This window comes from Polyodon spathula, chromosome 13, assembly GCF_017654505.1.
Source record: "Polyodon spathula isolate WHYD16114869_AA chromosome 13, ASM1765450v1, whole genome shotgun sequence".
Lineage (NCBI taxonomy): Eukaryota > Metazoa > Chordata > Actinopteri > Acipenseriformes > Polyodontidae > Polyodon > Polyodon spathula.
The window spans coordinates 2149861-2294039 of NC_054546.1; the positions used below are offsets into that span (position 1 = coordinate 2149861).

The 144179-nt window shown below is 36.8% G+C and overlaps 1 protein-coding gene across 1 annotated transcript; it reads left to right on the top strand.

The window, feature by feature from the left end:
• Positions 1-22291: 22291 nt before the first annotated feature.
• On the top strand, positions 22292-118140 carry LOC121325269 (VPS10 domain-containing receptor SorCS1-like). Its single transcript, XM_041267694.1, has 27 exons — positions 22292-23317; positions 65917-65984; positions 74832-74931; positions 82161-82319; positions 87586-87659; positions 92229-92293; positions 93906-94024; positions 95156-95245; positions 95938-96117; positions 97358-97504; positions 100928-101030; positions 102438-102514; positions 102893-102984; positions 103967-104074; positions 105070-105187; positions 105454-105587; positions 107224-107337; positions 108836-109007; positions 109414-109600; positions 111396-111529; positions 112556-112679; positions 113766-113878; positions 114090-114224; positions 115348-115447; positions 115919-116024; positions 116924-117084; positions 117688-118140. The coding sequence occupies exons 1-27, from the start codon at positions 22520-22522 to the stop codon at positions 117747-117749; spliced, it is 3840 nt and encodes a 1279-aa protein (XP_041123628.1). The 5' UTR covers positions 22292-22519; the 3' UTR covers positions 117750-118140.
• The last annotated feature ends 26039 nt before the right edge of the window (positions 118141-144179 follow it).

The following is a 144179-nucleotide window of genomic DNA, read 5'->3' on the forward strand; positions in this document are numbered from 1 at the left end:
TCCTGATGCACAATGAGTGCCCTGTTCCTAGGCTGTTCTGGAAAACCCTGGAACAAGCCTTTCAGACAATGTTTTCATTTATAAGATGCAATGTCAGAATTCTGTGTCTCAGCAAAGAGGTTTGCTTGTTGTGTGCCACATATTTTGTCACCCTATTGTGAATGTACAAAACAAAATAACATGTGGTATATATATATATATATATATAATATATATATATATATATATATATATATATATATATATATATATATATATATATATATATATTTTTTTTTTTTTTTTTACAAGAATAGATTCTAGTCCCAGATTCGCTTTTGAAAATTGGTCAGCAGTGCATTCATCATGGTTCTTTTGCTGTGAATTGACCCATACAGTACAGATGCAGTCCTCACCCACGGCCTGATGTCATTCTTTTCAGAGGTCTGAGCGGTTGTAATGTCGTGTCTATCTGGCAGTTCATGCTTGGCCTGGGAAGGAAAGAGGATAGATTCAGTAATAGTAGCAAGAAAAGTTTTAGTCAATATGGAAGCAAAGATAGATAGGCCAAAATCTGTTTGAGCAAAGCCTGTTTCTGATGACACCCATTTCTCATATACTGGAGCTATAGTACATTTGTACAGAAGGGGCGAGGTAACACTAATACTCTATAAACCCAGGAACAAAAATTGTGTTACATAGTGTTATTATTCTCTTAATCTGCTTTTATTGATTCACAAAATTGTTTTTTTTTATTTATTTTGTTATGGCATATATATACTTTGTGTAAACAAGGAATGACACTGAATTCCATTCTAATAAACCCCTCTTACTTAAGATTCCATCTATAGCCCATTAAAGCTAGCTTCTGAAACACACAGTGCAATACACATGGGGACAAAATAGAGAACACATTGCTGCTTTGTCTTTTCAAGATTTGATAATTGATGAATTTGGATATTTCACAATAGATGCTCCATGTACTATAGTTTACAATGTAAGGACTCTTCTCTATCCACTGGTCTCAATATACAGCAATTTATTTGATGTGCAAGTCAGACAGTGAAATCAAAAGCAAGCACTGTACTACACTATTCATCCTCTTTTTTTTTTACTAGACTGCAACCCTACTATATGCAGTATTGGTGTCCATTATACCTACAGTCCTCTGGGCTGGATTCTTCTCAACATGTCCTTGAATCTTATGATAATAACATTCAGAGACTACATAAACTACACACCCCTGCTTTTCATTCAGCAAGCATACTTTAATTCTCAGTCTGTCAAGGGTCCTTTTTTAAATTAATATTTCATTTGAAACCCCTCTATTGTTTCATATTATTAAAGGTCAACAGCAGTGGCCTCTCTTGAAATCTAGTCCATTGAAGGTTATACAAAATGACACCTGAGTTTTAAGTGAGTTGTGAATTAAGTTTTACACAGTTAATCTCAAGTTATCTGCATGCGGCATGCTTCCCTTACCAATAGCTATGCACACAGTTCCTCAGTGCAAAACATGTCAGCCATTACCTGCAGTATAGTGAAGATTTCAGAACGTTCTTGTGTCTGCAGAACTAATTTTACAGTCCACATAATTTGTCATCTGGTCAGGCACTTACCAGCAGTTGAGTAAAATGCTAAATGATTATGTGTTTTCAAAATCTGAATGTAAAGTTGTTTAATCTGTGTATCACCTCAAGATTCTATACAACTCAAAATCACTTGACTTTAAAATGACCTCAGCTTTTCAAAATTCATTCCTAACTGCACTGTAAGAAAGAAATGCTTTGTTACTCGTTTTGTTTTCGGTCATTAAAAAAGCAAGAGCAAAGAAAAGTTAACTGTGGTGAGTATTGTTAGGAGAAGCAACAATCCCTTCTTTAGAATAGCACTAAAGAATGACAGGACTTTGTATCGTTCTGAAACTTGTTGAAAAAGACAAGTGAAAGTGAGGGGTTAAGAGATTGATCTGTATATGGTCACCACACGCTTTAGCTGTGTGAACAAAAGGCAAAGGGCTTTTCCAGATCATTTTCAACCTGGCCTATATCTTTTATTCCATATTTTGACACATCGTAGATGAAGAAAAAAAAATAGCAAATATGTTAAATGATTACTTTTCACAAGTTTTTACAAAGGAAGATACTGACAACATGCCCCACATGTCATCCAGTTCCTGTCCAGTTTTAAATAACTTTAGCATAACTGAGGCAGAAGTGTTAAAGGGACTAGGAGCTCTTAAAATAAACAAATCCCCTGGGCCGGATGAGATCCTCCCAGTAGTACTCAAAGAAATGAAAGAAGTAATTTACAAACCGCTAACCAAGATCATGCAACAGTCTCTTGACACAGGGGTGGTACCGACAGACTGGAAAATTGCAAACGTAATACCGATCCACAAAAAGGGAAACAAAACTGAACCAGGTAACTACAGACCAGTAAGCCTGACTTCTATTATATGCAAACTTATGGAAACTATAATAAGATCCAAAATGGAAAATTACCTATATGGTAACAGGGTACTGGGAGACAGTCAACATGGTTTTAGGAAAGGGAGATTGTGTCTAACTAACTTGCTTGATTTTTTTGAGGATGCAACATCGATAATGGATAATTGCAAAGCATATGACATGGTTTATTTAGATTTCCAGAAAGCTTTTGACAAAGTCCCGCACAAAAGATTAATTCTCAAACTGAACGCAGTTGGGATTCAAGGAAACACATGTACATGGATTAGGGAGTGGTTAACATGTAGAAAATAGAAAGTACTGATTAGAGGAAAAACGTCAGAATGGAGTGTGGTAACCAGCGGTGTACCACAGGGATCAGTATTAGGTCCTCTGCTATTCCTAATCTACATTAATGATTTAGATTCTGGTATAGTAAGCAAACTTGTTAAATTTGCAGACGACACAAAAGTAGGAGGAGTGGCAAACACTGTTGCAGCAGCAAAGGTCATTCAAAATGATCTAGACAAGATTCAGAACTGGGCAGACACATGGCAAATGACATTTAATAGAGAAAAGTGTAAGGTACTGCACGCAGGAAATAAAAATGTACATTATAAATATCATATGGGAGATATTGAAATTGGAGAAGGAATCTATGAAAAAGACCTAGGAGTTTTTGTTGACTCAGAAATGTCTTCATCTAGACAATGTGGGGAAGCTATAAAAAAGGCTAACAAGATGCTCGGATACATTGTGAAAAGTGTTTAATTTAAATCAAGGGAAGTAATGTTAAAACTGTACAATGCACTAGTAAGACCTCATCTTGAATATTGTGTTCAGTTCTGGTCACCTCGCTATAAAAAAGATATTGCTGCTCTAGAAAGAGTGCAAAGAAGAGCGACCAGAATTATTCCGGGCTTAAAAGGCATGTCATATGCAGACAGGCTAAAAGAATTGAATCTGTTCAGTCTTGAACAAAGAAGACTACGTGGCGACCTAATTCAAGCATTCAAAATTCTAAAAGGTATTGACAGTGTCGACCCAAGGGACTTTTTCAGCCTGAAAAAAGAAACAAGGACCAGGGGTCACAAATGGAGTTTAGAAAAAGGGGCATTCAGAACAGAAAATAGGAGACACTTTTTTACACAGAGAATTGTGAGGGTCTGGAATCAACTCCCCAGTAATGTTGTTGAAGCTGACACCCTGGGATCCTTCAAGAAGCTGCTTGATGAGATTTTGGGATCAATAAGCTACTAACAACCAAACGAGCAAGATGGGCCGAATGGACTCCTCTCGTTTGTAAACTTTCTTATGTTCTTATGTTCCTTATAAATGATAGAGGCTGTGGTTTTGACAGCTAAATGTTTCTGTCTGTAGACCATTTTGACAGAATGCATGGAAACTATTTATTTATTTCTAGATAGATTTAAAACATTTTTGGTCATGTTCAGAGTACATCCAAATCTTTTAGCAGTTAAAAGATGTATACGCAAGGCAAATATGCCTTATTTTAATTATTATCCAAATGATATTGCTAGCCATCAGCTAACACAGACTAAAGGGATATGTTATGTTTACAATAGAAAAGAGCATTAGGTTCTTATGCTCAGACACACTTCAGCTAATACCCTAACTATGGTATTTGTGATCTGAAGCAATCTTATTAATCTTTCCCAAGGCTAAAGAGTTCCTAGAGTAAAAGCCATCTCAGTTTGCAGGGGTGAGGGCATTGTTGTTAGGTTCAAAAGGCACAGAACTGGAGAATGGGATATAATCCTCAAGGCTACCCTTCTTGTTTGCTGCATTTGAAATGTTACAAAAATGATTACCAAAGCAATGCAGAGTGGCTTATCCGTGTCTTGTCTACACACTGAAAGAAGCCATCAGAAAAAAATATGCTATTATCATATAAGACCATGCTTTTATTATGTTATGCAATAAAAATGCGTGGTTTTAATATCTGACATGACAAAAATCGATTCAGAAATAGGTTACTGCAATGGGCTAAATGGCTAGTCTGTTAATACCACTGGGAATGTATTTTAAATGTTGAAATACTGCCAATGGCTAATACCAGTGTGCAGGGGTTAATTATTATTTGTTGCTCTCGGTACCGTCTTTCTGTAGGCGGTGCTCCACTCCATTGCAAGATACGCTCTGCCCTGGTTGTGTGACTGCACATGGTCCAGACTAGGCACCCTTGTCCAGTGCCCTTGGTGCTTGCGCACATGGTGCTCGGTGTCCTCCGTGCAAAAAAACGTTTTTTGTCTCTCACTAAGGACACATTACATTGCCATTGTAGTCTCACTGCATTGAGGGTCATTAGGTAAGGAATGTGGGGGTTAGAGTTTTTACTCATTACATTGCCATTGTAGTCTCACTGCATTGAGAGTCATTAGGTAAGGAATGTGGGGGTTAGAGTTTTTACTCATTACATTGCCATTGTAGTCTCACTGCATTGAGAGTCATTAGGTAAGGAATGTGGGGGTTAGAGTTTTTACTCATTACATTGCCATTGTAGTCTCACTGCATTGAGGGTCATTAGGTACGGAATGTGGGGGTTAGAGTTTTTACTCATTACATTGCCATTGTAGTCTCACTGCATTGAGGGTCATTAGGTAAGGAATGTGGGGGTTAGAGTTTTTACTCATTACATTGCCATTGTAGTCTCACTGCATTGAGGGTCATTAGGTACGGAATGTGGGGGTTAGAGTTTTTACTCATTACATTGCCATTGTAGTCTCACTGCATTGAGGGTCATTAGGTAAGGAATGTGGGGGTTAGAGTTTTTACTCATTACATTGCCATTGTAGTCTCACTGCATTGAGGGTCATTAGGTACGGAATGTGGGGGTTAGAGTTTTTACTTTACCAACAGCAGCTCAGCTTTTCCCTGCGCAAGAGGTTTTCATACTTCCAGAGTTTTCTTTCAGGTGATTTAGTAGATGTAGATAAATTGGATTTCAACAGATAGGCAGATTGTACAGATATTTCAGTTGAAGGGCGAGAATTCTGTCTGAGACAGATACTAATAATAACTTCTACATTATCATGTGCCAACAGAGAAATAATATGTTAATTGAAGGCAATTAGAAACGAGGCAGTTTGTGTATGTTTAATATCTGTAAATACTTTGAAAGGAGTGAGAACACAACAACAGAGCCTCAACCTGTGGCCTATAATTTAATCTAGAGGACTCATGTCAGAAGCCATGACACGAATGATATATCTAATAAAAGCCATCAATAACTTTCACACAGCTCCTAAGAGAGGTATAAATCCGGACAGTTAAGAACTTTAACTCTGAGCCGTTATAAATCAGCTGTTTTGAATGACCTAGAAAGTAGATGACTATAACAGAATTACATAAATTACAAATTGATGTTGAATTATTAAAAAAAAAAAAAAAAAAAAAAACTATAGCTTTTATTCAAATGATCAGAGAGGTAAAGATACCTTGAATGCATATAACATATTAAATATGCCATTAAAAGACTCTGTTGTTTACTGTGCTTTGTAAGGCAGATCAGATATGTTGCTCACAGACCAAGCATTTTGAAATGAGGTCTCGAATCACAATCTAAATCAGTCTTTTAACTGGGTGATAGAAGGTTTTTTTTTTACATAGCATCTTGTGGTTGACTATTGATTATGGTGGGGTTTGATCATCTAGCACCAGTAGACTCTGGTGTTAAAATTTCAAAACAGTTTAGCACCAATTTTCAAAACAATTTGCACCCCTGAGAACAAAGTTTAAGAGCAAGGTACCTGCGATGCAAATACTGTCTGGAATTTTTTCAGATACAAGAACAAAACAATTTAAAATTTAAATGTATGTGCTATCTGGTGTGTTTCTTCTTTTTTTTTTTTTGATCGGCTCAAATGTATTTTTTTAATGATGTTTAATAACTGTGGAGGTAAGCATACATTACATATCAATTGCAAACACTGTCCCAAGTCGCCTCTGTTTTTTTTTTTTTTTTGTATTGCTTATTCATATGAAACTTCAAAAGTGTTTTTTTTTGTCTTTTTTACGCATAGGGACCAATTTTACACCCTTTAAAAAATAAATTAATTACAGTTTGGATTTGGATATTAAAATTCCATTAATACATTGCAGTTGCATATTAACAATTTACTAATTACATTTGAATTCACATAAAGTAAACATTCATGATACAATATAAAACACCAGCCTAATTATTTACTTTCTTGCTATCAAATATTCATTGACGTATACTCCATATAAAATATATATAATTTAGTAGGAAGTCGGCTGTTGATTCCATTTGTATTAATGGAATGAAACTGTTACATTAGTGTTTTGCAGAGGTTAACTGTACTGTTAAAAAACCCTGTGATGTACCAAATTCTTATCCATCATTTAAGCATGATGACTGAGGTGTTAACTATGAACTCGGCACAGCATTCTGCAATACTGTGTTGCTCTGTTTAAAGGTGGCTAGCCAGTGAAACTAATTGAATCGTACCAACGCAGTCTGTTGAAGAGACAGCTTTTGCAGACCGCATTGGTTATTCAGCTGAAAGGAACAGCCCTATACCTTGAGCCTGTGCAGGGATGGTGGCAAGTGCTGTCTAAAGAGAAAGGAATGCAGGGGCAGCCAGCTTAAGAACATAAGAAAGTTTACAAACGAGAGGAGGCCATTCGGCCCATCTTGCTCGTTTGGGTGTTAGTAGCTTATTGATCCCAAAATCTCATCAAGCAGCTTCTTGAAGGATCCCAGGGTGTCAGCTTCTAACAACATTACTGGGGAGTTGATTCCAGACCCTCACAATTCTCTGTGTAAAAAAGTGCCTCCTATTTTCTGTTCTGAATGCCCCTTTGTCTAAACTCCATTTGTGACCCCTGGTCCTTGTTTCTTTTTTCAGGCTGAAAAAGTCCCTTGGGTCGACACTGTCAATACCTTTTAGAATTTTGAATGCTTGAATTAGGTCGCCACGTAGTCTTCTTTGTTCAAGACTGAACAGATTCAATTCTTTTAGCCTGTCTGCATATGACATGCCTTTTAAGCCCGGAATAATTCTGGTCGCTCTTCTTTGCACTCTTTCTAGAGCAGCAATATCTTTTTTATAGCGAGGTGACCAGAACTGCACACAATATTCAAGATGAGGTCTTACTAGTGCATTGTACAGTTTTAACATTACTTCCCTCGATTTAAATTCAACACTTTTCACAATGTATCCTAGCATCTTGTTAGCCTTTTTTATAGCTTCCCCACATTGTCTAGATGAAGACATTTCTGAGTCAACAAAAACTCCTAGGTCTTTTTCATAGATTCCTTCTCCAATTTCAATATCTCCCATATGATATTTATAATGTACATTTTTATTTCCTGCGTGCAGTACCTTACACTTTTCTCTATTAAATGTCATTTGCCATGTGTCTGCCCAGTTCTGAATCTTGTCTAGATCATTTTGAATGACCTTTGCTGCTGCAACAGTGTTTGCCACTCCTCCTACTTTTGTGTCGTCTGCAAATTTAACAAGTTTGCTTACTATGCCAGAATCTAAATCATTAATGTAGATTAGGAATAGCAGAGGACCTAATACTGATCCCTGTGGTACACCGCTGGTTACCACACTCCATTCTGAGGTTTTTCCTCTAATCAGTACTTTCTGTTTTCTACATGTTAACCACTCCCTAATCCATGTACATGTGTTTCCTTGAATCCCAACTGCGTTCAGTTTGAGAATTAATCTTTTGTGCGGGACTTTGTCAAAAGCTTTCTGGAAATCTAAATAAACCATGTCATATGCTTTGCAATTATCCATTATCGATGTTGCATCCTCAAAAAAATCAAGCAAGTTAGTTAGACACGGTCTCCCTTTCCTAAAACCATGTTGACTGTCTCCAAGGACCCTGTTACCATATAGGTAATTTTCCATTTCCAGCTTGTTCCATTGCAGTTCTCACAGCGAGCTTGCCAGCTGCAAACCTCTTAGCAACACATCAATTAAATCTATCCGTCTATCAGTTTGTCTGTGTAAATCATACAAACAGTCCCATGAAAACCATTGGGTTGTTTTTAACCTTACTGCTTTCTTCCTAAGGGCAGAAGAAACCGTGTCTTTTTTAGATTCATCTTTAAGGTCAATATTTGTTTCTATTGATGCATAAAAAAAAACTAAAATGAATCAAATGTAACGCTATGATGATACCAGTAGGGACTCTGAATAAATAAATATATACACAGGCATCTATATATGTATCTGCTTGACTTTAAGATATACAGTCCAGGTAGAAGGGATAAATCACGAGTTTGTCTTTTTGAATTACTGCGCATCTGCGATACTTATTTTCCCAGAGAGGTATGTTTTTAGAATTCTGCACAGCAATCGAAAAATATAAATAGCAAATAGATGCCAGTGTAGTCGACAAAACTCCAAGATACAAGATACTAATGCATCTGAAAAGCACACACATTGTAGAGGTAGATGTCAAAACTATAGTTGTTGTACTTTACTGACACAGACAGTGTTATTTTAAATCCCATTCAACACATTCAAAAACAAAATCACAGCAGAATCTGAGACTCATCTTTATTGATCATACGATCAGTTAGGGGTCTTAATAAAGGACACAGTTCTTTGATCATAAGTTTCATAGCTCCCAGAAATGTAAAAAAAAAGAGTCACTTAGTTGCATGCCAGTTTTAACCACTGCCTTTAACCTTCTATGTTTCAAGTGGTATTTGTTAGGAAACTTGAGATGAACAGCAGTTAGCATTAAAAAGAATTAAGAACTGTCAGCCTTGTTCTATTGGGCCTGGAAAGCCCTTAAATCTCTGGGCTTCGGTAATCAGTCTGTGTCTAAAGCTTCAGGGAGAAAAAGATAGATGCGTTCAATAAACACGCTCTTGAAAAAAAAAAGCTGCAGTCAATGAATAAGACTGATAAATGGGGACAGGAATTTTTTTGCAAATCTAGAGTTTCATTTGACAAACTCATTATTTTACAAGGTTGTTTTTCTCTTTAAGATTGTATTAAGAGAATTTGATAATAATTATGGTTCTAGGTGAGCTAACAGGTAGCTTCTTTTTGCTAGCAATCGACTTTATATTGTTGCTGACAACACAGCTTTCCTGAATATTAATCTCTTCTTGGAGATTCATAATATAGCGATACATTATTGCCATGAAAGTACTCCAAAATACTTCTTACTCCTACTCAAAATATGTACTTTCATATCTTCTGTAATTTCTTTCTTAACTCTCTTTAGCAATTATGTATATATTAAAACTAAAAAGAACACATTTAAGATTGCGTGCAAGTACATCGAATTAAATGTCTTAGTTGAGAATCTAACCGTATGCTGCAGTGTTCACAGAGAAGCCCCTGCCTAGTCTACCAGGGGTGGATGTAGTTCTGACGTCCTACACCACCTGGTGGATACGCTTTAATTGGATGGCACCAGCAATGACACTCAACTACAAAGGTGTTTAAGAGGTGCTGCTTCAAGAAGCTGATGGTAGTCTTCAAGTTTTCAGACTATCTTCAAGTCTCAAGACAAGCAAGCTTGTTCTTCAGGCCATCTTCACCTTTGCCTTCAAGCATTCATCTTCATCTACCAGTCTACTACCAGTCAACCAGCATGCCTTCCTGAATGCTGTGTGACAACCTAAAGACATCTCTGCTACAAGTGAGCAGGGAACACAGAAGTTTTGCAGAACTTTAAAAACAGTAAGACAAGGTTGCAATTATCTTCTGTTAACCAACTATACTGGACTTGATCCTCAAAAGACATAAGAACATAAGAACATAAGAACATAAGAAAGTTTAGAAACGAGAGGAGGACATTCGGCCCATCTTGTTCGTTTGGTTGTTAGTATCTTATTGATCCCAGAATCTCATCAAACAGCTTCTTGAAGGATCCCAGGGTGTCAGCTTCAATAACATTACTAGGGAGTTGGTTCCAGACCCTCACGATTCTCTGTGTAAAAAAGTGCCTCCTATTTTCTGTTCTGAATGCCCCTTTGTCTAATCTCCATTTGTGACCCCTGGTCCTTATTTCTTTTTTCAGGTCAAAAAAGTCTTAATGTGTGCATTCACACTTGAAACTGCATCTTTCTGTCTCTAGGTCTGCTTCTTGCTCGTAACCAGCCTTGGCCACAACTATACCCTTTCACAGTTTCATAAATCAGTTTATTCATAGCAGGGAAACCTTATATGGCATATAAGTGGATACATACACTTGGTATATATAGAAATAGATTTTCCATTAAGCACATCACTAAAATAGTTCTGGCAATCAGGAATAGCTAATGTTTTCCTTGAGAAAGCTGCTGTGTTGGAAGCATGCAAGAGATCATAATAATTTAAAAAATCTTCTTGTTCCGTACTGCAAAGTTACATTTTGCATTATATTTGTGTTAGGAAAACAGGAGGTAAACTTGTAGGCAAGCATTCAGTATAGAAAGGGATAATGTTCAAAAGCTCAATTGTATTTCACTGAAATTTAGGGCAGCTATTGAGTTGTCTCTTGAGAGTTGAAATAGCAGCTTCTAATGCTATATGGGATCTGTATTTACCTTACAGATGAGTTTTAGAGTGTGTGCGAAGGCATTCTTCCATGATTAACACCACTATGTACACATATGCTCCATGCTAACTTACCAAACAGGCATTGCCAAGGAAGTGTCTCCTAAATGGCATTCATGGATTATAAATCATTATATTAGCCTAGTAGAAATATTTTAATAAACCAATAACATTTTCTAGAAGTCTTTATTAATATTTCTTCACATCTATCAGTTGTAGATTATATTAGTCTGATTGCATATACCATTCATTTACATTTTTAAGTCATTTGAAACATAAACTACATGTATTTGTTTTTCATAAAAATATCCATTTGTTATTATCTTTATCTATTATCTCCAAAATATAATTGAACTAATACAAAGATATATGTTTAAAAAAACAAACAAACAAAAAAAAACCATCTATATAATACATTGATTGTAAGGTTCTTTGAAAGAGTCATTTAGAACATTCTTGGACAGTGTTTACAATGATTCCTCGTCAAGGTAAATGCAATAGATTGTATTGAAAAGAAGAAAAAAATACTCAATGTTCATGGCCCGTATGTAAAAAAATCACACAAAGGCTGAAGTATTTCCTGTACTCACATCTCCTGTTAACTTATGCATAATCGCCTAATTTAGCAAAGAAACCGAAGCCTCAAAGTCAGCAGTCCTGTTTCTATATGTATATGTGATACACAGCTTTATGAATATTGCAACTCCAATGAATAAGTTAGCGTTAAATATTAAAAAAAGTCATGTTCTGCAGGCTCGAAACAGAATTCCTTTTCACTCAATGAATGATGTTAAAGGCCATCGTGAAAGTAATCCCTGCTCCAAATCCAATTCAGTGCTCATTAGCCCAAAGACGCTGCTTACACAACTCAATGTCATTCCCTTGTGTGTGTTTGACATTGACGCTTTTTGACCATCTTCGAATGGACCTGATGAATGAATACACAACATTGCCTGTTTTTAAAGGTCTGAAGGTATAAATAAAATGATAAAAGGCTCAAAGAGCAAATCTTTAGAAAGCGAAACCTTTAACTTGACAGCTGCTAACGTTACTTTGTTACACCATTTGAGTAATATGAGTCAATCTGTACATCAAATACTCAATTAACATTTATGAGGCAAAATGACACAAACATTTTGACAAAATTCCTATTTAGTAGGGTGCATGTGTATTGAGACCTTCAGCATTTGGACTTGTATTTACTAAGGTTTTAAAATCCATTGCATTGCCCTTTACTCCACTAACCCTATACCCAGTTATCATCTTTTTATTCAACTTTTGAAACATTTCAGGTCCTAATATCTCACCACAAACAAACTCTTTAGTGTTGTGATCTAAGAAGAAATGTGACTTCTCAATTGACAACTTCTGTACATCACAGTATATGAACAAACCCTGTCATCTTTCAAGGGGAGGGAAACTACTGTACTTATGACCTACGGTATGTCTTTTTTAAGATACTTTTTTGTATTATATTTTGAACTCTAGCCATCTTTATTTTAATCCAGTTTAATTGTATATAAGAAAGAACATGAAAATAAATAAATCATGCCTACTTTATCTTTTTAGTTTGAACCAGGCAGAAGCAAGATACTTATAATATGTTTGCTAGGTAGAAACAGCACAAGGCCAGTAAGACCACAAAACTGGATCATGTGACTGTACATGCCTATGAAGATGGAATGGGCGCAGGAAGCGACTGTGAAATTAGTTGTCTTGTTCAATATTTTAATCAGTTGAGAAAAAAAAAATCATACAAGAAAGTCATTATTCCTCCTTATTTGGCATTCTAGCCGTGTTGCTCACTTCACATTACCAAGAAGTAAACAAAAATACATGTTAGAATTTATAGGGGTACTAAATTATGCAGGAAATACATTATGCAAGGAATTCAGTTAATATATGGTTGTGAATGAGTTTTTCTAACCCACCACCAAGATTTATCATTCAAATTATTTGTTTTACTGTACATTGAAAAGTCAAATTACATCAATTTCATAAAAGTTGTTTATAGCGCGGGATTGTTCCAGAGCACCATTTCAAATGGTCTCTTGTTAATATAAACATTAACTTATTATGCCAAGCAAAATCCTTGGAATATATTTTATTGCACCAGTAAGCATTTTTCATTATGTGTCACAGCAAATTTCCATTTTTTTAATTACAGTGCAGTCTTTCTGATAATAATAGACACCTGAAATATTACTTGTGACACAATCCGTTCACAGCAAAGGCTAAGGTGAAGTATGTCTTATCTAAGAATCTTTATTATGAGCCATTTTCTCTTCAACAGATGAGGCTGGGCATCATGTTATAAATAAGAATCCTTCTCATCTTAAACTCTCTGCTTACATGATATATTTCTCAAATACATTTCAATACCTTATTGAATAAATAATAAGGAAGAATGGTGCATAATTGATAATATTTCATGTTAGCTGCAACATCTGAATGGATGAGCAGTATAGTCACCATAAGACATACTGATCCTGTACTCAGCAAAGTTGGCAAATAATATTTTTCAATAGTTTTATGGCAGGTGTGCTTTACGGAAGATATTGTTTCATAAAACAGTGAAAGCTACAGTGCAAAAATAGTAATTAAATATAGTGTAGTTTATAGTAAGTGCAAATGCTACTAGGATGCATTATATGATAAGAAGTAACAGCTTTGGATTGTGACAATTTGTATCTGCAATGTCATAACAGTACTGCAATAGTGCAAACGTAAGTGCATTAGCTCAGGGGTCGGTACCTCAGTGTTACCGAGGGCTGCTGTGGCAGCCCACAAAATGGCTTTTTAACTCAATTATTAGATTGTAATACCTACACAATACCAGCAAAATTACATAAACACATTGGGCAAAGCATGGAGTACAATTATACTGTATTTATTGAAAAATAAATTAATTAAAAAAATGGAAGTCTTTGAACAAAGACATCACCGCTATATCGCTGCCATCATCTTTTCAGTCAACAATTAACACTTAACACTAATCTACGCAACAGCAAAGATAAATAACTATTTAAATGGGTTTCATTTAATTTACTATATAAGTGTGCAAATACTATTTTGAAGGTACGTGATTTCCTACCAAATGCAGCCATAACACACAAATGCAAGTGAAAGACATGTTGCACAAAAACTATTCCCCAACTGTAAATAAATAAATACATTTATACAGATGTAAATCCAAACAGTGGTGCATTTTCCATCTAACTAGCTATTCCCATTTAACATTACATGTAGTTATTAAATTGTATACTTCCACATGACATTGGCTGCGTGCTCTCTCACGTGCCTTGGAGCTGTTGCCTAGCAACCATTGACAGACTGCTAGAAATCACTCCAGCAACAACAACACAGAAGCTGGCTGCGCCAGTGCTGTGGTTTTATGATGAGGCGGTGGATCTAATTAATGTTTTATTAAAATGCAATACATTGATAAAGAAACAGAAGTGACACCACTAAACCTCAAATGGGCCAGCATTTGCCCAGGGGCTGCCTGTTGCCAACCCTGAGTATCCAGTAACATAGTGCTGAGGTCAAGCAAGCCCACTGCATAGTAGGAGGGGTAGATCAAGAGATCTGCAAGTGCAGGCTTCATGAGGAGGTGGAAGGCAGTGAAGTTCTCCAGCAGCTGCTTCAACCACAGAGGGGCTAGGAAAGAGAAGGCGTGGGCATGGGAGGATGGAAAGTGGAGGGAAGGCATGACCAGTCAACCAGTAGAGGAGGAGTGAAGAGGGCAAAAGGAGGTTATAAGGAGGCACGAGAGATTGGAGGTAGAAGGAGGCAATGTGGTAAAGAGGGTGATAGGCAAAAACAAGGGTCTTGAATCGAATGCGAGTAAAATTAAGTAGCCAGTAGAGGGTTTATAGCAGAGGGGGAGCATGAGAATAACAAGTATGGGAGAATATAAGAAACAAACAAATTGAATATAACTAGGAACCCTTGACATAAATTATTCAGTTGTATATTTCTAGTTTGTAACATCAATGGGATTTTAGGTAACACTATATTAAGTGTCTCTAGTTATTATGCATTTACATAGGAGTTACAGAGTGTATACATGTGCACTTGTACATATGTGCAATGTTATTTTACATAGTTGCAATGTATTTTATGTGTAAATCTTTTTGCATGATGTATGTAAGTTCAAATTGTTTCAGAAAAAGGCTAGCATCAGGTTTAGAGTTAGGGCTAGATGGATTAGGGTTAGGTTTAGAGCTAGGGTTAGGGTTATATCATGCAAATGACATACTAAGTACATTGTAACTATGCATAATAACATTGTAATTATGTATAATGACTTCTGTGCAATCCACACTGTTAAGGGATATGGAATGTTTGCTTTATAAATCGTATTGCTTCAGTAACTATACATTAAATTCCAAGAATATCAAATAAATTGACTTGCTGTATTACAAACTTCACGGCATCAAAACACCTTGTGTTCTGCATTGACACATTGCAGCAATTACCCTGAGACTGTCCAGGCTGAATATGGATAAGGCTCTGTGCCAGGTTGTTTCCTCTATCAACAGCTCAGACTATAAAGAAGAGGCTGCTGCAGAAAACCAGTAGGAAGAGCTACTTTAAATGTTAGAAAGGAAAAGGAGAACTGCATGTCTAATCCTGAAGTCTAAGTTGAAACCTATGGAGAAAATGCATTTAAAATATCTGACCTTTCAAACAAAATCTCAAGATTCTAGATTTTGTGTACGGTTTCTCAAATAGCTGAGCAAGACAAATGGATTGAATGATTGTTTCTAGACTCCCAAGTACCAATTCCATTTTTCTTCTAATTAGAAACAAGTGTTGAGTCTCTTCTTCTATCAAAACAGCACAGGCAGCCTGGATCAGAATAAAATATGTGTTCAATCACTAAGTATAATCAAACAGATACACTAGTAGATGTAATACATAAAGCACAATGACTAATGTTGGGTTAAGTTGCACCTATTACACTTCCAGAGTAGAGTTGCATTTGCACTAATACTGGATACAGCCACAATGTTGTGGGTACACGTACAGGAAGGGTTCATGTTAGAAGGGATTTAACAGAAATGATAGGAGATGTTTTGTTGTTCTCATGCAAGAGGCCTGAGATTGAATTCAATAGTATTTCCTTCTGCAGTTGCAGTGTGAGTGAACAGCAGCAGTTACTGTTGGTATAAGGCACAGTGCATTGCCGATTTCACAGTAATGGGTACCAGGATGTCCCATCTATTTAATTAGTCAAGACAGTACTTAAAACCAGAAGAATTGCATGTTCCCTGAGGTGGTGTGATTTAACAGAGTCTCCATGCCATCCATGTTATTAAGCATGTTCCACCCCCAGCTGAGGTTAATGAAGCACGTTTAACTAAGTTTTCCATCTGTGTTCGTAGTCTTCTGTACAAATACTCAGCATGTCCCTACTTGTGCTCAAAAACAGCATATAACAGAAGTGAAAGTTTATTCTGAATTGTAAAATAAGAACAGGATCAGTGGTTTGAGCATTTAGAAAGTATACTAAGGGCTATCAGGCAGCTGTGGGACTTTATCCCAACTTTAGTCACGTTAACACATGCAGTAACATTAATAATTTAAAAAGACAAAGTGTTGTTTTTCTTATGAACACAACATGTAATATTTCTCTGAAAAAATAACCGATAAAGTGTTGGATAGACCTGACCATGGCTCATAATGATATATATATATATATATATATATATATATATATATATATATATAATAATAATAGATATATATATTATTATATATTCTGTTTTATGCAAACACACAAAAATCACAAACATCACTATTACACTACATTATGTCTGCTAAAATGTTGTTGTTTGTTCTTGTTTTTCTTCATTGGTTTTATTAATTTCTGAAAATCCTCTCATTGACTTTCAATTGTATAAGCCCGTCCCACAGCTCAAATGACCTTGGTTGCTAGGCATAGAGATAAAAACACCTGACACTGAGCACAACTGGAAGTTGATGTATTGACAAAAACAAATCACAGACAAATCATCAGCTGGGCTGCCACATTTAAAATTGTGCACTAAATTATTTGAACTGGCTAAAAGAAAACAGATGTTAGCAACATAAAATCATAGCTTCTTAGAATTGGATATTAAGCTTCATAGCTGTTTTGCTGTTGAAAAACAATCTACAGTGCTAGCATCATTGATTTGGAGCACTGTAAAGACTCAAGTCAACCAAGCAACAGAAGTAGTGACCTTAAGTCAAGCTGGCCTGTCCTCAATCCAGACTGATTAAATTAAGGTAGCAATGTTTTTTTTTTTTTTCTTTTTCTGGGAACTAATTCACATCTCCAAATTTAAATCCTGATCAGTAAAATCCATTGCCTGCACAGCCCAAGCACAAAATGTACTGGCTGACAACATTCATTTTGTCAATAGGCAGGTCTGTGCTCCACTTCTTACAGAAACATTGCTTTTTCTGATATCTCAATATAATCACAAGTGCTTCAATCATCTACCACCATTTTACAGGCACCAATAATGCTCACTGAACTTCAAATAAATATATGGTGCTCCCCACAGCTGTAATGCACTCTAGACATCAATGAATCAAGAAGCCTGTTTGTACTTTGTAAAAGACTAACACAGTATGTGCTTGCTGTTAGTATAGTACCTGCTGTATACAGCCCTCTATAGCACTTTGCGTTCTTGAAAATGGGCCTGATATTTTCAAGTCCAAGTGTAACTTCTTATGGATGCCATAGTCAGTTCCATTCTGGTACAACATATTAAGGGACATTCATCCAGGACCCTACTATAAGTAATTAATTTAACAATTGACATTTGGGATAAAATGGAATTGAATAATAATGATCATTGCTCAAGTCTAAAGGGTTAGATAATGTTATACTGTAAGTATGCACAGTTTGCCTTTAACCAGTCATCCATTTTAGCTTTTGCTGGCTTCAGGCAAACACAAGGCATTTACATAAGCTATCTATTTCTATGCAAAAAATTATAATGATGACTGAAGAAAATCAACTGAAATCCCTTTAAAACAAAGTTGTGTCTATTAGTTGATGGGAAATGTCTCTCATTGCATTAATGAACTTAATTTATGCGAATGTGAGACATTTTGGAAATCAGCCAACCCCAAACTCAAAGGTTACAACATCCGGACCATTTCCCACACATGGGCGTATGCATCTTTTGTGAATGAAGCATTCAGTGCAGTTCACAAAGCAACTCCAGTATTAACAGTGCTGCATGGAAACATTTCTGACCTGAGGTCATTGCTTCTACAGGAAGTTCCATTTTTGATACTTTAATTTTCTGCTCTTCTTGGGGTTGTTGTTGGCTAACATAAAGCAGTGTACCATTTTAAAAATGATGAACAACTTACAATAACTACTCAAGAGATTAATTCAAAACTGCAGCCCCATACAAATCTAATCGCATAGTAGAACTCTGACCAGATTAACAACATCGATGTGAATGTTTTACATGTCATAAATACCCTCTTAAGCTGCTGTAGAAACATAACATCCCCAGTACCAGATATAATAAGCATTTGTTTACAGACTTGAACTCAAATGCAACCAGTGAACTAACAGTGTCTATAGGAATTTATAGTATACAGTACTTCAAACTTATCTGACATTTTAAGCATACATCCAACAAATAATGTAGCCCTCTCCTGTCTCCAGCCCCTGTCTTTTATCCTGAAGCAATGAAAAAGCTGACAGTCTTTACGCTGGACATCCAGTTTAATTTCACTTAGTACAGGGTGGCGACACAACAAAATTAAACACATTTTTATCATTTTTTTAGTGGTAACATTTTCTTTTGTGTAAAAGACAGGCAAACAAATACAGGACAAAACATGTATTTTAATCAGACAACAACCATTGCAGTACAAGCGGATAACAATCTTCTGAGTGGATAATGTTTTACCAGTGAAGGAGACTGTTGTCTTCAAGTACGCTTGGTGTGCCCTGTACTTATAGAGTAGCTACATATGACAAGTGATTTAGTCTTTCCTTGTTTTAAGGTCCTGTTTTTTAAAGTGTTGCATCTGCTTTGAGCCTGACTCTAACTGCATCAGACATTGAGCTCAGAAACAGGCTGTCAATGGACCCTGTATGACACATGTTTATCCCAACTATATCGTATCATGTTATCGGAGGATAACAGGATTTGGAATCCCAATGAAACTGAATGTCAGAGAGCTTTCACTTGCCACAAGATTTTCCATGTAGAAATGTTCCCGCTATAACTCTGAGCTACGTTACAAGGAGCACACCATGAAAAATATATAATGAATATGTGATGATAAGCCCATGCACATTTAAGTCATATAAAGCCTCTCAGTGCCAAAACAATTACAGTAAGAAAGTTATTAAATGATATTTCTACATTACATTACTTTTACCTGGATAAAGGTAAATAGTTTTATTAGTAAGGTATGTACTTTAGATTTTTTGTATGTCTTTCTTGACTAAAGAATGTGGTTGAACTGTTATTTAGAGTTCAAGGATATTTCGGTTATACATTTAATTGTTGCCTGAAAATGTGAGGTGATTTAATTTCTATGTCCACTTGGATATATCCCATTGCCAATTCCACTGGGACAGCAAGAGCCAGCACTGTAAATTATATATTACACCATAAACAACAAAACAAACAAACCACAACAAAAGACACATACAGTACACCTGTAAGACTGTGAGACCTGTGACAGGGTTTCATTTAGCTCTTCAACAACTTGGGTGGTATTTCACTCAAGTGAAGCAAAGTCTTTCATCTTAGCATGTTCACATAAATTACATTTCGACAGAGACTATATATAATATATATATATATATATATATATATATATATATATATATATATATATATATATATAGTGGTCTTCCCATTGAAAATACTCCAACTAAAGGAACAGGAACTTCGTTTAAAAGGACACCTTCTTGGCAGTACTGTTTTGTGACCTGATAACATCATCATCAGACTTAAATTTAAACGGTTCAGTCAGTCTTTTCAAAAGTGATTTGTCATCACAGGAGTGTCTTGAGGCATGTCATATCATTGGTTCATTTTATATTCAGATTTCCACCAGTGCATCTCATTGCTACAAAGTGACATGTAAACATATGACGTCACTGTTTCTCTTGTTACAAAAAACTAGAAATTGTTTAAGCTCTGAAAAAAAACCTGAATCAGACATAAGTCACAGAGCAATTTGGTGTTTTCCGTTCTGGTGAGTTGCTTCACCATTCTATTAAATAATGCGTGTGTCTTGTATCTTGTTGCTGCATTTTTTAACTTGTGTAGGGGTGCTGTGTTAATTCAGTTTGACAATTAGTTTATTAACATTAGCCTGTCTGTTACTTTATTATTATTGTTTATTAACATACACTTGCCTATTGCTTTTCTTTTACTTATTTATTTATTTTAATATGTTGATGCACGTGCATCATGACAAGTAACATCACAACATGAAAGAGCTTAACGAATGGTACCTGCAGGTTGCTTTGTAGAAGCATCACAACACTTGAGGCAATTAACTTTTTACCAGCTGTGGTAAGATAATGCCGCAGAGAAACAAGAAACAACTAAATTCTTTGATAATCGGACAATTTGCGCATTCTAGTCCCTTGAGCATCCTTTCAGAACAAATTCAGACTGCTCCCAAATGTGTCTCAGGTACAACACACACACACACACACGCGCACACGAGCACACACACACACACACACACACACACACACACACACACACACACACACACACACACACACACACACACGCACACACACACACACACACACACACACACACACACACACACACACACACGCACACACACACACACACACACACGCACACACACACGCGCACACACACACACGCGCACACACACACGCACACGCGCACACGCACACACGCGCACACACACACACACACACGCGCAAACACACACGCGCGCACACACACACACACACACACAAATATATAATTATGATTAGGCTACATTTTTCTTAGCAGTAGTGCCTATGTTTATGACTGGAACTCCTATAATAAATCATGAATCTGGCTGAACAGTCTACTTCTCAAAATGTGTACATGCACAGTTTTCCTAGTTCCTAAAATACATTTCAAAATGGCAAAATGTGTACATGGGCAGCGGGGCTGGATATCTCATGGCAGGAGCAGTCTGGTTAGGTGGTCAGGGAAAGTTACAGCGGCGGTCGTATGAATACCGATTGCTTGACAATGAAGTGGAAGGCATGTGCGCCACAGGGCAAGTAGCTTTTCCACCGGCACTAGGGCTTTATTCAAATAAATGCCTCTTGTGTGCTTTAAAATCCTTTTATGTGGTTAGCATAATGATTTACTCCTCTTTTGTAAATTGTGGAGATATTTAATTTCCGCATTTTTAAATGCATATCCAACTGGACAGAGCTATAACTGTGTTACATGTCTTAAAGGGCTGGGTTTTCAGTACCTTGTTGTAGCTGCTCTCTTAAATGTTACCCTGTATTGGGCATCTTAACCTCAGTTCTGCTCACCGGAGTCGTTCAATGCACCTGCATCGTCACATTTGCTTGAAGCAGTAAATTGTCGCTTATGCCCAGTCAATGTATTTGGTTGATCTTTCTTTCGCTCACACACACACACACACACACACACACACACACACACACACACACACACACACACACACACATAATGTAAAAAAGTGAAAAAAGCAATGAAATAATGAAATAAATGAATGCAAAAGACTTAGAGTCAGTAACACATTTGTAATATGTAATGTAGCCCAATAGTTTTATTCTCAGAGACCCCTTCACACCTGTAATGTACTAGGGGCTGTCATGTGACTGGCATGCAATATAATTATTATTGGTAGGGTCTCTATTATTTTAAATCCACACATAATTCAGTACTAAGGCGTGGATAAACTTATTTCTACTCAGCTGCATACTAGTAGAAGATCCATGCGTAATTATTTTTACATTGTTTACGCCTAATGATTATTTTTTAATTAATTCACGTGATTGTCTCATCAGCGTTAGTTTATCACCACACACACAGTCAGAAATACAAGTACAGCACTACAAGCAACACATTTTTTTTTTTTTTTACGTTTTCTTACAACATTGAAGTTGATTCTGAATAATGTATATAAATTCATCCTGCTTTTAAATTAATTGTGTTTGGCAATATACTTTATGCAAGATCACAAAATATGGAAAACAGCAATAACCTAAAGAGATATGCAACTCACGTTAACGGAATAGAGCTCAGTGTAAGGATTAATGCAGTGTAAAAAACCAAGGGAGCAAGAAACTCCCCTATCTCTCCTCTGGCTTCGGCTGGGCTCCTCCCCACGCGGAGCTTCATTTGATCAAATCTGCCAACGTGAACCGTTTCACCGAAAATCACTTTCAACAACACAGCAACTGAGTGTAATCCCACAAGTTCACACGTCTAGTAAGCACCGCAAGATAAAGAACACCAAAACATTTCCCGTGTCCCTTCTTTGCTGCTAGCGATGGAGAGCGGGGTTGGTTTCTGTCCATCCAAGAACACTGCTCTCTGGAGCTGGCTTCTGATCTCCACTTCTTTCTATGTTATTGCTAAGGCAGAGATAACTTGCAGATCGTGTCAGCCCCAGGCGGCCAAACCGCGTCCAGAGGAATTGTTTTGGCTAATGAAGACAGACACTGCCGAAACTGTTACTGGATTTAAAAGGGAGATTATAAAGTACCCTGACGGGACAGCCGGGTCTCATCTTGCGGGCTACAAAACGCATCTTCATGACTGCGTTGCAGAAACGTTGAGCTGTGTTTTGGGGAGAGGCAAAAAGATAAGGTCATTTAGTAGAAAGAACACAGGGCAGCAACACTTTATCAAACTGACTCGCTATGGACTGCCAAAAAACGAGGATCACAATAATGTGGCTGCTGCTGCTGGCGAGAAAGTTTCCAGCCTTACACAGCCTGAGCAGAAGAAACTCGCCGGCAGTAAACGTTCTTTGCCTGTCATCAGCAACAAAGCGAGTGAGAACCATCGGTTCAAAAGGTATAGTCTGATTAAGGGGAAACATGGGCTGAAATCAATCACTTTGCAGCAGGAGGGAGAATCAAGTGATTTTGGAGACAGGGAAGTGCGCAGCGCTTCGCTTGCTAAGCAGAGACTGAGACGCGCTGAACTGCAATGGCCCGGCGATGAAGGGAAAGCGACTGACTCCAGGGACAAAGAGTTGAAACTTACCAGCACCACCTTTGCACTGACAGGGGATTCTGCTCATAACCAAGCCATGGTGCACTGGTCAGGACACAACAGCAGTGTAAGTCATTTACAGTATATCCATAATTACAGGATAACTGCAGACCAAATAATGTTGCTACCTTAAAAGAAAGCAAAGCGCTAGTTGATCCCAGAAGTTAATTTAGACGTGTATCAGTTTTCCTGCCCAACCCAGTAGTTATTTAACCTCCATACTGATCGTCCTGAATTTAGAATACCATGTTATAACTTAATCTTAATTCTTAAAGAAGATCTGTTGTTCATAGCCCAGTCTATTGCTTTTTAAAATATTTTAATTTCTGCTAAAATCAAGTTACTACTGCTACTACTAATTGGAACTCGTATAGTTAATGTTATTACATAGAAAGTTGTCACATTTTTCATCGTTTTTTTTACAGTATGTTGATGACACAGTTTGTTTTACTGTGTATTCTATTCCTCTGATTTAGGATTACTGTACGCAATGCATTTGATTTGAACTACACCAGAACACAGCAGCCACAACATACATCTCTGCAGAAACATTTAACCAGTAGACTCCATGAATCCCAAAACACGGATACCTGAATGAGAATGAAAACCCTCTCTCTGCTGCTACCCGGGGATTGTCATGGGAATGCACTGCAGACGTTTTCATGGGCTGGTTGGTCGAATGCATAAACAAGTCTAAAAAATCCAATGGTATCATTCTTGCTGAAGCATGAAAGATTGTCTCCTAATTCAAATGACTAAAACATTACTCATAAAATTGGTTATCCTGAAAGTTTTTTTTTGTTTGCATTTGTAAATATCTTTGAGAAAATGAGTCATGATCCAAAATGGACTTGAACTTGTTTTCAGGCTTGCATGACAGTTGTTGTCCTTATCAGTGTCATTAAATACAGAAAAGTGAAAGTTAATATTCTGAAAGTTTGGGCCCATGAATGTCCATCTTTGAGTTTCATACAGTTGTTATATGGTGTAACTCCAATATACATATTTTGATCTATTAATTTGTAGTCCAATCATGCAATATTATCTGCAAGGATTACTCGATTTTTTTTGTTCAGTCATGGGGCAGATGTTACTAACAGGGCAAGTGAGGTGAAACCCTTCAGTGCTTTGATTAATTTGGAAAATATAACAGCATGATGTAAATGAAGAAAATGTGCATAAAAATTCCCAGGGGGGTGGGGGGTGCTGGGGGGGGGGGTTAGCCTGCTGTCCAAGTTCAATGTAATTCATAAAAACAACTTCTATCAAACAACTGCATTACAAGTTAGTGATTAAGTTAGAGACTATGGTTGTAAGAAAAAAAAAAGCAAGCCAGCCTCTGGACAAGAACCATTTCCTTGTCTTGAAGCAGACTGCAAAGGTACAAAGAGGTTGTATTGTACTGCAGTAAAAAAAAATACAGAAAGAAAACACACAATTCCATGCCTGAACAGTTAAATCTGATGACTGGTCAGCTGTTCAGATAATAGGTAGACAATGGTAGTGCTTTGGTAAAGCCTGCTGCACTTTATAACCATTCCTACTGAAGACAATGTAGAGTATATATAGTTATTTCCTTCTTCGTCTTGGTATAGACCCTTCCGAAGTGAACAGAGCACTTTTGAAAGGATCCCAGCCATTTGTCACAGATGTGCTGTATGCCTGTATCCCTCAAGGGACTGTCTGAGTAAGTTAGGCAATGCCACAGCTCCAGGCTACTTGTCTCAATTATATAACACCCATGACCACGGATACTACAAGTTCATTGAAATGTGTTTCCATCAGTGTTTCACATGCCATATTGATTGTGAGTCTTGTAAAAGGTACTAGTTTTAAATCTGACTGATGTATTCAGAACTCAGAACATTTCCATTGTTACTGCCAAATTCCATACTTTTTTTTTACCTTGTTAGTTTTAATACCTTGAATAAGGAACTCGCTGTACTCTACAAATAACCTAATCTTTTTCAGCTTACCTTCTTAGAATGTATGATCATTTTTTGACCATAATACTCATTTAGAAAATATCTGTTTTTAATTATTTGCTAGGCGGTATTCATTATAATTAGGGATTTACCTAAATCGCGATTTCACGACTTTCACAGAAATCGTGAAATTGAGGGGTCACTGCGAAATTCACTTCTTTTACAGGCCAATGCATACCGAACAAGTACGGATGGGAAAAAAATGAAACTTAATTTAAATGAATTACTGCACAACGCAAGCAACGCAAACTATGTATCTTCCTTCTGTAGATAGGCTTTTTTTTATTCCTTCGCCATCCTTGTGCATTGCACTTAAGCAAAAATCAAAAAATGTCCACAAATAACATTTACCAAAAAAATTCTCCAGAGTGGTTAATGTCCTTGTTTACTATTCAAATCTTTGGAGAAAATAGGATCGATCACTGTTTAGCTACAGAATCACAAATTAAACAAAAAGCTACTACAGAGGCTGCTGAACAGAACGTAAAATAAACAGCTTTCAGAAACCAAACTGGAAAGTCAGCGCAGACAAAAATATTCCTGTCGGCATATTAAATCAGTACAACAACGATCTAGCACATCCACCTCGCTTCAACCTGCTGCTTACTTTTTCACAGTTGGAATTTTAGACCCGAATAGCCTCGTTTCCTTTGTTTTGACTCGGTACTAATAAAATAAATTATTGGATGGGACAAATAACATGACAGCGAATGTGGGTCATATGTTGCCTTTCTTAAAGTATGCCAGATGCCCATGGGTAACCGAGTTTTGGGGCTGTTTCTAATTGATTTCCACATCTGTATAACTTGGCAAAGCTTTGCCTTACACTTCCAGTAGTTGTTTGACAGGAACCGTTCTTTTGAATCTAATAGGTGCTCTGTCTTCAGATTCTCCATTTGTAATCACATCTACTGCATTCGTAATCTGTGGACATAGATACTAAATCGGAAGCCTGTGAAAGATATTGGGTTGTAACGATATTAACAAAATCCATAACCTGGCATACAGATAGCACAGCTCATACAGAAAGAGCTTCTGCTCTCAATCTGGAGCAGAGCAATGAGTTGGCAGGCACTGTATTTGCATAGGCCTCTGTGCAGTAGTGTTGCAATTGAAATTGACAAGGATGATTGTTTGGGATTTTGAAAGACACACCAGGGTGTTTTTACTAGAAAAGGTATCACATCGCAGTTGATCTGGTGCAGAATTGTATAATTGTCAAGTGATGTGGTACAAATTGAAAACCGAGCAATTTGTAACGCTTAGGAATAGGTCTGAAACTGCAGATAAGGGTGACATTTTCAACAGAACACAGTGAAGGCTTGGGGAATGATGGAAGCTCCTGAAGTTAATTGGGAAGGTCAGCTAGTCAGGAGAGATTAGAGGAAGAAACAATCCTGCCGCCTGTTCCACAAGCAGAGATTTCCTGTATGATATTGGGTGGAAACCCACACTATTTTATCAGATTCTACTCTGTGATACAGCAGTGTACTGGAATAATAGCATACTGGCTTCGGAGAACTCCTGGAAATCATAACATATGAAAATGCTGCAAAAAGAAAAGATCATCTAAATGAAATCTAGCAAATCATTTTTATATCCAAAGCTAGTGTACTGTAAAGGGTTCACTGAGCGCTGGAGATGAGACTGTTGAATTCCTCCAATCGGACACGATTCAGGACTTTACTAGCAAAGCAGCCTGTCTCCATGTACACTGGATGCACTCTAGCTATATATGACAACTAGTTTGGCCTTTCCTTTTTTAAGGTTCTGGATTTTAATACAGATAATGTATGTGATTCTTCCGCTATGAGTCTGACTCCAACCCAATCAGTTTCGAGAAGTACTGTGCCTTCATCAGTGTAATACATGGTTTACTTCTATAAGCTTTACCTTACAATTACACAGTGTTCAGTATGCTCTGGTAGTTCCTTCTTTGAAATACCTTGTAACGAAAGTGTAGTATATTCCTGTATTTAAATTAGATTCCAATATTTGATATCCTAAAATGCAGATGCCATTTACTGGCTTGTAAATTGTTGTGGTGGCCCTAATTTGGGGGAGTTTAAATTTACAACATAAGCATACATTATGAGTAAACCTGTCTTAATCGTTACTGGAACCTACAAGGAGTTCCTAAGGAGGGCATTGTGTTTTCAAAGTGCTGAAGCAGTTTAAGAGAGGCTGCATCGAGGGGATCAGTTCTGTGGTTGTGGGCATTTGTGAATCACAGTGGAAACCCAGCAGACAGCTGTAGAAGACCAATCAGTATTCCACATGTAATTGACATTCCCAAATGATGTTATTAAACATGAAGTATCCCTTTTCTTCAGTAGCACTGAGCAGGACATCAGTAATTTCATTATAACTGATGAAGGCTGGGGAGGTTGGAAACTTAAATTGTTAAATATATTTAAAATATATAAAACAGACTAATTACAGCCTATTTCTGTTGTCTACTTTATTATAACACTATATTTACTATTTACAAATACTAATATACAGTAGAATATTTAAAACCATATGTGTATGAAAAGCAAAATAAACTACAGAATTATTTCTGAATATACTGAATATCTTATCCAATAACATGTAGTGCATACATACAATGATCTCCAATCGCATTGCAGTGGCAAAACATTCGATCTGTCCAAGTACATCTACAATGGAATGAAGCATTGTGCAGTAGTATCACGTTGGTAACGTTTTCATATTTTCCCATATCAATAGTATATCACAAAAATCTATTGCAGTGCCATATCAGCAGTTTGCAACCGTATTTGTAATGCTTTCTGAAAACTGAATGCTAGTGTTATGATTTGCTAATATTTCTGCGCATGGTGCTTTTGGACATACAGTGGTATTAGTGTGATAGCCATTCCCCAATTGTTTCTATAAAGGTAAAGAAACACATTATATATGGGAACGAGCAACCCAGCTGCCAATATGGGAGAACCATGCTGTATGTATCTTTGTCATGGGTGCAAGGCATTGTTGTGCTTTCTATTCAAGTTGAGTATTGGCAGCTGCAGGTAATACTTTATTAATAATAGATAAGGCCTTGTAAAAAGAGAAACCGTTTTCCTTAGAAAGAAACATCAAACAGCCTCACTGTAAAAAGAGAGCACCCACATTCATGAGGTTTCAAACAAAGGGGATATTTCTTTTTTAAACTAAGTCATGTCAAGGGAAGGTATTTTGAATACTGTACAGGGGGAAAACACCAGACAAGCATCAAGGCACCACAAGAAAAAAAAAAAGTGCATTCTTACAGTGAACTGGTTAACAGCGCTTCTGTACAGTATACACTTTTCAGAGTCTTTGCACCCATTCAGGTAGTTGAAGAGAAAGACTGATTTATATTTCCAATTTCTCATCAGAGAAGCCAGTTGCTCTATTCATCAATACCAGGCAACCTTTTATATTTCTAAATTAAAATCATGGTGTAAAATGGTTATTTGTTAATTTGGTTCTTCTGTATAGACATGATGTGTTGCACCAATCAAGTTTAATGTTGCCAGGAGAAACATTATTATTCACAGTTTTGTTGCTTGTGTTGATATGGACTTACAGTACAGCCACAACCCCGCTTGTTATAATGGAATTTGTACAGTAGATATCTACTGCAGTATGACCCCCATATACATTTTTGGATTTAGTATAAATTAATGTAGAAAAAAATCTGTAAAGTGTTCTTAATTGACTACTATGTTCAATAATTATTTTTTAGTACACATTTTTTGGTTTTGGTCATTTACTTTTCTTGATCATTCAATCTCGATCAACCTTTCTGCTAGGATAATGATTCATTTATCTTTATTGTATACATGGATAACAAGAATGAGTTTGATTGCAACCTACCTATCTCATAGGGCTTTAGTTCATAGTACTGGATTTAGCCAAGCAGACAGCAGGGCTAATTCGATGCAAGCAATCCTAGTAAATTATGCATATGTGCTGCATTATGTGGTAGTTTTCCACATAGAACATCAACATTTCAGTTGTTGTAAGATGGGTTTGAGTCTAAAAACACAGGAATACTGCATTACCCACTTTGCTACCTACCCAATTTTATCCTCATACGATGTGTAACACGATGGAGGCTGGACATGAATTGGAGACCCTGCACTCCGCTGGCAAGCTTTTCAACCACAATGGAAAAGAGCTGGGCTCATTTGTGTTTGTGTTTTTAGAGTTTTTAACCTCATCCCATCTCACGGACAGGGGACAGAATCCGTAATGGCAGTGTTGCACACAACACTGTCCGATACAGCTGCTGCAGCATGTAGCCCTCTGATACAGTAGCATTTTGGTGTAAGCAACTTCCTATGAGTGTCTTTTTGTCATTGTCATGTTGTGTATAAGCTTACTAACATAAACCAAAACTCTCTTGATTTCACTTTTCACTGAAGAAATCAATTTCAGAGCTGAGTAGTGACCGCACTGCAGATCTATCTTGTTGTGCACAGCATGATATAAACAGTTGGTATTTTCATACATCTCCAGCTCTCTGCTGTCAGCACAAGGCTTTTGGTCCAGAGATCTTCAACCTTGAAGAAAGTGAAAAACACATTTCCATTTTTTTGGTGACTAGCATTCGACCTTCAAGTATGATTTAGTCATGGGAAGGGCCAGCAGTTCTTGCTATTTTTCGTGTGTGAGCAATCTACAGGAAAGATCATCTTGAGAGATCATATTAGCATCTTGCGTACCATAGACAAACCTGCGGTGAATATAAGCAGCATTGTCTGTACCTTACCTTTCACAATTAGGCAGTGCCAACTGATATTAAAGAAAATCTGTTTGTTTTATGCTGTTTCCTGAATATGAATTGCATTTGTGTTTGTATTCTGGTACAATCTATATGTTAAACAGGGAGAAAGCACAGGTGGTGCTTTAGTTGTCATGAAGTAAAAAGAAATAAGCTCAGTCCAGAATAAACGTGCACTGTTCATGCCCAACTAAGTACTGCCTAAGTGTGCTACAGGCTTCATACTTGAACTAAGGAAGTCCATTGTGGAACTTTATCGTCACAACATGTCAACATGGCTCTGTGTCAGACTGGGGTATGCCTAAAAAGGCTACTCTTAGCAGACTTCACATTTAGAAATTTTTGTTAAAGAAAAACTGATTCCTGCCAGCGCCACATGCTGCTAAGCACTGAACTGAATCAGTGCCCAGACAATCAACCAAAGGGCAAGGTGATGAGAGGAAGAGTAGCTCGCAGCAAGCTTTCCACTCTCTGGACTAACACGGCTCGCAAATAACTGTGGCATTGGATCAGGGTCAAGGTTGACAGGAGGACTGACTGCTGGACCCATTTATTCACATCATATCCAGACAGCTTGTGATATTGAGCCAGAGATAAAGTCATCTTAACACTGCAGTGAAAATTGTTGTTTTTGCCATCTTGCCACCACCAATTATACTTTCAATTAGGAGAATTAAGGATATCCGTTTCCTGTAATTTGCACAGAACAAATCTCTTCTTGGAAACCCTCTTTGTATGATAACCTTTTCATTATTGCTTTTCTTGTTCTTTAAATTTAATTTGTAATGTTATGGCCCTAGTAACCTGTGGTGTTGGTAATCTAGAAATCAGATCTCATCATGTCAATCTGATATCTTACAAATAGTCTTGCTTCAAGTTTTTGTTTGATGCTCACTTTTGCACATGGGTGTGTGACAGCCTGGAAGGGAACTGCTGCCAATACAGTTTCATATGATTCCTTGGGAATATTTGCTCAAAACCAGTCCAGTCCTTCAGATCCTTTTCTATCTAACATAAAAACTGACTCATTGTAAAGATCCAATTTATATCATTCATTAATTCAATCGTAATTGATTTCAGATTAAATTAGTTTCACATTTAGATCAGAATTATCTAAATTGTATCATTAGATTAATTTGTGCCGTTCTACTTGATTTAATATCGTTGTTCATATTCATCAGCTGAATGAAAATGAAATACTATCAAAGTCAAAGAGGAGTACATTTATCAGGGTTCAGATTGACCACTTTGGAGTACAAGGAGCTGAGGGCTTGAACCTCAGATCAGCATCTGCCTTTGACATGATTTAAGCAATTAGAGCACATTTTGGCTCTTGTCTGTATACAGTATGGTACACCATGGTGAACATTATTTAAGGTGGTATTGCTGCTGTATTTCATGGATGCTATATAGGTCCTCCGTTATGCCGTATTGGTGCTTCACTGTACCGTATTGGTGTGTTGTTCATTCACACAAATGCAGGATTTTCCTGAGTATCATTTGCTTTTTATTTTTTATTTTAGGAAAGAATTTTGTCTGCATTTCCAAAGCATATTCAGGTGCTTCTTTTATACTTTTCAGTTTATTCCTCACTTCTGCCTGGCTATTTATTTATTCACTAATTTGACTTGTTTACTGTGACATTTCAAAGAAAGAAAGACCTCCTGTGACAGGCTTGTCTTGAATAATAGTGCAGTCCTTTGGCCAAATATACATTTTTGATTTGTGTTCATGCTTTACACTGTCCATGGTGCTGACATGCATCTTGCTTTTATGTACAGCATTAAACAATGACAGTAATAAACTTATCCCCTGCTGGGGATAAAAATAATATATAGTATAGGCTGGTTTTACAGACCCTGATTGGCACAAATATTACTTTACCTTTAGCTAACAAAATTGTTCCTTAAATGTTTTGTTTATTGTCAAGACATTAAATATTAGAAAAACACAGATATACTGTAAAGACGTTAGGCTTTGTCCGAGTCTGTAGCAATTGACCACAGTGCCTGTCTAAGATATTTCTAGATATCATCCAACTGGCTGTCTCCCACCTCTCTAATTCAGTTGGACAGTACTCTGCAGAGCAGGCATGATCTTGTAACTAATGAGGCTTCCATTAGCAGTCTTGTAGCCCCCAGGCAACATGCAGGAAAGCTTGTTTGGTTCATAAAGAGGCATTACTATAATACTTCTCACTTGGGGACATCATTCAGACACATAAACCTGAAGATATCGTCATGTTCACTCCCTCCTAGAAAGATCGGTACCTCTGATAATATTTAAGATGTTCTGAGAATAAACTCTGCTGAGTATCGGTCCATCTCTAATGTAGTACTGAATATTTCTGCCCCACATCCCTATGCATTTACCGTTTTCTCTTTTAGTCTAATCATTAACTGTAATTTTAAATATAGTCTCTGTGTATAGATATATATATATATATATATATATATATATATATATATATATATATATATATATATATATATATATTATGTATTTTTTTTCACAGCTGTTCAAGTCCAGGTATCAAGTGCCTAATATCAATCAATCAATCACTCAATCAATCAATCAATCTTTATTTTACATAGTGCCTTTCATAGTGGATCACCATCACAAAGCGCTTTCGGTCTCCTTAGTTTGTAAATAAGATTAGCTTGTGAATGTTTTGTTTTTTTTTCCCCAAAATTCAATCTTCAAGACTTTTTCGTCAGGGGCTCATTTGTTTGCATTTTTCTCACCCAAGCACAGTGTATCAGTGGAAGTGTTTTGAAAATGACCCTGCTGCTGTTCGTTACAGTATATCTCGTTAGTATTGTTCATGAAGTGAATTACCAGACCCTTTAGTTTTTAAATATGCTCACCTAAACAAGTGCATCAGCAATTTCACAAATTAAAGTGATGGGACTTGAACAGAAAATCCAATTCCATTTAACCTAGAGGTCTAGACAATAAGCCTTTTTTCCCATTGTTGAAGTGAAGATAAAAGGCAGAAGGCTTTATCTATCCTGGGCTGATGTACAGTGTGGATCACAGATAATGTTGCCTTTTTTTTAACAATACATTTTGCTCCAGCAGGGGTTGTCTTTACCAATTTTTGGAGCATTTCCACATTATAACATGCTTGGGATGCTGTGACAACCCAAATCTTCCTCTTTCGTTCGGCTAGTGCTTCAGTGAGGATGAATGTTTGGACACGTCAACATGACCGACAGACAGACACTGTTCATAAAGTGGTATTAAAGATAGTCACTGGCAGCACCTCGTTGAAATGAAGTAACAATTACATCAGGGGCTGCTTTTGAGAAGAGATTAGTGGTTCTTCTTACAGGGTGTATTTATCTTCCATTCCAGCATTGTGCATTGGATTTTGTAAAATATACTCAAATGACTTGAAAAATAAAATGAGCAGTATCTGTTTCATATGTGCTAATGGAAATGGATGATAAGTGAAAAGCTTACTGAATAATTGCTTTGCTGCAGGTTATACACAGATATACACAGGGTGTTACACTGTTATTTTTAGGGTGTGATGATGTCAGAAAGTAGAAGTGCTATTGCTTGTCTTGGCATTCATGATACAGTTCACTTACACTGAGATTTATCAGCAGGATTTGGGAAGTATGCATGTCACTAGATGAGTGATAGTCACAAATAGCCATTTTCATTATGTATCAGTGTGCCAGTAAATGCATCAGACTGCAATCACTTCGTTACCAGAACCCTAATGATTTATGATTTTTTTTCTTTTTTTTTTTTCTCAGACAGGATGGGGAACATAGCAAAATTGCACAAAAGGAATTCACATCCTTTGTAGGCCAACTCTACCCATTTAAAGTGGCTTTCAATCAAATCAGTATTAGATTGTTGGCATCAAACTAGCATTAGATGTTAGCATTCACAGTTCTCTGTCCATGAGTCTGTTGAACTTGGCATTGCTGTGTGTACTATATGTCTCTGTCTTTAATGATAACTTTAGATTTATAAGGCTTGTGAACTTACAAATCCTGATATTAGCTGGGTCCAGTTGTCTTTAGTTCTACAGTTCAAATACAGTAGTAGTTGGTAGTGATTGGTAGTGAAAAGTAATTTTGGCAGGGCTGTGTTTTGGAGTTAGCACTAATGGTTGAGGAACATGGGTAGGGCATTGTAGAGAAGCACACATGACCACAGCTTGTACTGAACAAAAAGAACATATTTGCAACGCAGCATTGTCCTGCGTGACTACTTTAGTTAAATACATTAATACAACAAATCTCCCCTTCTAAATTAACTGAAGTTCAAGTGGTCCACAGAATACCATATACAATGACTGGCCAAGGAATAGGAAGAATTGGAGAGTCTAAGTAAAATTAGAAGATTCCCTGGACCACAATGTATGCTAATGTATGCGGTCCTGAGACATGTCATGTGATTCACTCAACCTATATAGCTGTGTTCCGCTACAGTTCTGTGAAGGCTAAATGATCTGAGTGATTTTACAAGGGGGAAGATAGTGGTTGCCCATGAAGCCATCTTGGGCCATGGCGTTCAAATCACAGAAGCCTTCAAAACAAGACACACCTCTTTCCATTTAAATAATGGCCTGGAGCTGTGGGTTGGGAAGGTGGGTTAACAAAACTGTTTGGTATCAAAAGACTAAAGTCACAGGGGTGAGTTTCAGCTGTTGTTGAACGTTTTCTCTGTTTGTCATTACAAGTTCCCAAAGTAGGTTAAAGGGGATCTGTCTTCTCTAGTTTTCTTTTAAAATGTGAAATCAAATGTTATTGTTCTGCAGGAAATTTGAGTAAAACAAAGGGTCTGATATATCTGTGGAAGTAAGAAGAACCCACTGGAATGACTGCTATCACTCAGCTGCAGGTCCGTTCTTTTCTCAGGTTTCTATTTCCAGTATCTAGGTAGCGGTCCACTGCCCAGAGTATCCTGAAAACTGCACATAGCCAGCTGTCAATGATAGAATCAGTATGAAGAAAGTATACATATCTTGGAAACTATTAATACTATCCTAAAAGCTATATAAACTGGCAGTAGTGAGAGACTAAAATTGGACTATCATTTAGAGAGTGCAGCTTTTTTTTATGTCACACAATTCAACTAAATAGCACACTTCTGACACATCCAACTGCAGCATGGCTGCCAGAAACATGTTATGCATCTTAAAATCTTTAGATGTAGGTAGATGCAAGAACACCATTTTTTAGGATTCAGGATTATTAAATTGCAAATATGAAACTGGCAGTGTTTGTTATTGGACTCTGTTTGATAGGAGATTTGTCCTTATTCCAATTACGCATAGTGGAGTGTATGCTGCCCCCGGCAGCAAAATAATCACTTGATCATTTACATGTGTAAATTGGTAAAGAGGCATTCTGACACAATCTGAAGGTGATAAGTGTTCTGAGCAACAAAGGTAGTGTTAGAACATGAATTTCTGTCCTTTTTTAAAATAAAGTTACATTAATATTCCAAAGATATTCAGATATAAGTTCTACTATGTACTACTATATATTGCAGCGTACCCCTAGTGAATTCACCCCGATCTCCTCCAATGGGCAAGGCACGCTGTTTTTACTGTGATAGATTTACTAATTACTTTCTCTCCAAGAGATCAAAACTTTGCTTGTTCTCCTCCAGTAGTTTTTGAGATGCAATAAACTCTACTGTACTAGTTATGGAGACAAAGTATAGAAAGGCGAATTGCTATTAAACATATTCAAGTTTGCATTATCCAGTGTTTAGCTTTCCTGATTGAGTCAAAAATAGCCATCTGCCTGGGGCAGATGGTTTCCCCAACAGGCTAATCTAATTTACAAAACAAAGTTTATCACTGCTTGGTGAAATGACAACCCAAAAGGGACTTATCAAGCTTCTGTTGCTAGAAAAATGATCTGCAGGTGTTTCTCCTGTAAATCAGTAGTTCTTTCACTTATAATGGGCTACCTTCTATACACTTTTTCTCTGCATGAATTTATTAGGTTATGCCAATTAATCAGTTCCACTCAGCTGACCTGCCTGATTATGAAATCAAATGGAGTGGTGAATAGTTTCATTAGAACATAATCTGTTATATTAGTCTTAAGACCAGTTTATACTGGACTGTACTCATCCATCTTACTTGGGATGAATGGATTTACAGTCACTGTACAGTGCAATCTTAACTGTTCTTCAGCCAGCTTTTTCTGATTTGTAATTTACTGTGCAATACCATTCTGAAAAAGTCTCTTATGACTTGCACTTTTAATAAGTATAATCATTGTTTAAATGATATCATCAACATCTTTCTGCATACATTTTCTTGTTTGGGTGTTTCTGTGCATGGCTGGTTTAAATGCCTTTTTGGATTGATCTGAAAATGTGTATAAAGCAAATTCAAACAAATACATGCATAAGTAAAAATAGACTCATTCATTTAATTCAATGTGTTTTAATTATTAAGTTATTTATTACCCTTTTCAAAAATATGGCTCTGTGGAAGGGGTGCGGGTAATTCATTGACTAGGAGACAGACAGGTGTACTTGAAAACACCACACAGGTGCCCAGTTTTATTTTCAAACAGTTCTTGCTTTTTCTGGCAGAGGGCACTGTTGACCATGGGCTGCCTATCAACGATGATAGACAGCACCACGGAAATACCACAGCTGGTGCTCAAAGAAATAATAATGAAAACAGAAGGCGAAAAGAACAATGGAAAATAAAACAGTAATAAAACTACAAATAAAAGGTGCTGCACTCGGCAGCGTTATCCCGGTCGTCGCTACCCGCACGACACGGATCACCATCCTACTCTGTAGGCTAACTAGCCTGCTCTTTTACAATACGCCGGGGTCTGCCCAGGGGTTCCCCGCTCTCTCTGTCTCGCTATGAAACTCTTTGTTTCGCCTGATTCCCGGTCCTGGATCAGTGCTTCCGCACTCTCGTTGCGTCTACCTGAAACAACGGAGCGTTAATTTATAGGGCTAACAATCTCCCAAGACGCGCCTCTCAGCCATTCAGAGAGGGGGAAAGTCTACACACCCACTTTCCCACCTCCCCGTGTCACTGCCATGACTCACAGGCGGTTGTTGGACGACTGCCGCCCTCTTCCTGCAGCCCGTGAACACGCCAGCAGAGTCAGCACAGATCTCTCCCTGTTACAGGCTCTTATAGAACTTTGGAGCAAAATCCTTTGGGGATTTCATATACATGTATACACTTCTCTGCAGTTTAGCATGTGCAATTACATTGCCTCACCTCAACAAACCCCACAACAGCTCGGGAGAACTGACAGTCGGTCGGTGTCCAATCTTAGGACAAAGCCAATATCCTCTTTACAGCCATTAGCTCTGCTGTGAATTTCAGCGAGCTAGCAGCCTGTCGGACAAAGGCCAGGTGTTCTTGGTGATCTTCCTGTCAGTAGGGTTCACTGCAGATAAGACCTGTGGGATGACCAGAGCCATGCAACATTGATTGCAGTTTCAAAAAGATACTGCTTTAAATTCATTTGAACCAGTCAAAAAACAGTGTCAAAAACAGTTAATATTAGATCCATCTACTCAAAAACAAAACATTCTTTAAATATTGCAACTCATGTGTTAAAGCTGTGTTCAAATAGATATTTTTGTGCACAGTGGAGAATAAACAAAGAAAAAACACTTAAATGACATAACTAGGCTTCAGTCTTTTTTTTTTTTTTTTTTTTTTTTTAATTTTTCAATTGAAAAATAAGGCACTGTGCTTTCCATTGCCAGACAGACTAAATGGATTTAATGTTATTGATTTGGGGTTCATTATTTGCAAAGCAATTCATAAACAGTGGACATGATGGAAAACAGTCCATCTCTGATTGTGATTACAAAATGGGCCAAGAAATGTGACTGATTAGAACTGAAATGCAAAGCTTTAAACTGACAGCCAGACCCATGGATTACAGATAGCAGGTGCTCACTCGTGGAATCGGTGACCCTAAAGTTGTATTTGTCAAAAGCCGGAGTTTCTGCTTACAATAGAATATGCTGTAATTGGTCTTTAAAAGTTGTACAGATGTGTGTGTTCCCCTTAAATCAGATCACAAAGCTGCTGATTACCTTCACTTTAAAGTATTGTTAGTTGTTTGTTGATTGCTTTTTAGTTTGTGCAAAACAATTCAATTGGTATCTCTTAACAGGATGGCTATAAAGTATTTATTTATTTATTTTAAATAACTGATAAGTCCTGTTTTTTTTTTTTTTAGAAAGTCAGTTTACAAGTGATTATCGCTTCTTTAAGCAATTAGTTATCAAGTTTGATTATAATTACAGTAATGAGGAGTAGGTGTTATCATGATTTTTTTTTTTTTTTTAGAAAGTCAGTTTACAAATGATTATCGCTTCTTTAAGCAATTAGTTATCAAGTTTGATTATAATTACAGTAATGAGGAGTAGGTGTTATCATGATTTTTGTCATTAGTAGGACTACCGGTAGTTATATAATGACGATGTTTATATAGGGTAGCTCTTCTGGCATGCTGATGTATTTTACAAGGGCTTTCTGTAATGTATGCTGGGTATAAGAGACAGGAGCTTCTTGGGAATTAAGATCAATCTTAAAAGTTGATACATTTAACAAGTAAACATAGTAATCTTGTAAAGTATATTTTTCTATAGAGTCCTTAATGTACAAGATTAAATGACAAGAGAAATTTATCTGCCATTCACTTTCATTGGGATTCCGGAATCTGTTATGCTGTGATAGCACAACAGTTTGGATGAACAAAGACACAAAAGGTGTCGTTGACGGCACAGCAGACAGCTGCCTTTTGCCAAGCCAAATGACTGATCAGACTCAAAAAAATGTTTATTCAAACCCAAGACCTTCAAATCCATCTCTGTTCAATGAGGAGTCAGTTTTTTACCCAGTTTACAGAAGCCAATTTTTAGAATGGCTGTAAGCCAACTTTAGTCTTAGGACAGCCATCCTACTTTGACGACCTAAACTTGGCCTACAGCGAGAGGGGACTTAAATCCTCTTTAGGTCCATTGTAGCTCTCTAGTAAACCCTTAATGGACCTGAGTCAGCTCATGTTTTTTGTTGTGAGACACACACCCAGTGTCAGTGTAACAGAACAGAAAGCATAAATACAGCAGCAGCGTTGGACAAACAAGTAGGTAAAGAGATTTTTAAACACATTTGAAAACTTATAATTTAATCCTGTATCGGTAACTTATTCTACAGCAGGTCCTCCTGCATGGTTTTTATATGCAAAATGTGTCCTATATTTTGTTAGTGGCCAATAAAGTATGTGCGTCTACCAGGAAAAAGATAAGAAATAGGTATGTATTTGTAAATATAGAGATTTCTTTGCACATATCTTGTATTAGATTTACACCCAGTGTTTAGTGAGGTTGACATGGAGATAGGATGCCTTTAGCACACACTTTAATTGAGATACAATTAGTAAAGCCAGCTTAAGTGTAAACAGGAGCGCTGCAACTGATAATAATTTTAGTAGCCAACAAACCCAAACCCAACTTATACATGTAAACACAATATTAAGCTGCAACTGGAAATGACTGAAGCATGTTAGTTCAGCAAGAAAGGGAGTTATTGTACAATTATCAATTTGTGAATGATTGTAGCTAATCTAAATCGATCCTTCCACCAGCCCAGCACCTCCACACACCATGCTTGGGTACAATCAGATGGTTGATGTCGCTGTAATCATGAGAGAGTAAGTGAACCTGTTACCTATGGGGCAGGTCAGCCAAAACCACCCAGCTGGAAAACATAACTATTCTTTAGAATGGCTTGGTGGAAGTTAAGACATTTTACACCCTATATCTCTTTTGGGACTTTTAATTCCCAAATCCCATCTTCTTAATGACTGCTGCTAGAATATGTGGTCAGTTATAGTTATAGGCATCCCTCTGTCTTGTAACTGCCAGCCTCTGCCTGATCCTGATGTATGGAAAGGTGCCCTTGATGAAGACCACAGACGGCTCTCCATTTCCTCCAGGGAGAGTCGTTTGTGATTGAGGAATCAGATCCCATCACAACTGAAACTGGTACCTTTAGTACTAGTTCTTTGCATTGTACATAGAGTTACCAAGCTGTGTATCTGAAAATACATTGGCATTTCATTAGCACCCTCCACCATAAAGTTTTCCTTTGTGAACGTATGACCATTAGTTATGCAGAACATTGCCTGCAGGTAGCTTTGACCTGTACATCATTCCTTCCAGTTATTATCGAGAGGCTGTATAAGCAAAGCACTTTATTTCCAAAGCTGTCCTGACATTTTACTGATTACATTATAAGTGTTTTTATGAAGTTATAGGCTGGTCATGCCATGAGTACCTTTAAGATGGTGCCAATCAAGGTACATTCTAATAGGTTTGTATTTACCTATAAGATATGCCTAATATGGAAACAACTGTAAACTCTAAAATTAAATTAACTTCTATCATTTCCAGTTATATGACAAAGATATGTAATTGTAACGGGTAGTTGTATGCAGTCTTGAAAATGGATGAAAGTAGGCCAACTGTAACAGTGCGGACACCGGGCACGCACCGATGGCAGCACACACTGCGAGCCAGTGCCTTAACAAATATGCAAAACAGCCAGGCTTTCCTGCAGGAGTGGTTATGAAGCTTGTAATATCATCTCACCAACAGGGGTCAGAATAAGCATTGGGAATGCATCACACTGCGCTACCTGTTCTACTCTTCCTCTTTTAACCTTGGCAATTGAGTTGCAGTGTAACTGGATGGAGACTGAATTAGCATGAACAGAACAGGTGGCGATATACCGACCCTATAAGCCACAGCCTACATTGATATTATCAGTACAGCTCAGTGTGACGATTATAATCTGGAGTCCTCACTGAAACATGCAATAATACAGTACTAGAGATTTGTTTCATTTTTAGTAATAACCTTGGGGTCGTTTTTTGATAAATGCATATGTTAGTGATAACCGTGGGGTCGTTTTTTGATAAATGCATATGTTAGTGATAACCGTGGGGTCGTTTTTTGATAAATGCATATGTTAGTGATAACCATGGGGTCGTTTTTTGATAAATGTATATGTTTTGCTGTTATCTTCTTGCGAATAAAGGAAGGCATAAACACAGCCTTAACTTTACATACAGAATGCTTTTATTATTTGAATTCCTTAATATTTGCAATACTAAAATAATAGTATATTTAGTTCTTTGGCTTGTTTTATATGTACAAGTTAGCTAGAATTTTAATTCTTTCAACCATTTAAGTGGTTCCTGTATATATGTAAAAAAGTTGTTTTAAGCTGGTATTGATTTGGGTATTACAATGCATTTGAGCACATCCTATCAACAGATTATCCTTCTTCTGGACTGGTAGAGCTAGAGCCACAGCAGAGCTGGAAAAGTGCCTTGAAATATGAAAATGATTGATACCCAACATTAGCAAGACAAAATTGCCACGATTTGTTTGAATTTCTGAAGGAAAAAAACTCAGCATTAATAAAAGATTACCAAACATTTGTAAGGTATTTCAAAAGACCACATATACCTTATGTAAGATATTTTGTAAATGGGTACATAGATGTATACATACTGTTTTTGCAACAAAAAATAATAATTGTGTTGAAAAGGCTTAAAATGGCCAATAGGTAAAAAAATAAAACCAATCAGTTGTCACATCTTACTTTGTTTCCAGTGCTACACATTTCTAATAAAAACTTAATCTAGCTGCCTCTTAATTTCCTATTGGAGTGATTTTCAAGCTGGCTGAGGGCAATGGTATAAAACAGGAACATGAATCTACAAGTTAAAGCCGATCTAATTATTCTGAAAAATAAGATGTAGTAATATAATTGCACTCCCTTCTAAGGTGCTGCTGTTGATTGTAAATCACAGCTGACTGAAGAAATGCTGGTGTTGTGGCTTACTGCAGAAAGTCTTGATTTACAGTCAATGGCAGCACCTAAGAGTTCGACATTAACCATGGCCCGGCGGCCCGGGACCGGTAGAGAGCGCAGTTTGGCTGGTAGTTATGAATCACCACAGGCCGAACTGGGCTGGTAACATTTTTTAACTGTATAATGTATATAGTATAATAAGCATGGCTTCTGTTTCATGAACGCAGAAAAATGGATCAGTGTGACAAATAGCTGAAAAAAAACAAATTACAAACCAATTTTTAACCCCCCCCCCCCCCCCCCCCCGGCGTAATTGAACGGCATAATTGAACTCGTCCAGACTTTCCCGTCGCACGTTGTATTTGTTGGTAATACTCATTAGCTCAGCAACTAAGAAACCAACTGCACCAATAATCCAGAAGTAAAGTATTTAAATCAATAATGATAAAAAAAGAAATTATGAAAAAAAAGACAAAAATATAGAGTGGAAAGAAAGAAAGAAAGAAAGACTTAATCTGGCTTCATGATGACACTGTCAGTTACTCAGACTTGCAGATAAAACAGCAGCTTTTTTGTTGGGAATTCAGCATTTACTTGCCCTCATATCCAGGCTCACAGTAATAGCTCGCAGGATATCAGGTGTTTGTCTGCTGTTGTGACTGCAGGGAAAAAAGATGCACCGATGGATACCCAGATACACCATGTGGAAGCTGCACAGCGGGATCGAATTGTCTAACGTTTTCATTTGGGATACAATGTGTTCATTCCCAATCTTTAAAGGACTCGTTTGTATCAGCAGTAAGACTGGTGCTGACTTGGGAGAGGCGACAAGCGGCAACGATCTGAGAATGATTATTTTTATTATGATTGTTGTTTGAATAGTGCTTAGTATAAATCCATTAACCTTTTAGCGTTGGTATTACCATATAGTAACAATTCACTTGTAGGTTTGCTTATCATTTGTACACATACATTTTCAAATTATTTTAATTTTCTGTCAAGCACGTCAATGTGTCATGTTAAATGGCTGAAATAATACAATAGTATATACTTCGCTTAGCCACATTTTTATTTGAGGCCTAGGTTCTCTTTGGTTACTGTACTGTTACTGTACGCATTACTAAACAAACAGCAATGAAAAACAATCATGAAAGGATATGGATGTGAGCTAAAGTTGCTGTTGTTCTTTTCCAGGACCGAGTCTGTTTGCATTCACAATGCAGTTTGCAAGTGCACTCTGCTCGTTTATATGCTGTGTGAACCGGATGTTTACAACATCCTGCAGGCATATTGAAAGATGGCAGCTGTTGATGTATTGCTCAGGTTTTTAATATAGCATGTTTTAGATTCTTTCATATTGCTATGAAAGAAGTCACTGGGGACGCACTTCGCTAATTTAATGAATACATTTCTTAAATGCCTATGTATTTCTGTACGGTTCTCCTGGCATTAAACAAAGTAACTTGAGAAAAGATTGAATATAGTTTACTATTTTGTGAGTTTTGGCAAGATTTTGGTGTCTGGTCAAAATTTCTACCAGAGCTTTAATTTGTCGCACTGTCCATGTAGTTTAGGATTACCAGATTTCAAGAGAGTTTATTATTTTTTATTTATTACTGGGTCAGTTAAAATTGTATCTGGGCCAATAAAAACACTTCTGTACCTCAGTGGCCCAACGGGCCAATAGTAAAAACCTTAAATGTAGAGCCCTGAAGGGAGTGTGATTATATTGTTACATCTTATTTTTCAGAATAATTAGATCTGCTATAAGTTGTACATTCATTTTCTTGTTATAGCTTGAAAATCACTCCAAAAAGAAATTAAGAGAAAGCTAAATTACATTTTTATAACACAATTTAACTAAGCAAAAGATAGCAATGCTAATAAATGACCTCTGGGGTGAAGAAATAGCAATACATCAATATAATAACAGCTAAAGAGTAGCAGGTTTGGGATCCTCAGCAGTTTAGACCCCTATGTATTAACTGTAGGACGTTTAGATGCTTTGAGACACGATTCTAAAATGAATGACTATTTTCTTTTTCTATTCTTTAAATAAAAGTGTGGCAATTATAAAAGTCGGGGGCGCCGCTAGAATGAAACTAAATTTACTGCAGCTGAACAATCTGAAACAAAATAACACTTCAGTCTGTTTCTGTTGCATCTTACATGTTAAATAGAGACTTATGGGAAGGCTAACACTCCAAAATAATTAGTCTCAGTAGAGAGAAAGTGACAAAAAGTAAGACAGGTTTATTTATTTATTTATTTTTTATTCTATTCCCACCCTTATGGTTATTTGTGAATAAGCCTTTATTCTATCAAAATAAGTGAGAGGAGCAGCATTTCCTGTCAGTACTAATGCCTATATTAGGAACTCAGGAGCCAGCTATGGGTATTCTTTCTGATTCGAGGGCTCCTTATTAGAGTTTTGAAAGCAGTGTATTGAAATGATTCATTACTGTTGTGACCAGTTAGTAACATGCCTACAGTATTCATCTATGAGCTGATGATTATTTTTGTGAAGATGGGACCAACTGAAATAAATATGTTAGAAGAACAGACAACCGTCTTTTTTTATATATAAATAAATACAAGTTTGACATTACTGAACTGTCCTTTTACTGTTGTTAATGGAATTAGGAACAGCTTCAGGAATATTGAACTTGATTTTCATTTAAAACTATTTAAATTATTGAAATAACTTGAGTTGAAGCGTTGTGAATACAGCCTATATAGCTATACTAGCCTAATCATGTATGTTTTATATTTACATTAAGAAAAATAGATTCTAACTAGATATTCAATATAATGAAATACATAATGAAATACTTTACACAAGGAGTGGCACAAACTCTTACATGCATACAGGGAGCAAATAATTGTTAACACTTTTGGTGTGACCACTACTAGAACTGGCTGACCCTGTCTGGTAATGATTAGCCCTTGCCCCTTTCCAAATCCTGCACACCCCTATTTGTTCATACAGGTTTCAACACAATGTCCAATTTCCAGCAGTACATTTACAGGTAATATATTGCTGCCCTTATAAGACCCTCGGATCCTAACCTGCTGTAAGCTTTAAAGCTGACACAGACAGTGCTGTACAGGTAATGGGAAGGACCTGAACCTGCATCCCTCAGGAAGGATTCTGTACAGTGAATGGCCATATACTTAATTGGTCTTAGTCAACTCTGACATCTTTTGGGGATTAATTGAGATAAAAGCAAAACCACTGTGGGCTCTGTTTGTTTTCTGTTTTTTTTCTGCAAGAGAGTGATTATATAAAAATAAAACAAGTATACATTCCCTGTGAATTGTGATGAATATGTTATTTCTGTGCTGTATGTTTAAGACATGATAATGTCTTGTGCAAGAGTCTAAAGGTTGTGCATGATTTTAGAGAGGGGGGTGGGGGAGTTTGGTGTAAATGGAGGACGTGCTGTGTTGCTCTATATCGTTATGTTGTTGATGTAGAAACAGTATGCCCATTGCCTATATCCGTATAGGATTGATACTGGTACAGAAGGGAACCCAGTTATATATAACTCATGAGATATAATAAAAGTCTTCAGTTGAATTCCCTGAAGCGCTTGCATGTCTGTGTGTTTGTGGCCTCTCATCGAATCTGCAGCTGAACCTCCCTCTGATGGATTCCCGCCAAGGACCCCTCACAGCGACCCCGAGCAGTGATTCATCACAGAATGTTTGACTATATGTGAAAAGTGCAAAATGGAACAATGTATAGGATACCAGAATCCCTGGTGGGCTGCCCATATTTTACATAAGGAACATCTTGATTTGCTGCATTATGGAATTAGGGTCCCTCAACATATCTTGATGTAAAATTATTACTGTTTGATATGTCACTGCCACGAGAAAAGTTGATAGATAAACTGCTGGTTTATCATATTTTCATCAAAGATGACCTTGACAAGTATAATGGTAGGTTCATGATGTCTTTGGAGGTAATGGGACAAGCATCAGTAGCACATTGACAGCAACTGGCACCTTTGCCAACTGTAATAATTAGAGAGCTGTAGATGTTGTCACTCCCCCATACTAGACTTTTACCTAGAAGTGAATTCCCCTGGGGAACAATGATGATATTTCACAATATCTGAAGCAGATCTTTTCTGAGGCTTGCATTACCATGTCCTTCCTATTTTGAGTTCTCTTTCTTCAGTAATTGCTGTACAGTTAAGAGCTCTTGCAGTTATGTACTCTGCTAACATTGTATAGCTCACTTGACATTTATTTTAATACCAGTATCCCCTAGGAAATTTAAGAGACAGAGTAAAGTAAAGCCTAATCATTTTCCAAGAGCATATTGTGCTTGAGACATCACTAATAATACCACCGGAAAGCATGCACTCCCAGTGCTACTTCAGCAGCATAAATACTGTGGCACTTGGGATTGTGGTTTCAATATAAAAATCCATCAGACAAGCTGGAGGAAAAACTAGAAGAAAATCACAAAGGCTTTTATATAAAATATGTTGTCCTTGTATGTTCCAGCTGTATATAGAAGAAGGCAGAGGTAAGGTCTGACAAAATGAGCTGAAGACAGAAAGTGGTAAAAGAAGTTGGCTGTGTAACAAACTTCATAAAGCCACTGCTGGCCAGAAAGTCAACAGATTGTACAGTATGTAGATGCATATACCATCCCTGCATATACAGTGCTGCCTGTACACACTGAGACTATGTGGTTTGAGCTCTCTGAACAAAATTCAATTGCAAGGACAAAGTCATCAATTGATTTTTAAAAGGTAGGAGTAGGTTCACATTTAATTTTCTTAGGCGTTATTTGTTTTGCCTTCAGTTCTAGTTGCCTACCACACAGAAGTCCATGCAAACATAAACCGGTGAGAGAGAAGGGTGAAAAAATGAAAATAACATTTTATTTGAAGCTGCTTATTCTTTATAAATGTGAATTAATTTATTCATTCATTCATTTAACTAGGAGATTTACCCATTGAGATGAGGGCCTGGACCAAATCAAAACTTTGACAACCAGCTAATCGCACTTAACAAGACTATTTAATAGCGTGTTCTTTTTTTTTTTTTTTGTAAGTATCTTATTTCTTCTACTCATAAAAAGAAAACACTATCAAATACAGTTTCGTTAAGTGCGATTACCGGGTTGTCAAAGTTTTGATTTGGTCCCAGCCGAGGCTTCGTTTACAAGGGGGTCCTGGAAAACATTTAAAAAAGAGACCATTAAAATGTATAAAAATACAATCACAATGCACAAACAACACAATAAAAATGTGACAACCGACACCCTCATTATTAAATATAAATGTATAAAAAATATATACAAATTGTTAGGTTTCTAGAAATTCAATGTTTACCAACAGGAGACTTTTTTGCATATACTGCCGTAACCCCTTTTTGACAATAAATGATCAATCACCTTTCGGAAGTACTGTCCATGCAGCTTGATATTTGCCTTTGGGGTACATTGCCTGTTTTTTGTATATAGTCTTGTGAGTGTGCATGCTCACTGTTACAACAGGAGGTGGAAAGACAAGCAGATTCTGATTCTGCTCTTACCTTACACATTGAAATGGACTGAGGGTCTCTCCACGGGACTCCAATGCATGAAAATCACTTGCATTTCAGCTAGCATTCCGATAGAGAAAGAGATTCAGTGCTTCTCATTTTAAGGGTTTAATTGACTGTTTCACTTGGAAATTGTAATTGTATGGAAATATATTACAAAGACATTTTTTGAAAAAAAAAAAAAAAAAAAAAAAACAAGCAATAAACAGTTGTGTAGAATTCTTGACTGCTGAGGGCTGAATGAGATGTACGTCAATGCCATAGCAATATTTATTACATGCTTTTGGCGGCTCCATAGTTTTTTTTATTGAATCTTGGCAGCCTAAAGCTCCATGTGTTATTACAGTACATGTAAGCTGTACATATGCCAGGGAGACAACTCACAGTGGTTAACGCTGGTGTGCTTTGCTCTGTGGAAAAGTTAAAGTTGAGAAATGCTTCTCTGACATTTGAAGACAAGGATTAGCTGCTTGGTTTGTTAATCCAATCAAGTGTAGTGCTGACACTACGAGTCGCTCTTCCTTTCCAGGCTGGAATTACACCAGGGATTCTGTATAATAACATGTCTGTATTAAACTAAATCATATAGCAGGGATTCAGTTGCCTCAAAAGGCCAAGATTAAGCATAATTAATGCAGTGTCTTTTCATAAAAAGATGCTTTGGAAACAACGAGTACACACACACACACACACACACACACACACACACACACACACACACACACACACACACACACACACACACACACACAGAGTACATTAACCCTTTAGGGCCTGAGCTATTTTTGCCTGTTTTTTTTATTTTTTTTATTTTAATACTTTTGTTAGATTTGTGGCTATAACTCTTTAACTATAAAGGTTGCAGGCACATGTCATACATGAAATGAATGTGCACACACTAGACTTCCATAAAAATAGTTAAATAGTCTGAAACTCACCCTGTTCAATACAGATAACAAAATCCACAGAAGAGAGATGCTTTTTAGAAAAGAAAAATGATTCTAAAATTTCTTTTAGCATGGCCAGCTCAAATCTGACAGTGTACAATAAAACTTCAACATGGACATTTGAGTTGAATTGACAACAGAATTGGCAGAAGGCACAGGTGTCATTGTCCATCCCTCAACAGTCCAAAGCACCTTTGACCATTGTTCCATAGTCCATTTCTGTATTCTTGTGCATATTTTAGCCTTTTTGTCTTGTTCCCCTTTCTTAACAGAGATATTCTTACTGCAACACATCCTTTAAGTCCTGATTTCAAGAGTGACCTTCATACTGTTGATCTGATGGACAATGACACCTGTGCCTTCTGCCAGTTCTGTTGTCAATTCAATGCTTGTCTTCTTTCTCTTCCTTAAGGATATTATCTTCAAGTATTGCTCATCAGAGTCAGACAGCTCTTTGGGTCTTCCAGTCCTGGGTTTTTCAATTACAGATGATGTTTCTCTGTACTTGTTGATTATGCTTCGGATACCACATCTTGAAAATCGAGTGATGCAAGTTATTTCATCAGAGTAGAACAATGCAACATGTCTAAGACCTTTGCACAGCAGCGTATACAAAAGTGACCAAAAGCAATCAAGAAGAGCTGAACAACTGAAAAATGTGCAAAAGAAGAAAAAAAAAAATAATTCATTGATTTTATTTGTCCCAGGGACCCTGATCACGTGGCGCCATGGAGCTATTCACTGCGGCTTGAATGACCAGCGAGGTGGCGACCATGGCAAACTAACCCTAACAGCTCTTGTTCCATGCATCTGATCCACAAACACGGAAAACAATATATATATATATATATATATATATATATTATATATATATATATATATATATATATATATATATATATATATATATATATATATCTGAAAATAGGTATTTGTGCTTTTGATGTTACCATTTCTCTTAATTAAAAAAAAACATTTTGTGTCTTTCTTACCGTGGAGCAGTAACACTGCAAAACACTTGGCGGTTATCTTCTAACATGGTCCAATGCCAGAAATACACAGCTGGACCTCGTTCTGAAGCTCTGACTGCTCTTTCCAAAGGTGTATTGCCAGCAGGGCTGTCTTTCACAGTGCCTGAGTGAAAGGATTCAAAGGGCCAGTCGCCGGCAGGATTTTTAACATTGGGGGACCCTATTAAATCATTGTTAACCTACAGCAGTGGTATGCAACCCTGATTAATTCTGACCAATTAAGCCAGTCATTAAATCAATTAGGACTTGAGTAAAATAAAAACCAGAAGTGTATGTGGCACTCCAGGGTCAGGGTTGCCTACCCCTGACCTAGAGTCATAGACTAAGCAAGAATTCCTTTTGTGTTATTGGTACACTATCATTACTGTTTTCCATGTTATACTTCACAACAGTGCACAGCGGTAACATTTAAAGTGAAAGTCAATAGCTTGATGTAGCAGAGAGACTGAGCACGGGTTTAATGATACTAATACCCTGTCAGGATTCTTCTGAGACACTACACTTCTGAGGGCCGATAAAAATTGAGCATACACGGCATTACTCATTAATGTAATAACTGCAGGGTTAAATATTAGGTAATAATCAAGTTAGCCTAAACTTTTTTTTTTTTTTCCTACTCCCATCTCTAGAGATTATGTATAAATTAACGTTATATCCTATAAACCAGACTAATGAACTAGAACAGAATTCTTGATGGAAGTGACTTCCACTGCCCAGAGCCATTTATTAAAACTGCAAAATGTGCTTTTACTTTGGTGTTGATTTTAAGGAAGACTGCAGTATTTCATGCTGTGCTGTGACAGTTAGACTACATTTTATTATTAGCATTGTAAACCTTAATATTGATTGCAGTAGACATTTCTGAGTAGCTAGGGCAGTAAGAAAACATAACCCTGTACTTTCCAGCATTTAATTACCATTCATTTTTGTTAAGTCAGTCTGGAATAGCAGATATAGTGTGTTAGTGTTTTAATACTGTACTTCCTCTCTGCTGTGATTAATGTGGAGTTATGCTGTGCAAGCACTTTTAAGATCTTAGAACAAGGCATAATTCATTTATTAAGTGTCAGCTACAGTACAATATGTAAGCAACCAACCATGAACAAGAACAAAATCAATTGCTCTTTATAATCATGTGTTCCTTTTAGAAACATTTGAGTATTGACCTGCACATAAAACAATACTTAACAGGCTTGTCAATGGTGATTTTCATGTTCAAGCTATTATCTCTTCATACAAACGTGTTGAATATACATGTAGTCAACTGCATATTTCTCAAGGCAAGTTAAGGTAAAGTCTTCAATTACTGTAATTTTAACTCACACACTAGTTCCATAACATGTCTGCGCCATGGACATCTATTCATTTTATAGGTCTTAGAGCTTTTAAAGAAGTACATGATATAGCAAACATCTATTTTAGTTTCAAAATATGATATAATCAATAATAATCAATATAAATCAAATATAATCAATCAGCTACCTCCTTGTACCCTGAAAACACTGCTGGGGCAAAATAATCGAGGGGGTACAAGTGCAAACAGATAAGAACAAGGCATGGAAAATTAGGTTCCATTAACTTAACATAGTACCAGATATCACGTTTTAAAATGATTTGAAATCAGCAGGGCTTTGCCCTGCCCCCTTTAATTGTGTCCAGGGCTCTCTCCTGCTGGGGTAAAATGCATCATTATACCTTGAAGTAATGAGTAATCTTGATAAATACTGTCAATCTTTAATGGTAATTGGGCAGGCATTAAAAACCTTCCATTTTAAGTGCAATGTTACTTTGAACTTCTGTACAGAAACTTACAAATAAAATCATTGACAACAGCTATTCTTAGGCACTTAATTGACCACAACCAATACGACTTTGAAGATAAGCACAGAAACAGATCATATATATGAAGGTAATTACAGAAACATAACTTCTATTTGAACATGAAATTTTTAAACTCAATGAACATGTTCAAACTTCAATATAAAACTATATAGATAAATAAAACAAGGAAATGGAATAAAAGGTAATTTAATATTCTAAGCACCTTTTTTGTGGTTTCCTCTGACGATGGTTCCAGTTGGATTTGTAGCTGGACTGTGGTGTTTGTGCTTCAACCTGTATAGCTTTGAATTTCTTATTCTTACTGTGATTGGCTACAAAGACAACAGGGCTAGCCAGAGATTGGATGTTTTGTTGGGCAGGCTTTTATTGTGCAGTTTTCTAGTAACTGAAAACATTGTATTCTGGGAGATGTAGTTGTTAGTGAGAGTTTTTAGGGAGGCAGGCAAGCTGTGCAGCAAAATTGCTATGTGCATTTATATGCATTTATTAAAATTCTTTGCATATTTGAGATTTTTTTTTTAAATGCATAAAACAACAATCTTATCTGGACTTAGCTGCATGCGAGTCCGCACTTATGAAGACGAAATTTTGCAAATCAAAAGGTACGCACAGTGCGTGCTGTGTGTAAGGCTGCAGCGCTAATGGTAGCATCCATTTCATAAGCACCTCTCTGCTGTGATCAGCTCTAAAAGCTATAATGTCTTAAACAAAGCCCTGATGGGAAGGTAGAGACAGGGCTTTTAAACCAAAAGCGTGGCAATTGTTGGTGTGTAACATTATTATAGCAAAGGATGGATACAGATACAGCAGCAAATGAAAAGGTAACAAAAATCAGATTGGATAATATGTCAATGTATTACTATCTGAATAGGTATCAATTGAATTGAATTGAATTGCTTATTTTTTCCAGTCACCGGAATCTAATTAAAAAACAGATTTCACGGTCCCGAATATGAATCCACAGCACTTTGACACAGCCCTGCACGTATCTGAGGACCATATCACTTCTCATAGGGCTATTTATTATTTAGTGCATCGGCACATGGGCACTGTGCAATTAAAACTTGAAATTAAAAGAGGAAGAACTCTAAAAGCACTTCTGTAGTTTAGTTGGTGTGAATCCTGGCTCTGAACATTGCATTGTTGCTTAGAGACTCATGCTTATTAACACATCAGTAAAGATGGGTTCAGTAAATCTCATTTGCTTGCCTGTCTGCATCCAAGTTGGCATGGCTGCATACACCTGCAAGGGAATGTGTGGTTCCAGTTTCCTCGGCTTAGTGAAAAGGTTTCTGAATTAAATTAGATCCATACGAATGCACATTCAGGGATCCAAGAAATACTGTTTGTCCGTTTTAAATGATAAACAGACTTTAAAACTTCCTCTCCATAAAGGGCTGATTATCATTAGAATGGAAGCAAATACAAACTAACTTTTAAAGTGTTTGGACAGTGAAACAATCTGCCACCTCAAAGCAACACATGTTGACTTCACCCCGATGGTACTACTATTGCTAGATCTTTACAAGTTCTATCATAATAAGATAACTACAGCTGCATTCAGGAATAAACACATTTTAGACAAATGCATAATGCTTTATTATGCTTGAGAATCAATGAGCCCTATTTGTATATTTTATGATTGGGAACCAGGGCAGTGTCTCTTGCCAGACTGAATCTCTGAGGTGTGTTTTCTTTTATTGGGTTTTTTAGGGTGTCACTCTCCATCTGAACACACACTGGGATGCTTATCAAAGGAATGGTGAATAACGATTCGGCCTCCATTTATGCTACACTTACGTGTAATGTTTCAAAACACAAAATTCTGCCAGACTTGTCATGCTTAGATCCATATTATCAATAACATTTGCGAATTATAAAGAAATGATATTAGTATTTAGAAAATGTAGCAAAATATTATCTAATGTATAAAATACAGTAACATGTATCACCGTGCTCCAGCCGAATGACTTCACAAGCGCTCAAACAAGCATATATATAAGGACCCACCCGACTCAACTTTAATCATTGGCCTCTTATGATTTCTTCATCATCCGCACATTTTATTGCTTTAATATAACTAATAAGGCATAAGGATGAGAATTTATTTTTTAAAACAGTGGAATTAAGTGTAATGTAACCCAGCCTCTTTCAGTGCAGTAGTCTCCTTTTTTATTTTGCAGTACATCTCACACAGTGCCCTTCTGTGTTATGTTACAATACATTTCCATACAGCGTACCGCAGCTTGAAGGATGAGGGGAGATAAGAAAATAGCCTGTACAATGTAGGAGTTTCTCTGCCTCAAAAGGAAGGCTGCCAGGGGCATTGCTTTTTATTTTGTGGTTCCATTGAATGCAACTTCATCAAATAGAGCTCACTTTGTAATTGTGCTTGCTCATGTGATAGATTGCTGACTGTAACCTGGCAGCCACCAAGCGAATACCAGCCATGGTGTAATGGCTGGACAGCTTTGCCTCCAGAAAGGAATCGTGTTTAATCACAACAAATGCTGACCTCTAATCAATATAAATATAAAGCTTTTTCTGTGATTTTTGCTGATCACATCTTAAAGTCTCTCTATTAAAACTTCAAACCTCATTTTGGAGCCTTTGCCAAGTCATGTCCTGCCAGAGATGTAAACAACATAGACAGGCCAGGTCTGGACGAACAGATGAATCAGTGAGAGAGGACTGTAATTACTGTGCAATTTGCAAAGTAATCTAATCAGAGTGTAAAACCAGTTTACCTGTTGAATTAATTTGATTTTTTTCCTTTCGATATGCCAGAAACCCAGGCTAGGATTGCTTTTGCTTTACCAAAACCCCTTTAGATATTAAGATAATGTACAAGACCGCACTTTACGGCCTGCGAAACCAGTACGTGTCCATATGGTCGTCATCATGTCATCTGTCTGTCGTCCATGTGTACGTTACCACCGGTGATATTATCAGAATAACTAAAGTACATTTTCACAAAACAACCTGAAACTGACACAATTCTAAATAGAAGTACTTTATCGTTTGGAGGCATAACGTTTAATGGAGTGGCACCAGCTGTTTTTAGATTACCACCTGTAAGGGAAGGGAGTGGAAGAAATCAACCAGATAGTAATCTAGCTGTGAAGGATGAAAATTGGCTGGAATCTCCAGAGCAGATGGAATTTTTAGGAAGCCTGCTGACTTGTGTACTGATGCCAGCCAGGCATGAGAGATGACAATGTGAGAGCTTTTCAATGGGGGAGAGGATTCAGGGAATAATTGTAGAAAACATGCAATTACAGTTTAATAAGTGCCAATTACCTTGCAGGGGAAAATAATCTATCTTGGCAAGGTCATACAGTGCCGACAAGTACATTCTTATTTTCCAATTCCTTTGTTTATATTTTACTCACCAGCCTTGATCTTAAACTGGATTGGTAAAGGTTCCTTGATTAGGTTTGCCCCCTGCCTGTTTGCTGTCTAGATTGTCTAGTTTATACTCTACTCAGTTTGTGCCTGATCATTGTGTTGTAGGAAATCCACCTGCCTTTCAACATCATGCATATCTATGCTAGAATGAAGGAACCCACTTCACATTATCCAAGCTTTACCTGAAAAGATCAGAGACAATCTGCGGACAATGACTTTGTTCCAGCATTGCTACAAAAATCACTAGTATCAATTTTCAATATTTACCTCAGACATTTAGTTTCAGAGTTCTGTACCGTAATTTGATGTGCTTTGTATTAGAACACAAAATAGCACATCAGAATATACATGTACAAGAGTGTCTGGGAATTATAATCACAGATTGATGGATGATCTAAATACCACAAAATTACACAAAAGAGACTCCAATTCACTATTATAGATGTTGGTAGCAGTTTAGATGGAGGTGCATATATAAACATGTAATAACATTGTAATGACTAGTCTCCCCTGCTCACACATAGTAATTATTGATGGTATAAGGGTTTCATTGAATGGGGATGCCATGTTGTTACCATTTAATTACAACCATCAATACGGCTATCTCTGTGCAATTTCAAAGCAACTTACTGTGTACGAGGAGGAGCCATTTTAATTACTATGTTATTACAATGTAATTACCCAGATAGTCATGCCCTGTAATTTAAAGTGCTACTCTAATGTTGTTTTTTTTTTTTACAACATTGTTTCAGAAATGTTGAAATTGAAATGATCTAAAACATGGAATACTGTATTGTAAGCCTTTCACAAAACACAGTAATTGGTGTAATTGTTCTAATTTGTCTCCATTGTGGATTTGGCAGCTTAGGCTCCTCTGACTGCACAGTCTATTTTGTTTTATATAATTAGCCCTGTGCTTAATTTTTCAATATTGTTCCTGTTGTTGAAGGGAGGCACAAATGACTCGACTCGACTCGACTCCCTGCTCAAAAGACACGACTCGACTTGAGTCACACGAAAAAAATCTCCATCTGACTCAAGTCATTGTTTTTATGATAAAATCAATAACAAACGTATTTCATTTTCAATACATGTAGCCCCTCTTTAACACACACACGGTCATCATGTAATTTTGCACATAAACAGGTTCCTGCCATGGTTCTTAAGACCATTGCAAATGAAATAGAACCCCTTTCTAGCCTATAGCACCGTTCTGTGATCATAACGTCACAAGCAGCAGGGTACCCTGGAATCAAAATGTGTAGGCGGGAAGCAAAGACAGATTTCTGATCACTGATCACAGAAAATCCTGAGGAAAATAGTGATTTTTGAGTTTTGTCACAAACACGAAACAAACAAAACATCAACAATACGGCAAGTACCTGCGGTGGTGAAGTCGACCGGGAGAAACAAGCAGGCTGCATCCTGCCAGCACTGTAAAACGACAATATGAATAAACTGCATTCAAAACATAACGCTGGTAACTGCCACTAATTTATATCGGTAGGTTTTTAGTTTTGTTCAATGTCTAAAATGAGAATCTGAATGAATTATAAAAGCTTGGCATGTCAATGACTTTATGCCCCAATGACTCAACTCAACTAGAGTTCCAATTTTGATGATTCATTACAACTCTGAGCACCAGTACTACAATGTATAAAGTAATATACTATATGTATGGTATACAGAGACTGTTGGCCACTACTGGTATTTTTAAGGGAAACGTAAGGGTTGTACTCATTGCCAAGGGTTATTCATTCTTCTGGGTGCTGGAAAATTGCTGATTGTTTGCCTTACAGTAGTACTTTATGTGCTGTTTCACATAGCTGAAGATAAGACTGGGCATGGAGATTGTAGGACTCTGCTCCAAATAGACAAGGAGATTTCATATAGAGGTATATCAGCAGCACGCTTTGTATGCACAGAATTTTAAATCAAGCCTAGTATTGTAGAGAATATATAAAGTATGTAAATATATAGTTAGCTTTTTTGAGGCATTTTAATATTATAAAGATAGTCAACAAAGAAAGTACAATTTAATCAAGCGCTTACTAGGAAATCAATAAAAGCAAATCACTAGAAAATTCTCTTCACATGAAAGCATGAGCACTTATGGCTAAATACCATGTCAGTCACAGCAATAAGTGTCAGTAAAAGGTAAATCAATATCTTAGACGCGTTTGCAAGAGTACCAGTTACTATGGATTATACTGCAACTCTCCTTTGTGTACAGCTGAACCGTGACTGCCCTTCTGCACTCTTCCCTATTTAAAAATGCTGCAACAGTACATTTAGAAATAATAGATGCTTATAGTTGTCCAATGGAAAAAAGGAAAAATAAGCTGTTTCTGTTCAGTAGTTTAAAAAGCTGTAGGTAGTGGCTTGCATATAATAAAATCAATCAGCTGTGGGAATCAGGCAGTGCTTTTCTTCAGAATTGCCTGTGAGTTGAAATGTATTAAATGTGTTGTTCTAATGGATATGGTTCTGGTTATTCTGGATTGTAACCTAGAAGGAGGTGGCTTGGCCAGGTAGGACTATAATATTCTGGTTCAATGCCAAGCTGAAGCCAAATCCAAGATACTAATATGCACCATTACCACCAAGGAAATTTATTATGCATCTCTGGGCTTTACAGTGCTTACCTATGCTTTACCATGCCTTCATTTTGACTTATTACATTGTTCTGCTTTTACTATGGTAAACTTATGGCAACACACTTACATGAAGTGTCGCTAATTACTGTGTATTTACATAGTAGTTACTTAGTAAATGTGTACTTATATATAATTACAATGTTATTATGCATAATTACAATTGACTTAATGTGTACATGTGTTTTGCATGCTATGACCCTGATCCGCTACGTAACCCCATTAATCTCTAAAGTCTAAACCTAACTCTAGCCCTAACCGTTTTCTGATACAATTGTATACTTGCATATATTGTGAAAAAAAGATGTAAATGCTAAGTACATTTTAACTATGCATAACAACATTATAATTATGTACACATGTATTTACTATCTAACTCCATATGTAAATACACAGTAATTAGAGACACAATGTAAAAACAACTAAAAAACCTGTCTTTCTTGTGTGCAGTAATTTCAAGGAAGAACGGGACCAGATGCATACAAAGGGTTTTGAATTTCTATTTAAAACATCAAGGATGACCCTGTTTAAATTATTTAAGACAATATTATTTAGATCCACTGCCATTTTGATTGAATAGACCCTGCAAACCTGCAATACCTTTGCAATCAGATGCAGGCCAGCTAGTCTGGTCTGCTGCAATAAACAGGGCTGAACTGCAGGATGGGAGTTTGTCAACCAATACATAGCCTAACTTATCACAGGTCATTTTCTAATTGAAGTTTTTTTTTAAGAGTTTATAAAATTGTCAGTAAAATATTTTTTTCATTACATTTTATAGGCAAGACCTTATATTTTACTAACAGCTTTGTTGATGGCATTAGATTAGTAATGGCTATATAATATTGATTGACAAGTTGAGGTTCAGCTCACTAAAAAGGCTGTAATTAATAGCTTTGTTTCACTATTTGGAGTGCGACCAATGTGTTGTGCTGGTTTCACTACCTATCAAAACTTAACAGTGACAACTATGACATTTATTTATTCAAAAATATTCATAGAGGGGAACCTTTTGTAGTATTCATGCATTCCTAAAGGAAGTCTGTTCTAGTGCCCAAGTCAAAAATATACACTTCCTTCACTTTTTTATTTTGAGGAAGGGCCATGTCAGTTTTAAAAAAAACAAAACAAAACAAAAACAAAAACTGAAATACCATGTAAATATCCCATGTTGTTATAACAGTAGAATCATGGCCCATCTCAATGAAGAAATCACGGTGCACTTAATGCATGAAGGAACAGCTCCGGATTTTTGATACAAAAATGATTCTAGGATGGATTATCATTCCACTCGTAAACAAGATAGTGTGTTTGACAGAAGCAATTTCAATGGGATCTTGGTTTAACATCTCACTCAAAGGGCAATGCCACTCTCATACGAGAGCCCTCAGAGAATGCTCTTGTGTTGTTGATCCAAGAGATTCCCAGGCTGGGTGTTAACCTGTTTCTTGACACCAGGGCAAGCCTCACAGCTAGTAATATTAACCACCATTTCAACACCTCTATTTTAATTTTGGTGTTTTTGAATCACCAGAGGGTAAGTCAATAACTGGTGGTAAATAGCTGGAAACCAATTATCCTATGCACATGCAAAAGTCAAAGGTTTTAATCAGCAAATAAACATATTCTGCTTTAACAAATTTCACCTTTATAGACCATTCAATCTGAGCTGACTAAACTGTAGCAATCACCCTGATATATCACTATGTATGTGTGAAATCTATTCTCAGCTTTAATATTCATTATGAAACTCCTCTGTTGCATGCAGACAAAAAACAAGGCCTTCTTAATAGTATGCAAAATACCTCCAAAACACAGCATTAATAGGGTTCTGTAAATGTGTTCAGATAATTATGTGCATTGAAATATCAGATTTGTATTGGGTATTATCAAAAGTTTGCAATTTTTCTTGTAATACTTGCCATGATGGAGCAATTTAAATGAGTACAGGGAGCTGTAAACATTAGTAAACATCCATTCAATTTGTTCAAACATTACTTTCTTTCACTTACACACATACAGACAATTCTGTGCTACTTTGGGTTTAATTTAACGATTTTACACCAAAAGTAATAACCTTGCAATTGAAACTAACCCAAGGGAATAGTTAGTTCATTTCATTAGAACTGTACTCTTGTGTATTCTGAAGGGAACCAGATTGGAAGTTGGTTTTGATGCACATCTAAAAATAAAAGAAAGATTCATTTGATGACTGTATTAGATGATGAATCATAGAGTTGCTGGTTCACCTTATGTAAATAAGTGGCAATATACAGGAATTCATCCATAACTTGAAAACATCAAAAAATGAAATAAAACACCTGCTATTATGTGTGGAGCTTTGACTAAGGGCTGAGAATCAGCTCCATCTTTTAGAATGGGCCATTTGGCCAAATCTATAGCAGGCAACTAGAACAGAGGAGCTCTTGAATTCAGGTCTGAGATATGGACAGTAAAAAAAAAAATACTTTTAATTTGAAGCTACTGTTTTCTTTAAAGATTCCCTATCTGTATGACGAAGCATAATTAATTACAGTTTTAAAAATACATGATTTTGATTAGGCTTCAATTCAATTTTTCCAACTGGATATTGGAAAAAGAGATTTTAAATGTTAGTAGTTTTTTTTTTCAGCAGAAAAGAACCAGAACAGATAACATTAGTACATAAATGAGCATGCATCTATTGTCTTGTTTTCTTTAATATATATATATATATATTAGTTCCTGGCAATCATTTATCTGTTAAACAAGTGCTTTTGAAGTTCCAAGTTCATCTATCAGCCCATTATTAATTACTTTGTGTAAATATGTGGACAGTGCTATTGATGAGGTATCTTAATCCAGGTGCTGAGAAGGCAGGATTGATTGTCAAGGGTGGAAATGAATTACAATGTTGACTTGTCCTTTAATGTATCTATATCTTTTTACTAATAAAATACATCCACTCAATACACAAGGGGAATTACATTTAACTGCACACTCCCAAGCTACAATAAAGGTTTTAGCACATTCTTTTAATGATCAAATGCATTTATACACCATTTTCCTTGATATGTTGAGATTTAGTGGGCTTTAGTGTCTGCAGATCAATTTGCTTAATCAGGTCTGACAAATTATCCCTGCAGCCTGCAAGCCATCAGAGTAAAGCTGTTTTAAAATGTAAAGTGCTAACAAAGACAACTAACGTGACAGACACAACAGGAAGAAAAAGCAACAGCATTGCAGTGTCAGCAGTAAGCAAGAACAGGCAAACATGATCTAGTAATAGGATGGCTTTTCTTTGTAACACCACACCTTGCAAAAATAATATTATATATGATATGATTTTGTTGTCAATTGAAAATTCAACATGACTGAGCGACCCCCAAAAAAATAAAACGGAATTTTAAAAAATCAATAAAATCTGTATGGAAGCGTTCCAGAGCCAACCAATGGTTTCAAGTCTAGTGCTTGTCTTTACCTCGTTTAATGCAGATGTGTTGTGTACCCAGCCCTTTGTAAAAATACAAAAAAATGTTGCTTTTTTCAGGTACTGTAGTTAAAGCTTTTCTTTAATCTGATTTCTTTATTCACATCATAACTGAGAATGACTCCAAGCCTTTTTTTGTCCTTATTGTCAAAGGATTTTTTTTTAATTGAGGGAGAGCTCCACGTATGAGGATTAGTTAAGGCAGCCTGCTTATAAAGTTATAATGTCTGCTTGAACGTCCAAACTAATTGATTGGTCATATGATAAATCCTGGGATCGAATCTGTGGTTTAATCTTCTCCATATCTATATTCTTAAAATGAGCATGGTCATCTCATACTAAATGAGATATGCCTTAGCTAGCCATTTCTTATTGGGACCTTGGGAGCAATCGTAATAAAGAGGCCATGTTTTCTTGACTTTTATGGATCTGACGGCTGTAATGTGATCCATTGTCGATAACTCAATAAATGAAATAGTGGGCTAGTTAGGCATCTGTCAGTTATGAATCCCTCTTACTATAATCCTCTTTTCACAATGGGGCTGTTTTGTTGGTCTAGTTTAGATGACTACTGGAAATGCACTTTGAACATTTTGGACGGTTATATCAGCTGTGGGAATAGTTATTTCCGAAGCTGGTATTGTGTTGAAAGATGTAGGGAATAACATGGTGATAAAACCAAACCTTTATACATTTCAAAAGTTGCAGTGCTGAAGTTAAAACCTAAGAATGCCCGAATTGATGACCTATTGTTCTGTGTGTGTTCATTTGATTTATTTACCCAACAAATCTAATTTCTACTGAGAGTCTGCTTCACTAGCCATTACAACTTGGTGGTACTGAATAACAAAGAAATAATCAATGTGTAGTTGAGATTTGAAAACAGGACTAATACTACTAAAATCTTGACTCAAACCACAAAACCACACTACCCCCATGGGCCATTATCTGTCCAAGAACTTTATTAAATTCATTGCATTAAAATGCCCACAGCTTGAGAATGTAATGAGGTGACAGATACATTTACACACCTTCAGAACCCTGGTCTATGTAGCAGCATTCCATGCCAGATCACTGGAAAGCTAGTCTACTGCCAAATGATGAAATGGAATTCAGCACTGCAGTGTGAAAGATGTAGTGACCCGGACCAGAATTGTTTTCCTTTTCAGACTTTAGGAGTAATTGAGAATGCTGTGATTGTTTTTCTTACCCTCTGACTGTGACACTGCACTCTGTATTCACAGACACTCGAACCCTATTATGATATGGACAGCTAATTGGGCGAGTCATTCAATTAATTAACATGGAATGTGAAGAGACTCTATTGTTTGTTTCTTTTTGTCTACCAGGAGGTGCGATGAAAATTATCATTATATTTGTCTTTTGCTTTTTCTTTCCGCAGTCTGGCTACAACATTTGCAGCTCTCATCCAAAAAGTGCTTGGTGTAAATGCAATCTTTCTCTGTACTTCTTTCCCAGTGGACTCTGTGCCTCTGAGACAGAATTTTTTACATTTCAAGTATATAGTGAACACTCCATAAGTCCTCCAGGAATTATCATTCAAAAGGCTGCAGGGTCCTTACAGTGTAGGTTAATGTAGGGTACCCAATTATCCACTACTGTAGCAATAGAAAGGGTGTGATCACTTATTTCATGTGTAAAGGTGTTAAACGCCATAGCTTTACATCTTTCAAAAGCAGTACTGTTAGAAAGTTTCTCTCCTAGCATTACAGCATCTTACAAAAGAACTGCCTCTTGTTTTGACACTATTGTGGTCACTCAGCATTTCTCTGGCAGTTTTTTTTCTCCTGCCATTGCATGCTCTTCACAGCACATGTCTTTAATCACAAGTGTGAGTGATCAGAATCAAATCCCTTTGATTCAGTGGAGTGAGAACAAAGGCAGAGGCAAACAAGATAAGAACGTTTCAGCAGGTCGGCTTTATTATCTTGCCCTCACCAACAACCTGACAAAACTCTTTCAGCATTCAACAAATTGAAGGAGCAAAGTTCTTCTGCAAAAATATTACTTCTAGTTTTATTTAAAGGGTATATAAGGACATTTTTTGTCTGTGTTGCATGTTTCAATGTATTGCTACAACTATTTATGTAAGGTGTGTGTATTTTTTTAATCTTAATTTTTTTTTTAACATTTTGACCACTTTTTTAACTTTTAAATTGCATTCCTTGCCTGAGGGAATGGACCACTCAGAACTACATTCCCCATCAACCTCCTACTCACATATTTATGCACATCCAAGCATTAATGCACTTGCAATGGAGGAGCAATGCAGAATCTATCTGTTTGTATTTAATGGCTTTTTTTCTATGTTGTGGTTTTCCTTTTCCCCTATGTGAAAAGAAGCTACATAGGCAGAAAAGAACACGCTGGTGTAAAATAGGATTGTGGGAAGAGATTGCAGATTGAGCCCTTCATCTCTTTTGGTATGCTGAGACCACATATGCCATTTACCAACAATATATTCCAACAGTAATTTGAGATCACAGCAATCATCAGCACAAGAAAAATGCTTCTTCATTTTCTGATTAATTGTCCTGCTCTATGGTTCTGTTATATCAAACTTCCAGACATAGATACACAAATACATTTTTATTTTCAAATATATATGTACATGTTTGTACCTTGAGACATATTCTTGCTCTGCTGGATTCAGTTCTAACTGTAGGTTTTCGTGTAGTCGTGGTATATTTTTTATACAGCTAAATTACAGTGAAAACTAAACTCTCTAGTTAATCAAATGGATCCTTCCTTTTGACACTTACTATCTTCCTGTCTTAAACATTGTATAATAAGGCATCCATTTTGTCATTCTGAGGCCATTATATTTCCTAAGGAGTCTGTATGACTATTGATGAGAGTGGGGTTTCTGTCTTAGGATCGATTATTCCAACGTGCCTGCCATTTTGAGAATAATTAAAATAAAGCCCTTTTATGAGAATCTGCTGTCAAATCACAAATGATCCAGAAAGACATACAGTAATGCACTAAATTATAAACCCATCTGCCAAATAAAAAGCCACCCCCCTCTGATCAGATCATCTACAAACTCTGATCAGCACACCTTTATATGAAGTGCCACCTGCAGTTCATTTTTTAATACTATCATTCTTTTTGCCAGAAAGTGTCTCTTGGGAAGCAGTATTTACAGTTTAGCAAATGCACAAGCTTAATTGGCATACTTAGTAAATTAGCATATGTACCTTCCAGTGGGGAGCCATCTGACATCGCAGTTAGGTGCTGGCCACCTACATTAGTCTCCATATGCGGCAGACAGAAGGCTCATCTGCGCACTGTCCTTCAGCTGATGAATGGAAGCAGTGGCCCTGTGTTTCATTATGACTTTCATACAATCAGTATTAGTGGCCGGTTCCTTCCTCTCCACTGCAGTGCTCTTCAAACACATCCTGCCCAGTAGTGGTATCTGCTGGGAGAGGTGATGTGTGAGCAGCTGGGTGTTCACTTACAGCTGGCGACTGCGGTTGCTTTTTGCTTGGTTATTAGAATTCATTGGCCTCTGTGGAAATCTAAGGTTAAACCCTCCCTGGGCACAAAGATGACTGCACCAAAGTATACACGGGAATATCTCTGCAGTGACCTTATATCTATTATATTTTATTATGCAGATGTTAATGGATAAAACAATGTGTTTCATAGTAAAACTGCAGTAGTACAGATGTTGCCAAGGCACAGCTGTTCCTACAAGATGAAACTCTGCTGTCAAACATTTTAAGTAAGTTAGGAGGAGAAGAAGAAATCTCCTCTCTTGCAGTCTAAAGATAACTGTGTTGCATAATGACAGGCAGTAGCCTAAGTGCAATAGGAAGTGCTGAATCAGGAGCACAATGCAACTGTAATGAGAAACCGTGTGAGTTGTGCATAGTTACAGGGCATGACACCAGAGGATATGAGTGTGAGAGTCAGCGTGTCCACCAGCTGTCACGCAGAGAATATCCGAGCAAGGAAACGGTGGAGCCTATGGAGTCAGCTCAGCCAATCTTTATATTCAGGGATCTGATGACCCTGAGGATACTGATGCTGCACTTGTGAAGGGTTGAAACTCATAATGAGAACACAGTGGCTATCGCTGTCCAAACAGTGCGGCGGACGGCAGGAGTGCGGATTGAAGGAGCTCTGTTGATGTTATGATAAAGATTACACTTGAAATAAGTGCAATTGGCAACAGAGATGATGGAATCATCATCAGACACCTTTGTTTTAGGATAGCTGGCTATTGTGTAGCTATTTGTTATCTTCTTTCATATAGTAATTTTTACAACCCCTATATACTGTACATAAGTCATAGCATTCTTCTATAATATGTTAGAAGCAAAAATACACCTAATATGTCTGTACATCCCTTAAATACTTCATATCCCTTAAATACTTCATATACCATCAGTGCTAGATACTGTTTTGTCTTAGATACATGTAAATTGTATTATCCATCGAAATATCACAAGATTAAAACATTTCAAATCCCTATGAATCTCTAGCCATTGAGTACATGTTTTGCTGCTTCCTGTGCTTTTATCCAGCTGCAGGCATAATTAGATTTTTGGTCTTGTTCCTCCCTAAGTAATTCAACTGGCCCAGTTTCCAGATCTCTCAAGTGCAGAGTTTGTTATATTTACTGTACAATATTGTTTTGATAAAACAATGAGCATGCAATACATATTATAAGTTAGTTTGACGTGTTACTGGAAATCTAAATAACCATTGCTCTGCTTGTTTGCAACCATCTGATCATTTAATTAAAATGTATGGCCTAATGAAGAAAATAGATTGCATGTCATTCTTGAAAAAAAAACCTTTTTATAAATGCAACACCTGAAAAAAAAAAAAAAATGTGTTTGTCAAAGCTGTGGACAGTCCCTTAGTTAAAGGTTTTCATAAAGCCACTAAGCAGAATTATTTAAAAAAATAAAATGTTACGCAGGATTATATCTGCTGCAGGCCGGCTCTTAACAAAAATGTGATTTGAATTAATGCTGTTGTCATTTCATCCCATAATACCAAAACCACTTTGAAGAAATGTTAAGCCTGCCCCAAAGTAATTGTGGATGCAATATGTTGCAATTGAGACTGAGAGTTGGATGCTTTTCCTGTTTTGCAGGTGATTCTCATCCTTACAAAGCTGTTTGACTTCAACCTGGGAAGTGTCACAGAGAGCTCTTTGTGGAGGTAAGAGAAAAGGGACGTCCAGTCCCTTACTGAGTTTAAACCGTCACCACATTTAGGAGCTTTGAGTATCAAAACATGTTGAAAAATATGATTTATTCAAACCTTTTTATAACTGAAAAAGAGATCTGAGGCATGTTTGCAAAATAATATTTTATAAACATAATATCCGATGGGAGTAATAATGAATCGTGCTTGATATGTAAATGAAGGATGTTGAAAAAAAGAAAGACGGCAGTTTTTTCTTACCTTTAAAATAATAGCAACTAAGAGTATGATAATATATGTCATGAATCCAAATGTGAAGAACACAATCATTTCCAATCCAGTCCCCATGATTGCATCAATTCCAAGCTGAAGGCTTCTCTACTGATCCTTTCTGAAACAAACGTCCTTAACTGTCACCTTGGAACCACAAGTTGAGTCGTACTAATATCATCACTCTAACACTTGCTCTATAGGGGACATTCACTTGTGATTTTGCACTTCTTCTGCTTCCACACTATTTTATATCTATGGACTTTATTATCATGTTGTTGATCTAGATGATTAAGTGTAAATCAATGAAATACTAATTATACCATGCAAAAAAAATATTATTGGTGATACCATGGATATCAATCCCATCCAAACATCCAGTCCTTCATCACCATCAATGAACTATTATGTAAGTATTAATCTTATAGGAAAAGGAAAACCGTTCCAGGACTGAAGGACAGAGGTTATTTAGGTCAGGATATTGTTTGAGTTTTCATCTGCAGTTAATATTGATATCTTCAAGCTGGCAGAAACCCAAGCTTCTATTTTATTTCCCCATAGTGATTCCCACACAAAGTGTTAGTTAAACTTCTGACACCGGTCCGTGCATACCAGCAATGCCCTGGTCAATAAGGCTTGGTTCCCTTTCTGCTCGATCTTGTGTGGAAGAAATGTGGAACAGCTGAAGGATCTCCTAAAGTACTATGCCCCACAGGATCAACCATCTCTCAGGGACAAATACAGTCTAGAAAGAATTAATAAAGGGTTGCTCAACCGGTGTCTGAAAGCAATTGTACAGAAATGTGCAAGGCAGTTACTGTGCATGTGCTCTGCAGAATACCAGAGGAGAATACCAGAGGGATGCCATTATGGAGAAGCATCTTTCAAGGTTATCCACAGGATTCATTTAGCTTGGCACTTTTTTATGATTTGCCTCTTGCTATTCTCATGGCCTTTTGAGATGGAAACAGAAAATTGGTTTCCGTTGCTATGTTGTCTCATCCCCAGTTTTGAGGATGATTTAGTGGGATTCAGTGTGATGAGGTTATGCATTAATCACTTGGAAGGGATGCTCTTTTTCTTATGTTTCATAAGCTTCACTTTTAGGGGTTGACAAGATGGATCCCAAAATTTAAGCTGACTATTATATTTCGTAGCCCGGTTCTTGTCATTTTCAGGTTGATGGCATTAGAACCAATTCACGGATCATTATTGCTGTGTTACCTGTTTGACAATGTGGGCAATAATCCTTACACTATCAGTGCACTGGAGTGGCCATTTTGAAAAGAGCTTTGAAACTACTTTATAAGTGTAAAAAGTTGTCAGGATGTTAACAATGAAAAGAAAAATGACAGGTATGTTACAGCACCCGACAGTTGTTGCAACACCCGGGGACATGCAATGCTATATTTTTCGGAACCACCTCTACTTACTCTTTAAGAGGGAACGTAGCTCAGTAAATGTGGCCCAAACTGTTGAACCACAGGGAGCTGTGTGTACAGTACATCTGAAGAGATTCTTCTGCACAAGCTTGATGCTGCCTTAGACTTACAGCCGCAGATCCCGGCTCAGGTCAGACAGCCTGCTGGGTATAAGGAGAAACACTTGCTCAGTGCATTGAGGCAATTCATAGATAACTATTGAATACTCAGCAAACCTGCCACCCATTTTGCACATCAAGCTGTTTACTGAGTATCATGCAGCCTAATTATCCAATTAATGACCTTTCATTAATCAATTAGTGAGTTTTTTGGTCAATTCATTTTCAGTGTGAAAAGGGCATTGACATATGCAAATTGTTGGATTTGTTATGATAGCTGTGATTTGTTACAGGTCTCGTCTCCATTGCATCATTAACGTGCTTTCCTGCATGCCCATGTTCTGAAGCTCCATCTTAAACAGGCATTATCTTTTAAATACTTTAGTGACCCAACACAGCAAAACATTTCCCCCTACCTGATTTCATCCGTTTAAAAGTGGAAAACACTAATTACTGCGGAGTCACTCATGAAGATGGGTTTAACAGTGACATTAGATTTATTAGTCAATACAGTATCTCTCAAAGGGATAATGAGAGCTAATTACAGGCCCACAGGAGTGCTGGATGACACCATATTAAGTAAAAGTATTTTTGTAAATAAATGTGTATGCATGTCCCAGTGTGGGAAAGGTTTATTATAACTGTAGGATAGAAGTAAGAGTAGCAATACCACAAGGTATGTATTGTGGGCCTCTTAGAGTTTACATTACTCTAGGGCTGTGCTTGTTATCATTTTCATAAAAAAGATTAAACATAAAAAATGTTGCAACACAATCTCTACCATCTGAATGCATCTTGAAAAGCTGCAGCATGCTCTGGAGATGAAGCCGTTGAGTTTTGTGAAAGTGAATTATAATTAGTTCTAAAGGTGTCATTGTTATTCTGTAATAAAGGGATCACTCTAAGAACTGAGGATGTTTTTCCACTCAGCTACATACAACTTCCATGTAATATTCCATAAAAGTTCCATATAATACCACCTTCATTTGATCTCCAAAACAAAAAATATGGTCTGAAAAGAATAAATACATATTTTGATAAAATTTATGATTACTTATGATAATTTTTTTTAAGCTTCAGAAATTTGGCCAATTAAAAAAAAAAAATCTTTCCTAAGCACTTCACATGTAAGAAATGGTGTGATTAATCAAAGCTTAATCCTGTAAGGATAAACTGTTTGAAAAAAATGTTACCATGAAAAATAAATCACAGCTCTTATTGCTTAATGAATTAAAAGGACAATGTGAAATGCAAGTGTCAGTTTTGAAGATCTGCACAGCTCATGCAGGCTTCATGATACTTTTCTGCTTTGCCATCGACAGACCCTTTTTAAGATTTGTTGTGACAATAATGTTTTATTCTGTGCAATGTTGTATTATTGCTGTTGCCAGAGGCCATGAAGGGATGCATTACATTTAATTCCCATGTTCTGTCCCAGTCATCCAAACCGACAGACTTGTGCTGCAGGCACAGTCATATCTCATATGTCATGTTCATCTGTGAGCCACTCTATATGTACAAAAAGTATGTGAGTTATGGCAGACCTTGTACCCCACAAGCTGCAGGAGGTGTGAGTTGTGATGTACTGATTGCATGATGGGGGTGGGGGGTTCTTTTGCAAGGTTTTTTAATGCTTATGCTGCTATCACTAACACTACTGCTTTCTTACTTTTCAGGCAAATGAGAAATGCAGTGACCATTCTTTGGCTCATTTATGTGGTGGACTTTTAGGAACAATTTTAGATGAATGGCTATGAGTTCAGTTTACAAAAGGACTAGCCCTTTTCCAAAAATTATTACAGCACCTTTTGTGTTGATACCTCTACAAGTTGCATTCCCCCATTCTGTTTACAGTAATGTGAAAATAGAATTCCGATAATGAAAGTAGGCATACACAATACCACAACTGCTTCATAAAGACAGCAAAAGGGTTTCAATGGGACTTATAAATTACCTGGACAAACCTTCTAATTGATTCACATTTGAAAATGAAGCCTTTGATTTGCTGCACCTGTCACTGAAGAAAGATTTAAGTTGCTTAAATGCATACCAACAATCCGAACGAATTACAGCCTGACATGGAAGCTGTCTTAATTGGTCACAGCAAAATTAAAAAAGGACGTGCAGGGAGCAGAAAGAACACTGTTCAGTCTTTTAACTGACAAGAAAACTTAGTGAAAGATGCTGCAGTTCATATAAACTATCATAGTCTGTCAAGCTAAAGAGTGCCACTGGGATGTGGATTTAGTTCTTGGATTTGCCAGCAACTTTGTCCTTGAAGGATAATCATTTCCCCTTTCATGATTTGCTTGGATCTGGATGGGTTTCTAGGGATCAAGTTTAGAGTGGAAGTAGCAGAGGTATTAAATCATACAGCGGTGTGGTGGGCCATAAGGAGCTGATCAATAGCAAGCTGATGTCATTGTCCATGCTCCATGCGTTGTTGACCTCCATTTTGACAAATGTTGCAAGTGCAAGCCAGCTCAAATAATTCATGTGTTTAAAGGGACTTGCTGTATTTCAAATGAACAGATAGCATTTGATAATAAATCTAAGAGTGAGAAAATGAAACTTCCACTCTTTCATGTGTTGCTGTTTTGAATTTCTTTAATGCAGACCTCATTCTTACATGGCTGCACACCATTATATTGCATCCCAATTTTGGTAAAAAAATTTAACGAACAACATGCAGTGTTAGGGCCATTAAATCACTATGGTAGTTTTCTACTTATTGGTTAAAAAACCCAGGGCTTGTGAATACAAATCCAAAAAACAGGTAGAGTGTAGCACATAAAGTCAGTCATAAAAGCTTCATTTGTGGAGTCTATTCTCACTAGTCCCTGCTCCTGCATTTATGTAAACATAATGATTGTTTTTTTGACTAATCCATTAATCCAGATTGCCTACAATGTACTTGAAATCTGAAAGTGTTACATATTGTCAGCACCTTGGGTAGAAAGATGGCGGTTAGTTAGGTCAATAGTACAGTTTTTTAAATGTGTTTAAATTAATTAATTTAAATGTAAAGCTCACAGTGTGTTTATAACTGTATTTTTCATTAGGAATATTTTATTATTGTTTATTTAACAATTAAGTGAGCTTGTTTGTAGCTTAAACTACAACTGTTCTGTTACCACCTATACTTCTTTAAATGCACTGCCTTAAACTCATAGTTTGTCTGCCAGAGGGGGATGCAGACTAATGTGGAAATTCACAACTAACACCATAACCTCTACACTCCTATAACCTCCTAGTTGTGTCACTTAATTGCTTAATAGGTAATGAACATACTGTTTTATGTTTCTTTGGTGTATATTTTAGCAGAATGTGTGATAGAAATGTCAATTTAAAGGCTGAGTGTATAGTTATGTTGTGCCTTGCATGATGAAATAATACTATAACAAATAATAATAGTACTTACTACAAATACATTAAGTAGATCATAGAAAAATATATAGAATAAAGCTTGTATTTTCATTTGAATTGCTAATCAAAATGCAGCTTGGCTTTGGGGTAGATAGAAACTGCGAGGTATTGGAAATACACTCAATTACTGCAGTGATTTGCTGCAGATAAAGACAGGCCAGAGGTCCTGCAGCATAATCAAGAGAGAATATATTTAACCAAAACAAGACCCCATGAGGAGAAACTGTATTTGAAAAAATATTTCAATGTATTCAGTTCTAATGCAAGAGGCAGTGTGCTGAATTACAAGAAAGAGAGATGGTAACAGATCACAGCACCCTGCACACGATCAGCTGACAGGAATGCGATTTTATGTTTTAACTCTGCGGCTAATTGGTCTTCAATTATAAGGCCTACCCAACCTTTACCCCCCATTTCTGCATTGATGTGCTAGCAGTGTGATTATAAATGCATGTTCAAGACTCTGATTTAATATTGTGGACTGTAAGCTTTAAACATGGATACACACAGGGCTGGGTTAACGCATAGGCAAATTAAGCATTTAAACTGAGGCATGTGTCCCAAAATCAAATTGTTCTGACGTTTGTTATGCAGATTTCTGTCCCCCATAGAATTCTTAATACCCATGATTCCTTGCCGGTGCAGATGCAGTTTTTCAAAGATCGGTGGACATGCACGTGTGATATTCCTGTACCCAAGCCGGGCTGTGTTCTCAGGCACCGCCACTAAGTACTGCTGCAGCTTGCAACAAATATTGTAAATATGACAGAACTAATTCTACGGCAAAATAAAATAGCACATTTAACACCGCTGATTTTCTAGATATACAGTACGTTCAGCCTCCTACGTTGCTCAATACACAAAACCCATGATTAAACTTTTTCTTTCTTTTTAAACACATTTTCATTTTATTACATGTAAATATTGTTCAGAAATATCAAGCGTTCATGTCTAGCGATTTTTTTAAAAATGCAGCTGTGTCGGCATGGAACCATCAAGAGTACAGGGTTCTGTAGGGTACAGAAATCTAGCAGATTTAATGAAACGAATCAAACCCAACCCGATCCACCAAAAAACAAGGACTTGTTATTGACAGTTTTGCGTGCAGTAAATTGTAATGTATTTGACTACACAACAATGTACAGGTGTGTTCATTTTTTACTATTGGACTATTGTGGAGCTAGCTTTACAAAAGTTTAAGCATCTTTGTATATATTACCTTTTTTTCAACTTCATATGGTGTTCCTTGTTTGTTTGAATGGTTGACTTTTTAGTCAGTAATCGGAAAAGTAATAGTCGAGCTGTGCTGTAGGATTTAACGTAGGCTTCAGTTTTTTTTTTTTCCGGTTTTTATTCTGAAATTTATTTAACACACCCCCTGCAATTTAATTTTCTGTTAGATTAATTCAGTCGTTCATAATAACTTAAAACTGAGACTTATAGCTGTTGTAAAAGGGTGGGAGCTATAAAGCCTATAATGTATAGAGAGTTGAGTGTATGTGTATATGTATGTTTGTATGTATATGTGTGTGTGGTTATTTGTTCAGGGGGATGGGTCCCACAAGTGCACATGCAGGAGAGAATGATGGGCTTGTCAGCTGTCATTCCTTGTTTATAGCACAATGGGGCACATTTAATAACCCAACCTTGGATATGATCACCTTCCAAAGGGAAGGCTGACACATGTAAGGACACAAATACAAAAAAAAAAAAAAAAATCCCATTAAAAAGTGGAAGATAACAACATGCAATCGAAACCCATCCACAAAAGCAAAGAGCTTCTTCATCGTCACCCCACCCGCTTTTTCTTTCCAAAATTAAGGTTTTTATCTGGGTCTTAAACCATCAATTCCACTGATATGGAGATGCTGCATCTTGATTTTGTAGTCAGAATGGTCTCCTCTGTTAGTCTATCCTTCTGAAGTGTGATGCTGTATTAATTCTAAAGCTTACTCTTTTATCCCATTTTCCAAACATGCATCTTTTTTGTGCCAGACATTCTCCTGGCTTAAGAATCTGGGGAGCAAATTATCAGCTGTCCTGCTCAACCCAGGAGAAGCTATAAATACTGTATTTTATGTTCTAGTTCACCCCCCCAGCCACGTACAGATGTATATCTCTGCTGACACATGGAGATACGTCATTGTCTTAAGCACAAGAAGATGATAAACAGCATACAAGTACAGAAACTAAACTGTTCAATTATTCCTCAGTGGGAATAGGGTTTTTAAATTGTTTAAGCGGCTGACTGTATGGTTTGGAATGGTGTATCACAATGTATTACCCCTTTTTATCTCGTTTCTCTGTTATATTAGTGTAGCAGGGCAAAAGCCCTGCTGGTATAAAGCGTGTTTGGGGAATATTGGGTTGGCAGGGAGTGGGTTAAAGTCCTTCCTGCTAGAAAAGCAGGTAGGAATGTGGCTGGGGCCGTAATTTAATGATTATATTAATGATAATTTACTGGTTAATGAGCCACAGGTGTATAAATAGGATAATCACGGGTGTTAGACGTTAATGTCTGTGTAGGTGAAGGTGAAGGTGAATGAAGGTGAATGTGCAGGTGCAGGTGCGTCTTGCTGTGCTCTATGTTCGTGAGTTTTTTGTGTAGATATTTTGTTTTGTGCCTTTTTGTTTCTTAATGTGGTTTGTTTACTGTAAATATGATTAAACTCACGCGATAGCGCTTAACACGAAGCTTCTTCCTTCTGGGTCTCTTCCTGCCGGTAACAGCTGGGCAGTGGCGCCACCCTGTCACACTGATTATTAAGGAAGTAATATAACAGTAGACTGCTTGATAATGGCCACAGGCAAGATAAAACTGTCTGCTGTTCATACCTGTGAAACCAGCCTCCCTGTCAGATCTGAGCAAATTCATTCAACAGAAAAAGAAGTCTATCAACTGTCACTGCTGATAAAACCAGAGGCAGCAAAAAAAAAAAAAGTTTGAGAATTATTCTGCCTTTTCTGCAAGTAAAAAAATAAAAATAAATGTGTCTTAAATCTGTCTTAAACAGATCTTGAGAGCTATGATATTCATGATTGAATTAGCAGCTGTCAAACTTAATGACATTCAGAGTTTACAGTATGTCACAGTATGGCATGTCTTATAGTACTATATGTATTGTATATATTTAGATATTACGTGAAGACATTAGTACAGACAATAGTACACATTCTGGTGTCACAATTGAGAGTTTTTAGTTATGGATGAAAAACACTATTTTATTATTGAAATAACCCATACTAATACATTAGTGAATGAGTCATCAGAACCAACTTTGTGAAGACAATCTACGAGGTTTAAAATGCTACTTTGCATATCATACATTCACTTTTTTTTTTTCTAGTCAGGGCATTTACAAGTAATTACTGTTTTTTAACAAGTGTACCTATGATTGCATCAGTGGTCAAAACATCATGCTAGAACGCGAGAAGATATCATATTTATCTTGTGAATTACATATTTCTGCATGCTGTTTGTGAGTAATGCTGGCCCTCAGTCTGAGTAGCAGTCTTGCAAAACAATAGCAATCTAATCCATTCCTCCATTCCTTTTACAGCTTGTTAAAATACCTTGCTGGTGATTGATGGAACTGATTTAATGAAGTCTTCTAATTACATTTCAGGTCAACTGACTATGGAACCACTTATGAAAAACTTAATGACAAAGTGGGACTGAAGACCATTTTGAGCTACTTGTATGTCAGCCCTAACAACAAGAGAAAGGTGAGATATAAAGGAGTGACTGTGTTTTACCCATTTCATTTTACTAAGGACATAGCATCCTGGAAAGATGTCTATTTTTAAACACCTTGTGGTGTGTTGGCATAGATGTGTTTGTCAATCCAGTCTCCAGAGTTTTAATGTCTTTCATTTGCTCAGTGAAAATTAAAAAGAGTGATACAGTAACACTTTACATGAAGTGTCTATCAGTACTGTGTGTTTACATAGTAGCTACTTAGTAAATACATGTGCACTGTGACAGGGCAGGGGCCCTGCACATGTGGAAGGTGTTTTGTGTATTTTTATTTTCACACAGCCATGTGTTTAATTGTATAATTGTTTAATTGCTTTATTGATTCTTTTTTTTTTTTAAATCAGAATCACCTGACACTAATTTAATGAGGGACACCTGCTTGGTGATTGGACAGGCAGGTATATAAACCAGGTGAAATGTTGTTAGGCTGTCAACGTTAAGGCTAAGGCCTGGAGGAAGCCTGTGTGGTTCTAACCTGGGATGGTATTGTGATTCTTTGGAAAGAGTTTTGAGTGACTGGTAAATGGCTTAGCCATCCAGTTTATAGTTTAGGACTTGAAAGTAGTTTAGCACTCTTAGAAGGAGTTAGGCTTTTGTTTTGTGTTTAAAATAAAGATACAGGCAGCGTCTTGCTGTCGTGAGAGTTCTTCAATTTTACTCGAAGACATTGTTAGAGGTCCCAAAGTGCGGCAAAGCACACCCCTCTTTGCCACAGTACAATGTTATTATGCATAGGTACAGTGTTATTTCAGTGGGAAGGGTGCTTTTTGCTGTGCCAGTTAAAACGCCTAATGTATATGGACATTTCAAGAAGCAGCTCTTTGTGAGCTGTTTGTGAATCAAGTGTCAAGAAAGTTCATTTAACATTCCATAGCAGACTGTCTCATCTGCAAATGCACAGTGTCTTTCGTTGTTTTCTGAACTGATTTTATTGTCTCCTTTTCCAACGGTTTTCAGTTTTTTTTTTTTTAACTGCACCCAATGAAAATAACTGATCTTATTGTTCGGAGTAATATCCTGAAACAATGCTTTCTCTAAATGCAGTGGGCCCCAAATTACCAGCCCCCTGCTTATGCTGTTTTGTAACAAACACAGCATTGTGAATAGTCAAACAACACACAGGTGGGCAGACTATGAATGTTGCCTCTCGGCAGGGGGGGGATTCCAAAATATACTGCATTCAAGTGGAAAAAAATACCATTCCATAAATCAAGTTGGACCCATTTAATTGTCTGTTTATAAAATATGTAATCTTTGCAACAATACGCCACAAGCCATGGGGCTACCGCGGGGCAAACACTGCCACCGAGTGCGACCTACTTTGTAAGTAGTGAAACCTTGCTGGGGATAGAAATTTCAGAAGCAAATTCCGTAGGTCAGCAGTATTGGTCTGGAATAACTGCTGTGCCAGCTAGAAGCCAATATTATGAAGTCTCTATGCATGTAGGATTGTGTGTGCAGTGTGTGTGTCAGATGCTGCTCTTGTGACCAGAGGAAAGCATAAAGAATAACAGGACCAATTAAAATGCTGCACACGAGTGATGTCAATAAAGCAGCATGGGTGGGTATGAAACAGGAGCAAGCCTACACTTAGAGAGCATGTCTTGTGAAAGAGTTATGTCCTGTATTTGTCTGGTGTCATCACTGCTACCAAGTTTGCATCCTACATCTGCTCAAATCCCAGCTTGTTATTTTTCATTGACTGGCTTTCGTTGTTCCAGGAGGCCACACCTTTGTTTCTGACATTTGCAAACATCACATGAAGACTTATCAGCAGCCATAGCCTTGCCCCTGGTTGTATGACCTTTAACCCTGGACTTCAATTAAGAGCTGCAGTGCTTCTGTTAAGGTGTTAGGTCAACAGTTAAAGTCTCTTTTTTTTTCCTACTGACATGGCTATAACATTAGATATCTTGGGTTTAGTAATAATTGTCAGTTACCTAAGTTGTTCTTTGATAAGTACTGCTATTTGTTTTGTCATAGGATTACCCTTGTACTGACCTGATAAAAGATAGGCATTATAAGACAAATATAGTTTCCATACCCTTCTAAGACATTATGCTACTGCTACTACTGCATACAAACATACATCCACAACATTGACTCAATGTAAGCAATATTAAATTCTTCCAGAAAAGTATTCAATCTTTAACTTTTCATTTGTTCTGCCTGAATAACTGCAAGAAAAACCTCTAACCACATGACCCTTAGGAGACAAAGCAATTGAAAGGCAGTTGAGAACTCCCAGCGTCCTTTGTAAGCAACATGAGGTTGAACTGTGCAGACATTTATTTGGCTGGTTAGTTATTCTACAGTATATGGTGTGCAACTCTGTACACCAGTTTTATAAAAACTAAAAGGCACAGAAAGCTATTTGTTTATAGGAGGACTAATAATTCAGATAAATGACACATGGGGGCAAAGAGTTACAATGTTGTGCAGTACCAAATACAGCCACTAGATGGCCAATTGTTCCACAGAAGTTCAGATGAAGGTTTCAGGCTTTTGAGAAAATTCACTAACTGGCTGGTTGTAGTCAGCAGAGAAACATTCTGTGAGAATCATTCCTAAATGTGGTAATGATTACAATTAAAACTACCTCTACCCTGCACCAATTCTCCCCCCACTGTCTACTCTTATCCGTTCCACCCAGAGATGAAACCAGGAAAACCTATACTCCTATTCAGTCAAATGCATATTTTCGAAACAATTGGGGTATATTAACTCCTCTGTGCCTAAATGATAAAAGAACATAAATAAAGTTTGGCTTATGTTTTAGGTTTTGGCTTATGTTTTAGGTTTTGTTTAGCATCTCTGGAAATGTTAAAGTTCAGTGTGCATTTGAAGTTCTACAGTACATGATAGAGTACAGACTAAACTAAAGCACGGGGATTGCACAATCACTTCACGTGCAGATTAAAAAGGTATGTTGTCATGTGAGCACGGGGATGTCTGCGTGTGCGTGTGAAATAATGGGAGACAGGTAATGTGGCTGGAGCGGTGACTGGAATAAGTGATTAAATGATTAATAATGTTCTCACGGGTGACACATGGTTGGTGTGTTCGTGAGGAGAAGTAACAGTATAAGTAAATGATAGCAATTGCTACACGTGCTAGCTCAAGCCAGCACGATACTTGTTGTGTTCTATGTCTGTGTGTTAGTCTGTTTGCTTTGACCACCATGCTGTTTTGTTTGTGTTTAGTGTTTTTGTTTCCTGTTTGTTCAAACCTTTAATTTGGTTCATTTATTATTTACAATAAACGTATTATTTACAATAAGCCATGATCTATATTTATTTACACAGGGTTGTACGGGTGACATGTCTTGTACTGCAGTATGAGACAGACTATTAAAATGAACTGGATTTTGATCTGTTTTGAATTTCATCCCTATGCTGTAATGTGGATTTTGTTTGCAATGGTTATAGGCATGGTTATGATCCCTATGCATTTTTGTTTTGGTTAATGGAGATGAAATGGTCCAGTGTGGTTGGAAGTCTGAATGGTTTATGGAGTACCATCTTTAGGGGGGAAATGAGCTGCAGTAAAAGATCAAGTCTTCTGCTCTGGGGTTGATAGAACTACCGTAATAATTTCTGTACAGCGTTTAAAAGAAGCAGAGAGGGTAAACATTGTCTGGAGTGCAACCACGCTGCCGATCTCTGTGTCCCTAAAGGAATATAGTTATTTCTGAGAGGACAAATAAAGTATTTTTTTTCTGTAAGATACTAATGCTAAAGGCAACAAAAAGATAAGAATTTTATAGAGAAACATCCTGGCATTTGTCTTTTTTTCCATTAATTCATTAATTTCCAGATGCTTAGATTCAAATTGGCCTTTCCAAAATATGCTGTTTATGTAGCACTTAATGACTTTTTTTGCAAGCTATGACCAAATAGTGATTTTAAAGTCAGCTGGATTTATTTAAAATAAACAGTTTTGAAATAATATTTTACAGAATATTATGAAACTATTGGCGAATTAACAAATGTAATTCTCTTCCTTTCAAATATTTAAAATGCATACCAAATATATTATATGTACATATGTAACATTATATTTTCCTAAGTGTCAGGTGCAAATAAAACAGGATTCATATATTCGTGTTGATCCACCTTCTAAAGATGGTGACCAACACTGATTACACTATGTAACACAATTTTTGTTCCTGGGTAGTAAGTGTTATTTCCTAATTGCTTATGCCTCAAAAGTATAGAAAATGGCTATTATTCCCCACAAACTTTGCTTTTGTAAATACAGTATAATCGTAAATCTCAAAAACTACTCACTTCTAAATCTTTTGTAGTCATTTTTGTATTACTTTAGTATAAATACATGTTAATTTGGATTCATATGTTGTTTTTTTCTGACTTTATGTGAACGAAAAGACACACATTTGTCCGTTTTCCCACTGGAAATAGTGATATTTTGAAGTATCACTGTCCTGGTCACAAAAGCAAAGTTTGTGGGGAATAATAGCAATTTTCTATACTTTTGAGGCATAAGCAATTAGGAAATAACACTTACTACCCAGGAACAAAAAAAAAAAAAAATTGTTACACGGTGTTATTGAAGCCACCCTGACCTCTCCAGCATAAGGACTGAAGGTCAGACTGTCACTGACAGAATATACAGCCCAAGAAGAAGCTTATAGAACCTCTATTACCCATTCATATCCTTCACTGTGATGCAATGATTTCAGATTGCAATACATTTTAACTAGGAACATCTGTGTAGCGCCAGTAGTGCTTGAGTGTGAAATCAATAAAAATGCAAGTAACCCCAAAATTAAATCTCCTAATGTATTTTCTGCATTGTAAACTTAGTAAGATTGCAAAATTCATTTGAGAGTGAACAGCAAGTTTTGCAAAAGCAAAATTTCAAGCCTAGGTGCTTTGGTTTATATATTTTGTTCTTCCTAAAGTGCGTTTGACATTGCATCAGAAGGTTTTAAGTCTGCATTCAACACTGGTAGATGATTAAACTCAATCTACTGTAAATTGTAGATTTCCCTTACATGAGAGTAGATGTTGAACTTCATGCTGATTTGAACTTGGCATTCACCAAGATAAGCACCAACTAAGACGTAGCTTTGCAGTAAACTAATGTGATCCATCTGCATCTACATCCATTTGCGTTGTTTTCCATCTGATGATGTAGATATCCTTCTGTCTGGTGTTGATTGCTGAAGTGTAATGCTGGCTCCAGGGCTCAGCTCATTTTGCCTCCCCAGCACATCTGCACACACAACGGCTGTGATGCTGGCTCCGGGGATCAACACAGTTCGGTCTCCCCAGAGCATCTTCAAGATCTTCAAGTGGGCACCTTACATCCTCGGTGTTTCATTGACTAGCCCACGACACCTCAAGAGGGCTCAACAGTGATTCTGGCATCCCAGCATCACCCCCCCCCCCTCCATTTCCCACTCAGCTCAGCCCAGCTTACTTACCTGTACATCAGCGTTGCTTTCTTTCTATTGTGCTTGAGATCCCCATCCAGAATCTTTCCGTCTCAACCACAGCCAGTTGCTGTTCCTTTCTGCTGCTTCAGATAAGTTCTTCACTGTGTGACGCAACTCTTGGCCACTGAACCTGACGTCTCTCTAACCGGGTTGTAGAGTGTGCCACAAATCCTCGACAACCCACCTCCACTGGGTAAACTCAGACTCTCCATCCTCGCTGTTCTGCTTCAGCACCTAATTGAGCACACCAAAGTTTCTTCCTCTCATACGCCTCATCCACAGTATCTTCCCATGGCACTGTTAACTCTACCAGATGAACAAGGCATCCTGATCCAGACCACAAGACAATGTCTGGTCAAAGGTTATTGGTGGAAATCTCAGACACTGTTGGTATTGCCTCACCATTAATGTAGAACCTTAATTAATGTAAATTTTTATATTTAGATCAATCAATTATTATTTGTATTTATTTTCTCCCAATTTGGAATGTCCAATTGTGTTTTTTCTCCTCACTGCAGCGAGTCCCCACACAGCACAAACGTTCTCAGGGCGTGTGAACGTCCTCCTATCTCACAAGCCTAAAGCCAGAATCGCTTTTACACCGAGCAATCCAGAGCAGAGGTGGGCAGGGCTACCGATCCCTGAGAACAGAGACCAGCCCTGCCTTTTATTCACCCTGTCTGGCCAGTAGGGTTCGCTGTTCCGTGGTGAGGAGGAGTTCCTGCCAGTTTTCCATCTCCCACCCTGGGAGCGTCAGAGCCAATGTGATGCTCCCTCTGGGTCCCCAGCAAAGTTTGACTTCTTTGCACAGCCCAGACGGGACCTGGCACTATCCAAGCTGTATGACTCATCCTGGGCTCCGTACAGCAGTGTTTTAACTGGATGTGCCACTTGGGGACCACACGATGCAATTCAACAGGTTGCAAAATTGTTGTGATTCAATCTAAGACCTAAAAGTTCAATACATTGAATTAACCAGGGATTTTTTATTTTTTTACCCAATAAATAGATAATAGAGTTATTGGTTATGGACCTGTTTTACCCCATATTGGATGCCCCTTGGTGTTTTTATCTGCAGAAATGCTACGCAGACATTTTCAGTTAGTTGTTTGATTTTCAAAAAAACAAGTTTTTATTCTCAGTGATGGTATTTTGTTCAAGCCTTTTTGTATTTATTTATTTACACACACTCTGGGAAACATATACTATTAATTCAATTTGCAGTTTGTCATATCTAGATTTGAGTTTTAGTAAGTTATAAATAATTTGTATATTTTCCTTGTATTTAATGCAAATTAAATACGTAGAAATAGAATGTAGGAAGAAAAAAGTCTCAGCTAGAAATAACTGCGTTACAGCTTTTTTGCACACCTTTGTCACAATGCCACATTACTCTGACGTTAAGGGTGTTCACTGAAGGCTTACTTGTTCTTTCAGTAAGAAAAAGGTTCAACACAAGGTTAATACAGTCCAAAGCAAAATGCTGTCATAGTAATGATGTATAATATCTATCTATCTATCTATCTATCTATCTATCTATCTATCTATCTATCTATCTATCTATATATATATATATATATATATTTATCATAATATATAATATATATATATATATATATATAATATATATATATAGTATATTTCAGTCAGGGTCAAAGTAGTATCGACTGATAAGTTATTGCTTTTCTTTCATGTTTTGCTGCTGTTTTAAGATTTCTTTCATGCTATCCCTTTCAGATAATGCTGCTGACTGACCCGGAGATCGAAAGCAGCTTGCTCATCAGCACAGACGAAGGGGCCACCTATCAGAAGTATCGACTGAACTTCTACATTCTGAGCCTACTGTTTCATCCCAAGCAGGAAGACTGGATCCTGGCTTACAGCCACGACCTAAAGGTGAGAAACAGCCATCAGAAGTGTAATGTCATGGTTGAGACAACGTCCACTGGTGTAGACAAGCCAGAACGGTACTTTATTTTGTAGGGAGAACCTTGACTTAAGAAAGTAATGAACAATAAAATCAGTTTAAAGTTCCTGAACTGCTGTTTTGGTTTTATCTGATGAGATCAATGAAAAAATGTATTCTGAATGTGGTGTAAAATGTAATTGTCCAGAGCTGTTGGTGGATACAGTCTTTTACAAATACATTTAAAAACAAAAACAATTCCAATTGTACTGACACAGTTCTACGCTGATGACGAATAGAAAATAACTGAGTGTTTGTGTGATTCCTGATTGTGGGAATTGAAGTTCTGCACTGGTGATGACCTCATAATTGAACGGAATAGAAAAGAAATGCACGATAAAAATAGCCAAAGAATAAACAAATCACCAAAGATGATATTTATATTTATATGCTTTCAAATCAAGCCTGGTGTGGTTGGAAAACCACCAGTCTGGCAGTACTGATCAAGGGGGAGTAGCCTGAACAGTTGCACACAAGACACTTGCATTACCTATGAAATGTTACCTCAAGTTCAATGCACAAAAAATGTATCATTTTTGTTTAAGAAAATCCAGATTTTAATTGGAGTTCGTGTACTTTTAGATTTCAGACTACACCACTGAACGCCTCACACACTCAGTAACTTGGCTGCTCATATTGCAGATCCTCGTCGAAGATGGCCTGTATCATTATTTTACAGGTTTAATGGCATCCGAATGTCAATATCAGTAATGTTTACTTCGCATGGTCTTTCCGTGACATTGCTGCAAAAATAGATATGGCTTTTATAGTTCACTATGTTTATTCACTCATCTCCTGGCTGAGTTTATGTATGCATGTTTTTTAACTTTGACTTGTTTTTATAGTAAATGAATCAATCTGTTACTGCAAAAGACAAATCATTCACTGTAGTTATTATTTAGTTATTCATTAACTTATCAACTGTACTGTAGTAACAAGATTTGCCCATAAGGTAGCACTGTGTGCTATAAAAATATCTGACCCACACAGACGTGAAAAAAAACAAATAAGCAAAAATAATTAATTAAATAAATAATAAATAAATTCTAAGTGGAATAAGTACCAGTCATACTGTTCTGTTATTTTTTTCTCCCATTCTGTATTTATTTACACCCTTGGTTATTTACACCCTCTGTGTTATTGCTGGTCTCTTTCTACGTAAATACAAACTGTGCCCCAAAGGGTAAATAATAAATAAACGCACTGCTTTAATCCTCTATAGTTCCATCTTAAGCAGCAAGCTTCTTTTCTGTATGCAGGGTCGAATAATTGACAAATTCAGGACAAAGTCTCCTGGCAGAGCTGTATTGATTATCAGTGGAATGAGACACAGCACTTTTAAGCTGATTTTCTTTTTTCTTTTCTTTCCTGTTATGTTAAATCTTCCGGATCAAGGGTGGAGAATTCAGAATCTGTTTAATGACTGTAATGGTACTATTAAACAATTGTTCATTGAGCTATCTATTATCCACTTTTACATCCTACTTTAAGAATAACATGAAGAAGCTTAATGATATATGATGATACTGTCTATTCCTCAAGTGTTTCACATGGGGGTGGGGGGTGGGGGGTAGACACAAACAATTACTCTGTAGGATATTGAAGAAAATCACTTCGATGTGAGCATAATGTGACAGACTCCCTCTATTGGTAAATGGTGATGTGTTTAAACTCAGTGCTGTGCTGGAGATTACAGAGTTGCTGGTTCAAATCGAACAATCCAGCCTTCATGCATGTCATGCCCTAAATCTAATAAAACACCCCTGTGCATTGCTCAGTTGTCTGTGTGTGCTGCTGCAGATATCACTACTTAGATCAGTTGGACTATGTGGTATAAGAACACCGTTGAATTGAATGGGCATTGGAGAGATACTGGAGGGTCATCCAACCTTGTTGTTTCGATTATTTCATCGCACCAATAGCAATAGTTATTAACAGCTGCAGCCATGAAGCACCTTTACATCAATGGCAGATTAGAATGCAAAATACATAATCCTGTTTAAAAACCTGGTAGAATGGAAGCCAAGATTTGCTTCAGATATAAATTATTTGTTTTGCTCTGATCCGATCTGTTTGTAAACTGTAATCTGCATGTATTACAAGACAGGGGATTGTGTGTGCTTAAAAACCGCAATGCCAATTATATTAGTTTATGGAAATGTATGACTGCATTTAACCTGTGAGTGAGTGTGATTCATTGCAATGGGGTTGTGGTGGCTTGCTTTTGTTAGGGAAACAGTAAAATATTAACTGGCATACATTGACATTTCATCAGTATGTATCGTTGTGCATTTTTATTAAATGCTTTTACCTTCAAATATGAAAGGTACACGGCTTGCAAAGCACCTGTACTGTTGAACTTCACGACTCATACAGCACCTAAAGAAATGGAAAATGCACGAAACCCAGGGGAAAGTAAATATATTATATTCTTGTATAATAAAGAGGTTTCATAAACTGTTTTTTTTAATTAAAAGGGTATGAGAAAAAAACATGATGCAAAACAATACAACTCCAGCAGCAGATTGCACAGGGTTGTCTATTAAACAAAAAAGAAAAAGAAAAGTGTTTAGCCAAGAACAGCAGCTGCAGAATGTAACTGTTTTAGTTAATACTGAAGAGTAAACACAAGGAAGTAAAGATAAGACCTACAAGAACACAGATTGTGTTTCAGCACCTTGGACAGTGCATTCAGCTTCTAGTCATCGTTGAGATGCAGTACATTTTTCCATTGCATGAACACAGGTCATTTAGCACTGTTTTCTTTTTATTATTAATACTGCACTATAATTAAGCCAAAGTATGCTCTAATTGTTAAATCACATTAAAGGCAGTCATTTCCTATACCTTCTTAATCACAGTCACACAGCTTCTCCAAAACACACCAGAGCTTCTCCAGCACGCATGCATCTGAGCCAGTAGGCAAGAGCTAGGAGAAACTGTCACCAACGTTTTTGTTGAGCAGTCAGCTTGACATTATAAAAGATAATTTCTAGCTTGCTTCAGGTTACTATCCCCGTAAAAGTCCAAATTGAAAGAAGAGACCGATAAAAGTAAAAATTAAAGATTGAAATGAGGAAAAAATAGTAAAATTGATTCCCTGAAATCATGTAATGTCCCCAAGATTGTAAAAGACAATGTAAATCATGGGACTTGTTAAGATGGCATAGCAGCGATGAGCATGCCATGCTAATAACCGTAGCCATGAACAGCAGGTTGAGCATCTTCCCTTAAAGTAAACTGGTCCAGAGACTGCAGATAACACTGTATGGTTAGGTCCAATAACACCTGCTGAGAACACAGTGTTTTAGTAAAGGCCTTTAACTTGTAACTTATTTGGTAATAATAATATTGCAAAATTAAATGTTGAATCAATACAGTACCTTATAGTCTGCATTCAACAGAAACCAGAGAACCCTGATGACATCATGAATTTAATCCAAAGGGGGGGAAAAAAAACATGATGTCACAGCAGATTTTCATGCATAAAGAGATTTCTATTCACCAGGGAGCCACGTGGAGGTAATAAATTATATGTAATGAATAATTAATAGATTTTTTTATATTTCAAATTTCTACAGTAATTTAGTGTACATCTGCTGCTGTCTCAAACTTTACCAGCCTTAAAAAAATTGCAGAGAATATTCTAATTATGCATGCTTCCATGAAAATTGATATCAACATGTTCGTAAGCATTTTGCCATGCTGCGTTTACACATGTTAAGGCAGCTGTCTGGGCCTCTAGCGTCTCCCAGAGGAACAATGTTACCAACTCTTGATCACTGACTTTATTTTTTGTAACTCTCTTATGTATTAAAATGACATTACTGGCAAATCATTCTTCAAGGATTTTTTTGGCCATTAATTGGCTATAATGAGTAATGTTACATTATTGAAAACTACCATGTATTTGCTATTTTGCAAATGCTTCACAATACTAAGCTTCCTCCATAATTAACGGTTCATAAGCATGATGTTTAAAATTATTAAATTAGATAACTCGCATCTATCCATCAAAAACAGTGGTTAGGAAGATCATACTGTATATCTGAATACAGTGAAGAAGGCTGCTCTGTTCCAGACACTGTGGATTCTCTAGATAACCTCAAATCAGCTCAACGCCAGGTATAGGCTTATTTAGAGAAAATGATAAGAACTAAATATTGGAGCAACATAACAAACCGGAATGAACACAAAACAGTATAAAGCAAACTGTTGATATGACATCCGTCAGCTACTGTACATTAGTCATTACCTTGCAGCTACTGCCAAACTAGCTTTCAATTGTAACCTTATTGTGCTGTACAGTGTGCTGTGGATCCTACCCTTTAATAGCATATGAATCACCATCAAAATGAACTTATGTATTTCAGATAAACGCTTTCACCAAACGAATTGAGTTAAGCCAAGTACCTTGAGCATATTAACTTTACTGATGTCAGCTGAGTGCCTAAACGGCAACAGCAAATACTAAACCAGCCAAAGAAGTTCTACCAATGCATACAGTGTCCACTCTAAATCTATCAAACAGAAACAGACACAAAACGGATATCCAAAGAGTTCTTTAATTATGTGATGCTATCTGATGCTAATGAGGTCATGCATATTCATTTATTGCTAAATTTAACTGCAAGGATTATCTATTCATTATTTCTACCATACCGTTATGGCTAATTAATTTAAAAGCTCTTTCCAATCTGCAATGCTGCCTTTTTTCCATAGAAAATAAACATAGTTTATTCTGCATGGTTAAATCGTTGAAATTGTAGTAAAGCATATGGTCTTGTACTGAAACCAACAAGCACACTTTGTAAATAATAATTTTTTTTTTTTTTAAACTGCCGTTTAGCTAAATCCACATCAGCTGTTAAATGCAAATTTCACAGGCATTGGTTTAAATTTCTGTATGACCTTTCAACCCAGTTGGGTCCCATCCATCAAAACAACAAAACCTCAACATTGTCATGGATAACTAAAATGAGCTGAAACCTGCTGATAAAGAAGTATTTGAAACCACGATAGTGTCATTGCTTTAAGTTTTGCCAGGGAAAGGATTAGGGCTCTACAGAGCAGCCGGGATATTTCAGTAAGCATTTGAAATGATGGTTTTGTTTGTGTTGGCAATATAATCCAAACTTCTGTTTACAGGTAATTAGGATTCTAACCTTTCTTTTTTCTATTTTTTATTTTTTTTAGTTGTACAGCTCTGTGGAATTTGGGAGGAGATGGCAATTGATTCATGAAAGAGTAGCCCCAAACAGATTCTACTGGTAAGACTTCACACTATGGTGCATTTATAGATATTTTTTAAATGTCAAAATATGACATGTAGGATAATAGATACTTGAATACAAGCGAAGGTATTATTTGCTTGATAACCAAAACAACACTCTTTTTACTCTTTAAATAAACCTACAGGTTAGGTAGCAGCTTTACTGGATTGTCAATCTTCTTTCTGAGTCTCTACTGAACTCAACTCTGAGGCCCTCGCTGAACTGAACCCTTTCTTTGCTCTTTTTACAGTGTGGTGTTCGTCTCAGGTGGCCAAATGATTAATTGATCGGCTAATCGATCAATGAGTCAATCAAAAGGCACCACACCAATCCAATTGAACTGGAATGGGTAATGGGTAGCCACCTTGTCTCAAGGCTGCTCCCTAGTGTTGGTTGCCAGCTACAGCGACAGTACACAAACATGTATTTTCTCAGTATAGCGCCTTTGTGCTGTCATAGTACGGAATATTTAGAAGAGGAGGCAAAATTTTGTTCTCTTGATGTTGCTAGAGAACAGACATCACATCTATTTTTAATACTTTAATGACAAGACGTTCATTATTTTGTGCTGTATATCCAGACCTACTGTAGCTATGATGTGACAGACACACTTTGATCAAGGTGCCATAGTTACCACACAGCACCAAATAATATCTATTTTAGAAATACAGTAAATTATCAAAGATAGTTTTAGTCAGGGTTTTTCTGGGAAAAAAAGGGTTAGTTTGTCCTCTTTTCCTTTCTGACAAATTGCCTCAGCTACAGTTCAAAATCTAGAGAAATCTATAGATACAAGTTCATACATTCTCATTGTTTAATAGATAATAGCTTGACATATTAATATACATGTTATACTCACTTATGAAACATTAACAGATTAAATAAGCATAGACAGAAAACAGAGTGTATGACTTTGAGGCAATGCATGCGTGTATAGTCTCATATTGTGCATGTATACTGTAACTGTAAGTACCATGACTGTTATTGCTTGCATGTCCACAAGATGGAGGCAGTATTTATTTCCATTGTGCTGCTGCATCTCAGTTTTGTGTATCCTTACAGCAGAACAAACAGATATAATGCAGTATAGACAGTATGCTACTCAGAATGGTAGAAATCGCTACAATTATGTAAAACATTTCAAGTGCTAAGATCGGACGGTGATGAGAACATAAAGTGACTCTACAGTTAATTGTCCATATTCACTTACCAATTCCAAAGGGAATGGTGTCTTCCGCAACTAAGTAGTTTTCTTCCAAGTTACAATACAATGAAATATAATTTAAATGCAGATTGTAAAGTTAAGCACTTGGGCACTTCAACTATCTAAGGTTAGAATACTTTTCATGCTTGTCCAATATTTCATGTCCAATTTAGTGACAATATTCTACTCCAGATGAGCCATGTCTGCAGTTCTCTACTGGATATAAATAGCTAAATTTTAAATGTGTGTCTCACATCCGGTTGCGAATATAACTCAGTGTTTAACTTGTTTATACCTTTGCATAGTACATCCTGTATTGCTTACACATGATTAGTTATGATACTGATATCCATTTCATGTATACAAACTAACATGTTCCCAGTCATAGCTGTTTGGGGTTTAGCACTCCTGTTGCACCTCAGCTTCAAGCTACATAAAGGCATTGTGCTGTATTACTGATTTTCAAAAGGGTGACACCACTCAGAATTAAAGGGTGGAAGGATAACTTTGGCCCTGTGATGTGGATAGCCTTGATGTTCACTAAAGCCTTTTAAATTTCACAGCAAACAATGTTTTATATGTAATGAGTACATGGTATTTAATGCATGTTCCCAGTAAAGCTATCACTAAATACAGTAGGCTTTAATACTTTCAGACATTGCTTCAAACCTGAAACTTGCCATTTCTTATTCTGTACTACTTTGTATGTACATACTTTGTACTGCATGTCATGGTCATCAACGTTTCATCATAGTGAAGGCTGTTTTTCTGACTTTCCAGCCGTGGCAGGGAGTGTATGGTATTGACATGCATTTTGTAGGATTTCTATTTTTTATTTGTAGAAATTGATTATGAATGCTGTTATAAGTTAGATCAACTTGAATCCTTGACGTTGGCTGAACATTCGAGGTTTGAGGCAAGCAGATCCCTTTTTTTAAATTATGTAGCACAGACATATTTGGCTTCTTCTCTTCTCTGTTGTGTTCTTGCTGCTTAGTTGGATGGCAGGTTAATATCTATGAGATATTGAAGCTTTCAAAGTCATTTATAATATTTCAGTCTCTGCTTCTTAAAAAATCTGTAGTTGAACAATTTTGCAGGAACCGCCAAACTCTAACAAGCAGCAGCAAAGGATCCCTGAGGGAAGATGGTTTAGCACATGTGTAAGATTTATGGTAAGGGATATGAACTTCAGTGCTGCGGCTCTGGAAGGTGAACTCCCCAGTGGAAACTCCACCAGTAAAAGGGTCAGAAGAACAGAACCATTAGACTGCTGAACAGAGCAAGCTTCAACTTTTATTATACGGCGAGGATGAAAAATGCAAAGAAACTGTCACCTCCCAAACTGTTAATGCAATGAATACAATCTGAATATGCTGATGACTGTTAGCGTTGCTTTTTAATCCACAGCTTGACAGAAAGAGTGAGAGTATCATATCACCTCTCCGCCTGCCCCCTGTGTCATTACTGTATATACAGTAGGGTTTGTTCAAGAATTTGTTATTTGTTCATTATTTATGTCCTTTTTCCATTTTGAATGCACAAATTAGGCGTTGTGTAGAGAACAGTGGGCATGGCAGTACCCAAATTAACATGTTAAGTCTGATAGAATGAAAAATAGAATCTGGGTAAGGCAGTGTAACTCCTTTTTGTACCAAGACTCTTAAGGATGCCATACACTGATAACAACATGGCAGCATTTTATAGTATGTAGTTACGTAACCATGTAATTACATGGTAATACATGTGAAAACAATGCATAGTCCCTGGTTTTGCATGGTAACCCCTGGTGGAAGTGTACTCTACGTATAGAATTACTTGGAAGTAGCCTTTAAAATGATGTTACCATGCCATTACAACAGGCACTGTAGAAAACTATTCACAATGCCCTTTCTATATCATTACACAATAATTACAGCAATACTTACTATTGAGAATTACCATCTTATTACAACATAATTACATGTCTATGCCCTAGAATGTAAAGTGATAACAAAAGCCCTACTTTAACTCCTGCAATTTAAAATGAATATATGGTTTCACTAAATGACCCTCTCTGTATATTGAAATCATGTTTCCAGTTCTCAGTTCTGTACAATAATTGAAGACAACACCTGATTGTAATATTGGAGAACTACTGGATTGTGTTTGTGGCTTCCTGAGTGCCCACTACTTTAATGATCACTGAGCTCTATGCTTCAGTTCTTAGGCTTCCATGACACCCTGCTGCAACATGTATGCCAATTACTGTTTTGCTAAAATGACCGAATGGTAATTCCTTTAGCGACTCTTATCTCAAATGTATCATGATATGATATGTTCAATGTTTAAAAAAAAAAAAACGAATTTCATGGGCACTTAATGGTAATGTAAAACTTTCTCGAGTCTATTTAAATTATATTAGCAGAGGCAGATCTAAAACCCAGCTGTGGTTTACCCTCGGGGGTGAGTTATTGTCCTATGTATCAACATTACTACATACAGATAGGTCAGCAAAATCAAACGCTGTGTCTCCTTAGTTATTAAGTGACTCTACAATGAACCCAGAAAAAAAAAAAAATCAGTTCAAATTAGCAACCTACAATTAAATAGCAGCCGTAGATGACTTTAAGGAAGGCAGTAAGACTCAATGCTTATTGATTTGGTAATTAGGCCCACCTGAGATTTTCCTGAGATATTTCCTGGGATATATATATATATCCACACACAGTATAAATAGCTTGAGCAGTCTAATAGAACAGATCACAGGCTCCTGACAGCAATCACTGAGTAGCAGGAGAGGAACAGTTGCTATCCTGTCTTAAATCAATCTGAACCCCTTGAAAAGATGCAATCAGGATGGCTCTTACACTATCAGTAGACGCAGCTGTACATTTAATATTTATAGACAGTTGCAGCTAACTGTTGCGTTTTGTTACTATGATTTTTTCAGTGTTTGCAAAAACATTTTAATCCGAATTAAAATATGCCCTACTCCAAATAGAGTGTTCTTTTCTTTTTTGGCAGTATGTGATGAATAAATACCAGGTGTTTTATGTTATTATCTTAGCCTTTCCCTTACTGCTCGGTAAATCTAAGTGCACACAGTAAGTCCAATCATTTCCACTGATAATGAAGACTCCCCACGCCACACACATTATTCCAACCTTATTGCCAATTGTTTTTTTTTTACAGAAATTATTTCGTAAATAACCCTAAAAGAAGTTGATCATCATGGCGTGAATAAAATCCACCAGGCAACCAAAATGCAATCAGAATCCACCAAGATGCTGGCTTTTGAGTGTACGAGAAGGCTATCATGCTTATGTCATTAGTTTTTTTTCTAAATCCAATTATTCCCCATGCTCTTTTGTGTCATCTAGGTCTGTATTGGGTTTAGATAAGGAGTCTGATCTCATTCACCTCGAGACAAGTGTTGCAGAAGGACGTAAGTGATCTCATCTCGAATATTCTAAGTAATAGGAATACTGTGTGTTATCTTCAGCTTCATTTCTGACATTATAAAAAGCTGATTGTCTGATTCCCTTTCTTAAGTATTGTCAAGCAGGTTGAATACATGACAGGAGAAGGATTACTTGTGGTATTTTAGATTACTAAAAATGATTAATTGAATCCTGTTTTAAAGACAATCTATCTGGCAAAACTGTCTTGTTTATGGTAATCCCTTTATATAAGAATTACAGTATATATAGGTCAAAACTGAAAATCTGCAAGTTATTATACAGATCAGATACAGGTCTGTAGATAGTTATGGAAAAATCCCAAAATGACAACATTACCAAATAATATGTTTCCTAGGCACTGTCTTTCTTGTAAGGAGTTACATCCTGTTGAAAACAACCTGTTTAGACAGATTTTATTTATTTTTTTAATCACAAAATCAACTACCCATGTTTGAAAGCCCCAAACTTTTCATGGTTATATAGAACACCTAATAATGAAATAACAAGCAGCTGTAATTAAGTGAGCATTTATAAGTTAGATATACCCCTCAGGAAGCGCTGACGCTTAGGGACAGGAGTACCTAAAAAAGCACCAAGCGATAGAAAGAGCAGCAAAGTGTGTGACCGTGCTGCAAACTCAATTCCATTCTGGGAGCTCCACTCTTCTGTAAACAGAGGCTGCAGTGAGGAAGCAGAGCTGTAAAGCTTGCTGAGTGTTAGTAGTTTTGGCTGGAGGTAGAGTGAGACCATTCATCATCATTTAGCTGCGGCTTTGAGCACTCCTCTGTCTTTGGAATACCAATCAGCAGCAGGGGCTGTCATTCATACTTAGCAAAGATCGGGGCTTCACCTGCACAGCAAACTCTGTCTGACTGTGCTCCACTTTGCAAATTCATTGCAGAACTGGAAACTGTCTGTGAAAGTAACGCTCAGCTCAGTCTGGGATATGCTTGCTGAGCTACACTGAGATTTGAAAACCACTGCAGCAGTTAGCTTTCTCTCAACCCCAAAGACCTGTTTGATTTCTCTTGGTAATCCTCTTACATTCTTGTGGCTTACATTGTGCATCCAGTTGTGATATACTGTAGGAGTATTGAATGTTTATTATTTGGGTCTGCTATTTTATTTTTTTATTAAATGTGTTTTAATTTCAGTGATTTGAGATGACTTGGACCTGGGCCACCACCATTTTATGAATTTGTAGTGGACACTGTAGATATTTTCAGACCCATGAAAAAATTGAAGCAATACTTAAAATCCTGTTTTGTCCCCATTTCTAAGTCGTTGGTCTCATTTCTTGGCCAATGAGTTGGTTATATTGCAGAATGACATAACATCTCCATGTCAAGATACTGTAAGCGTTTGCCTGCCTGCATTGGCAGAACATGATTATTGATCAGCTGCCTCGTAAGGAACAAGACAGGCAGTAAGCCGGAAATAACATGCAGGGTTTACGTTCTCCATGTCAGGCTTGGCCAACGGCGTCTTTCTGATTTATTGGTGTTCACTGACAGTTTTGTGATGTAATTAATGCAACTGTCTGATTGAATGACAATGAAATCATAGGTTGCATGATGCTTCATTTATCTTCTGCAGGCGCTCAATATATCACCTGCAAGCTTCAAAACTGTACCGAGGCCAACAAAGGCAGGCCATTTCCAGGATATATTGACCCCAATTCCCTGGTTGTTCAGGATGAGTATGTGTTTGTTCAGGTATGTAATTACAAGGTATTTGTTGATGAAAGAATCCTGTGGCTTAGAATAACCTATATTCAACTACAGCGGGCTGCCCAGGCCTTATTTATCAAAGTTTATCCAGTGTTGGCCTCCTGGGCAGTTTAGGTTAATCCAGCTGAGCTGAGATGTCAGGTTGGCTAATACTGGAATTGTAATGATTGCAAAATGTAATTCGTGTAAAAAGTGCTCGTGAGCAAGCAGAAGCTTGAACATTCACTAAGTGAGAATAGGGTTTTGCACAAAGGAATAATAACATATATTTTAAATTTATTTATTTATTTTTTATTATTACAAATAAGAAATGAATTCAATCAAAAACACAGTGACTTTCTGACCCAGAACAGTTCCCTGTTTTCATTATAAAAGAAACTTGCAAAAACTCTGGTGGTACCGTTTGCTGCTATTTTTGAAATGACACACTAAAGTAAGTATGACAGAACAATGATGTATACTACCGTAAAATGGGGATATTTTGGATGCTGTTCAACTGTACACCAAAATGAAAAAATAGGTTATCAGAAATGTATTCCTTGTTTTTGTTGTTCGTTTTTTCAAAATACAAAATGTGGAAGCACCCAGTAGTGAGAAAAAAAAAAAATCTTCAAATCTAAACCTCCACCAGCAGTGTTTTAATGGATTCTTTTTTTGGTCCAATGTTGACATTTTTAAGAATAAAAGTGGATTTTTATATCTCCATGAAGCCTTGGAATATTGGAAAGTTTTTCTTTTTTTTTTTTTTTTTTTTCTTTTTTTTTTTTTTTTTTAAAGAAAATGAAAACAGAAAGTCAAATGAAGTTTATACAATGTTTGATAGCCTATAAACACATCACCTACATATATATATATATATACTTCACAGTAATATTCAGTATTATTGATGAAAAATATTTATTATGCTTTAAAAAAAAGAAAAAAAGTAGCTTGCAAAGAATAATTTATTGTTCCTGAAAAGTGTTGCCAGAAATAGATACATTTAATATAGTATTAATATGTATAATATTCAGGACCACTGTAATTAAGAGTATTATTAGCTTTTATGAGAGGCTTACATTAAAACACGTCCCTCTAGTTTGATGAAGGGAACATATCTTTGCTTTTGAATTGCAGGTGACTACTGGAGGCAGGCCAGTTTATTATGTGTCTTATAGGAGAGAAGGCTTTGCACAGATGAAGCTACCAAAGTACACTTTGCCAAAGGTAATATTGGCCATGGATATTCTCTCTGACTTCGAAAAACAAGGCGTTCGGTGGTTACGACTCACATCCCACATTTCACTCTAAATCATGCACAACAAATTCATATTTGAATATCCAGTATTAGATGTTAGGAGTGAGATTCCCTTAAATATTCAAGGGATTACACGATTTTAAAAAAGCTGACGCTGGGGAATATGACAATTTGCAGAGCCTGCATGTGGTCTTTGTTTCCAGCTGGGCTGACACAGAGAATACGTGTAAGGAAGATATGTTTCCCAACGCCCTCATTAGCATGACCCCAACGCCCCCATTAGCATGACCCCAACGCCCCCATTAGCATGACCCCAACGCCCCCATTAGCATGACCCCAACGCCCCCATTAGCACAACCAGTTTGGTGGGACAGGTGCAAATTAGATGACCATTATAAACAAATCTAACAGTATGGAAAACAGCCATCCACAAATTATGTCCCCAGACCATTTTCATGAATGCAGCTGTTATACCTTTTATTCTCTACTGGATTTTTAGTGCACAATTTCTACAGCGAGAGAAACAAACTTGATTGTGTCAGTTGATTGGAAGTAACAGGAATAACAAAACAAGAACAAATCTAAACAAGTTCTTGGAGGGCTTTTCCTTGTGCAAAACTAAATGGTATGAGCTGACTTCAGTGTTGTCTTCCTTATACAGGACATGCATGTTATCAGTGCGGATGAGAACCGTGTGGTAGCCGCTGTACAGGAGTGGAATCAGAATAATACCTATAACCTGTATGTGTCAGAGGCTCGAGGTGTCTTCTTCACTCTGGCCCTGGAGAGTATGGTGATCAGCAGAGAAGCTGAGGGGAACATCATGATTGACCTCTATGAGGTATGTAATATTGTGAGCTGTAGCAGCTTGTGTGTTTACTTGTTTTGTTTGTCAGCCACTAACACTAATATCCACCTAAAAGAGAATTTCTTACTGGCTCAGATTTGTTGTAAAGGGAAGACATTTCGGATGTTTTTTTTTGTTTGTTTTTTATTCTTTTATTTTTTCACATGTTTACATCTTGTGCAGGTAAAATATTAAACTGAGGCATTGTCAACACTGGAAATTCATGAAGAGCGTTACCATATTTAAGTCTGGATACATTTCTGCCTCATTTCTCCAACTCTCAGAAATCACGATTTCTGACAACAAAGTAAATCCATCACACCTTAATACTGTAGGTATGAAATAAGTGATGGGCTAAGTTGAAGATGTGATGAATTAAGAAAAACTATGATTTTATTCATCCACTAGAGGGCATTGCTGTGTCATGCAGAGAAAAATGGCAAAAATTGTCATTTGGACCCCCCTCCCCCCAAAGAAGTGACAACTTACATTAGCACTGTATATTTCTGGAGTATTTAAAACATAGAACTGATCATTTCTCAACTATTGTCGCCTCTTATTCCTTCAGAAGAGTTGCAGATGGAAAACTGGTTTGAAGTCTGCTATAACCCATGGAAACTTCCCTAATTTATACAATCTTGGATATGGAAGCACACTTCAACCAAGGGCCATCCCATTCCATTTTCATTAAACACAGGATTGTCTCCGGAAAGAACTTAAAAAAAAAAAAAAAAAAAAAAAGCAAAAGCATTCAAATGCTGTTAATATAATCACAGATAATAGTTTCCGTATCTGACTTTTGCTTTTTTATATAGATAAATGGAATGTGAGTGGAGTATGTAATAATTGTCCTAATGGATCAGGATTTTTTTTTTTGAGAAATCTTAACTATACCAATGCATTATATCTAGTGATTTCAGAAAGAACTGCGACTTAATAACTCTTTATATCAAGCCTAGCCAAACTGTATTTCTTTTTAAAACTTTTTCTTCATTTCATTTGTACTGGTTTCACACACAGAAGCCTTCGTATTTTGTTACTATACTTATACTTTAACCCTTTGCTGCCCTGGGTATGTTTCCATACCTATTTAATGCCTGTTTTCTCAATGTCATATATATTGGATATATTGGGCAGCAAAACTGATTTATATTTGATGAAGGACATTTTTAAAAATGATCACATAAGAACATAGTGACATGTCATATTTTTCAGCTGTGTCCATTTCTCCTAGGTAGCAGGGATAAACGGAATGTTCTTGGCGAACAAGCAGCTTGGGAAGCAAGTGAAGACCTACATCACATACAATAAAGGAAGGGACTGGCGTTTGCTGCAGGCTCCTGTCACAGACGCGAGGGGGAATGACATCAGCTGCCTGCTGGTGAGCTTGCACTCAGTCAAGCTAATCAATCAAACACAGTTTGAGAGATGTGTATTGAAAGACACAGAAGGGGATTGTCAATAAAAGGCATTTCAGTTATCCTTCATGTCCTGTATTAGAAAGTTTGGAGTTCAGTCTCCAGAGGGGGTTTGACTCAATGTCTTAAATGGGAAGTAATGGAGAATTCCCGGACAATAAGTACATTCTGTTCAGCGTTGGCGAGATGGTACTTGGAGGATACGTACATTTAGCCCTTCATCAGTGGCAAGAGGCGAGAATGAATCCCAGCGTGTTTAAAATGAGCATCATAACTTTTTGAAGATTGTGGTGTATCCTTAGATGTGATTAAATGTTAATTGATTACCTTTATTTTGATACCTTGTCCTTGTCCGACCGAGGAAACAGGCGTAACCCTTCTTCAAATTGCACATGAGACTCCCCTTGCAGGGGAGTTGGGATATATGTACAGTAGTAAAAAAATTAATTTTATAGCCCTACATCATATATTTCGAATCTTAAAATGAGTCTGTATGTGTGTAATACATTAGATTCTAGCACTGCATATGACTACTGCATTCTTTACATTAGCTTGCTTATTAGTTGCAAAAAACATGTCTTTCATATACTAGGATACCACTAGGAGCCTCCCTTATTGACTTGCAGAATGGATGTCTGAGATTACTGTAAAGAATGCAGTAATCAAATGCAGTACTGAAAGAGTTATGAGATATGCTCATTTTAAACATATATGCATTTGCACCCCTTGCCGAAGACTGATACTACATTTTGTACACCTTGGAATGCTGCAGAATCATTTGGCACAGACAGTTATTTTTTTTTTTAATGTTCCACTTTCTGTATCCCACACCCTCTTCTAGAGAAAGTCCTATTGTTCGAATAAACCCAACACCTTTGAATCCAAAGACACCATTTGGCTGGCATTTTCCCACTGCATACTTTTCAGACTGTGACAGAATAATGAGCTTCAGCTGTGCTTCTAGGTGGGAAATGCCAGACGTCTCTGTTTTCACAGCTACATTGGCATCTTCTGCTAGAGGCAGATTTAGGTGTTAATAAGAATGTCCAAGATCTACTCTTCTCGAGATCTAAATATTCCACACTGCAGGAAAACTGAGAGGTCAGCGGGGGCTGGAAATGTTACCTTTTCTTGGTGGTCTGTTAATTAGTTACCTAGGACCATTTTGATTGATTGGCCGTGAGTGCTAATGGCAGCCAACCAACAGTAATAAAGCAAGACTAACAGGTCGATAGGGTCAGGCAGCCACTCAGAGAAGGAACAAAACTGAGACCGAAAGGTCATATTTAATCACTAGACTATTGACAGATTAATTGTAGGGGGGACTTTAAAAAAAGGGAGAAAGTCTGTTATCACTCTGTACAATATAATGGCATTGGTTTATGTTTTAATGAGATGGAACTGAATGAAGAGATACTAGCTGTTTAAGCAGTGACAATTATATGAGATTGCTGTGACAATCATACAAGTTTGCTGTGACATCCATACGAGATTGCTGTGACAATCATATCAGATTGCTATGATAATCATACAAGATTGCTGTGACATTCATACGAGATTGCTGTGACATTCATACGAGATTGCTGCGACATTCATACGAGATTGCTGTGACATCCATACGAGATTGCTGTGACAATCATACGAGCAACATCTGGAGTGCTAATACCGTTCATATGAAGAACAATTTTATAACCGAAGTGTTATAACCGAAGAGCGCTATAAACGGGTGGATGGAGTGAGGGGCGCCATGGGACACATGACAACATACATTGACTAAGATTCAACAAAACTCCCTCTCTATAATGCACATATAGGGAAGCAAAAATGGAACTTTCCGTGAATTAACCATGCATAAAGCAACATGTAATCAATGCTATAGTTTTTACAAAAAAAAAAAAAAAAAAAAAAAAAAAAAAGTAACTTTCCCACTCGTGGATCATTTTAATTAGCAGTTTTTAAACTATAAACAGCCTGGCTAAACAGAGGTCATGAGTTCAGTTCGAAGCAAACCAAGTGCAAGAAGGAGAGCGGGTCAGGAGAGGGGAAGATGGAATGGGCTTGCCTCAGGTTCGGCTGCTGGAGCAGGGCTAAAGCATCTCGTCCCACTGAAAAAGATGCAGCTCCTCTCGCAGCAAAAATTTTAATACATTAGGAAAGATAACCATGTAATAGGACTACTATTTATTTAGTTATAAAACAAATGCTGAATAAGATGTCTGTGTTATAAAGTGCCAGCACAGCTTTTCGTCAGTTCAGATACTGTATCAAAAAGGAGAGACAGAAATGGAAATTAGACTGAGAAGTTGTTTACAGTTTGAACAACACCGGTACTGTATTTACTGTAGAAATATTGCATGAATCACTATTATATCCTACACTAGGGGCATCCACAGATATTCATTCTGTGGACGCCCATGTATAGTACTATAGCAAATTTATTTGAGCCCCCAAACAAGAAGCTTATTTTGGATTTGAAAGGTTTTATATACAAACATACATACAGACATAGCTAAAATTAATTACCAGCACACAAATACGCTTGTCTCCATATAGAGAAGAAGATTATTTCCCTTGGAGTGTTTGCTCTTGCTGATGCATTCACGTTGCCCTGGCCCAGCAGCAGCAGTTACATTTCCATATCTGTGTGGCATTCCTCTGTGATTGAATCAAGCATCACGTATAGCAATAACAAATGAATGCAGCCAGGAAGGCTGATTGAAGACAGAAAGGCCACACTGTATCCAATCACTCCCTTGGCTGACAGTTCAAGTGTTAGAGAAACTTTAAGGCGGCAAAGTATTCTTCAGCAGGCTATTATGATATTGCTTACTGCTTTACTAGAGTGGAACACAACACAGCTATAAAGAAAGGGTCTGTGCAATCAAGGCATTAACAGTGTAATTGTAAATCTCGAAAAACTCCTCACTTCTAAATCTTTTGTAGTCATCTTTGTATTACTTTCGTATAAATACATGTTAATTTGGATTCATATGTTGTTTTTTTCTGACTTTATGTGAACGAAAAGACACACATTTGCCCATTTTCCCATTGGAAATAGTGATATCTTGAAATATCACTGTCCTGGTCACAAAAGCAAAGTTTGTGGGGAATAATAGCCATTTTCTATACTTTTGAGGCATAAGCAATTAGGAAATAACACTTACTACCCAGGAACAAAAAAAAAAAAAAAATTGTTGTTACACAGTGTAATTATTTTGCATTATGCCTTTCATAAAAAAAAGTCATTGAGTTTCCTTGGAATAGGAATGAATAGAACCGTGAGTCAATATGCAGAAACCTCCACTTGAGTGTTGTAATGAGAACTGAGTGTATTATACATGTTTTGTAATTACCTTCCTTCCCTATCTATCTATACTTTCTTTTAGCCATACTGTTCCCTGCACCTGCACTTACAGGTATCTGACAATCCCTATGCTTCAGGAAATATTGCCAGCAAAGAATCAGCACCCGGAATTATAGTGGCTTCAGGTACGGAACTCTCTGTGTCATTTAACAAAGCAGATGAGATAGTAGGTGTCGAGGGACAGGCTGTTGTTTTACATATAAAGGCAATGAAAGATAAAACTTGCACATAACATTTTGTGATCATGGATTTTTGATCACCAACGCAATGCTAGTGGTTTACTGATACAGTACAGTATGGTTTTGATTAGCTGTGATATAGAACATGTGAAAATTCAAAACTGGAAAAGCCTTGTATGCTATTTTCTTGTAAGAGTCCAAAGAGTCGGCAGGAATGCACAGCAGAACACATGTTCTCTGTATGCATCCAGTTACTACACAGGAACTTTTAATGGTTTTGGGTTCATATAGCAAATTTGTTATGCCAGGTAAAGCCATTTTGTGACAAGATTCAGGTGTCACAAAATATGATTGTAGACAGATGTTTGCTTTGCTCAATTATGATGAAGTTTAAATTAATAATGTTTCATTTGATTTACCTAAGACATCAGTTAGAAACAGTACCTAATTAGATGTTCTTAATGAGCCTCTGGTTTGTTGTGTTACATTGTTATTAATAGCACCTTTCCATTCATAATGAACTGCTTAACTTTGTAATTGCTGAGCCCTCTTTTCATATAAGGTGTCACAGACATCAATATAAACTCTACTATTTGCTATTTAATGGCACTAAAGCTGAAGTGCCCCAGAGAAAATATTTGAGGTAGCTCTTAACAGCTAAGAAAAAAAAAAAAAGCTAACTAAAACACCCATTGAATTGAGGCGTCAGAACAATTATTTGTATTCAGTTACGTTCAAATTAGCTTGAATGAATGTTTTGTTTTAATGTATTTTATCTTTACTAATGCAATAGAAAACATTGATAGAACAAAGTAACATGATTGTGGTTTTAAATCCCAGCTCTACAGAAAGGACATCAATAGAAAGAATGAATTAAATATTTGATTTTCAACAAAGGTTGTCTCTTCAATCGAAACTAATCAAATTAAAGTTAAAGGACTTTGCTTCCAACTGACAGAACTGAATATCTCTCTCTCTCTCTCTCTCTCTCTCTCTCTCTCTCTCTCTCTCTCTCTCTCTCTCTCTCTCTATATATCTCTCTATATATATATATATATATATATATATATATATATATATATATATATATATATATATATATATATATATAGATAGATAGATAGATAGATAAAGATGAAAAGTGTTTTTCTAAGCCAGTAACAGCATTAGTGTTGGAAAGAGTACAGCAGCATTCATCACTGTGCTCTTTGAGGATCAAACACTGGCATCAACAGCAGGGATCACACTTTGGTTGTCTGATGCATGCAGTAAATCCTGCAGTGCTACTGTAGGAATGCAGAACTCACTGTGTAATTCAGATGCTGTATAAATTCATATCTTCTTGTTGCATAGGTTCCATAGGTTCTGAGCTGTCACTCAGCAATGTGAGCATGTTTATAACTTCTGATGCTGGAAACACCTGGAGACAGGTAAATGTCTTACAGGCCCAACATCCATTTATAATACCTAATGCGTGCTCTTATTAGAATGTACTCTTATAAGCAAACATTTTTACTATAAGTTAACTACTCTTAATTATTTACTGTTTTCTTTATTTTGCTCTAAATTGAATTTGATCTTACATTCTACTGATTTTACTGTACTTTATAAATGCTTGGATCTGTAATGTCATATTTTGTATTGTGATATTGTGTAATGTGATATTTTGCAATGTGACATTTTGTAACAACTGTAAGCCATCCTGGATAAGGGCGTCTGCTAATAAATACATAATGTGAAACTAACATCCTAACCAAGCAAGTGCCTGACTGTGTCAGCACTAATAAAGCATGTTCTTTTTCCTTTAGATTTTTCAGGAAGAGTACAGTGTTCTTTACCTGGATCAGGGTGGTGCTCTAGTAGCTATTAAACACACACCCCTTCCAATACGCCATCTTTGGTGAGTTATTGTTATTGCTATTATATTGCAGCAGGTTTTGCTGCGCTTGTCCCTGTCTTTGGGGCATCCGTTTCAGGTGGAGTATTGGGGTGTTTAGTAAGACTCAGGCTAGAAGGGAACCACACCTCCAGCCCCAGTTGTTGTTACCTTGCTACTTGAGAAGTGTCCAGGTTTCATGCTACAGGGTGAACTGTGAATTCCACTTGAGGAATTCAAATAATCCCTTGCTGTGGTTTCCCTTATGGCTTAATGCTGAGCAATGTGTACAATGCAGTATTTAAAAGTATCCTCCTTCTTCTGTGGAAAACTGTGTATTGAGTTTAAAATCAGGCAACAAATGCAAATCTTACTATTAAGATAAACCAGTTTGTCCTTTCTTGCCTTTATTGTCAAAGTCAGAATTAAGAGAGTATCATAGATGTCTGCTTTCCTTTTCTTCTTCAATTGTGTTTTAAACTGTACGTTTCCTTTGATCAAGGCTTGTGTACACAAATGACGCTAGCTTTGAGATCTCTTTGATGTCAAGAGAATTCTCTTGGTTGTTTTTAAAATAAGTTATATATGCTGGAAGTCATGCATGGCTGAAAGCAAGGACTGTCACCCACAGAGGTGCGTTACAAGAGTAGGCTGTATTAAATCACTTGGAGAGGTAATCTACATGTGAACACTGAATAATTCAACTCACGAAAATATGCCAATAACAAGTAGCACCAGACACATGTATATTAAATATGTTGCTGTTTATCAGCAGTACAGTACTGTAGTCCACTAATATACAATTTTCTATTGGCTTGGGAAATCCAGTGGCGGTTTGGCACAACCAATGTATTGGTTGATATATTTATACAATGTATGTAAATATATTTGACTTTGAGCAAATGAGCATGGGTACATGCACAGGACAGTAAAGGGTTAACATTTTTTTGATGAGGATCCATCATTAGAAAGTAGTAGTAACAGATTGCATTGTTTACCCCTGTAGGTTGAGTTTCGATGAAGGCAGGGTATGGAATAAGTACAGTTTCACATCAGTCCCTCTGTTTGTGGACGGGGTGCTGGGAGAACCTGGAGATGAAACTTTAATAATGACGTGAGTAAAAAAAAAAAATTTTGTTGCACACACACCTCTGCTGTACAAGATCCAACTTTCCATATGAGAATAATACCAACATACCAGCATGTAGAATGGAGGTGTCCTCAGTGCTTTATAGAAGATATGACTGCACTGTACTAGAACAAGGCTGTTCCCTACTGCATCTACAGCAGTATTACTACTACTAATTATTAGAAAATATAATTCCTTAGCAAGCCTAGACTACATACTTAAAGAAAGTAGGCTAATCTAGGCTATTACAGTAATGCTGTTGGGTTGATGAATCGTGTCCTTTAAAGACTCTTTTTCTCCAAGCTCTGCCTGGGATCAAAATGAGTTCCTGTAACATGCTTTTGTGCTTTTGTAGATCAATCAGCCAGGGACTGTATGAAACCTCTTTTAAGAATAAAAATACCAGGTGTGTGATTTAGAACTAAGAAAAGAGAGAAAGTTTTTGAGTTGGATTTCCTGCTGGCATATCATTAAAAAAAGAAAAAAAACAATCCTAATGTTCTGAGTTAAAAATAAACTTTTGCATACAGAGGCAATAGATCTTTATGAATGCTGAAATAGTTCTCCTGCTTGCATTTCATGTAAAGATATGCAAAAGCATGTTTTGCAGTATGTATAATACAATGTCTGAGCTTGCACCTTAATGCACCATAATGCTAGGTTAGGTGTTCCAAGCCACAGGTGATTTATCTGCAGGTAATGAACTCGGTGGAGGAAAATAATGCTACAAAAATGTTTTTTGTTGTTGTTTTTTCAATATGAAAACATTTTTAAAATCTGTTTTAAGTTCTTCTATTGTGGACGGGTTGAAATGCATTTTTCTGTTAAAGCTTCAAGATTCTACAGTTTTGTTAGCTTTAGATGGATAATAACTTGAACCTGATTGGCTGAGATGATCAATGAGGTGTATTAGCTACTGTAACTTTCCATCCTACGTCATTCTAATAAAACTGACATACATTTCCCTTTGGCTATTCCAGAATATTTGGACATGTCAGCCATCGATCTGAGTGGCAGCTTGTCAAAATTGACTTTCGATCCATCTTCAATAGAAGGTGCACAGAGGAGGAGTATCAGACCTGGCATCTACACAACCAGGTGAGATAACAACACCCTCTACCTGACTACACATAAATAATCCTGTAGCGGCTGGGATACCATTTCCAGAGCCATTTCCTTTTCTATAATCTTACAATGCCTAAAGGAAATTAACACGTTTAGCAACAAAATGTGGCACTATGCTACTGTTATGTTGGTAATATGAAGGTTATGGCAAAAAAACAAACAAAAACTAAATGAAAAAATAAAACACTAGTCATTTTTGAAAGCCAATTTAACTCTTAAAAGCATCTTCCTCTTTGAAGGGTGATCCGTGTATCATGGGAATGAAAAGAATTTACAGGAAACTAAAACCAACTGCCCGGTGTGTGATGGGAAGAGACACACCTTTTACAATGATGTCTGAACCCTGCCTCTGCACTGAAGCTGACTTTGAGTGGTGAGTAGACTGCTTTAAGTGAAGCGGTTCCACTGCGCTTGGAAATACATTAAGATTAAATAATTATAAAGCTTTAGAATATTTAGATAGGAATTTAATGGGACAATTTCCTTTTTGCATGCATCCCTGAATGCTAATACAACTGCTGTAAGTTATATTGTAAAATAGAAATAAAAAAGCTGTAAAATCAGAATGAATAAGAAAGGGCATTCATTTTTTTGTGAAAGTAAAGTATGGGAACACGCTCTCTTTCTGCTCTAATTTGTAATTGATTGTGTGAACATGCACGTAACCAGCTTTATTCTGAAAGACATGTTTTTATATAAAATTCCCACAATTGTAACCTTTCCACTACACAAAGGAGGCAAAGCGATCCCAGAACAGCTAATTGCCCCTAAAATTAGCCATTTTGTTTCATAGGGCTCCCCAGGGTCACAACAGTGTACTCTATAGCAAAATGTTTGAGAATTGTAGGCAGTCTGTTGCTGTCACTGTAGCAGGTCTGTTGCCTGTCACAATACATTCCACTAGTCTGTGGGCTAGATCCGTCATGACTTACTTGTGACCAGAGCTTTGCATTCAGTTTGTGATCTTCTGCTAACCTTGCCATTCTGTGAACATCAAGGAGACTGTAACCTCTGAATTGTCCCTGACTGTCTTACCCTTTGTGTGTAGTCACTTGCATTCCCATTATTGTTGCTGAATAGTTGCACACAACTCCCACACAGAGTCACATGACCACATACATTTCCAAACACTAAATACACATAGATAATCTCATATATGCTGGAATACAATTCCAAGATTTTTTTTTTTTTTCATATCTAGAATGTTATACATTTCCACATACTTACATTGTCTTATTTTATTTGCTGTCAGGTTGTCAGGTGGTGTGTTGCCTCAAATGTTTTGCCAAATTCTAGATGTTCTGTTTTTCATATTTAGTCCTGGAAGCCAGGCTTTCCTGGACTTTTAGGAAACTGCAACACCATTTTTCAAAATATGCTTTGGAAGATTAATTACAGTAAATTCCCTGAGACAAAGCTTGCATTTACAAAAACAACAGCTCTGCACGACTACTCACATATACTGTAGTGCTAATTAATGCAATTAATTATGACCCCAGTTATTAATTAGATTAAACATATCCAGGACTTGGTGGTAGAGTGTGTTTGCTTCTTGATAAAAGTAAAGCTCAGTATCCATTCCTTTTAATACATCTGTTTGGTTCCAGTTAAGAAGAGCTGTTGGATTCAGACCAGTTCCTTTAGTATGGTGGTTCACAACCTCTTTCAATGTAGGGACCACCTTGGCGCTTGACTTTTTCTCACAGACCACTTGCCACATATTTTTCCACAACAGCACTTTGAAACTAATTTGTATATGTATATGTAGAAGTACATGCAGAAAGTAAAGTATTTATATAACGTACCTGACAACTCCTGGTCAGCACAGAATGTTATCAATAGCTTAAAAGAAACTATTTGTCCACTTAAAGCACTTAGTTGTTTTATCCAATACTCCAATTATTATTTTTTTAAATACCAGGAAAATCTTGAATCTTAAATCCTAAATACCATGTATAAATCTAATTTCAAATAAGAATATGTCATTCTTTCCCTCTGTCATATCACAGTGATTATGGATATGAGCGGCACGGTGATGGGAAGTGTTTGCCAGCCTTCTGGTTCAATCCATCCTCAATGTCGAGAAGCTGCAGCACTGGAAACAGTTTTCTCAACAGCACTGGGTGAATATAATGCTACCTTACTACTGATTGAAGTGATAGCGGCTGGTGTTCAATTAAAGTATTACAGCTTTTCAAATACAGCTTTCCTGCTCCATCAAAGGTAACTTGTACCAACTGTTGGTTCAACCCTCCCTCCTTTCTCAGCCAGTAAGTAAGCACCCGGTCATGCCGTGTTGTACAATGGGAAAACAAGTAGGTATGAACTTGTTTCTATTTAGAAGGAAACTGACTTACTGCAAGTAAGTTAAAAAAAGTACTTTTGCCAGGGACTATTTCGCAGTTGCATTTGTACATGCAGATACAGTAAATATAGCTTTATGAACTGACAGCTCTCATATTTAGATACAGATACAGTGAATGTAGTTTTATGAACTGATAGCTCTCATTTTTGTTGAGCTGTTGCAGGGAGTGTATTTTACAAGCGCGCTTGTTTTTAAGACAGCAATGCAAACAGCACACATTAAAAAGCATTAAGGTTTAGAGTCAATCCCAATCGTGGCCAGTGTAAATATGTAAGTTAATAATGTAAAAATGAATATTTATGCACCTGATCAAATCAAGGATATATGACTAGCCCGAACACCAGCAAACAGTTTCTAATGAACGTTTGTCACTGTATTCATCCTTTCTTTCCAGGACAGCTTGTATCTGTACAGCGTGTCACGTTTTATCATTAATTATTCTTTCTATTGATAAGACACAATGGCCAGTTGACATAGATCTTTAAAGTGATGTAAGAGAGAAATATTATTGGCCAACTTTTGGTTACATATGAATCCCTGAGGGTCAGCATTGAGAGAAGGTGAAAGTGACAAAGTGTTTTATTTTACAGGATTGCAGAAAATCCTTTGTTACATTAAGCTATAGTCTGTGCTCTAAACAATTGTTCACATTTAATGGGTTTTCAGAACAAGATTTCAGGAACCTTAACTCCCAGCCGATCAAACAGTAAAACAAACAATCACAAAAAAATCTAGAGATAACTACTGTAGCCTGAAAATCCCTAGTGCTGGCCGGCCTTCTATTGCTTGATTTTATATAGTGTTACACATTATAAAACGTAATGAGCCTAATGAGTCGAGAAACATGATCAGACCTTTAAAATGACAGCCCACTTGCACAGTTATTTTATTTGCAGAATCTATTCACCTTGTCACTGTCTACCGTCAGGTCGTATACGACCCCTGGAGACCTCCATGACAAACACCCTCACAGAGTATAGTAGTGGCTTTTGGACTTCCAAAAACAGTACCTCTGTTTTTGTATCTATCTAGATTTTGTGTCTTTTAAGAACAACTGTTTATACATGTTACAGCAGCATTACAATTGGCAAGCCTTTCATTAAGAAATGCACCTGGAGGTGTTGTACCTGGTACATATACCCACTACATATACAAGATACATATACACAGTACATATACATGGTACATATACAAGTACAGATCACCCACACAATCATGGGCATCTGATGTGTTGTCTCTTCTCATGTGTCTGGCAGGTACCGGAAGGTGGTGTCCAATAACTGCACTGCAGGAGTGAAGGAGATCTACACAGCCAGGAAGCAGCTGTGCCCTCACCGCGCTCCCCGGGGCCTCCATGTTGTCACTAGCAATGGCACGCTGACAGCCACAACAGGGAACAATGTTACCTTCCTCGTCTTTCTGGAAGAGGTATTACCACTGAAATTAGCAATAGCATATCAAGTAGTTTATTTTACATGTTCATCTTGTCCGTTGAGTTCAAAGAGCCAGCTAATAGAGACTGCAGTCCCCATAGCATCTTCCAGTGGAGGGAGCGCCTGACTTTCTGCCCCCACTCAAATAGAGCCTGTGATTAATCTTAGCTCTTTCATGTCACTGCTGCAGGTGGGACTCGCTTTTTATGTATTAATACGCTGGATCACAAGCATGTTGACTGGGAGATACAGAAATCATGGATTAATTTGGGAGCTAATCTGTCCATTTGTACCTAAGGAAACATTCTGTTAAAAAAAAAGAAAAACTGTTAAATTGTGTTTAAATTCTTCCATAAGTGCTGTCTCTGTGATAATGCATAATTGCTTCGTATCTTGTTTAGGGAGACAGCTCTCGAACGAGTATTACGTTGGATTTTGGAGATGGCAATGCTGTGTCCTACTCCAACTTGAGTTCCATTGAGGATGGAATCAAACACGTTTACAAACATGTGGGGATTTTTAAAGTGACTGCTATTGGAGAAAACAGCCTGGGATCAGACAGTGCTGTCCTCTACTTGCATGTTACATGTAAGTCATTCCTGCTCCCCAAGTGATAGTAGATGTAGAGGTAATGACTTATTGATCAGGGATGGTGTGCTTTCCTATCTGTCAATCTGATATTCCCCAAGGAAAAGAAATAAGAACACAGGTGGCCTGATTTCCAAAGAGGTGTAGACAAGAACTTCCATAGAAACTCCAGAGACATCGAGAACCAGTGTTATTGACTTAGTGCTAGTAATGTGCATTTTTTAAACACTTACTCCAGTCTTATTGACATCCAAATTTTTGAAAGGTGAAAACTCCAGTGCAATTTTATGATAAGAGGAACAAACAAATTAAGAGCGCTTTGGTTACCTTAGATTATATTTGTTGTTTGTTCTCATTCAATTAATTGAAGGCTGAAGTAGATGCTTTTAATGTGCCTGAATGGCGTGAATTCATTGTAAACATTATATCCCTTTCAGTCACGAGTATTTATTTAAATGTTTTGAAATTTTAAAACCGTTTGTGTGAACTCAGTGGAGTTTGAGCAGTTGCCCTGACAGAACAAAAACAAAAACACATATATGCATTACAAAATAGATACATAGCTAGGAAACTTAACATGATACAAGTGTGCACACAGTGACAGAAGGGGATATACTATGAATACTGTGTAAGTGCTAAGATAAATTAAGTATATATTATTATGTTTATTTGATATGCAAAAACAGATATGTCATATGTGTTTAACAGTTGCAGTATATAGACATTTCACAGTTTAGATAAAATGATTTGAGTCAATATAGTTGTATGCTAATAAGATAGAAGCAATGTTTTGTTATGTTTTTATTATCTTGCTTATCTGAATTATTCTTGAAGGGTTTTTTTTTGTTTTGTGTGTATTGGAAAAAAAGTGTGAAACTGCAATATTATTAAAAATGCTGTGACTTCGCACATCTTAGTTCTGGTTTGTGGTGCACAGACATTTTTAGTTAAACAACACAGTACTCTGAACAAATTCCTTTAAATCGTTTTTATTTTTACTTCAATCCTCTTAGGTTTTGTGGTAATTCATAGAGAAACGCAACATAATAGATTCTGTGCAGCTCACATTTAATCATAGCAGCTAATACTTCATGCTTCGGTCCTTTCCCATCTTCATTGGTTTTTATTCTGAGCTAGTCAAAAGCTTTCTCAGGGAGCTTCAGAAGCTGGGGGTTAGGAAAGTGCAGATGTTAATAAGTGCTGCTAGTAATAATATGATTACCCCTAATGCACAACTATAAAACAAAAATATATGTCTGTTTTATATACAGTGGGTTCAATGGAAAACGTTCTTGGTACTGCACTAGACGTGGTGCATCATACTGCAGTGTGCTGCAGGTTACCAGTAATTTGCTGTGGAAACTCTTGTGTTAAGATTTAAACACTCATTTTCTCTGTCAGGTTATGATGTAAAAAAAATGAATCTGTGTTTTTTTGTTTTTTGTTTTCTTGAATCTGTATAATAATGCTGCGTGGGTAAACAAAGAATCATTAAGCGGTGACAACTGGAGTGTATTTTTGCAACACATCTTCACAGTAAGTTATATAAGTTAGTTGAAGGTTGAAAGAGCTGAATTGAAGTGCTGTCCGATCTCTAAAGTTTCTTTATAGCCTGAACTGAAAATGCTTTGTGCTTCATGAATCTTCCTGGATTTGTGTTATGTATGTGTTTGTCTGTGTCTTGTTTCTGTATAAAGTTAGTTTATTGTGCGTAAAATGTCTGTATTCTGATTTGTAAAACAAATACAAAATGAATCACAAATAAAAAAGAAAATGCTGTTGTGCTTACCTACAGGTCATCTGGATCGCATCCACCTCTCTGCCCCTTTTGTAGCTGTAAAGAATAAAGAGATCAATCTAACAGCGGTCTTGTGGCCAAATCAAGTGGGCACTGTCACATACATCTGGTGGTTCGAGAATAACACTGAGGTTTGTCAATGTCTTTACAATGTTTAAAAGCACTTTCAAAAAGTCTCAGAGCTGTTTGTGAGGGTACTTCAACACTCTAAGAAATCTATAACATGTTTAAACTGCAGAGCCTGGAGAAGTGTTGCAATGTTACAATTGCACCGAGCCAATGGGTTCTTTTGAAATGTATTTGTAACAGAATGACTGTATATAGATTTGCAGAAGCTGTTCTGTCAACTTGCATCATACACTGTCATTGAATCAAGTATTTGGAACTTGTCTTTCCAACTTTTGATACAAAAAACCTGAACCAATACTAACCACAATACTGTATTACAAGCAATTACAGTACAAAGGAAAATGAAAATGTAATAGTTGAATTAATGCCTCTCATTGGCCTCCAAGAAGATAATGTCCCAACGAACTCTTTGAATGGGGTGTATTGACTCTCTGAATGGAGTGTACTGACTCTCTGAATGGGGTGTACTGACTCTCTGAATGGGGTGTACTGACTCTCTGAATGGGGTGTACTGACTCTCTGAATGGGGTGTACTGACTCTCTGAATGGGGTGTACTGACTCTCTGAATGGAGTGTACTGACCTGAATGGGGTGTACTGACTCTCTGAATGGGGTGTACTGACTCTCTGAATGGGGTGTACTGACTCTCTGAATGGGGTGTACTGACCTGAATGGGGTGTACTGACTCTGAATGGAGTGTACTGACTCTCTGAATGGGGTGTACTGACTCTCTGAATGGGGTGTACTGACTCTGAATGGAGTGTACTGACTCTGAATGGAGTGTACTGACTCTCTGAATGGGGTATACTGACTCTCTGAATGGGGTGTACTGACTCTCTGAATGGGGTGTACTGACTATCTGAATGGGGTGTACTGACTATCTAAATGGGGTGTACTGACTCCTCAACGTATGATATAAAGTAAAACTGTCTGTATTGTTTAAATAAAGCAGACAGCTAGGGTACACAATGGATCGAGTTGATAATACAATCTCATGGGATCCAAATATTTTTGTTTTGCATTTCCAGCCAGTAATAACCCTGGAGGCAAGCATCTCCTTTACATTCATGAGGGAAGGAATAAACACTGTGACAGTGCAAGTCTCTGCTCGGAATGAAATACTGCAAGACAAAAAGACCATTGCCGTGCATGGTGAGCCCCTTTAATCCTGTATTTATTAAGGGCAAATTGACTGCTAGAAGCATCTGCAGTTTGACACTCCTTGCTTATAAAGACTGTGGCCAAGAATATCTTCTGAAGTTCTTTATTTTTCCTATAAATGTGTAGAATAGTTTAAGAACAAAACACTGTGTTTGTTCATCTTCAGATTTTCAAATATGCCTGTATATGGCAATGCTTTATACTGTTCTAAATTGATAAAATGTTTTATTAATTTCAATCTTTTATGGAGGTCAAAAACCAATAAAAGAGTGAATAGAAAAAGCTTTTATTTTTTTGTACTGTATTTTGTTTAACAGACTATTGTCATTCTAAAATGTATTCATGCTGAAAAGACAATATAAATGTACTCCACGTCTGTAATGTTAAAGATGAGGCTTTACAAAAATAATCGTAGAACACAGAAACACACTCACAGATACATATATTGTATGATGCTTGAGAGGTACCTGGAAATTGAGTTTTCCTCTTACATTTTGTTTGTGAAGTTATAAAAAATGCAGTCATTGGGTCTCCGAGTGGCTCATCCAATCAAAGCGCTGCCACTGGCAGCGCAGGATGAGCCACACAGCTTGGACTCTGCTAGTTCGTGTCCAGGCAGTGCAAAGAGGCTGAACTTTGCTGGATGCCCCGAGGGGGGCATCACATTGGCTTTGATGCTTTCGGGGTGAGGGATGGCTTCTCCTCATCATGCAACAGCGAACCCTACTGGGCGGATACCGAGCACATGCAGAGTTTTAGACTTGTGAGATCGGAGGACGCTCACATGCCCTCAGAACGTCTGTGCTGAGTGGGGACTCGCTACAGTGAAGAGAAAAAACATAATTGGACATTCCGATTAGGGGGGAAAAAAAAAATAAAAAAAAATAATGAACTCTAAATGAAGAATCTAATGCAGTCATTACACAGACCTTGGCTAAGAAGCATTGATGTTGGAGAATGTTTTCTTGTGACCAGCCAAGGGATTATGTCTAAATTTTGAAAATTCAAAAACATACATAGAATGACAATCAATTACCAGGCACTGTATACATCATAGAATGATTTATCTCCTTTAAGAGCACTTCAGGTCTCAACTGCTGGCATTTTCTTCTAATCTGGATGAATACAACCCTGATGTTGCTGAATGGAGGCAGGACGTCAGCAAGGTCGTCAAGAATTCATTGGTCCAAGTATGTACTTTTCTGGATGTTAAAACCATCTAATTGTAATTGTACAATTGATAATGAGAAATACATATTCAGTGCACACTTTATTCAGATCCACTACCCAAGTGCATTTGGCATCACCCTGGTGTAAGGTATGCTCTCCTGGTAAACCTGTGTATGCTGTAGATGATCATGATAAAGTGTAACTATTTCATTTGCATCTCTGGGCCACCAGGCTACAGGTATAGCAGAGGAGCAGCTCCTGGTTACAGTCCTGCCAGGTCTTCCAACGGCTGCAGAATTCTTCCTTTTACCAGATAAAGAGTTAACAGAGGGGAGAGCAGAGAGGAATACAGCACACCTAGACCAGGTAAGTTATCACCTTGAGTCCAGACAAAGAGTTAACAGAGGGGAGGCACTCTCAGAACACTCTTATAACAGTCTGAGAGTTTTGGTGTGAACTAAGCCTCAATACAGTTAACTGAAATTCAGTAGATCTATATATAAAAGAAAGTGCATGATTGCCCCGTAAAAATGAGTTCAGCCATCTAAAAGTGTACTGTGTGGGCAGCTTAATAAAACATATATGAGAATTACTGGCCCTGGTACAAAGTCAAAGTAATTATTCAACGACTGGAATAAAAATAACTGAATAAAATGGCTCATATCACAATTAATTTAGTAAATGGGGCAGATACAATAAATTAAGCGTAGCTAAGAAACAAAATGAATTCAGGAAAGTCATTTGTTTTGCAGAAAATCCCCAAATGCCTCTGACTGGGCAGTGCTTAAATGGTTTGATATTTAAATAGCTTACACAGGGATTATGCTGATGAAATAAAAAACCTGCAACAAATGGGATGCTATTTTTAATGTTGTGTTTTATACCAGGAGACTAGCAGTTTATACATTTCTAGCAGTCTATTTATAAAGGTATCTCTGCAGTAGACATTATTAATATTGTAAGTTCATTGCTCCTAGGATGCCCAACAGCATTCACTTTCCTTGATTTGAAATGCAAACCATTCTATAATTCATGCTATTTCAATAATATGTAATTAACTGTACTAAATGCTCTCTGTTTGCAGTGTACCAAGTGCATAAATGTACATGACCAGTTTGAGGTGCTGTTTTAGAAAAACATTTCCTTAAGGATGAGAAACGAATGCATGACAATCGCTACAGTGCTCTCATAACTGGTGCTTGTACTCTAATCTTGTTTCTGTTGTCTAGTGTCTCCACATTCTACTATAGGTTTTATTGCTCTGCTGTTTGGGTATTTTATACATTTGATCAAGTACTAATATTCCATATGCAACATCCCAACCCTTTGAAATAACTGTAAAGCGGGTACAAGATGCAAATAGAGCGCCAGGTGGACTTACCATTCAACCTAGCTAGGTGTCAGGTGGTGAAGTAAATGTCTTTTTCAAATTCATGTATGTTGAATTCAAGAGTAAAAGATAACAAGAATCCTGATCCTTTTTCCGCAGCTTTCAGAGATTCTGCTCAGAGCCCTCAACCAAAACATAGTGCAGTTCACTCTGCGGGCAGGTGTTCACGTCTCTGTGTACGCTGCTCATTTATCAGCAGGTATGTTTCATTGCTGCAGTCTTTGCTTTGCTTTTTTTAATTTTTCTTCATCCGCGCCCATTTGCTAATACCTTTAACATTCCATCCATCCCTCAATTGTATAACAAAAACAATATCAACGGTGTGGTCTGTTAAGAGAAATAGTTCAACAATGTATGACTTTAAATAATCAAGTAAGCTTGAAATAATGTTGTGATTTAACATTGAGACATGGTGCATTACAGCTACATATGACTGCAAACAGCAAACCAGCTGCTACTGTATCTTAAGCCAGGTGAAATCTTATAAGCTTTTTCAACTGAGCTGTACAAATGTTGAAAACGAAGCTACATCACTCTTAAATGTCAAGCACAAATGTCTTATTTTAAAATCTAGTCCATCTGCCAACAGATGTGTAAGATGTAGTATATGTAAACTTTTGAAATGAATGCTTCTGCAACACTTAATCTCTTCCCTTCTCATTCCTCCAAGCTCCTCTTGTGGATACCGCTGAAGGGCACAGCGGCTCAGCCATGCTGATGTTGCTATCAGTTGTATTTGTGGGACTAGCCGTCTTTATCATTTACAAATTTAAAAGGTAATGTGCCCTTAATATTGTGTTTCATGTTTTCTATTCTCCCATGTCATCTGTCAGTGTAAATTAAATAACATACATTTTTCCCCTCATAAAAAAAAGAAGTTGCTAATCAAACTCTGTGTACTGCGACTGGCTTTGTGAATCACCCCCACTATATATAAAAGTAGTTTGTTTATTTTTCTTGATATGTTCCACACTGTAACATTTCAAGTCCCCACACGTTATTGTAACAGATGGGAACACACCGCTAACCTCACTGTTTCAAGTATTTTAAGCACTCCAGAAAAGGTCATATCCCATGTGCCTCAATGCTACCACAGGGGTCTGCAATACACATAACAGCTGTGCATCACAAAACATTGCCAGTTACTCAATCCCATAGACTGAATCAGAGGCGCACATTGTATTCCAACAACTGGAGCACTTCTACTTGAAATGCCTCTTAATGAAATAATAACTACCATAGGTCAGGTCATCTATTTGTGTCATAGCCAAAACACTGTTATGGAATGTTGTTTTGTAAGGTGTGTCAAAAGAAACTACATACCCTTTTAAAACATATCTTCCAACATGATGTTTAGATATATAATAAAGAAGATCTTTCTCGGCATGTCAGTGTATTCATATTGATTTCATCGTTACAGCTACAATACAGTTAGGCATCAAAATACAATGCTACATCAGCCTCCCTACTGTAAATAATGCAAGGCAGCTAATGGCGTGAAGCCTTCAAGATGTAGCCTGTTGGGGCATCAGTCTGTCTGTGCTGCTTGGCCTGTGTTAATTTTTAATGAACCAATCCCACATGCATCAGGTACCATAAATATAGAGAAGATCAGGTAATGCTTTGCTTGCAGTGATATTTATCCATGCTGCTTCTGCTTGATCTTTTTCTCAAGGAAGATCCCAGGCATCAATGTCTATGCGCAGATGCAGAACGAAAAAGAACAGGAAATGATTAGTCCAGTGAGTCCCATTGACAGCACTCCAATTAACCAGCAAAGGGAATTGGGGATTTCATTGGATCTACTGGACAAGGAATTAGACACAGGGGTAATAGGTAATTGCTCTGTTCTTTTTTTAAATGGTGCTGTAAAACAGTACGGATTGTTAACTAGGCATTCTTTTTTATTGCTTTTATTAATATGAAATAGATGAGCTGTGACAAAAACAAACTAACCAAACATGCCTTTTAGTTATTTTCCTATTGTATTTCAATGCAAAACTGATCCTAGAGATGTACTGTGTGGGCACCTACCTAGTACATTTCACAGAGGCTTTAAATATTAAAACAAGCTGACACATAGTATTGCTAAATCGAATGCTTGATGTTTCCATATTAAGTTGTGTTTAAAATGTCCCTTTGTTTAAATTTAATAGCCCTGTTTAAGGGACATACAATATGAACACAAATAAGAGTAATGCAATATGTAAACAGGTGTAGTTTCAGAAAGAGGGGCTATAGCCAAAATAAAATAAATTATGTTTTATCATTAATAGTCAGAAAAAACAGATGCCTTTTGTTTGTTAATGTGTTAGTTTTAATTATATATTAACACTATATTGTCAAATATATTTTATGTATGACTATGTAGAACTTAGATAAGTAAGTAAAGTGACATCAATGTCTGCTAATTTATTTCTCTCTTCTGTCGGTTTATAGGATGCATTCGTTCACATTCTAACAGGATCTCACAGGATATCCCCATATACGTTAATGTTTGAACTCTGGGATTCACAGTATACATACAGCAGCATTATGGACCTTTTAAACTGTTCAGACACAAAAGGTTTGAAGCTTTAAACCTGTGCATGTGGACATCGCTGACACAAACTGTGCTCTGTGGATATTTGAAGATACTATGTACAGGTTTTTGTATGTCTCTATAAAATAGCCCATTTTTTTGATGGTATTTATTTATACAAGTACAGTACATACTTCATATGAACAACCAACAAAGCATGCATGCACAAGAAAACCTTTTGGTTTGCTAATGTGGCTTTTCTGTTTATTTTGCTTTATTTCAATTCTAACAGGAGCAATATACTATCTATTCATTAAACGTATATATATAATATATATATATATATATATATATATATATATATATATATATATATATATATATAAAAAGGGGGGGGACAATGTTTAAAAAAAACAGCAAATCTATTTTTTGTAAATGATAAACAAATGTTTGTGGGAAAGAAAAAAAAATGCATTTTTAAAAATGTAGTATTCATTTAACCTACCGAAAAGACAGCTACCATGGAATGAGACTGGAGTTCTGACACAGCTTTCATAATTACAAGAAGAACATTTTATATGGGAGTCTTTTGGGGAATCTTTGTAATGCGGATCTCTGGTTTGTTTTAGGGTTTGTTGCTCTTCGCAATCTGTAAAATCTGAAACTCTAGGTGTCAGCACTGTAACAGCCAGCTTGTAATACAGAACTACAGCAGGAGCAGTGGAAACTGTTAATGTTCTTCTATAGGGGCTGGTGTTGGTTATAGGGATGGAGAGCCACCATGGAAATAACTCCACAGAAGCACCTCCGTTTCGTCTGTTGAATCACACATTTTATTGTGCGAATGTCTGAAGTAGTTTCTTTCATTCCTGTTTGAATCAAATGATGGCATGTTAATTGATAACGAAATACAATGAGTTTATGTATTTTTCCAGATTAAAATCAAATATCAGGTTATAAGGTTATACAAAAAGAACATTTTTATATCTTTCATAAACATTTTTTCCAGATGACAAGGTATTCCTTTTATTCTAACATTACTTTTTTTTTTCCCCAAGAGAAAAGCAAATTCTTTAATAGAAAGCATTAACCTCCTGAATGGAAAGGGCAGTTTCAATGTCTGGAAATGTGCTTGCTTCTAAATGTGCTTGCTTCTTTCCAGGCTGGCTAGGAGGCTATTTCAGCCCTGCTATAAACCTCACTTGATGTTTGTATATGTTATTGTGTAATCCCAACCGTTCAACACAAAAGGACACCATGACGCATAGCCAGTCTATAACAGAAGATTTTACTTATTAAACACAGCTGTTAACTCTTGCACAGCCCACTGCTTTCTGGGTTACCCAGAATGATTCACAGGTAGGAAATCAATTTACTAATTCAGCTTTGAGCACTAAAAGGCTTAAGGTTTTGTACCTGTGTACCTTATATTAACCTTCACCAAACCCTGAGGTAAAACTGCTGTTATATTTGTCCTTCCAAAAGTGGTAAAATTACAAATACTAGTTATATTTTGTAATCATGGTAATTCAACCATCAACTAGATCAGATGCAGCTTCAGTTGAATAAACAAAACTATTTAGGAAAATCAAGGGCAGCTTGAAAGTTTGGCTTGAAAATATAATGGAAGTCAACAAGTCTGACAGTTCCTAAAGGGAGACACAAGGGAGACACAAAATACAAGTAAGCCCCAAGGAACCCGAGGGGGGCGGGGACTGATTTGTCAGAGGTACTTTGGTTTTACTAGAGTAAATGCTTTTACCTGTAGAGGTTGACGTCCCAGGTAAGGTGTATTTTGTTGTTGCTGTTTGTTGTTTGATTTCTTGTTTCCTGTTTACCTGGTAACCCAAAACCCCACAGTTTTGCTTCTCTTTCATTGCAGTGTAACATTGTTGCATAGCTCGCCAATGTTAACAGGTGTTGTTGTTATTGCATGGCAATGTATTACTTAATTTTTATGCAGAATGTGATTTTAACCTCAGAAATCATGTAACACGAACAGTTTTCAAGACAGAGAACGCCGTTTCTGCAACAGTGATGACACAGTGTAACATTTAAAGATTCTACATGCACCAGAAGTTTTTCTTCCTAGTTTTGTAACAGCAATTTTAGATGGTGGGGGGCGGGGGGGCAACTGATAGATTCTGTGAGCCGGAACTAAGCAAATCCATCCTGAAGTTTCCTAATGGCCACATCACTTGTTGCTGATAATTGCTGATAATAACAATGTTGTGATTCACACGATAGTTCTAATTGTCCTTCAGAGTTTCAGAGTACATCCAGCTCCCCCCAATGTGAGAGGTAGTTAGCTTATTTTTGTAGATACAAGGGTTTTATTACTGTAAAGCTTTTATATGAAGAGACGTTAGATGTTTTGTTTGACAATAATGCTGTTCCATGTGCAATGGTTCTTGTTTTATTGCATTTACAATCATATTTATTAAATGGAACAATTCGATGTTATTGTGTTTTAAGGTTCTTGATTCTGATTTTTTTTCCAACTATAAACTTGTATCCTCATGATGGCATCTTTACTTTGAAATGCAGTATGGCACAGCAACACACAACCTTGTAGTGCGTGGTAAGCAGGCATGCTGAGTGTGTCATGCTCTGACATACAGGTATACTTTGAAGCTTGCTGTCACATACAGAGAATAAGGATTACATGTGAAAACTGATCACTACACATTGCCATTACAATGTAATAGTCAACGTAATGCATCCTAAAGTAACACATTCTTTCTCATATGTTCAGTATGTGATAAAAACATTAGCCCTACAGTATGTTGTTCATCTGTGGTACTGTACGCAACAGTAAAAGCTTAGCAAATTCTAGTGAATCATAGTGAAAGCATGGTAAAACACAGGTAAGCCTGGTAAAACTAGCATAGTAAAAACATAGGAAACCTCATGCAGTACAATGCAGGTGGCAAACTGTTATTAGAGAAATATTTATTATCATTTGTATCATCTTGGAAATACAGAAACTGCTAGAATCTTATCTGAAGCTTAAACTTTCTCACAGACCACAATGTGCTCTATTCGGGTGTTTCATTCAAAACACTGCTGCTGAGAATTAATGCTAGGCAAAGTATTATTTCAGTTCTGTCATGGCCCTCCATTTAAAAATGCCAGTGCTGCAGAGGGGCCTCATAGCAAGGCTTTGTACCCACATAAGAAATCCTTATCACTTTAAACCCAAATTGCTTCACAATGCAATTTCATTCTTAAACTGGTGATCTGAAAGTTTGTAATACCATTGGTCATAAAGTCCTTCACATCTGCCATGTCAGTTCCAGTTCACTCACTCTTTTGAGATGAAATTACATTTTTTACTGTTCAGTAGAAGAGTGGAAAGGACATTTTTTATATTATGGCCAGAACTTGATTTTCATTTAAGGGGCGGTGTTATGTTTTTTTTTTTTTTTTTTATTATTCTTTTCATACCTTTGATTTTACCTGCTATTGCCATTTGTAAGGGATCCAAAATCAGAGAAAAAAATATCAGAAAACCTGAGTTCTACAAATGATTGTAAAAGTGTGTAATCTTCTTGGAAATGCCTGAAGATACAGCACATCAAATCAATAATAATCCTGGTGCAGTAAGTTCAAGAGCATCTGTGTGATTAATGCAGCTCTCAGTAATAGTTTCAATCATATGCGGCGTGTGAGTCTTTTGTTTGGGGAGGCTATTCCATAGTTTTCCCCCTGCATTTATTGAACCCAGCGATGTACAGTAAGACTTGCATTATTATTATTATTTATTACTCTGTTACTAGTGAGTCTGAATACTAAGTTTCATTCATTGTGTTGAGTTTGAAAAATAGTCGGACTGTAAACCGGATTCATTCCCTGCGTCTTTTTGAGATAATTTATAGCAGAAAACAGATTTCAAAACCATTCAGGGATGCTATATATATATATATATATACACACAACATGTTTTCTTCCAACATAATGTGGCCAAATAAATGAAATTAACACAGCACTAGCTTGTACTTTAAAGCATGTTATGCCTATTTAAGTAAATTAGAAAAACAGTAAGAATAACAAGCTGCATTGTTTATTAAAACCTTTAAATCTGCTAATCTGTTCTGGAGTCCTACAGTACCTACACCAATTTCGAACACCCACCAATTATATATATATATATATATATATATATATATATATATATATATATATATATATATATATATATATAAATTTAGTTGTCACCAATTTTTTACCCCAGTTTTTCCTCCTCAGTTTAATATGCCCAATTGTTATCTGTAGCCTCGGCTCAACACTCACAACCCCCCACCCCCCGCCGACTTGGGGAACGGAGGCTGGAGCATGCGTCCTCTAAAACGTGCTCCTGCCAAATCCGTCATTTTACATGCTGCGGACCCACAGAGAGGCCGCCAGACCTATTGTGCTGGAGGACAGCACAGATGATGGAGGCTCCACTGCAGATCCACAGGTGCCCTATCGGCCACAGGGGTTGCTGTGCGCGGTGAGCCCTGGATTCCTCTGCCGACCTACGCCCTTCCTACCTGGGCAGCGTTCGGCCAATTGTGCGCCGCCCCCTATGAACCCCCGGTCACGGTTGGCAGTGAAATAGCCTGGACTCGAACCTGCAGTCCCCAGGCTATAGGGCACATCCACATGACTTCACACCAATTAAAATCAATTATTAATATTGCATATTAAGCTTAATCTACTGTTGTACTTTTAATCAAGGGGAATTCAATACAACAATAAATAACTGCACCGAAAGTAAACTTTCAAATATCCGTATGGGGCTCAGATCAGTGGGAAGAATGGATGTTAAACCTGTCAAGCATGTCTCCTCAAATGACATTGCCATGCCAACTAAATCCTGTACTACAGTGTTGATTTTGATATCCCAACTGCTCTAGCGGGCTGGTGGTTACCCAGACCGAAAAGGATAACAAAAAAAAAAATCTTCTTCTGTCACAAATATTTTGTGTTGTTCAGAACTATTTCTTGTGAGGGTTTGGGTAATTTATTTTTGGGAGGCCTAGCCTCCCCAAGATTCTTACCATTGCTGACTTTATTCTCGTCTTCATTTTGCATGCTGTGGGGCTTTTGATTTGAATACTAAAATGCCAAAATTGAAAGAGAAATGAACACAGTCTCCTAAAGAGGACTGGGCACTGGATCTGACTGTTAACACTGAGCAATGCCAGCTTTATAGTTACGATGAAATATATCTAGGAAGAGATAGCTCTTAACTATCAATATCACATTTTAACAAGCCCTGAAAAGGGTAACTGTTCCTGCATATACAGCAGGGATTCCTGTACATTGTATTGGCCATGGTGGGCATCATTTTTTATAACGTCCTATGAATCCTGCTCAAAAGAATACAGGTATGACTCAGCTACCTTGCTGTATATACTGTACACTCTAGCTGACACCCAGCATGGGAAACACTGCTTCAGCCTTCAGTAGCTGCCACAGCCCCACTGTATTTTTATACCACTACTATGACAACTACTACTACTACTACTAACTCCTTAGTTAAAGCTTTGTGAATATGACCTATTTGCTTTACCACTTAATTCAAGATACTTCAAGATAGTAGAAGTTGTGAACATTCCCAAGATATTGCCTTCGATATCTGTTGCAATGTCAGCTGCTTAGTGAGAGCAACTTTAAATGTTTCGGAGATATAGCATTAACTACCTATCCTGATCAAATAAAAACAAGGTCACTATGACCTAATCCTGGTTTTATAACCCTTACATAATGCCTGATGTACAGCAAATGGCAAAGTGATTATATTTGAAGACTAGATTTTGGGATGCAAAACGTTGTTTGTCATTTTAATATATTGTTTTCTTTTTAACGTGATGTGCAACTCAGTCTTTAGAGGAAGTCCTTACAGGAAACTGATGTTCAGTTTACAAACTAAATCCTCAGAAGAAGCCAGGATTGATGCTGACATCTGCTGAGAGCCAAATGTAGTACATTTAAAGCCTTTCCAAGTGTGTGCATTCATTATTTGCTACATTTCATTGGTGCTGGTTAGTTACAGACCCAACGTCTTATAAGTCATCCATGTCATTCCAGCAAATTATTTGATAAATAAATAGAGCTAAACCACATTGCATTTAATATGTTAAATACAGCTAAACCACATTGCATTTAAAATGATAAATACAGCTAAACCACATTGAATTTAATATGTTAAATACAGCTAAACCACATTGCATTTAATATGATAAATACAGCTAAACCACATTACATTTAATATGATAAATACAGCTAAAACACATTGCATTTAATATGTTAAATACAGCTAAACCACATTGCATTTAACATGATAAATACAGCTAAACCACATTGCATTTAATATGATAAATACAGATAAACCACGTTGCATTTAATATGATAAATACAGCTAAACCACATTGCATTTAATATGATAAATACAGCTAAACCACATTGCATTTAATATGATAAATACAGCTAAACCATGTTGCATTTATACAAAATGCATATATGTGGGCCTGTAATATATGTTCTACAAACACTATGCAATTTGATAATATCCTTCACATCAGATTCCTTGTTTTACTGTATCTTAAACCTCTTAAAATATTAGACCCATTTGTTTCAAATAAGCAGTGTTATTTTAGCTCGTGTATTAGCACAGCTAAAGGTCCCAGCTGAAAAACTGGAAATTCTACATCAAATGCTTCCATGCTATATCCTTTTATTATTATTATTATTATTTTTTTTAACAAAACGCCATTATATTATGATATATTTAAATGCATGCTTGATGTTTTAAAATTATAGATGGACTGTTTTGTTTCCGGGCATTATTTTATCATTTGCTTTGATGTCCAGATGTAGACACACTAGATGTCCGCAGAGAGGTACATCCAGGCACGTTCTCACAAAAGCATATGCAAAAGTTTTGTCAAAAAAGATTAGGGCTGTCTTGGAGAATCAGAGTCTAGGTAAGGTTTTGCTTAGAGGTTTACCCATCTTCAGAAGCTAGAACACTATCTTTTTCAAGTGACAAAGAACATTTGAAATATAACTCATTTTGGGGTACTTCACAACACATCCATGCCTATTTTGATTACCTAAATGTTGGAAGATGATAAAACCACTTCCCTAAAACATGTAACCCAACTTGTTATTGGATGGAAAACAACTTAATAAAGAGATCTTATTTAGACAGGACTACCATATACTTATCCTAGTCAGGTAGGGGAAATTCCCCTTTGACAGACGACTAGACAAAATAATCTAGACATTTGGAACATTACTTTAAAAAGAAAAATAAATGTTCTCCCCCTCCCCAATCCAAAAGGATGTAGACACCCCCGTAAATGCCTTACAAGACATCTACCTCTGTCCACAACTCCACTGAGCTTTTACATGATGTGTGGAATGCAGAAGCAGTTAAGAAGTTCTTCTGGAGTTGTACTGCAGGGCATATTCACTGTGCTGCTGAAAGAGCATGAAGAGGTATGCTTCTTAGATTAGCTTTCGAAGCATGTTGTATCAGTGATTGGACAGATTATAGCGTTGAAAGGTATGTGAGAAAATCCAATATCGTTTAACCAGACAATAAGCGGGTTTCTTTCCTCCTGGTTAACCGAATATGACAGTAAAGTTTGGACTGCAGATGTAATGGATAAACAGATTTATGTCTGAAATATGAAACAAGGCATACATATATATATATATATATATATATATATATATATATATATATATATATATATATATATTAATAATATGTAATTAACTGTACTAAATGCTCTCTGTTTGCAGTGTATCGAGTGCATAAATGTACATGACCAGTTTGAGGTGCTGTTTTAGAACAAAATTTCCTTAAGGATGAGAAACTAATGCAATGACAATTGCTACAGCGCTCTCATAACTGATGCTTGTATTCGAATCTTGTTGCTGTTGTCCAGTGTCTCCACATTCTACTGTAGGTTTTATTGCTCTGCGGGTTGTGTATTTTACACATCCCAGCCCATTGAAATAAATGTAAAGCGGGTACAGGATGCAAATGGAGAGCCAGGACGACTTACCGTTCAACCTAGCTAGGAGTCAGGTGATGAAGTAAGTGTCTTCAGGGCTGATGTCAGTACTCCTGTATATCACAAGGCTTTGTGGTCCAGTGCCCGAACAAACGGGGCTTGTAACCAGGAGGTCCCCGGTTCAAATTCCTGCTCAGCCACTGACTCTCTATGTGACCCTGAGCAAGTCACTTAACCTCCTTGTACACTGCCTTTCGGTTGAGGTTTTGTTGTAAGGGACTCTGCAGCTGAAGCATAATTCACACACCCTAGTCTCTGTATTTTGCCTTGGATAAAGTTGTCTGCTAAATAAACAAACAATAATAACAATAAAAAAGTTTATAAAGTTGTCTCTGTTCTTTTTTTATTCACATTTTGTCCTGTGAAAAAATCTATTCCGATACAAATGTTGTAAGCCCAAAACGTTTCCTGATTTTGTACACAGACAATGCTAGAGGCACTAACTAAATCTTTGTTCAATGATAAGACATCTGTGGCTTCATGAGAAGTTAATGTTGTTTCGGTTTGGCATTCATTCACAACAACCTAATCAGTCCTGTGCAAAGATACTGTATAACATGCTGCTTTAGACTTTTTTTATTTCATCTTGATCTACATCTGAAAATGTCTTGACTTTCACTAATGTAATCCTTGAAAATTGAAATCAGGTGGTTTGAACACAGATCAGATGCTTTCAATCTGAAATACATTGGGAACTGAGTTTCCAATTAAGTTGTCAATGGATTCTGTGTTACTCTTAAACTGCAAACCAATGAATTACAATTCAAATATTTAACAGTTTTGCAGTGATGCATTACTTTTCAGTATCATTCATTAAATGCCACCCCAGAAGCAAGTGACATTCAAAAGATATACAATACAAACTGGGGGAGAGTAATTTTGAACGCACCTAAAAATGTTATGAAATAATGCAGCTCTTTTCCACTTAATTTGCCATGGTTTATTCCAATTAAGTGTGAAACCAAGATATTGAAACCAATGAACCCTGCATGTAGAAAGAGAGCCAGATGAGGTAAGAGGTTATTACTCCATGGATAATATGATTTAATCTCCTTTAGTTAAAAGAACAATAAAGCCACCCTGCAAGTTCTGAGTCATTAATTATAATACCACTGCAGGATTTTGAGACTAATGAGCACATTCTGATGATATTAGAATGAGCAGGACTAAAAGAGGGCACCTGTGGGCGTACAATGTATGAAGAACAGCTTTCATGTGATGAATAGAGGTTTTACCCAGTGTGCAGACTGCATACAATACAAAAGACTTTGCAAAAACAACAACACAACTGAAAGAGGGATTTGCCCACTATGCAGACTGCATGTAGTACATGACAGCTGGGAAAACAATAATACCAGAGACATGTGCACATTGCCATTGTATACAGTTCTCCATGCTAGGAACATGTCTGTAAATAACCTCCATTAATACTTATTTTAATCGTTCGCTTTATTCTGAAATAAAATGTAAAAACCCATGCCTATACCATTTTAGTACATGATTTTACCAAGTAAGACTTTCTAAATTTATGTATATATTTATTAATGTATGTATGTATTTATTTATTTATTTATTTCATGATACATAATTTAACTTGTACTAATAAATGCTGATCTTTTGAGCTCTAAATACCAGGCGGAAGTTAAGATTCGTCCAGTCAGGTTGAGGCCTTTCAAATTGCTATGGCAACTAGGCAGGACAGATTAGACAGGGGAACAATGTTTGCAGTCAAGGACACCCTCACCACATACAAATGATGACTTAAATAATAAAACTCAATCCTACCTAAATACATAAAAATGCCATGCCAAATAATAAAAAAGTGAAATAAAAATGTGAAATGAACTAACACATACACACAAGTACTCAAGCTACACAGCTATGCAATTATAAGCCTTTTACACAGTGTTCCATTATTCCATTCCATTTTGCACAACCATACTTTTTCAACATATGTCAAGTTGTCAGAAAAGGATCACATTTTATTCTACTTTTATATTATCTGATTTCACTGTATGATCAAGTTCTCTTTATGCTTGTTATGATTCAATTACACCGTGTAACAATTTTTTTTATTTTTTTTTTGTTCCTGGGTAGTAAGTGTTATTTCCTAATTGCTTATGTCTCAAAAGTATAGAAAATGGCTATTATTCCCTACAAACTTTGTTTTTGTGACCAGGACAGCAAAAGATTTAGAAGTGAGTAGTTTTTCGAGATTTACAATTATACTGTAAACACTCACTACTACTCACTTCTAAATCTTTTGTAGTCATTTTTGTGTTACTTTAGTATAAATACATGTTAATTTGGATTCATATGTTGTTTTTTTCTGACTTTATGTGAACGAAAAGATACACATTTGCCCGTTCTCCCATTGGAAATAGTGATATTTTGAAATATCACTGTCCTGGTCACAAAAGCAAAGTTTGTGGGGAATAATAGCCATTTTCTATACTTTTGAGGCATAAGCAATTAGAAAATAACATTTACTATCCAGGAACAAAAATTGTGTTACATAGTGTTATGTTTAGTTCAAGTTTTGATCGTGGCAAAGGCCATGTTTTTAATATATTTCAATTAAAGCCAAGAAAAGTTTGCTCAGTTTAAACCAATGAAAGTACCTGCTTCTGCCAATGAGTGATATTCTACAGGGCACTTGAACAGACAGCAATAGCACTACATCACCATCCAACCTTTCAAGAGACATCTGCCTCCTGTTTTTAGTTAGTTTGCATATTTTATACAGAACCCAGTGTGAAGCCTGTTTGCTGCTATAATGAGATCTGCAATCAATATGTTAATTTTACTTCCACAGACAGTTTGTTGTGCAAAAGGAGTAAGATTTTAATTGTTTTATGTTTTTGTGAATTAATATTTAAAAAAGCATGTGGTTTGCATAATAAATTCTAGATTAATCAAAAGATAATAACTTTAGTTTAGGGATGCGATATAAGTAGCTACATTAATCTTATAATAGTGTATTGCAATTCAGTGTTATTATTTCTAATCATAATCTATAACCCTTATTTACTGGATTTGCATGAGTGACGTGTGCTCCATTAACTCTTGCCTTTTCTTTCTGCAGAAGTGGACCCGGAAGGAGACAAAGTGATTTGAGAAAGGGGGTCTCGAGATTTGGGGGAGAGAAATGGATGTTTATCCTGGAAAGCTACCCCAACCCCAAGGACAGGTGGAGGACCATGAAAAGGTTTAAGACAGCTTAAAGTAATAGTTTAAAGTAAGACTGCACACCGTGCGGCTTAAGAGATAAGAAAGAAAGAAATTGATAAATAAACACCACAGTTGTGGTTCAGGCATTGTCTTGTTGAAAGCCAGTGTCAATCTGCCCTTGTACAAATAACGAATTTAAGTACTAGTTGGCACTTTACAAAAGTGTTGAGCAGCACTTTGGCTGACTTAATTGGTAGAGCATTGGGCTCTGGTTTGCAGGGAGTTGGTTTGTCCATCATTTTCTAAAATATTGTTTAATTTAACTTTTAGACCTGTAAGGTTTGGCTTTGAATCCAGTTCAGGTCGCAAATTAAACTAAGTTGAGAATCGCAACCTATCCCCAGGTCTATATCACAAAATGTAATAATGTTTTCACACAGCAGCTGAGACAGTTGACTGGCTTGCTCAGGTGGTAGAGCGTGGGACTCTGATTCCCAAGTTAGTGCAGTCAAACCCCATGTTTGGCGTATGGTTTTTCCTTTCATTTTCAAAGACTTTGCCCTTTTTGATAGACTCATTTTTATAAAATGGGACATGGTGTGTTTTCATGGTGTGGGACATGGTGGGGTAATTCAGTGAAATGCTATGCCATGCCTCCTTGGGGGACTAAGTTCAAATCAAGGTGATTTCTTCCGTTATTTTTAATGTAGTGGTTCTGCCAGGGAGTAGAGGTGAAGGTGGGGGTGTTTATGCCTGATAGAAGAGGAAGGAGGCAAAGTGTACTTTTGTCCACTTACGTGCACAAGACTCATCCTGTGTGCATCCAACAAATTTTCTGTCTTGATTATATTATTTAAAGGTGCAGAAGTTTATTTGAAAGATTCTTGTTGTGTTAATTCAGTAGTAGAATGTAAATATACATGTGCTGGTTTCCGTAGGAAATCTGTTTGTTGTCCCTGGTCAAGCAGTGAATTCTGAAGCTGCACAGCAGAAATAATTCCACTCATGCAGGGCTGACTTTTTGAAAAGTTTCTTAGTGCTGAAACTTTAATTCCCTCCTAGTTTAGTTAAATATGATTTATTAAAGAACTTTTTATTAGTAACACAATGCTGTATTTGAGGTGAAGTTCCAATGTGTACATTATGTATCAATATATACAATTACATATACAGCATAAATTTGACTTAAACCTAAAGTTTCTGTCTCATATATGACTAATGATTACCAAACGTGACTTCCAAGACCATTGAAAATACATTCCTTGTGTTGCGTGGTTCATGTATTTTCAGACACTTTCAGGGCACAATTTGCTAGCCTACCTGTCATATTGAAAGACTACACTGGAACACGAATTGACTCGATATAGCCACAGGTTATAACTGATGGAGATTGCAGGTGATTGTATTGGATCTTATGATCTTGCAATGTAGAAATGAGCTCTTGAAGCACTAGCATCCAACCAGCTGTGCACCTTATATTTATTATATTGATTGCATTTTCCTATCGCTCTCATTGCCGGCCTTTGCCAAATTAGTTCTCAATGGGTGGGGATTTCAACTTTTTTTTTAAACTGTACACCTTCTGACGGGAGGTTTCAGCTGAAGTACCCTTCAAAATTTTTGCTCACTGAATGATACCACAGTGGCAATAAAGGACAGAATAATCAGATTTTTTCCTGTCTATTTAATATATCATTTTTCACAATAGTCTGGGGCTGACAAACTGCAGGTTTAAGATAAAATACCAAACAGCAGACTTAATTCTTAAAGCTTAATTACATGTCTTAGGATGCACATAATTAAAATACATTATTTAGGAATGTCTTTAGAAACACTCATATTCGCTTTCTATTTGGCAATATATAATGCAAAATAGTCTGCACTGTAAATGTTTATCACTTTACCATTTACTTCCCATCTCAGCATAATTATGTGTGATATTAAAAATGTTTACAACATCAAAAACATAATCAAGATAAAACTATAATACCTAACCATGATAAACTTTTTTCTTTGTTAAAGCCAGCATAATTATCCAAAGATACTCTATATAATTTTCTGTTTCTTTGCACTTTCTGTAGACTCTTGTGTTTTCTTCTTTCATTTTTGTTATGCAAGTATGAAATGCATCCATTTCAAACAACGATAATATAATCAACCAGCCGCTATGCTGTTACTAAAATGCAGCTCGGTATTAAATAAAACAAAAACAGTCAATGTATGAGAATTGTGATTAACCTACTATTTATGTTTAAAAAAAAAAAAAAAAAAAAAGCAGAAACAATGTGCTTCACTGATATGACAAGATGAAAACAGCAATAATCATGAGCAGCACAATCGGCAGATGCCTGCTTCATCTATGTAAAAGCCAATCGTACAGGTGTAAAATGTGGACGTGATAGACTTTGTGGATTTGTTTTCATCTGCTGTTCACTTTGAGCTGCTAAACAAACTCTAAATAATTATACACAGTGTTTTAAAGAATATATAATACTGTTTAAAATTGTATTTTTTATTTTTATTTGTACGTTTCTGAGTCGTCCTGCGTAGCCCCTATGACCCTTAGAAGTACCCCCAGGAGTACCCCCATTTGAAAACCCCTGCTCTATAGGAACCAAAACATACTAAAGAGATGGAAGTGCATCACCTCAAGTGCTCATATGATAACTGAATTACGAGAATATAGATTTATTTGAAATGAGAGGTCTGGGTCTGCTTTCTGTGTGGTTTGATGTTGAACAACGCAGCTGTCATACTGCAGCAGACACATAGCTAGGACTTTGCCTTTATTACAGTCTGTTAGCTTTGTGGTTGAAATTAAACTGAAAAGAAAATGGAAGATAATTGCAAGTGAGGTTTACAGTACATTCCTGTCAGCAACTTCAGTGGTTCTTAAATTACTTTTCTGACTAAGTCTGAATATTTGATGGATAGCTTATAAAAGAAGCTCAGTCTAATTCCTGAAGTCAAAACGCATTTAGAAACAAGAATATAGAATGAAAGCGACAGAGAGCGTTGTGCTGCAGTCTGTAATTGACAAACCCAGTAAACAAAAAACTTCAGAGCACAGTACTTCGGAGCCCTTGAAATAACAAACGTCATCTCGATACAGCCACAGCGGTAGTGATATTTAGCCAGAAAATGGTCTCTATTTTAGTGTTAACATCAGCATTTGTTTCAATGAGGTCTTGTGGATATCTGGTATTGTATCTGGTGGTATTGTACATACCCTGAGTGTTGACTGTGGCCCCAAAATAGTAACAAACAGCCCTGTGACTTAAAAATAAAAAAGTAATTGTTGAAAGTTGTTAACCATATGTGATTGAATATTTTGTGATTCCACTGATGGTCAAAAACAAATAAATATATAGATTGCTGCCCGATTGTCAGGTGTCTTACATGAACTCCAGTCCTCCCAGTTCCACTAAAAAGGGATTTTGCTCTAAATCTGTAATTTACATCAAGTGGGATTGCAATTCTCTTCACAGTTTTGCATTCATCCTCTCATGTCTTGCATCAGATTACTTTCCACCAGGTTATATACTTAGACTCCCGCCAGTCATAACCACAGCCTGCAGGTACGAATGTATTCATGTAGGGCTGTAATTTAAAATACATTTTGATGTAATTCTAAAAGACATTCTGACACACGATCAAAAAAGAGATGCTCTAAAAGATATTATCAGCAGTAATAAAAACACAGGGTGCATTTAAGCACATGAACTTAGCTGGGGTAAAGAAGATGAAGTCATCCCCACCAAATTTCAGGATTCAATATGCTATATATCTATATATGGATTGTTCTAATAGAATATATATAGTTTTTAAATGTGCTTGTATTCAAGTGGTTCATTCATGTATACTGTATGTGCTCAATATTAATTGTGGCTTACTTCTGGATTCCAAATGAATCCAAATGTATTATTTCTAGGTTAATTTGGGCTGCATGTGCAATATTGTAAGTGTTTGTGAGGTGGGTTTATTGGTGAATGCTAACATATTGATGAGTCAGCTACATTTTCAATATTAACAGTACAGCAATAATTCTGTTTAATCTTAGTATGCAGTATAAAACAGAAACTAATTCTACTCTGCTGTACAGAATCTGCTGCATATTATGTAATTTAATATATTTAAACACTTATTTTTGACCATAAAAAAATACACAAACAACTTTCGTGAATGTGTAAAAGATGCCTACAAGGAGCTCTCCTGGTAAGGGTTTGGGTCTAACTTACCCTTTAGGTTTAACACTTAAAGAGTAAAATGTATTTTGAGGGGGTGAAATGCAACATTACTTTGAAGTCAAGAGTAATCTCGATAATTAATGTACAATCTTTAATGGTAATGGGGTAAGCATTAAAAAAAAGAGCCTTCCATTTTAACTACAGTTTTACTTTGAACTACTGTACAAAAATGTAGATAAATACAATAAGGAAATGCATTAATAAGTTATAAAACAGTTTGCTTAATATCCCAGGCACATTTTTTTAGCGGTTGCCTCAGATGATGGCTCCAGTTGGACTTGTAGCTGGACTGTGGTGTTTCTGCTTCAACCTGTGTAATTCGATTTTTTCTTATTCTTACTGTGATTGGCTGCAAAGACAACAGGGCTACCCAGAGATTGGATAACGTTTGTTGGGTTGGTTATTCTTGTGTACAATTTCCTAGTAACTGAAGACATTGTATTCTTTCTGATGTAGCTGTTAGTGAAAGTTTTAGGGGAGGCGGGAGGGGAGGCAGACAAGCTGTGAGGCTAAATTACTATGCGTATTTGTATGCATTAAATTAAAATTGTGTGTGTATTTTAGAATTTTTTTAATGCGTAAAAACAGCAGGTACGCAGCTTACCTGGACTGCTGCCTATAAGTATCACAGCCTTTAAAAACAGCAAAATAATAAAATAATGAAAAGCAAATGCTTTTTATATTTTGTTGGATCCAACAGGTTTTTACTCACATTTGTAGCTCTCTAAATTATTAAACCACGTACTCCAGTCTCCAGTAATGCTATAATTCCCAATGCATCTTGTAGGAAGTGAACAGGGTTGAACAAGGATTGTTGTTCTATTTCGGATTTGAAATGCTAAAAAAAAAAAAAAAAAAAACATGTTCCCAATGGATTTAAAGGTTCAAGACATCCTGTACTGAGTCACAAAAATGAATCCCACTTACACTCTTTCAAGTTTCAGGAGACAAAAGGTTCCTTCCTCAGCAGAAAGGATACAACATCCTTTCAGTAACACTAAAAGCATCTAAAATAAGGTAGATACATATTTGACAAAGTGTCTTCTTAAAGAAAAACACCTGAAAAAGTCAACCACATCTTAGTTGGGTATTCAAGTTAAAATTTTGGTTCACACACTAACCAGAGAAAGGGATATTTGCTTTACTAATTTTATATATATATATATATATATATATATATATATATATATATATATATATATATATATATATATATATATATATATATATATATAATTTTTTTTTTACTGCATTTAAGTAACCCAGCTTTACAAAGAACATATGTTTTTATTCAGGCAAAACAGAGATAATCTGTTTGAGAATAAAAAAAAAAAAACAGACCCAAATGACAGCCTGACCACATTGCAAATGATCATACTCTAGATAACAAAACTTAAAGTGTTTATCGTCATTTGAACAATTTACATGTACTATTATAAGTACCATTGCTACTTACAGAAAACAATTTGTACTGTAGCTCCTGTTTATAGTTGCCAGTGAAAGACTTGGAACAGATTATTTGTTTGTGATGCCAACATATTTGGTGCATCGGTAACTGTTTTGACCTTGAAATCGACCAAACAGCTCTAAATGACACACCAAGCTCTTCATATGGGGTTGGAGTGTGTTCAGTCATGGCAGAGAAATGAAACTAAATAACGATTTTATAAATGTATTAGCATATATAAACTGTACCCCTGGGTTATTGCTAATGTCTTTTAGTGTGATTAAGTAAAAACAGTAAGAGAAAGAGTTACAAATACATCAGAAAGACATTTTATAAATGAGTTAGTATTTAATTTTAAAGGTATGTCATGGGGTTTGACACTCAAGCAAAAATGTGCAATGTGCATCATTAATTAAATGTTCCACATGCTCCAAAAATTTTTTTTTGCAATAATAAATGACAAATAACGAGCAGACTTTGTTTCACAGCATGGTGACATACTCTTTTTTTAAAATTTAGAAGCAAAGCCTATTATGTCCTGCAATTTTATGAATTTAATTAGAACGACTAAATTCCAGAGAGATTGAAATCCAGATAGGAATTTTAATGATTTGCAATCAGTAAACATATGTCTACACGTTGTTACTGCAAAGCTTGTCTACCTTTAAAGACACAATGCAGATCTCTTCAGAGTCTGTTTTGATACTGTCCAAGAATCTGTTCTAGTTTGTAGAATGTAACATGCATGATTGAGAAGCCTTGTGTTACATCCCTTGTATGATGCATGTCTCTTTTATACGTTATCAAAAAGTCAATAGTATACCACATTATACCATGGGTATATTGTGTACCTTGTATATTATACAACCCTGTATTTAAATGAATGTGTTTCATAATAATTGTGTTACAGTAAGTGATACTGTGGTGTGATATAACAATTAGAAGGATGAAACCATTAGAAGAAACAGTTCTCATATTTTTACCTCAGAACATAAGACTGTTTCTGCATCAATATAGTGAAGACATCTCCTTTTTCCTAAACCACTGCCTTTTAATTCTTAACCTCTTCTGTGCATGTGGCTTCATTAATGTATTGTTTCTTCTAATGCACCAATGACAAGAGGTATTGTCCTAAAATAAAGTTTGGTACCATGTATAGCCTGTGAAAAGTAAATGTCATGCTATATCTCAGGTGATTTTCTCAGTGGTCTGTTTAAATAAAATGACACGTAGGGCGTGCGTGTCCCTGTCAAGAGTTTAATCAGAAAGCAGTGATTTTAGAACAGAAGTCCTAATTCAGGTCATTTTCTTTTCAGCTATGCTTTGTTTGCCTTTCTGTTTTTTGAGTAACAATAAAATGGTTGACCTCCATATAAAACAATGAGAGAGTTATGTCTGGTTGTGCTTAATGTCTAATGTGTCCCTCAATAAGGACCATACCAAAGTCACCAGCCTTCTACAGCATTGACGCATGGTTAACACTACACAGATGAGACTAATCTACTCTTTAAACATGCAATAAGCTTACATGTACAGTACTTAACTGCTTATTGATGAGGCAGGGTGTAAAAAGCTGTGCTGATTAATAGATTCAGGTACAGGGTACATTTTCACTTCTTCGCACCTCACATAATTTGAATTTGAATTTGGGAGTACATTAGTTGTTTAATTTTACATTTCAGACAGACACAAATCACTGTATAAATAATTGAGTACATATACACAAATCAAGCTCTGTATTGAGCTTATCTTTGTTCAAACAATTTCCAGCCTGCATGAAGCCACATTTCCCTGTTAATCCCAAGTTGACAATCACCCTCATACAGTTTGCTAGAGACTTATTTTTGAATGGGTTAGTCTGAAAGCTTCACTGACTTTCTCTGGAGCTATGACTGAATTTTCAAATGGGAAAAAAAACAACAAAATAATCTTCTTAGTCGTCAGTCTTAAAGCAATTCCTGCAGACAAGATGGAATGACATTTCTAGCTTCAAGCCCAATGACTCTACTTTCTAAGTTTACACAAAACTGTTTTAATTCAAATACAATCATTGCATATATATATATATATATATATATATATATATATATATATAGAGAGAGAGAGAGAGAGAGAGAGAGAGAGAGAGAGAGAGAGAGAGAGAGAGAGAGAGAGAGAGAGAGAGAGAGAGTCCACCCTTGCCTAGTCAATTGCCTTTGAATGTACATTATGAATGTTTAATTTTATAAAGCAAAATGAGTCTGAAATGTTTGGACATTTTAGGTAGTTTTAGGTACTAAAAATAAACTTTATACATTTGTAGACAAATGTTTCATCAAGTAGTTTTCACCCATTCCCTCCTCTAATATTATAAGTAATGGGTTATTTCGGCTTAGACTCCATATGTCACATGAATGCTATAAAGACAGAATCACACATTTTAGCTCTGCACTATTTTTTAGCATCTTGCAAAAGACTTATGCCTGTATTATTGTGTTAGTTGGTTATTTGTTACATTCCACTAGGTGGTACTGGAAGCACTGCTTTGAATGCCCATGCTGACATTCCTTCTGTGCTGCAATTAAAAGCAGTGGGGAAGTAGTATATTTTATGGAACCTTGTGTGTTTATGTTATGCAGTAGCTTCTAAATTGATTAAACCCACAGGTCAGTGGCACCCAATCAATTAACCTCTCAAGGTTGTACTGTATGATCTAAATGCACAATAATCGGGTATTTAATGTCCTTGTATGCCAGTTTAAGGCAGGAGGGAAGTATGGTTTAAAGAGTAGTGTTTTTTTTTACTTATCTTCACCCTTCACCTTAAAGAAGCATCCTTATTTAATTTTAAGTCCCATCTTTGTTACAGGAGGTCTGTCCTTCAAGTGTTGGATGATTTGCAGTGCCCATACAAATAAGATAATAGTTGGGATAAAATGTGTTCTTCTGTATTAATGTCTATATAGAAATGTAAAAAGTCACAGTTATTTAATTATGTTGTTACACATTGTGTTGGCTTTAAGGAGTTCAGAGAATTATTCCCATTTGGGAACAGTGCATTATGATGACTATTTAAGTACCTTGAATTTACTGGATCCTGAATGCATTATTACAGCCACTTTCATATAGTATATGTAACATGCAGTACAAACAAGCAGCATGAAATTGGCATAAGGAACATGCCATGTGCAGTATTATGATGTACCACCATCTTCTGTATTTGTTTACCTGAGGACATGACACACATTTTAGACAGGCATCAGTTAAGGACTTAAGGAAGCTGTGATGTAAGACAATTGCTCTCTTCAATAATGCTTCTTTAGGCTGGGGTACAGGTGGTTTGGATTGAATAAATTAGTTGTTTAGATGCTGGAAAATAAGGCGTGAGCTTGTAAAGGCTTGTATCCGGGTTCAGAATGAAGTGATCTACACTGAGATGCTAGGGATTACTTTTATTTTTCTTTTGTGGTGTATTGAAAAAGCAGCCTTAATGGCCAATAAAAGCAAGCTAACAGATACATTATAATGAACAGGAAGAAATGGATTCATGTCAGATGGTACAGTAACATCTATGTTCAGAATTGTTAACGTTTTCATGGAAAGAAATTACAAAGTGCATTGTTCCAATAGGCTCTCGTAAAAGACAACTACATTGAAATTTAGCAAAACCTGTGTTTCAAGCTTTACCATACTCCTCCATCTCCAACTGCATGGTGTTTAAAACAGATTCTGATGCATCCAGATGTATAACTTCAGAATTGTCTACAAAAGGTTACATTCAGCTATCATATATTATGCTGGCAATTCAGTTGTTCTGTGTTTGTATGTCTATGTGTTGAATTATTTTGTCATGTATTGTCGTGTATTTGCAAAGCTTTGTTGTGGGTGATAGGAGAACTCTACAAGGAGTCATAAATAAATCCAATCGCATTTTGTTGCATACAAAAACTATATATAGTGTGTGAACCTACTGCAGTTTCCACGTTGGCTGTTGCAATCTAGCTGTGTAACTATGGCAACAGGTATTTCAAGCGCTCTAGCTCCAAAACAGAACAAGCAATAAACTGAGGCCCAGCATAAAACGCTGCTGTTTTTTCTCACTTGTTACTGTGTCTGGTTGACCCTGGCTATTGGTGAATGGACATGAAACCATAATAACCACTCTGGACCGCCAGTGTAGTGTAACGTAATTCTCCATGCAAAAAAAACAAGTCTTACAATTAGAAGAATTATTTATGATTCCTTGTTGTGATCTTCTTTCAGACACACTAAATATGCGTTGCTATTTACTCTGTTGGCATTTTGTTTTTCTTTTTTCTTTGCAGCACAATACAGCAATTGCTTGGGATAGATAGCAGTTTCTTTCTACAGGCATTAATTCTGTTGTTGGCAGCAAAGAAACCAGTAATAACTCAACAGCATATCCACAGCTATTTGCTTACATGAAGAGCCTCACTGAGATGACAGTGAACGCACAGAGAAGACATGCTGTCACAAGAGTGCGGCTGACAGGCTATTTGCACATTTCCACCGCTGTGCAGCAGAGAGTAATTATCTTTCTCACTGGGAAATCAATTCAATATTAAGGAGCAGTTTCAGCAGAGGAGTTGCACCTCAAATCAGCAATTCAGTCCAAAGCTGCTTAATGACAACAATGTGTCAGCAACACTGTGAGATCAATAAGCACAGCAAGTGGTTGTACTGACTATTGTGTTTTGTAAGCCCTTGAATAAAAGAACAAAGGTTCTTGTAATTATTCTTTATCAACCGACTATACTTGGTCTGCTTATATCCACCTGTTGTTTAAATGTTAACTTGAAAGTGAGGGTTGGAGGCGGGAGCTAGGGCTCCTCCCTCTCCTATTTTCTGCCTATTTAATCCACGTTCTTTCTCTTGTGTTTGTTTTTACCTCCTCCTCCCTGCTCCTTCTCTATATTTCAATGCCACTTTGCCTCTGCGCCGGTTCTCCTCTACGGGGGTTAGTGAGTCTCACTTTCCCAGCCTCGAGGCAGCCGCAGCTACTCATGCCTTCGTTCAAAAAGGGGGGTCCTCACCGCAACGAGTCAGAGGGGACCATTGGCCACACTTCTCATGCGCTGTTTTCTAGTCTCACCTAGAGACAGTATTGTTTCTCTCTCATTGTACCAGTACGAGCTGTAGTCATCGATAATCCTTAAGTACTAAAGTCCAAATACTAACAAAAATCTTTCAGAGAACCCCTGCGGGCGCACTCCAGTGCCACACCTTGGAGGACTCGCCTCACATCTTCTAGGGCGGCCCCTGGAGACAGGGGTTCTCTTTCCTTCCTTCTTTCCAGGTTACGAACCTTTCTGTCCCCTGGGGGCATGGCCCAGTCCAGAATTCTGTGCAGTCAGAGTATGTTTCTGTTTTCAGGGGGTTCTTGCGGTATAAAGTCAGGACCCCATTCTTTGCCGTGACTAACAGTTCAAAACAAGTACTCCTGGCCTGCAGACCATCATCATTTCCTCAAAGCTAAGCCTCTAAATGCTAACCTATATTCTTCATACAGCCCTCGCTCCCACCTGTAAATTAGGAATAGGACTCACATACAGGAGCCCCACATTGCCTGCTAAGTTTTTCACAGGATTCCAATGAAAGTGTATAGCCAACCTAAAATCCTATATAAAACAAATCTGATTTCAATTCAAATAATGACAAGACTGATCCAAAAGTTATGAAACACAGAAATTAGACCGCTAACTAGCATCCCATGCCCCTGTATGCTATGTCTTGTTGCCCTGTATGTGCCTAAATGTCCTTCAATGAAGAGGATGCTGCTGATAATGTGTCAGTCTGTCCTGTAGGTCATCAAAAATAAATAAATACAAGAAAAATGCATTGTTTTTACTAACACAATTATCCCCTGGCAAAAACACTGCGGTCAATATGCAGCATAAATCATGTGTTTGGATTATATTTCACAGCTTGCAAATTAAGCCAACCCCAAACTGTGGCAAGAATCCAAAACACTCATTAAATCAAGTGATGGAGCAGTTAAAAATAAGCAGTTTTAATTGGCACAGAAGACCAAGGGTCAGACAATCTTATGAGTTTGGTGTTAATTGACTGAGGCTCCCTGGCAGTTGTATAAATCTTTCTATAACAGGAAAATAAAACAGTTTGGCACAGTCAATCAAAACTCTACAGGATTAATGTAGAGAGTATAGTTTTTACATTCTCCAGTATGAACATAACTTCTTCGTTATTAAATGGAAACAGAGTTATACAAATATTGCTTTGTGCATCATTCATCAGAATGGAAACTTATTGAGGCTGAAGAGACTACTCCACTGGTTGATTTGATGGACAACACCTGTGCCTTCTGCCACTTCTGTTATCAATTCAACGCTTGTCTTCTTTCTTTTCATTAAGGATATTATCTTCAAGTATTGCTTATCCTTGTTAGACAGCTTTTTGGGTCTTCCAGTCATGGGTTTGTCAATTACAGATGACGTTTCTCTGTTGATTATGCCACATTTTGAAAATCGAGTAATGCAAGCTATTTCGCTCAATGTTTTTCCTTCTTTATGCAGGTCAAGGTTGTTATAATAGCAGAAAACACTATTGGAGGCTTTGAGTAAATTATTGATGCTCATAATGCATCAGAGTAGAAAAATGCAACATGTCTAAGACTTTTGCACAGAAAGGAACATCTTAATTAACAATTGTCTTTAACATTGAGTAAATTATAGGTAGCCTAATTTAGTTCATCCATCAAATAAGGGTAAACATGAAGCACAGATTATAGCTTTTGTATTAAGAATATTATACACAAGCAGTCTTTCAGTTTTTGAGAAATGACAAGTAAGAAGATTTTTCAGAAACTGCTTGTCAGGCACCTACAAATTGGATTTCTTCTAAAAGAACAATACCAGCACAAATCTAATTTCCAATGGAACAATGTATGAGAGGCTGAAACAAATGCTTTTGATCCTGTGACAAACTGGAAAAGTACTGGTACAGCCGTCGTAAGGCACACAAAAAGCACTCTGTCATAGAAATAGACGGGTACAGTACCCAGGGGAGTGCTTTGTATTTGGATTTATGGATGCCAATTGAAGTGCAGACACAAACACATGCAGTATATCATTCAAACCAGTTTCTTACTTTACATTCTGGTTATGTACAGCATACAGGTAGGGTTTAAACCACTGGCCAGATCCCATGGCCTGATAAGAAGATGTGAGATCAATAGTAGAGTAGCTGTGTTGAAAATGAAATGAATTCCTAGCAGGAAGAAAGGTATTTGAACATCTGATAGTATGATTAGAGTCCCACACTACCAATGGCATCAAGAAGTGTTGGTACAAATGTGAAGAGTGACAGGCACATAAGGGGCAGTGCTCAGCTAACACGCAGCACCTACGTTTCATTTGCATGCATTTCAGTCGCCTTGGCATAGTGCCATTTTAGAGAAAAATTGCTGTTACTGAAGAACATGTCCCTTGCTGAGTGTCAGTCATTACGTGCTTATCCTATTTTAAAATGATTGTTCTGTTGTAACGTGTCTGGCCTGCAGATAGAATACCCGTGTGTTCCTGCTTCACCAGGGTAAAAATGGCACATTTACATCAATCTTTTAAAATCATTGTTAAAATGTTTAACAAACACAATACATCAAATTGTTAAAAGTAACACTTTACATGGTGTCTCTAATTAGTGTGTATTTACATGGTAGGTACTTAGTAAATACATGTGTACTTACACATAATTACCATGTTATTATGCATCAGTACAATGGGTTAGGGTTAGGGGGGTATTGTTGTTGCCAGGAGCCATGTGTTAAGTACCTCTATAGACAGCAGCCACAGTGTTGTAATATGGATGACTGTGATCTTTCCAGTTCTTGAAAAAGTATTGCATTGTTAACTGAAAATAGTTTTGACCCAATTTGATGCTACCTTAGATGGCTTTCTAAAATGCACAAAACCGGTTTATAATTGTTGACTATAACATCAATTAGTCAGCACATTTCTAACAATGCCTCTACCACAGTTAGAGCCTTCTGTATGCTGACACTGTGCACCATTGTACTATCTAATACAGTAACCTTAAAGGGGTTTTTTGTGTGTGTTTACCTCAAAAGCCATTAACAATGGGCTAGATTCTAGCTTTTTTTTAACTCCAACTCTTCAGGCATTTTAATTTATGAGTAGCCTTGAGTTTATTCCTTTAATTATTTTTTCTTTTTTTTTAATAATTCATTTTTAGCAATATTTGTTTTTATATTACTACAGTTATTATTTAAAGTTCCGTAACTATGCATACAATTCTTATCTCTAAAGGCAGACCTGTCAATACGTTATAGTGAAGAAGGCGCCACTGCATCCTCATGACCTTCTTAGAAAAACATTGTAGGGAAGTTTAACCTCAAAGCTGACAACACAGTGTCGAAGTGCTACATCTAATTTTTTTTTTTTTTAAATGGTACACCAATTGCCCCACACAACATAATAAAACAATGACTTAGCAATGAATTAGAGACCAAGCCTGCAACAACACTTCCAGTGCCTTTATATTTTAATAGAGTGAGCAAAAGTACCTTGGAAAGGGAAATTACTAAACTTTATTCATTAACAAGAATTACATAAATTAAATAAAAGGTCAAGGACATACAGGACCCCACCTTCTCTAAAAGAGTTTCACTCAAGCAAGAACTGGTTTTAACTGTACTAACTCAAAGAGCAGTTTATATAGTTGGTTTTAAGCATCCTCATACCCACCATAAGTGATACTGTATGCCAGATGCCACTGGGATATTTATCTGATAATCAGTATACTGTAACCTTGCACTTGCAAGCTGTATACTGTATCTATGGGTTAAAACACATGTCACGTATGGCCTGGGTTTTCCAGGGGCTTGAATTTGAATCTTCTTTTCTTAAAAACAAAAGATGACAGGATCGTAATCTTTAGATCAAGATTGAAGCCTCAAGGGGCACTTGTATAGAACTTGTCCTGCACTGTATCTGCTTGTAGCTCCTCACCTTGCCATGGGCTTATATTTGAGCAAAGCATCGCAAGCATCTGAGCAACTGAAACAAAAAGCTGCAGTCATATTGGGTCGTTTGTTGGGCAGAAATAAAAATGCAACAATTTTAAATACTTTCAGTTTTCAAAAGTCTTTGCACAATGTCACCATAGGAATTAAAAGAAGAAGAAAAAAATATTACAACACAAAATACTTAATATGAAGTTATCATACTATATATAATATTTAAAAGGTGGTGAAAATAAGTCTTATATAGGCAGTAGGTGACATCAAAACAACTGATACTGTATTTATCCTAGTTCCTTATATTTGTACAACCTCTGGATACATACTGTTCAATATATGCACCTTGTGAGTGCATTCAAATGTGAAATCTCAACACGCACATTTTTAGAGGAATGTTTAATTTAACAAAATGTTACTTTTGTTTTATTTTTTCAGGGTTTGATCAGTTTGCTGTTTCTTAAGTTCATTCCCAA

Bases quoted from the DNA above. Each gene is read 5' to 3' on its own strand.
- LOC121325269 (XM_041267694.1), top strand. From the start codon at position 22,520: ATGGAGAGCGGGGTTGGTTTCTGTCCATCCAAGAACACTGCTCTCTGG. The intron at 94,025-95,155 runs GTATGTAATTAC...TTTGAATTGCAG, and splicing joins ATGAGTATGTGTTTGTTCAG to GTGACTACTGGAGGCAGGCC. The intron at 102,515-102,892 runs GTAAATGTCTTA...TTTTTCCTTTAG, and splicing joins CTGGAAACACCTGGAGACAG to ATTTTTCAGGAAGAGTACAG.